The sequence below is a fragment of the Vidua chalybeata genome, chromosome 2 (assembly GCF_026979565.1).
Source record: "Vidua chalybeata isolate OUT-0048 chromosome 2, bVidCha1 merged haplotype, whole genome shotgun sequence".
Classification (NCBI taxonomy): Eukaryota; Metazoa; Chordata; class Aves; order Passeriformes; family Viduidae; genus Vidua; species Vidua chalybeata.
The window spans coordinates 99,607,111-99,728,294 of NC_071531.1; the positions used below are offsets into that span (position 1 = coordinate 99,607,111).

Sequence of the window (121,184 nt, forward strand, 5' to 3'; positions counted from 1 at the left end):
AAGCCCGTGGTGACACAGTCTGGCTGATCTGCAGTGAAGTGTGACTGCATTACACAGGCAGCGGGATGGGAGTGTCAGCACTGCCAAAAGTGCTTGGAAAGAAAGGCCCTTCAGGCACAGGCACAATAAGGGGCAAGACTTTTGAAGTGTTGTAGTGGTGACAACAGCAGGGAAAAGATTGGTTCTGACCTTTTCAGCTGTGTATCAGGGGCATGGTCTGCTAGCAATTATAGTCCTTCCTCTGCAAGTGATTGAACACAGGGCATGCTAATTTATGGTAATTAATTTATAGACAATCATCTTTGATATTTCCTAATGTCTTTTCCTGTAATTGGAGGACCACTTCTCCTTTAACTTTTTTTTTACCTTTCATGCACATAAATCTCAAAGCAGCTGCATTGATATTTTGGCCCAAACATGGAAGCTGTAGGTTAAGTGTATTGCTTTTCTGAGGTGGGACAGTAATGGACATTTAACTCAGTCCCACAGCACAGCCTGTCCTAACACCAGCTGGCCTGTTCCTAGCCATAAGCATATTTTGTGGCAAAATGCAAGCTATTTATAGAGTTACAATTCAACACCCTTCTAGGAAACCAGTACTGTAGTAATAGCCTGCAGTATCCTGCCCTGTTTAAGAAATTACTTTAGAGATCATTCTCATGGAATCCTACATTGTCAGCAATAACACAAACGTCCAGACATAGGTGCAAGTTAACCAGGTACAGGTAAGAAATAACTATTGCACTGTCCCACTGAAATGTGTTTCAGTGCTGCCCAGTAAAATTGCTATGGGTGTGACGCTTCAAAGATGCACAGTGCAGGGTTTAAATAGTGTGTCATGACAGGGCTTTGGCTGGGGTTGTATCTAAGGACTATCTAAGTTTAATAATATTTGGTGAGACAGCATTATTAGCTTTACAGTGACAATCTAGCAGGTCTTGAAATGAGGCAGAAAAAGGGATTCACGATCCACATGGCAAATACATTTTTTGTTTATGTCTGCCTCATAAGTCCATCATACTTTAAATCTCATCCTTGCTGTCCTTATATTTCCAAGCTTGTTTGAACACTTCTTTAACACAGCTGGTGCCTATGGGATGTGCTGGTATCTAATCAGTGCTGAGGACACAGTGTTGAGCTCAGTCTAGGTCACGCAAATATAAAATACCACACAGCATGCTGGACACTCTGAGTTGCTCCCCTACCTTCTGCATAAGCTGTAACAACTCTAGAGAGGGTGCTAAGAGTGTTAAGCAAACATATCTGGTAAGGAAACAGCCAGCCCAGTTTTCCTGTGCAAGTAGGATGTTAGATTTAGAGCACACGTCCCTTTGATACTCTCTTCCTTACCTCAGAAAAGACATTGCAGCATGTAATGGGGTGTCATAGAGACCAACAAAAGTAATTTAGGATTTGGAAAAGGTCTGTAAGAAAAAAGCTGGGACAGTTTGTTCATGGAAGGGCTTCCTTGAATCTCTTTACAACAGCATGTAGCTCATGGTCTGGTGAATCACAGCTTTTTCATTAAAGACATACAGTTTGGTAATTTTTTTCACTTGCCCCTTTTCAGAGGTAAAAGTCAGAACAGAAGTTTTTGAAAAAAGCTGAAGGATGATTCTTCAGCCTGTGGAAAGTGGCAAGAATCTTGCTGTTAAGGCAGGACATTTCTTAAAGTCCCTGCAGGACTGATAAATAACTTTTCTCTTTGATATGCTTTCAGATCTAGGGCTTCTGCAATGCTCATCTTCGGGGCTTGAAAGATGGTTTATAGCATCCATCGAGCACTTTTACATGTGACCCTCAGAGCATTGGGAAACGTGTCCTTGAAATCTGTGTCAGTTGTGAGGTGGTGTGAGGAGTGCTGTGTTCTTTCTTAGGCTTCCCTGTTCAATAAAGGCTTGGACAAACTGTAGGGAGACACCAGGATGGTACTGGAATGAAGCACAACAGGTCAGAGAACAGGGAGAGAGGGCTCAACTTGTTCAGCGTGGAGAGGAGAAGGCTGAGAGGGATCTTGGCATCTACACCAACCTAATCAGAGCTTATAGAGAAGATGGAGCCAGCCTTTTGTCAGCGGTGAACACTGATAATGAAAAGGTCACAAGTTGCATCAAAGGAAATTCCAACCACTTGCATGGAAAAAGTTTTCACAGGGAGGGCAGTCAAACGTTGGCAGAGGTTGCGTGGCGATGCTGAGGAGTTTCCATGCCTGCTGACTCTGCCCCAGCCTGGCCTGGCAGCCAGCCCTGCCTGGTGGATGAGGTGTCACTGCAGACCTTACTGTTCTGTGTCTCAAATGTGGCTACCATTACCAGTGAAGAGAGGAAGTGTTTTGAGTGTGTGTGTGTGTTCCGTGAACGAGAGCGGTAGTGAGAGGAAAGCAAAGCAGTGGCCCTTATTGGAGGAGAACTGAGGTGAAGCGGTAGAGACCAGAGAATGCTTTGTTTCCTTATAAAGACAAAAATCTATTGCACTATGGGGTTTTGTCACCACTCACTTCCCTCTCTGGGCTCAGTCGTGGGCTCGCACTCTTGGGCTTGCCTAGTTGCACTGCAGAAAAGGAAGGTTCCTTGTCTGCAGTGACAACTGCTTTGCAGTTCCTCCACCCTACAAGACGTTTGGTTTATTTAAGAAGTTCTCTTCTTTCCGTTGGATTTGCAGCTGCTGAGCTCTTCGTTGCTCTGACCCACTGCTTGAGCCCAGGAGGTAAGATCACAGCATCTGGTGGTTTTTTGGCAAGCTGCTCGCACTGAGGACCCCAGCAGTTTAACTGCACAGGAAATTGTGGCTGCTGTGAAAAAACAGAGCAGGTTCTGTATTAGTGTGAAGCATTTTCCAGTAGTCTTGTGCACGGCGTTTCTACTGACCTTCAGGAAAGTGTTTGATAGATTTAATTTGGCAGAGTGCTTTTTGGCTGAGTAGAATGGTAGTCTTGGAGCTGGCATTGGATTGGAAGGGCATGATAAAGTAGGAAGCCATTATTTAGATTGCAGACTGGATCCATGTAAGAAGGTAATTTTAATTTCAGTGATGAAAAACACTGATTCATAAATATAATGTATTTTGGCTCGTAGTGCTTACAATGTAATCTGCTGGCTGTTAGGACATTTATATCAGGTTTTTAGAAATGTAATTTTACTTTCCAGTGGATAAATAAAACTGATTCATGATAGAGCCTGATTGCAATAGGGACTTCTGCTTTTAAAATAGTGACATGGGGTGGTCCTAACATTATATTTACCTTTTAAGATCTTGAGTTGTGAATCTGGTCAGGCTTGTCCCTTGCCTTCTTTGGGATGTCAGCTCAGGCCCTAGATGAATTGTGAGTTTTGAATATCTACAGATATTTTAGGTGGTAGTATCGTGACCAGGAGCCTCCAGACTTAACTGTCTTCTCTGTAAGAGCAGTGGCCTTGCTGGTTTTGTCATATAGTGATTTCCTTGGCACATGGATTTGGTTTGAACATGGATCCAATGGAACTTTAGGTCTTTGTTATCACAACCAAAGTCACAGACCAGGCTGGCTGACTGATCTCGTACTGCTACAGGTGTCAGGTGAAGAAGATCTCTAGCAAATGCAGCTGGCTGCTCAGCAGATGGGGTTTGGTCATCTTGCTAAAAGCAGATCACACCCTGACACCCCTCCTGTAGAGAAACTCCAGCAAGTTTCTCCTTCCTCCCCTCTTGTCTGCCCACAGGAGCAGTCTGGCCTGTTGAGCTGGGGAAGCTCTCATGGGTACACAGGAGATGTGGAAACCCCCTCTGTGGTGGGAAACTCCACCCAGAGAAGCAATGTTAGAGCCAGGAGGGACTGGGAAGTACCTGCCTGTGTGCTGGTAACATGAGCGGGAGTTGCTGCTTCCATCCTGACCATAAGGTCCAGATTTACTTAGCTCAGAAGCTGAAGGTCAAAAAAGGGCTGTCTTATCTTACTGGGTTTGAATCTGTTTCCTCAACTGAACTGGAGTGTCTGCTTGGACTGAATATTATTATGGTTATAAAATGTTTGTACTTAAATAAATCCAGTGGTGTTGCTCTTCTTCTCTTGCTCACAGAACCTGCCACACACTCCATTGTCTTGTATTTTGCTGCCAATGTTTTTGACCCCATTTCTTTCTGATTTCATTAATGAACAGCTTAAAACAGCTGTGTAGCTTGGAGAGGAGTTATCTTGATGGAGAGCCTACTGTAAAAGTCATTACCATATGTTTTTTATAAAGCATGAAAGAACTAGGAAGAGAATGAGTGAAGGGGAAGGAAGGAGATGGGGGAGATCAGGGGAGTACAGTGCATTCAGAAATGTAGCTCATTTTCATACCTAGCCCCTTCATGCAAAACAGCAGACTCCAGTGAAATGCTGATGCAAAATGTAAAATATTTATCAAAATGAAAAATACTTAGGAAAGATTCTGAAACAGTATCTAGGTGCTGCAGGATGGAGTACAGGAGGGTCTGTTGGATGCTCTGTGCATTTCCACCGTTATCCAAGGGGAAAGCTGTAGGATGGGAAATAAATTCCTGTCCCTTGATGAAACAACTCGGGTGTCCTGGACACGGAGGCTGTGCCAACAAGCAGGAGAGTGGCATGTGAGAGACATGAGAGGGACATCCAGTGACCAGGCTTGGGGACCATGCCATAAGGCCAAATCATTCTTCAGAGGAAAGGGGAGCAGGAGGACTGTGCCTTCTGCTCCTCCAGGTCCTGCTTGTGTTCCCCACTGCACACTCCAGCTCCCAGCACGGCACCATCAGAGGATTGGGGTCCAAGCAACAGCACAGCTGGTAAGGAGGCCTATGTTCAGATGTGCTCTTCTTTTTCTGGTCTGATTTTGTGAGTGGAAGAGCCTGGTCACCGCTGGAATCACTGAGATGTCCTGCAAAACTGAGGACAGAATTCAACTCCTGGCAGGGGAGAGACAGCAGCAGATTAATAAATCCTTGTGGAACCTGTCAAATGCTGTCTTTGTATGTGTCAAATGTATGTGTTTGTATCTAAAAAGCTCCTTTTTACAGCTGGAACATGTTTTTAATATTTTCCATTCACGGAGGAGCTGTTTTTCTGCAAACTGGAAGCAGAGGCTGGCTTGTCTTTTTCTTGCATCAGTTACCAGGCTTCCACAGCACATTTGGGTCAGTACTTCATGACCTGACCTCTTGCCCTCAGGCTGAAACACACAGGAATAGGAAGAGAAGATTTTATCTGTATGTCCAGGGTTTTATGGCCATCTGCCACCCCAGTTGTGCTGGGGTAGAGCTGGGATAGATTCTCATACCTGTATCCAAAGCAGACCCTGCAGATGCTCTCCTCTTCTCCCACCTTTGTTAGTGAAGATGGAACTGGGTGGGACAGGGCTTTCCATGCCAAATGGGACACCTGTTGAATGACTGAAGCTGTTTGTCAGTTTGAGAATCAAAATGTTCCTTTATCTATGGAAAAAGGTTCTCACTGTAAAGCTAGCTAGCCTGTGTTGATAAAGGGATGAGAAAGATAAGTGACCCAACAAGAAATGTCGTGTACTGGATTGATTTTTTTTTTTTTTAAGAAAAATTCTACAGACACTGATTGAAAAATAATATGCACCTAAATGCTGTCTCCCTGGTAGGATGTATCTGACAGATACCAGACACATAAGGAGAGTATTTATAGGTTCAGAGCTCTGCTTTTTCAATGTCTTAATTTCCTTGAAGGATTAACCCTCTCTGCCACTGAGTGGTATATTGGAAAGAGATCTCCATCTCTTTCCAGACCCTGTGGATTTTCCCTTCCTAAGTTCTGTTGACCAGTATTTGATTTAGGACTCAGGCATCACACTGACAAATAAGGTCCTTTATGAAATTGAACATAAACAAATAACTCATGGGCATCACTGTGTTCTTTCCAAACAGTGATAGATATATTTTCTCTGTATTTTTTTCAAATTGTATAAGAAAAAGACCAGATAAAAGCACAACATCTTAATAATCTTAAAAAAAGTGTCTACATACATGGTAAGATTTGCTGTTGCAGGCATCAGTCTTTTAAACAACCTTTGAGGCAAAGATTGTCATTTATTGTGGGCTAAATCATGAATCTTTGTAATGTACTAGGGAGGAAGTATTTGCCATATCTTCAGAAAGACTCCTTTCAGTGTCTTGAATGCTGATTTAAACAGCAAGATGCCACCCAAACTGAAGGTACTGTGATCCAAGTTACCCATTGCTAACAGAGCAAAGTATGTTTCTTTCTACTTTAGGATTTAAAATTAAGCTTGGCATCTTTGAGGAAATGTGAAAAATACTCTTATTTATCTGTAGTTATTTCAGTAAGGAAAGTGTCATAGCCCAACATGCCCAACATGAAAAACAAACTTTTTTTAATGAACCACCTCATGTGTTTGAAAATGTTGCAGTTTGTGCTTCTTCAATGATTTCCAAAGTCCTTGTGTAAGAAATGTGTTTAATTGGCATGCAGTTCCAAATGTGTTTGTGTTTGCTGATATTGTCAGCCATGGTGAGGAGCTGTCTGAGTAACTCACCAGCATGGAAGAGAGATATGAACTCTAGTTTTCATCTTACATCATGAGCAGGAAAAAAGCTGTCACCAAAAAAAAAATCCACTCAGTCTGCCTGGAAGCTGTGACACCAAACAAGAATAAAGGACATCAATGGGATTGTTTGTTTGTCTAAGAAAGCTGGATACCCCAAAGCTATCACTGTGAATGAACACTGGCAGCTCACTTTAATTCAGCATTAAAGCTACTATCCTATTTTGCCGTGGGTGCAGTATGATCACCCTGCTGATGCAGTGACATAAGTACATTATTTTGATCAGAGCTCTAAGAAAAATAACAGCTAATAATAAATATATAGGAGAAAAGCATGGTAGCAGCAAATATGCTAAGACTGAAGTTTAATTGAGAGATAAACTATTCTGGATTGTGCTAAAGAACATGTTTGGCTGATCGTCAACAAGATGGCTTTGCCTGCTACACTTTTGTTGAAGGTTTTTGCTGATGAGCGCAAGATGAAACTTTCAAATTGAGGAACTTCTAGGTCACACTGATGTAGTTTTGTAGCGTTGATTCTTCTTTCAACATGAGATCTACTGAATAGTTTATCTTTTTCTCACTCTTTAGTGACAAAGAAAATGGCAAAAACTTGTCTCCAGAAGGAAAGAATCGGAATCTAACTCAAAAATCTTCTCTCGTCTCCTCCTCAGTCCTCCACACTGTAGGATCAGCTGAGACAAATCACTTGAATAGAAATGCATATGGATTTATAGACTTATGTGTGGTATCTTATGAGAGAAAGGTAGAGGGAAATATTTCTGGGGAGGAATATCCTATCAGGGGTGTTCTGAAGAGTGACCAGGAATAGGCAGGTATGCAAAAGTGCAACAAATATGGGACAAATATGTCCAAGATACTCTTGTTTTCCCTTGTACTTTTCTGGCCTTCAAGATGCTTCAGATCTGTCTCAAGACTTTCTGCACAATTCTAAGGACTCTTCTCTCAATTCTCCCTGCTGATGGCATGATCCAGGGCAGGCTGTGCCTTGGGGGAGGATTGCTGGGGGTGCCTCTTTGATGTCAGCTGGGAGGGAAAGTCTAATGCAGAAATCTAATGTAGCTTACAGAAAGCTGGACGTTGGAAATTGAATTTGTGAGTGAGATAAGAAAGAGAAAAGGAGCTAGAGCTATGAGCTCTGGCAAAGGGAAAGGCAGAGTTTTGTGCGTGCAGGGGGACAGTCTCACACTGCCCTATGAAACTCTGACAGCTGTGTTTTGCAACAGCCAGTGCCTCTTATTTCATCACTTTCAGAAAAAAACAAACAAGTTTGAAGAGAAGATAGCAGGAAAATTATATATGCCAGGGAACATGTGTCATGTCACTCTCCAACAGCTAGACAAGTTAACATATAATTATAAAGTACTAGTGCATTAACAAAGCAAAGCCCTGATGGTAGAAAGTGAGTAAATTTTAGTAGTGTCTTTGACTTTCTTGACACCAAATTCACAGTTAAGTTGTTCCTGACTAAATGTGTTTGTGAAAGGCAATGTTGTCCCATGAAATGTGCTTTTTTGTTTTGGGGAAAGGTACAACTTTATGTCTACCCATAAAGTGCCATTTCACATCTTCAAGGTCTTCACTGCCTTGCTTGCAACAAAACTTAAACACCAGAGCAGTGGAGAAAAGTATCAATCAAGGTAACCATTTTTTACAAGTCTTGGAAACCTTGAGGTCTTAATGGCTTTGCCATTTATTATTTACAGTGCATGGTGGGTGTACACTTTGCCACGCAATGCATAGCCAGGCAGCTCCTCTGAGTATGGCTTCAAAATCGAAAAGAAAATGAAAGAACATCAATATCACTGTGTTTCAATTTAGCAATTATGTTCAGGTTTAAGATTATTTTAGTTCTTCCTTTATATTCCAGTCTAAAAATAGTTTGTTATTAGATCTCTTAAAACATTAGTGTGGTCATAGGTTCTTCTAAGGATAAGGTCAAATAAAAGGAAGCTTTAGGGCATGGCTGTGACATATTGGTTTGGAAATGATGGCAGGGAAGGGAGTGCTTTGTTGGATGCTTTTTTGGTACCAGTTTGCTTGTATTCCCAGCAGCTTAGGTGAGAACATCTTCCCTTTTTTACATCAACCGGTAACTCAGCAGTCTTCTAAGGAGGAAAGAGTGTATTTGCACAACTTTATGTTTTGCTTTGGCAATAGTGGGTTTATGCTGCTTGCCAAACTAGAAAGAAGTGTTGCTTCCAGGCAATGTTGTAATCTGGATGTCCTGAAGCCATCTGAATCTCAGACTGTCTCAGGGAGTTTTCTGTTTTCCTTCTGAATGTTTACTGCCATCCATTTATTCCTCGTTGGCAGTTCCACTGCCTTTCTTGCTCTGACCCAGGGAGGTGTCTTCCCCTCCTCAGCATCCTGCCTCAGCATCAAAGCACGTGCTGATTTTCACCTCATTCTCCCTAAGACACCTCAGTTCTTTCACTGATCTTCCATCACACCAAGTTCAAGATCCTTCCTCCCAGCTGCTGCTGATCTTCAATATCTCATCTGTCCTGACAGCTAAGCTGTTTGTGTTCAGTTTATACCAAACTCCCCTCTGTCTTGCCAAACCTCTCCCCTGCTCAGCTTTTCTCTTTGCTTCTGGCCACACATCACGTTGCTCAAAGCCATTGCCTGGTTCTCACTAGCTGGTTTTTCCTTTGCTCCTTCCTCAGACAGCTCTTCAACAAATGCTCCCTCCAAAGGAGCTCTTTCAACTTGTTCACATTGCTCATCATCATTTCTCATCCACATATTCTCCTTTGCTCTTATATCATCCTCTGCATTTTTTCTCTGCATTTGCCTGGTCATACTGATTTTGCAAACAGTTTGGAGTGGAGCAGTGCCCTGTGTGCTTACAATGCCTTTTGAGTTATCAGTAATTGGACTATTCACCCAGGATTGTTGGATGCCCTCTTGATGGGATGCCCAAAGTATTTTCAGTTTGCATGGGGGATGGTGAAGTGCTGAAAGAGGTTGAACCCTAGAAGCACATGGCTCTGCTCTTGGCTGGTTAAATCAGTAAAAAATATTGGGCCTGACCTCTCCCACTACTATCCAGAAGCATTTTACACCTCTCTGTGCCTAAATATTATCATTTAATGATTTAAGCAAAATAAGCATTTTAAATACGGAAAGGTGGCTTTTTGAAAGGGAATTTCCTCTTTTTTTTTGCTGTATTTTGCTAAAGCTTGGGACTTTTACTCACTTGATTTCCTTATGTTTTGTTTTTCCTACTTGAACAGTTTAAGAAATGACAGTGATTTTTTGTTGGGAATAACTCTGAAGCCTTTAATCTGAAAATTCTGGTGCCTTTCTGAATCTCACTGCTGTGAAACTACAGTGGGGTATTAATTAGCAACACCCAGTGGATTTAGATACTGGAACTGACAGCCTGAAGTCAAAAGGTGCTATAAGGGTGAAACTGTAGGAGAAGCTCAGTTGTGTTGGAGCAGGCAGTGACCATCCCTCAGGTGATGGAGGACCAGTCCTCATTCTTGGTGTGCACCTGAGATGAATCTGATTGCTCAGCTAAGTGTAGTTACCTTCACAACAGTAGATAATACTGAAAGTAAGCCAAAATAAGTCAAAAGGGGTCATTACAGCAAAGCTCTTCATCCTATTATTAGTATAAATGTCCACATATGTAAACATATGTATATTAATAGGATTCTCTGTATTTAACAGATTACTTAATTACATATCAGAGCTCATAACTTCTTATGCAATCTGGAAGAGGCCATTTTATGTTGGTGATAGTTTTTTTCTCAAGGTTATTTTGCAAAAGTAATGTTATAGGCAAAAACCTGTAGTGTTTCCTACCTCTTAAGCCTAGAACAGTCTTCATGCTATTAAAAGTTGTGTTGCAAATAATATTACTTGATCAAGTGACTGGACTAGAAGGAATGACCTTGCAGTGGAATATGGACTTTCTGGCTGATAGTGTAAGATTTTCATGTGTCCAGGTGCATTTTAGTTAACCCACAATTTGTAAAAACACACAGCAGGCAACAGAAAAAGATTGGCAGCGAGGAGTCAGAGGCAGGAAATATACCAGGACGGGGAAGACTATGGATCTAACTTTACCCTAACATACATAACCCACATTGCTAGTGGATCATTAGGGTTTTTAAAGGTGATCCTTGAAAATATGGTGGCTAGAATCAACTGTAAGAGTAGTGGCATTATGGATTCTGCTGCACTTCACTATTTATCAAGGTCGGAGTGAATTAACGTAATTTTTTATTGCTATCCTCATCCTAAACCACAGTGATTAGGCAGGAGAAGGGTGCATGATACTATTGGGAGACAGCAGACAAGAAGTTAACCACATGAGTTGCTTTTGGGCTATTTCAAAGCCATGTCCACAGTGGTTTTCACAGACACAATGAATCAATGCATGAGGTCTGCAGAGCATTGACTCTGAAGCCCAGATAGGCTGTACATAACTCTGTGTTTTTACAGAGGGCTATTGCAAATCTAGAGGTTTTTTTTTTAAATTATGCAGTGTGAATTTTAGTTTGGGAATGGCATATTTCTGATTTTTTTCCCCTCATTTGATTACTGTATCTACAGTAACCACTTCCCAGGATTAACTCGGGTTTCCATTCTATTCTATTTAAATAGTTGTTTGGTTAATTAATACTTAAAGAGACATAGGACACTATAGTCATTCTCACAAATATAGAATAATAGATAGTCTGTCTCCTGAACAGTTTCCTCATGAATATATGCAAGGGACAGTAGGTGCATGAAAAAGCAGTTGGGGATAATGTGCATCTTCTGGCAGTGTATTTAATGATGCCATAAAAGAAAGTAGACTTTCCCTTCCTGGTTATTAAGGAAAGTGCCTGTAAAGTGAAAATTTAATCCTTGCTCCTGTTTTATATCTTTGATAAGAGGAAAGGCAGGAAAACTCCTTCTGGCCACACATTCCTAAAGCCACCCAGCCTCAGGCACTAATTTAGGCATCTTGGGAGGAAAGTCCTTAAACTCCCCACATATCCAGGGAGAGAAGTAGCTGATTTTTGGGAAGGTGCTCTGAGCACCTTGTGAAGGAGCTTCTCTCCATCCCTCCACCTTGTAAGGGTGAGCAGCCTCCTCATTAGGTACCCAAAGGTAAGTGGTGCAAATATCCCCTGAGACTCTGGCTCCAGCCCAGAGCCCTGCTGAAGAAATGACTGGTGAATTGTGTTTCTAGGGGGGAATAACAAGAACCAGCAAAATTTAGTTTTCTCCATGAGAAATGAAAGTCAGCAGAGGAAGGATTTAATTCCAGTTAAATTAGTATAAATAAAACTGTTGTAATTTTGAGCAGGGACAGACAAAACAACAGGAGGGACATGGAATTGTATCTCATCTACAAAGGATTTTATCCCTTCACTTGATTTCAGGATACAGAGAGGAGCTGGATTTTCAGCTATGGCGAGCTATTCCAAAACTTTGAAAACCAAGCGAAAACCTCTCTGTTTCATCACAGTTGCAAACCCCTAAAGCATCAAATGACACAAGTGTCTTCTTCTTGCAGACCTGCCACTCACAGGAGTAAGGATGGCATCGACAGCACACTTCTCCGAGGAGGAGATGGCAGAGCTCCGGGAGGCCTTCAGCAAAGTTGGTGAGTACAGCCAACAGCAAAGGCACTGCTGAAGTGTGAACCTGTGGCTAGCTCTTTTCTCATGGTCTGACTGACCAGCTGTGAGGAAATGGAGTTTGCTCTAGCACTGATCTGTTCTGTCACATCAACCACAGAAAGTCCTTTTCCTGCCACTGCAGGCCTCCGAGATGAAACCACATCAGCTCACTGCAGAGCACTGGCCTCTTACAGAGAGGGGAGGTGGAGCTCCAGCAGGTCTTATGAAAAAACTCAACAGCTGTACAGCAAACCATGTTGGAAATATTCTCAAGTGTTTTCCCAAGAATATTGTTAATTCACGATGACTTATTTGGAAGGCAAAAAGGTTTTTTTTTTTAATGTAAATAGAGTATTCCCTATGGGAAGGAAGAGTGTGGAGAGGACAAATGCGCAAATGGATAAAAAATTTGTAATCCCTTCACAATCACCTTTCAAGCCCCTTTCAAACACTTTCATATTTCTACAGTATGTTTTCTTTCCAAACCTTTAGACATCTCATCTGATTTGTCTCCTTTAAAGTCACACAGACCCATCACTGTCTACCCAAAGTCTAAGAAAAGGACTTTATGCTTCTCACAGCTCACTTAACTTCTATCAGCCTTGCTGGATTATGCACTCATCAGTCATCCTTGCTGATTCAGGTGGTGGTTGGTTGATTTCTGAGCACACAGTAGTTTAGGCTGGCAATCTTAAAAATCTGGTCCCTGTGAGTGTCCCGTACACCCAATGCACTGACAAGGCAAATCACAGAATCCTAGCATGGTTTGGCTTGGAAGGGACCTTAAAGATTATCTAGTTTCTACCCCAATGCCATGGCAGGGGCATCTTCCACTACATCTGGTTGCTCCCCCAAATGCTGGAAGGAAGCTCTCATTCCTCTCCCAGACACTTCCCTCTCCAAGTCCAGATCCTTTTGTTGAATGCCATGGTGAGATGGATAGGATGCTCTTTGCAATCCGTGTTAATCCGTGCTACTGATGCTGAGAGCTGTCTGTCTTTTTGCAACAAAAGTGACTCAAATTGAAACTTGTTATGCAGGAAGTCAGCACATGCTGCTTTGAAATCACCTCAGCCTCCAGGATGGGGAAAAAAAGCCTGCAGAAAAAGAAGGACACAGATACTTAAAAGCCAAATATAAATAACCATATATAACTATATATACATTTATCTGTGTCATAACCATAGTGTTTTAACAGAAACTCTCCACGTGATAAACTCAGTCTGCTTTTTTATCTGTGGAGTTTTTCATGAAGTGGAGAATAAAGGACTATGAACCTGTATTGGTGATCTTCTCACCAAATACTACCCTGTATTGGTGATCTTCTCTACCAAATACTTGCAGGAAGCTCAGCAGGAGTATTCATGTTAGCACCATCACAGAGAAACACAGAAGTTTTTATTTTGAGGATGACTATATGCAGTTTCAGCCTACTTCTGATGTTATTAGATCCAGAAAAGAGGCCAAAATCACAAATTGTATCTATGGATAAGTGCATATGTGTACTGTGTCAACTTTATTTTCTTTAGCTGTTCTGTGGACAGGATGCTTCCTCTATAGATCACATTTGTGTGTAAACCCTGGAATGGCAATTATATCCATTTAAACCTAGCTTTGTTAAGATATTTATATGTCTAAACATATAAATTCATCACAGAAAGTTTTTGTTTGTTAAAAAGTGATTGTAATTCTTTCTTGGGTGTGAATAACACCAAAGCAGATGAAAATAGCAGATTTCAAGACAACAAATCTTTGTATATAGTGTACAGTATAGTGTAGAGTGTACCTTTCCTTGGGTAAAATAAAACCAGCCTTTATGTGAAGAAAATGCCATTGGGCTGATGTAGAATGTAAAAGCTTGCTTTAATCTTTGCAGATATCAGCGGGAATGGCTTCATCGATACCAATGATTTAACAGAGGTGTTGAAGGCTGCCAATCTCCCTCTCCCAGGATATAAAGCCAGAGAGCTCATTCAGAGTCTGACAGCCACAGGGAATGGCAGGATCAGTTTTGATGAATTTATTTCAGTAAGTAAGGTGTTATTTATTTCAGTCACTCAAGGTGATCCCCAGGGCACAGCAGAGGCACAAGCACCTCTCATGGACACCTCATTAATCCAATGAGTCTCTTCACTGGAAAAGCTGAAAGCAGAAAGTAACCAAACTAGAAATTCTGCAATTAACTGGGACAAGTTATGTGAATACAGCTGCTCATTGCATAAATGTCATATCATTCAGTTTGGTTGATGCAGCAAGGTAAAGTTTTTCAGTTATACACTGCAAAAAGATGGTGTTTTGGCTAGATGATTACAAAAAGTTTAAGCAGATCAAAACTGTAAACTTAATGGGGTATTTTTTAATCAAAAAACTTCTTTTTCTGGTCTGAACTGGGTCAAAAGCAAATGCTAAAATAGTGGAATTTCCCTTGGGCTGGAGAAGTAGGTTTTTACTTGCTCATTCTTCAAACCCAAACTGTTGTGCTCCAAAGTAGCATTTTTATTACTTAGCTGATCTTTGTTCCCTGATTTGAAAGCGTAAAAGCTGAGTTTAATCCTGTTGTACCTCAGCAGATACACAGATTGTACCCAGAAACCCACTGAAAATACCCAAGCTGTCCTGCCCTATTTATGGAGCAGAGAGAATGTGTCTCCTGGCCCAAGAGATCACTGTTTTACCTTGGTTTAATTCTCCAAAATTCTAAAATCCTCTGTCATGCTTGAAAGATTTTCCAAGACCTGAAGAGTGATGATGTTGCCAAGTCGTTCCGAAAGCAAATCAACAAGAAGGAGGGGATCTGTGCCATCGGTGGGACATCAGAGCAGTCCAGTGCTGGCACACAACACTCCTACTCAGGTAGGTGCAGCTGTCCCACACTGACAGCAGCAAGTGAGCCCCGGCTGCAGCAGCACAAACACCTGCCCACTGCTGTCCCTGCTCACCAGGGAGGCAAGGCACAGGTTTCCCACTGCTGATAACCCATTTCCCTGCACATTTTACCAGGCACACATTCTATAAACTCTTCTTGCAACGAGATAGTTCCTGACTTCTTCCCATGGAGGGCACAACTCCATCGAGGCTTTTCTCCCAGCCTGTTTCTCCAAGCTGAAAGTTGGTTGCTTTTGTTACCTCCTGGGCACAGCCCACTCTGAAGCAGTTCCATGGGGAGGAGGTCCTACCCTTGGCAATCTTCTGCAGGGGCAAGAGTCCCTAATCAGTGGGGGACTGACTCTCTCTGGGGAAGGGAGAACAGAGGATGCTTCCAAGGACTCCATCCACCTTCATCCTGGAGGGCACCTCCTCTGAGCTACTGGGAGCCATGTGAGCTGCTGCTGGTACAGGATAGCTGCGCTTCAGCCCTGCTGAGCTACAGGCACATCTGCCCATTGCCCTCTGAATACTCTTTGTGAGAGCCCAATCCTGGCCAGGCTTTTCTAGATATTCCACATGAAGAGGGTGTAATGTACAATACACAGTTGTTTGAAGTTATGTGGGGTTTCTATTTAGCAGAGTGGTACAACAATGCATTCAAATTATGGTGAAAGCACAAATTACTCCTTGCAGAGCTTAACATCTGCACCACACATTTGAACCACATGGACTTCATTACCAGCCTCTGTAATATGCCTGATCTCATGACCCAGGCAACGCCAGTGAGTGGGAAGGGGTATTGAAGGAGTATTAACCAGCTCAAGCCCTTTGCTGTCCTCAGCTCCTTTGCTTGCCTCCTGAGAGCCTCCTCCATGCAGGGTTTTGTTGATCAGTCACACCGGTGGAAAAGGCTCCCCCAGGAGTTCTGCCTTTGTCAGTAAAATGATGGTAGAGGTACTGCACACCAAACTGATGGATTTGATGTTGTGTCCACAGAGGAAGAAAAATATGCCTTTGTCAACTGGATTAACAAAGCCCTTGAGAAGGACCCTGACTGCAAGCACGTGGTGCCAATGAATCCAGAAACAGATGACCTCTTCCAGGCAGTTGGTGATGGCATAGTGCTTTGGTAAATGATACCTTTTCTTCTCACAAACAGGAGCCGTGAGTCTGCAAAAACTCACATTTCTGTTTAAACAGAACCTGCTGAATTTACATTAAGCTCAGGAGCATTTGCAAATTCAGGACCTTGATAATACCAGGGTTTTTGTGCTTCTTTTATCTTCAAAAATATAAAGCATATTTCATGCTTAATGAGACTTTTTCCTTGCCTCTAGACACTTACAGTTAGATGAAGTCAGTGAAATTTGAGGAGCTGCTTGGTTTTATTTTTGCCCAAGGACTTTTGGTGTTTCACATAAAGTGGCACAAAATAGTGAGTGCTTCCACAGACATCTTCTGCACAATAAACTTCTCACACAACTTCACCTTGTGACATTCTTGTCCCCACACCTAAGTACAATCTGTATGTAGACCAAAATAATTGCTTAAGCATTGACTGTGTGCCTCTGTGTATATATGAAGAAGCAGAGGGCGATTATCTATTTTTGTTAAGTAACTCTCCAGCTCTTAGACTTGTCCTGCAATGTAGAGACAAAAGCCATACCTGTATTTTGTGCACACATAGCTTAGTGTATTTCTTGTTTTTTATTCTTTCTTTTATTTCCAGTAAGATGATCAACTTTTCAGTGCCAGATACCATTGATGAGAGAACAATCAACAAAAAGAAACTCACACCCTTCACAATACAGGTACTTAAACACAACAAAATTCTTTGCTTTTCCCCTTAGGATGCTTTTATAATCACTTAGAGGAAAGGCTGGTTCTGCCTAACATGGTCAGGCAAAGTTGTTTGTGGCACAGTGAGATGCTCAGCTCCATGTCATAAAAACACAAAGACTTATATTTACATTTCCTTCCAAACATATGAGCAACCTGACTCAAACACAATGAATAATGTTCATCAGATCAGAGCTTTAGATGCTTTTGTGGTAGATGCCATATGAATGCAAGAGCACAGAGATAATACAGTGACCAGTTGCAGCTGGAGTAGGTCTCAGAAGGCTGAATGACTCTTTTAAAGCACGACAATGGACTTGAACCCACAAGTGCTGTTGTTGCAGTCTGATGTCCTCAATAAAATATTAACTGTGATCCTGGAAGTACCAGTGCAATATGCCTGAAATTGGACCATTGCTGTTGCATGCCTTTTACAAGCCAGTATTTCACCCTCAATACTGAATCCCTCCTTTATTTCTACCGCATGCCCATATAAATGATTTTTTAAATGGACAAAAAGGATGTTAATTTTTTTCACTACTTAAAGTTTATTGTGTTTCTCACACAGCAATATGTAGAGAGATATTTTTATATAAACATCTATGTACCTGGTACAGAGTATAAATAGATATATGGGATAGATATGAACCTAACCCAGTTTAGCCCTCAGCTGCTCTGATTTGATGGAACATTAGCCAGACTCAAGTAAGCTCAGAAGCCATTAAATTGGATTTTTATGCTGTATACCTCATTTTTCAGTTCTAATCATTTTGGTCAGCAGCATAACTTAATGATGCAGCTCAGATCAATCCCTGTCACATGTAGACATGATTTGATCAATATAGCTTCCACTTTAACTTAACCCTTTTACAGCTGTCTGCTGGAGAAAAAGTAATTAATTTGAAATGGTCCAATTTTTCTAGCTTATGAGAGTTTACACTCTGTCTCTCTCTGCATTTTGTATCTAATCAGATCTCCCTGTCATGACAGCAGTGCTGAAATTCATGTGAAAAACTGCAAATCTGTGTGATAAATTATATTTTCCAGGCTTCTTTGCCTGCTTTACTTGCCCTCTGTTTACAAAACCACCTTTTTGCATAGTGTAGACCTGAGGATCTTATTCCTTTTCCTTATTCCAGATTTTCTTATTCCTTTTATTTTAAATGGACAGAAAATGGAAACGGAACATAATGTTCCTGAAATATCACTTTTATTTCTGCCTGTCACTGTGAATCACTGAATCCCTCTGTTTCCTCTGCACACTCCCAAACCAGGAGCCCATACTCCAAAGTTCAAAAAGAAAATGTCCAGATTTTACCAGTTCTGACCTTGGCTGAACTGCAAGGCTAAAAACTCATCAGCTTTATTCATACTGATTCCTGGGACGGTGTGCTCTTTGCAAACACTGCCAGCTAGCAACTTACTGGTATCTTAGGTATCAGGGCTTTTGCAGAGTGCTTAGGGAGAGGCGAGCCTGGAATATCTGCCAGTTGATGGGGTTGTAGCTCCTTTCCTCCTCCACGTGTGCAGGACTGAGCAGAGGAGAGTTTGCCCCATGCTGAAGCTATGTCTGTACTTGAGCATCAGCTCGAGCATTAGCCCTAGGGAGAGCCTGGCCTTGGTAACCAGGACTGAGCCAGGGCACCACTGTGAATGTAGACGTATGCTCTGAGCTCCAGTGCCTTGTGATGTGACATCTGCCACCTCTGCCAAAAAGAGGCCCTTTCTGTCTTTATGCTGAGACCCAGAATCTGCCTGTAATCCCCAGGAGAGTCTGCATTCCCCTGCCCCCTGTGGCCAGACATGTATCCTGGGCTGCATCAAAGGAACTGTGGCCAGCAGGTCAAGGGAGGTGGTTCTGTCCTTGTATTCCACTCTGATGAGCATCCAGAGCACCCACCTGGAGCGCTGCCTCATGGTTCTGTGTACTTAAATGTATTTACAGTGAAGCTGCCTGCAGATTTCACTCGTTTTTGCTGTGCTCCCTTCCTGTAGGCCCAGCTCTCAAGTTCTGCATCATTCAAAAGTTCTCATCTTTCCCTAGGAAAATCTGAACCTGGCCCTGAACTCTGCTTCAGCCATTGGGTGCCATGTTGTTAACATTGGAGCTGAAGACTTAAAAGAAGGGAAACCTTACCTGGTTCTGGGTCTTTTATGGCAAGTCATCAAAATTGGACTCTTTGCTGACATAGAGATCAGCAGGAATGAAGGTATGTATGGGTCTTCCTTTCAATGCTCCACTGTTATCACTGCAGAGTCTTTAGGATAAGGCTCTTTTTAAAAAAATCTAGATTTTAATTTTTTTTTTCAAGCAATTGTTGTCCGTTTTCTTGACTGGTCAAGTCATTTCACTTGTTTTTCATGAGCTTCAGCACTCAAAAGTCCGAGGTTTTCTATAGAGTTGTGTATTCTGCTCACTGGGTCAGGAATGGTGGTCTGCATCCAAGTATATCGGTGTATTGGCACTAAATCTGGGATAAGGACATCTGCATTCAGGAAGCTTGACTTCTTCTTGCTCTTGATTGCCAAACATCTTTCTTTGTGAAATCATAATTATAGAATCATACAATAATTTAGGCTGGAAGGAACCTGTGGAGGTGCACCTTGGAGATCTGACTCAGTCATCCAGCTCCCTGCTTTCAGCAGTACAAAATCTTAAGTATAACATCTTAATGTCAGGTGAGGTAGCTCAGGGCCTTTTCATGTGTTTTCTGGGCAGCCTGTTCCATAGCCCAACCACTCTTGCTCTGATTTTTTTTTTTTTTTTTTTCTGGTTGGAATCTAGTTGGAATTTCCCTTCTGGCATCTTGAGTCCATAGTTCCTCATCCTTTTCCTGTGCATACTGGAAAAATGCAGATCTGGCCCCTCTATGATGGTTGAAGACAATACTTGCACCCCTCTCAAACCTTTTTCCAGGCTAAACAATCCAAATTTTCTCATCCTCTTCCCTTATATTACAAACTTCCATCCAAACATCTTTGTGTCCTTCCACTAAACTCGCTTCAGTTTGTCAATGTCTCTCTTGTACTGGGGAGCCAGAAACTGGACACAGGATTCCACCAATGCCAAAATTCTCCATGAAGTGGGTGTACCTGCAGTCCACACAGAACCTCATCTTGCTGCTTTGTTCCCCATGCCTCTGGATAGTCCCTCACCCAACAGTGACACTTCTTTCTTCCAGTTTCTGTGCAGGCATTACCTTCATTGCCTCATCCCTTTCACATTTCTGCCCCTTTTGCTGCCAGAGCCACCAGTTCCCATTCCTTTGTAGGTAGCCTTGCCCTGCTTATTTGCTATTTTTTTCCTTTCTGGTATTTTCTCCTTCACTTCTCATCTAAGACTTCATCTAAGGCTAGACAAGCCAAGAAAATTCTGATTTTTTTTCAGGTTCTCCCTTTCCCTCATAGCTGTTGTCCACAGCTGTTTCAGGTAAAACTCCCCTTGCTTGAACAGGGGACCCTATATTTCCAGTGAGCTTTCATGAGCACATGATAAGGCAGTAATACATCCCAACCTCTATGGGAATTACCTGGGATGCACTTAATTTCATGTTGGATTTTCCCCATGTCATATCAAATGGTGGCTCAGAGTAGCTTGGAAGACATCTAATCCACTCAGGTTCTCATCCTTCGTTCACATAAGCTTTTAGCTAATAGCAGTTACTCATATTAATTCCCCAGTGAATGTCTTTGAACATGGCACTATTAAATTGCATTCCATTTTTATTACTGTCATCTAGTTTGTTCTGTCAGATTTCCTGATCATCCTCTGTATTGACTGTGCCACCTATTGACTATCATCTTCACATTTTTAGCATGTTGCAAGTAATTTGTGCCCAGATAATTGATGCAAAAAAAAAAAAAGAGAAAACATTAATCCAAAAATCAATCCACAACCAACACCACAAGAATCCTTCTTCCAGCTTTCTGTCAGTGTCAACACTGTTCTCTTCATAAAATCCTCTGTCTACTTTCAAATGCTCCTATTATCCCCCTCTGGTCCAGTTTAACCCCATTGCACCCTATATAAAATTATCTGTGTAACTCCAGTTATGGTATGTCTCCGCTGTTTCCTTTATGTAGCAAATCCATAATTCTTTCAAGGTCTGACAAAAGATACTAGAAGAAAATCAGAGCAATGTAACACACCCTCCTTTTTTACCACATTAATAATTAGTTTCCGTGTTAGCTCTTTTCAAAACTAGTTCTAAAGCCTTTCATGGTCCAAGGTTTCAAGGGTCAATCCTCCCATCCTGCCTGTTCCTCCTCTTATGAACATAATATCAATTTTTCTATATAAATAGGGTATCTCCTCAATTGACAGATGAATTAGCCCTACTGGCCCACAGGCCCATGAGGTCCTGTGCAAGTATTCCAGAATGCCTATGTGAATCCAGTTTCAGTGTGAAGGTCACTGAGATTTCTTTTATCTAAGCTGCAAAAAGCCTGTGTTCATATTTTCATTGCAACCTTGCTCCTGTGCTCAGCATCGCTGTGTCCAGCTCTGCACTTCTCAGCACAGGAAAGACTTGGACCTGTTGGAGTGGGTCCAGAGGAAGGCCACAGAAAAGCTCAGGGTGTTGGGGCACTCCTATGAAGACGGGCTGAGAGAGCTGAGATTGTAGAAGAGAAGGTTCCAGGGAGACCTCATCGCAGCCTTCAAGCACCTGAAGGGGCTTATGAGAAAGATGACAATAAAATTTTCAGCGGGGCCTGTTGCGATAGCAAGAGGGGTAATAGTGTTAAACAAAAGAGGGTAGATTTGACTGGGTATGAGGAAGGAATTTTTTGCAATGAAGGTGGTGAAACACTGGCAGAGGTTGCCCAGAGAGGTGGTAGATGACCCATTCCTGAAAACATTCAAAGTCATGTCAATGGGGCTCCGAGCAAACTGATTTAGTTGAACATATCTCTGCTCATTGCAGGGAGGGTTGACCAGACCTTTATAGCTCGTGGGCAGATCTTAGACCACACTGTAATTGTCTTCCACTTGAATATGATCCACTACTAGATACACAAATTACTAGCTTGGACTCATTGATGAGACCCTTTTTCTGTTTACATCCTCTGTCATGCTAATCCAGCTTGAATTTTAGCAACATTTTGGCAACTCATATTCAGAAACTAGGGTAGGAAAACCTAAAAGAGAGAAAACAGTTACACATTTTCTTCAACAAATGTTCACGTCATTATTTTTTAATTTTTCTTTCCTGCTTAGCCTTGATTGCTCTTCTGAGAGAAGGAGAGAGCCTGGAGGATCTGATGAAGTTGTCTCCAGAGGATCTGCTGTTGAGATGGGCAAACTATCACCTGGAAAATGCAGGATGCAACAAAGTCAACAACTTCAGCTCAGACATCAAGGTATGAGAAATACTGACCAACAAAAGGAAAACAGTACCTCTACACCCAAATTCCTGCCCTCCACCCAGGGATTGTGCACTGAAACACTCCAAGCAGCTGATTCTGCTCTGTCAAGCACATGGAGCTGGGTACTTAAAATGCTTTCTTTGGGGTTTACCTTTGCACTCAGTAGTATTCCTCCTCTTCCTCCTGACCTACAGTCATCACTGCCAGCTCCTGCACACCAGATGCCTGGGAAAGGAATGGCTGCTGGCTCTGGACAGGGCATATGGACACTGTATTTTCAATTCCTTGCCTCTATTGCTCACCTCCTTTCCAATCTCCCTAAGTAATTCTTGACCTGACTTTTGTTTGGAAAACCCTTACTCAAACATGTAGAGAAAAATGATTGGGCAGTTAGTCAAGTTCCTAGACATTAACATGTAGCTCTATTTTCAGTTCTTTGAGCTGTTTTTGAAGTGAGTTAATATTTTCCACATATGGAAGCAGCGTTGTATTTCACAAAAGATTAAAGACACAACATGATAAACCCTTGCCTTGTTCCTGCCCTTTTGCCTGAAAAATGCTGATACTGTTGTCAGTGTTAACTATTGTCCTTGAAAACTATGCTTTCTCTTCCACAACTGTTCCAGCCTTGCTTTGAAATCCACTTTAAACATCTGCTTTCTCCTTCTGCATTTTCTTTTATTAAATGCTCAGCAGCCTGACTTCTACAGCATTATAAAGGTATGCATTTTCTTACCTCTAATTTTATGTTCAGATTGAGTCAATTCTGATATCTTTTTGTTGTTGCTGCCTTTTCTGTAAGTTCAACACACAGCATTTTTGTCTTGTGTGTTGGGCATTCTCCAGCACATATATAGTGGCTCAGGGAAGAAATAGATCTGGCAAACACAGCATAAAGTAGGAATTGCTAAGTGCTTCCAGCTTAATTAATTTAATTATGTAGCCCAATGATCAATGTAATAAAAATGAAGCATGCAGGCACATTGTTCAGGGGAGCACTGGCATTCAGAGGGCTGAGCTTTACATGTGATTTTTCTTCCCTTTAATTTCTCTGTCTGTCACAGGACTCAAGAGCTTATTACCATTTGCTGAACCAAGTTGCCCCTAAGGGAGATGAAGAAGGCATTCCAGCTATTACTATTGACATGTCAGGATTAAGGGTAAGATGAGATAAGTTTGGAGTAAATGCCAATATTTTCTGTCCATTACTTGCATTTCTGGCCAACACAGGGCTGCACTGGGATGTCAGAGCCAGCAAATTCTTTCTTGCATTGCAACACAATCTTGTATTTCAGAAATCAAAGCTTCCAAAGAATTAAATTATGTGTTTGGATTTTTGTTAGATAATATCTCTGAAACTTCAGCAACCATTTAATCACACTGATAAACTACTAGCATGCAACGAGTGTATTTAAATACATTTATTTATTAATTAGATCAAACCATCACTTTTATATGGAATATGGCTGTAAAAGCAATATGGTGAGGTGCTTGAATCGTAGGCAAATCCCATCTGAAAACACAGACTTGCCATTAGTAAAAGCAGGAACGGGAACAACTGTAAATCCATCAAGGAGCTGCTTTAGCAGCTGGATCCCCACCAGGAGACCCAAGTGGGGGTGGGTGCAGAGCTGGGGCGGGTGAGGCTGACGTTCCCTTTGTGCCGGGCAGGAGAAGGACGACGTGCAGCGCGCCGAGTGCATGCTGCAGCAGGCCGAGCGCCTCGGCTGCCGCCAGTTCGTCACCGCCACCGACGTCGTCCGGGGCAACCCCAAGCTCAATCTGGCCTTCATTGCCAACTTGTTCAACAAATACCCTGCCCTGCATAAGCCAGAGAACCAGGACATTGACTGGAGCTCCATTGAAGGTCAGGAAAATGCAAATATCGCACGGTGCACCGTGGTATTTCCCATGTGTCTCCTTCTGTTCGTGGTTCACTGTGCTGTAAATTCAGTTAGGGTTTCTTCCCAAAGCACTTACATTACTGAAGTGTGGTGTTCTGCAGGCCTTTGATTGATGTGTCTGTTGTTTTAGGTGAGACAAGGGAAGAAAGGACATTTAGGAACTGGATGAACTCCCTTGGTGTTAATCCACGTGTAAATCACCTGTACAGGTAAGATGAGGTATTACACTCCCTTCAGATGATAAATACAGCCATCAAGTTGTCTGCAAGAACATAAAAAATTCTGGGCCCTATAAGAATATATGCTGCTTTGTGTTTCCCAGGAATCTAAGTTTACCTCTGCTAATAGTTGAATTGTGTTTCTTTCCTCTGTTCTTTGGACAATGATATATCTTTTTTTGTTGTTTTCAGTGACCTGTCAGATGCCTTGGTTATCTTCCAACTCTATGAAAAGATCAAAGTGCCAGTAGACTGGAACAGGGTGAACAAACCACCATATCCTAAACTGGGTGGCAACATGAAGAAGGTACAAAAAGCTAGAATAGCTCCAGTAGTGATGCCTTATCCTCAGTGAATGCCTAAATCAGTTCAAACAGCAACGTGGGTATTCATGTTGCTCTCCAGTCCCAAGGACAGCACCTTAAATGATTTTTGTGCTTAGTCAGTGGATAACTTTTCATTCTGAAAAAGAAATATACATTAGACTCACTTGCTCTGTTGACAGGTGAAAAATATTTGTAAAGAATAAAAAGACAACTTTTGTATCAGTATTTAGAAACTGTATTTGCAGATCCTTTTTGCTACTGCTTTAGGCACTGATTGTAATGCATCTGGACCGTGAGATGCATGGCACCAGCTTAATTGCAGCTGTCTGGATCACTGCCCTCCACATCAAAAGAAGACAGTGATGATAAGCATTCTTGATCAGATGCATCAAGAACCGATCACACAGTTGCTGCTAAATGCAAAGCTTTCTCCCAACTATCTGGATGAGTAATTGCATCCAGTTAGACCAGAATGATCAACCAATCTAAAATATTGGCTGGGACACTAATCCTTTGTCTCAGTGCAATGCCATAATGCTGGAGGTACCCATGAGCCATACACTTTTATTTTCCAGGATAATCTGCTTGTCAGGCCCTGATAATGAAGTACAGCATTTTCTTCTATGTTAAATGTCCAGAATGGTATTTTTGGGATGGATCTGCCTGCTGGTAATCAATCAGCTGTTTTATCACAGAGCCCCAAAGTTCCTGTTTGCCCAGGAGGCTGAGTGATCCAAAGAATTTAAAGTAACAGTGTCTTGTCTTTTTTCTTCTTTTTTCCTGTATTTTTGACCCTGCCATTAACAGCTTGAAAACTGCAACTATGCAGTGGAACTGGGAAAGAATCAAGCCAAATTTTCCCTTGTTGGCATTGCTGGGCAAGATCTGAATGAAGGAAACCGTACACTCACGCTGGCCTTAATCTGGCAGTTGATGAGAAGGTAGGTCAGGCAGCCACGAGCCTCAGAGCATTTTGGTATGCTCAGTTTGCTTTCCTGTAGTTATGCTCTCACTGAGGAGGCTCTACAGGCTACAGCCCTCTCACTCCTCTGCACTTCAGTGCCAAGGCAGTGACCTTCTGCTCACTCCTAGTTAAGGATGTGATCAGAGCACATCTTGTGGGCAAGGCCATTACAGTCAGCTCACGCAGAAGATTATTATTGTCACTATCTGCATAGCAACAAGAAATGTTTATTGCACAGAAGAGAGGAAAAGAAGTTAAAAGGTCTCTGTATCAGGGAATGGGGACAATGTCCCAGAAACAAGGAATTGATGCAGAAGTTTTGTAAGCTGCTCCTTGAATTGGGCACAACTAAGTACCTCTCCCCATTTTAATGTAATTCTCTGCGTGTGCATGTTTCTGTGTTTAAGAGTGCCATAACTGAAAGTAAAGACCCCAGTAGTTAGGAACTGAATACAAACTAAGTTCAGACCATAGAGAAAGGTAGAGGTTTATCAGTAAGGTAGCTAAAATAGGCATGAGGTGATTACTTACCCTAAGTTTGGGATATCTTTCCAAGGTGTATGCTGTATAAGCACAACACTCCAGGCTTGTTTTTATGCAGAAGTCAGTCTTAGGTGAGCAGAAGGACTCCCTTCTATTTCTAAAATCAGTGATTATTTTTTAAGCACTATGAGAATGAGTAGTTTACAATGAGATACATTGAGAGGAATTCCAGGAGTTTTAAGTAATCAAAACTTTTAACATTCCCAAAACAGTGATTAAGGAGTTGGGGATGAATTAAACTCCTTAGATTAATAATTGTGCTATAACATAAATCATATGCACTGTGAGTGTGTGTGAGGCAGAGAAATATCAGATCATTGGGATAATCCCAGACAAGCTATGCACATACAGGACACTTCTGAGATTACAGTAGACTTTGAGCAAATATCTTGGCTTCCCTCTTCAGGTACACCCTAAATATCCTTGAAGACATTGGTGGTGGAGAGAAGGTCAATGATGAAATTATTGTCAGCTGGGTCAATGAAACACTCACTTCAGCTGGGAAGGATTCAACCATCTCCAGTTTCAAGGTACAGTCTTTTTCAGAAATCTCTGCTCAGGAATCTCTTATTCAGAGTGCTTGTGTTTGTGATATATAGATGTGTGTATGCATACACACACGCTCTACATTATGATATAACTCACTACATAGCTTGATTATTTTTCATTCCCTTTTAAAAGCTTGTTCAAATACACAGGTTTTATTCAAGGAACTTTATTGTGAAGAAGTAATAGAAATATGGTATGAACACCTTGAACACATAGAAATATGGTAAGGAAACACCTTGAATTCCAGTTTGGCTTGGGAAATCAAAGGATGGAGACAGGAATGATTACTGGAATTAAGAAAGAACTGCTGTGCTGTTGGTTATGAATCAACAGCAATTACAAATGGCAGTATTAAAATGAACACTAGCAATACATTCATAACCTGGTAGTACCATCCAGGGGTACCTTGCCCTATTTTGCAAGGTACCATACAAACACAGAGATGGACCAGTTCTAGAGCGCTTCCAATTCCGCTAACATATCTATGACACTTCCCAAGCTAGGGAACACTCAGTGGATATAAATCAGCAGTTTGCACCAGGCAAGGACAGATCCATCAAACTTCATGTAATGAGTTCAGGAATCACACAGCTGGTCCCTCTTACCCCTCCCATCAGTAGATGTCTATCAGTGTCATCTCCCCACAGGAAGCAAATGCACTAGCCCTGCACCCCTTCTTTTGCTTTAGTGACATTGTATTCTATGACAAGGCGACCTGCTTCACGGATGAGGAAAAGGCTGTGGATGTTGTCTACCAGGATTTTAGTGAAGCCTTTGACACTGTTTACCACAACATTCTCCCAGAGAAACTGGCTGCACATAGCTTGGACAGGTGCACTGTTTGCTGGGTAAAAACTGGATGGCCAGGCCCAGAGAGTGGTGGTGAACAGAGTTAAATCCAGCTGGCAGCCTGTCACCACTTGTGCCCCCAGGGCTCAGTTTTTGGGGGCCATTTAACATCTTTATTGATGGTCCGGGCAAGCAGATCAAGTGCATCCTCAGTCAGTTTGCAGAGGACATCAAGCTGGGTGGGAATGCTGATCTGCTGGAAGGCTCTGCAGAGGGATCTGGACAGGCAGGATTAATGGACCAAGGCCAGTTGTATGAGGTTCAATGAGGCCAAGTGCTGGGGTCCTGCACCTGTATCACAACAACCCCAGCAGTACTACAGGCTTGGGGAGGGAAGCTGCCTAGCAAGAAAGGACCTGGGAGCGCTGGTCAGCAGTAGCTGAACATGAGCCAGCATGTGCCCAAGTAGCCAAGAAGGCCAATGGCATCCTGGCCTGTATCGGCAGTAGTGTGGCCAGCAGGAGCAGGGCAGTGATTGTGCCCCTGTACTCAGCCACACCTTGAATCCTGTGTCCAGTTCTGGGCCCCTCACTACAAGAAAGACACTGAGGTGTTGGAGCATGTCTAAAAGTCAGCAAAGCTGGGAAAGGCTCTGGAGCATAAATCCTATGAGGAGCAGATGAGAGAGTTGGGGTTGCTTAGCCTCAAGGAAAAGAGGCTCAGGGGAGATCTTATCACTCTCTACAACTGCCTAAAAGGAGAGTGTAGCCAGGTGGGGTCAGTTTCTTCTCCCAGGTGACAAGTGATAGCACAAGAGGAGATGGTCTTGAGTTGCAAATGGCCAGGGAAGATTTAGATCGGGTATTAGGGGAAGTTTCTTCCCTCAAAGGGTTGTCAAGCCCTGGAATAGGCTGTCTAGCAAAGTGAGTCACCGTTACCAGAGGATTTAAAAAATGTGGAGATGTAGTGCTTAGTGATTTAGTGGTGGACTGGGAAGTGCTAGATTAATGGTAGACTTGATCATAAAAATCTTTTCCAACCTAAATGATTCTATGATGATCCCTTGGGTAAAACAAAAAATCCTAGAAAGAGTTCTTAGTCTGCCTCAGAAAAAAAAATATTCTAAGCAGCCCTTTGTGAAGATCTAAATAGTATTTGACTGAACTGTGCATTGCTCTTGAGTCTAGACTCTGGCTCTGTGGGAGTTCTGTCATCCTGTTCTTCCATTTGATTTTATCTTTCATCTTTGCAGGATAGCAAAATCAGCACCAGCATGCCAGTCCTGGATCTCATTGATGCCATCCAACCAGGGTCAATCAAGTATGACCTCTTGAAAACAGAGGACCTGAATGATGAGGAGAAACTAAATAATGCTAAGTATGTTTCTGCCAAGTGGCACTTAGCATGAGTTACCTGCTCAGGCTGGCCTGACTCTATCTTTAAAAACTACTCTGCTGTCATTTTCATCTGGCACAACCTCATGTGAGAAATACCACCTGAGTTAGAAGCATGAAGCCTGTGAGTTAGGTAGTAAAGAGTGTAATGCAGTGTGTAATGTTGCAGTTCCTGCTTCATAAATTCCTTGAAAGGATTGAAATCACTTGGTTTCACAAGCTCCTATTTTCTTATATTAAATTTAAAATTCTTTCAGAGATCAGGGAACAATGCCAACAAATAGTGAACAGGGATTAGTGACAGCTCTTTGGTCACCTACAGGTAGAACAAGGGCATATTTAAGAGAGAAAGGGAAGGACAGGATTCATGCCTGAAAAACTGCTTCTCTAGATGTGGATATTGATTTTTTTTCCCTGAATGCAAACGATTTCCTAGCAGAGAGTCAATTCTGGGGGCGTCTCCCTCTCCTTTCTGAGTTACACAGATCACCTTCTGGTCTGATCATCAGTTTAACTTCTTTTCTATGCAGTAACTACAAAGGAGAAAAGGATGAGTGTAAAGCAATCAGAGCTGCCATTATTTTTGTAAAGACTTTTTCCACTGTTCTTTTTCCTTCCATTTCCTACCATCTTTTCCTACTCTTTCTTTTCTTGCAATACTATGTGTGCTTTTCTCTGTACTTTATTTCTTCATTCCTCTGCTGTTCTTTTCCTCATTTCCCAGCCCTGCTCCTCTAGGTTCCCAATGCTTCTCTTAATTTTGGGGAAAATTTCACAACTGTATGTGCTCTGAAGTGGAAAGAACCTGGGATTTTCTAGCTTAAAAAAAAAAAAAAAAAAAGAGAGAAGAGACAAACTCACTGGAGAACAGCCAGTGGCTCAGAGCAGGGAGATGGGAATGTCATCTTGCACTTTCTGGGTATGACTGAAATAAGTCCCCAAATGTTGATTTCCAACAGTACTGATTTCCACTGGCATCAGCCTTCTGCTTCTATCCTTGCAAGTTTGTTTATATATAAAGTCTGAGTCTCAGAGATTGAGCAGGAGCAAGATCATAATGGCTGGTTTTGAGGATAATCTTTTAGGGGATGGAAGATTAAATGTTTTGTTCCTGCAGGTAATCAGTGCTCTAACCATCTGAGAATGCACTCTACCTTTTATTAGAAATGCAGTTCTTTATGAACCTGTCTCATACATTCCTATAGAAAAGTTTAACTTTGGTAAATCAGTGAAACCCACTCTGGTATTGATCATGTAAAACACTTAACAGAGGGAACATTATTGCTACTGCACTAATTTCTGTCTTTATTTTCCCCTTTTTTTTCCCCCACCCCTGTAATGCAGATATGCCATCTCTATGGCAAGAAAAATTGGAGCAAGAGTCTATGCCCTTCCAGAAGACCTGGTTGAAGTAAAACCCAAAATGGTCATGACAGTGTTTGCTTGCCTTATGGGAAAAGGAATGAAGAAAGTTTAAAGCACAAAAGACTTGCACTGATGTTGGTTATTCACCCTTTAGATTCCTTCAAACTGGATGCTGTTCTCTGTATCAAATAAATATGCAGGGTGCTCATGCTTTTAAGGCATGAATGTTATACGTGGTTCCAGGTCATACAGAAGTTGTGTATTCACATGTATCCAGGAAATACTTTGTTGCTTGATTTCTTTGCCTTATTTTTCCACTTTGCTAGCTATAACCATTTCATATTCCTAAACAAGTTTTTGACACTGAGGCCTAAGCATATGCTTTCATTAATGGATACCAGGGTTTTCTGTGAGAGGTCATCCAGTGACAGACAGCTTTTAGGACTATGAAATGTTATACTCTGCTTTTGCCTGAGAATGTCGTCATGCTTTTCGTAGCATTTCTGTCATACTTACCTTCAGTTTGCACCTGGGATAACAAAACAGGTTTCCTTAAGCCAATGCAAGTAGTAGTGACTATTTCTGGAGCGGTAGGATCCTCCAAGGAAATTCTTGGGGAAAGAAAGAAGTGTTTGGTGTCTGTGATGTGTTGCTGGTATGTAAACTGAGCAGTACTTTTTCCTGCAAGTTATGCCTCTGCCATCCATGGCATTACTCACAGATTACATTACTGCTCACCAAAAAAACCACACTGCAGCCTGGTCCTCCAAGAACATCCAAACTCTGGAACCTTTGCAACAAACTTTCTCCAAGGGATAATTCATTTTTATGTCATAATACACTTTAAAAAGATTGCAAAGCATGATAGAAATGAAAGCCATGTTAAAGAAACTAAGGGAATGTACTCAGTAGCAATACAATGAGAAGTGAACAAAGGGATGCAGAATGACATATTTATGTAGACAATAAAAATTCAACTCTGTTAAGTTCACAGACTTGCACTCAAGGGGCTGTGGCTCTGATTCAGGAGAGCATTTATACCTGTGCTAGCATAAGAAACACATACTAAAATGCTCCCCTGAACCCAGGCTGGGATCCTCAACAGAGCTAAATCAGCTTTGCTTTGCAGCTAACAAGGCACTGTAAATTTGCCTCAGTTGAGGTCCTAGCCCTGTCTGTGGATAGTCAGTGGGATATATTTGCACTGAATCTCTTCCTTGGCATGAGACATTTACTGGCCTTTACATGGATTTTACTGTGGTGAAATGCAGAAGGAGGGAATTTTGCCTTAATGCAATCCCGTTGACACAGTTCTCTCCCCCTCCCCCTCCCTTTCCTCCAGCCCTTCAGAACTGCCTTAACAAAGAACCAATATTCTATGACATGAAAAGTCTCTTCAAATAAAATGTTCTATAAAGCCAAATGTGTAGTCCTTGCTTTTAGTGGTGGATGTGTTAGTCGGTGTGTGTCATGGAGCTGAAATGGGGACAGAGGTAAAAATAATCTGTGGGCTCACTGAGAATGTGTCTTCTGCATTGTTATTGAAACCACAGATTGCAGAGAATGGAAAGAATTATTTCCTAGGCCATTTGTGAAAATGCCACTCTGAGACACTGCGAAAGACGGGACATTGTTCTGGCTGGACTTCCAGTATGATTTCCCCATTTGGTGCACTGCCCAACATCCTCTTCCTTTGCCCAGGTACCCATAAATTTTGCTTCTTTAAGCATTCTAAAATGCAAATATGCTGCTTTGTTTCTGCAGGAATGGCCAGATCCTGTGCCTGATCAGATCTGACTCCCCTGTTCCTCTTAAGAATTTAATACAGGATGGGAAAAAATACAGCATCCTAAAACCCATTCTGTCTGGTCCCAGTATTTCCCAGTGCTTCCAGAGGAGGAGAACATCCAAAGTATTATACAATGGAGATGTCACCCCAGCTTATTGCCCAGGAAGGGGGAGTTATGAGACCATGGCCCCTACACTACTCCTCCTCTTTGCAAGTATACCACCTGCTGTTGCCAGAGAAGAGGGGTGGCACTGAAAAGGCAGCTCCTCTCCCCTTATGATTGACTTGGGAGTCCTTCAGAGGTAAAGCAGAGAGAGGAAACCATGACTGCAGAGCTTCTCTCAGGTGGGACAACCATGTATTGTGTGAGTCACACGCATGTGCGTATGTGTTTGCAAAATGAAGAGGCCATTTTTTGTTGGATAAATGGTGTAGATCTGAAAGGACTGGGTAATCCTGCCTGAAGACAGCCGTGCTTCAGGTTCCTTGTTTCAGGGAGATGGTCTCACCCCAGACTCAGGGGCAGTCATGAAGGATGAAGTAGATGACAGATTGGAAATGGCAGCAAGAAGCAGGGTGAGAAGGATGGCTTTTCCCTTGACCCCAAATGAATGCAGGCATTTGCCATCCCCAGAGAGTAGAAGGGATTTTCAGGCGTTTTCCGTTCACCAGCTCTTAGTAACTCAGCTTTTTGCACAGGGGTAGGATTTTTAGAGGAGTCTGCTGACTTCAGGGGCTCTGGGGACTGAAAGCTGCCTCTGCCTCAGGCTCTGGAGAGGGGCCAAGTGCTGTACGGTGTTATTTGAACCATGTTTTGTGGGAGGGGCTGCTTTTCCTCCTCCTCGGCATCCCAGCAGCCTGGCACGCATCCCTCCCCGCTGGCTGCCCTGCCCGCAGGCTGCTCTGGGGAGCAGCACCGCTGAGCGCCAGCTCCGCGGCGGGGCCAGCGCCGCGAGGTGGCGCTCGCTGCACCCGGAGCGCCTGACAGCGGCGGCAGCAGCGCCGGCACCGCGCCCTCCGAGAAACGGAGCCAAAAATGGATCCTGGGCTCTCGGCACAAAGCCAGAACTCGCCACTTACTCCCGTAAGTGCTGCTGGCAGGGATATAATGTAAATACCTCCCAGATCTTCAGCCCCGGCTCTGGAATCACACTTGAAAAACTAATCTGTCGTGGCCCCGAAGGTGTGGGAATAGCTGCATTCTGGTACAGGAGTATAGATATTTTCACTTTTCAGTGCATTTCTGTTAATCGAGTGGTCTTACTTATTTGATGGACTTGAGGTTTTGCTTTCATGAACTGGTAATAGCAGCCTGTAATAAAGGTCTCTCTCAGCAGATGCTGAAGGCGTTAAGCTTATGACAAACATCACTAAAAATACCAACCAGGATCTGGAATTTTTTGCTGCTGCTTTCCTCAAACTTTTTCCCATCCTTCTTAGAGAAAGCAGCTGTCTTTGGGATTCACTCCCAAATCAAGCTGGCTTTGTAAGCACTTCCATTATTGATTTTCATTGCACAATTAATCATAATTTTAAATGCTTCAAAAAGGCTTAGACATTCATACGAATAAAAATAAAGCATCAGCATTTAGACTAAATAGGAGAAAAAACCATGAGGGCAATCAATCCACATGCCTCAGGGTACAGTCTGATCACCAGATGGACTTAGAAGGAAATGTCCCCCAACAGAGTAGTAAAGCATAATTAGGTGTATGATGAGGATTTTACACCTTCTTGTAAATCATCTACCCTAGCTAGAAATCATCTGTTCTAGCCTTAGAAAGGGGACAGCAAGCAGTATGGCTGACTGCCATGCTCTTGTAGAGATAAGGTTGTTTCTATTTCCTCCTGAACTGGGACTGAATCAAAACCCCAACCTGACATAACTCATCCTTCTAAGTGCAGCTTAATTCTGTTATGAGCCTAATCACAAACTTCAGGTGTTGGTGTCCACTGCTGCCTAAAGGAGCAGCAGCTTTGATCTGGCTTCTGCTTGGAGAATAGGACCCTTGGAAAATAGGTCTCTGTCAGCTGGCTGCAAAAAGTGCAGGAGCAGCACTGGTCCTACAGCAAATACCAGTGATTGATTGCTGCTTTCAGCTTGATGGAGAAATGGATCCTGGTACCTCCAATCCCGCAAACCTGTAGGCTGAGTTGCTCAGAGTCAGCTCTCTGTCTTCTCACACTTCTGGTAGCCTCCTCCACCACGTGAAGAACAGACTTGCCAAGAATTTGGGAGCATTTTCCTTCAGGCTGCTCAGCCAATTAAGCCTGGTGCTTTTCAGGCAAGCAGACAAGGCAAGCAGCAGAGAGTAACTGAATGCCTAACTCTCATTGCCTGCTGTGTGGTGAGCCACTTTGGAGCTAAAATTTATCCACAAACCTAAGAAGCTGTTCATTAAGCAGGACATTAATCAGAAGAGCACTGTGTACTGGTAAGGTGGCATCCATGGACTTTGTACAGCTTAATGTGATAAAACTGTGAATTAGGGCCAACCTCACAATATAATGCTCTCAATTTTTTTAATAATTGTCATTCAGTGCTCAGTGGTGGTTCTCTTCTGCCACCAGGAAAAATGTGTTATTCATCTGGCAATTCCTTTGCTGCTCTGAAAGTAACACACAGCTCTTAGTTCTCACCAAGTAAAATGACTATATTTATAAAGGACTGTTTTTCATTGCATCTTATTTACTTTTTGTGCCCTGATAACTTTTCAAAGTGCTTTATGGGAAACCTAATTTGTTCCCAGAGTGCAAACTACTATTGCTATTCCAGATCCATGATAAATTGTCCAAAGCCGAGAAAGGCCAGAATTCACACAGACCATCTGCTCACAGGTAATGCTATGTCTGAAATTTATGAAAAGAGCAGAAAGCTACATAACCAATCCCACCTAGACACACTGAACTCCCTCAGGACAGATTCCTGAGGAGGGATGCAGGCCCTGCCCACCAGTCCTACATCCACTGCTTGCTGCACTGTCAAATCACAACTGGCATTAGAGAAACATGGCCTCAGTGTCCCATAATGCTTCTCAGACCTACTTGGGGTGATGCTGTCCATGCAGTGATCAGATCTTGCATACGAGTCAAATGCCTCTAGAAAATTTCCAAGTTTGTAGAAACTTCCCAAATTTGTGGTTGGAGCCAGATTCTAGAGCTGTGATGGTTGTCTCTGCAGTGTGGATCTGCTTACACAGACTGATGGTGGTGGGGACCACACCAGCTGAGAGGGGTGAATGAAAGAGGGCAGGACCTTTGCTCTATGGGGTTTATCTTCACCAGCCATCCTCCAACAGGCCCTGGCACCTTTCAAACAGGTCCCAGCATTCTCCAAAAGCCCAAAGGAATGGTCAACTCTTCCAATCTCTGCCAGATGCTGTGCAAGAAATGTGAGCAAGTGCAAGGAGTGCAAAGAAGAAAGAAAGTTCTGTTGATCCAGCCAAAGACAGGTAGAACACATCACTACTGCAGGGCTAATTGCATTCTGGATATGTGCACACATAACCTTTGTACATAGAGAGGGAGACAGGTGTGCATCCATTCACGTGCAACTTGGCCAAAATGTGCTCTCTGTAGGTGGCACTTGGACACCTTCCTCAAGTGCTCAGAAGTTCTGCTTGGAGTGCTCCTGGTACTCTCTTTGATATCCTCTATTTACCAAAATAAAACTTGCCTTGCAAGTGCTCCTTGCTAAGTCACTGGCAAATAAGTCAACGTGTACTGGCAAAAAGAAAACATGAGTCACTTGGACAATGTGTTGTTTGGGTGGTAGTTTATAACAGACCTTCAGGAAGCAGAGCTCATGAAGAAAGTGTTTAAACAGCACAGACACCTCCCCATTTACCCCAAACTGTGCTTCACTAGAGCAGCTTTCTCTTTGCTAACCCAGGAGAGCTGACTAGCAAAGAGAGTAAAATAAAAGATTAAACAAACAAAACAGGGTGGTACAACAGAGTCCTCAAAAATGCCAAGGAGATGTGTTTTCAGCCTCTGCTCATACCTATCAGCCATGATTGAAACATACTGCTGAGGTGTGTTTCCTCCCAGGTTAATCCATCATTTTCTAGCACAAGCAGCATCTGATTTTTATATTTGAGGATGATGAGAGGGAGAAATGCCAGAACAACAGAAATTTAGACATAATCCAGATTTTCCCCTCCTGGTGGTTTCATGGGCTGCAAAATTGTTTCCTGAATGAAATAACAGAGGTTGGTGACATTGGCCATGTATGCAAATGATCACAGTGCCCTACAAAGATTAATTGGTTCATGAATAAAGATGAGGAGCTGAGGTGTGCAGGGAGAAATCATTTATCAATTATATGCCTTGGAAAACTGAAAGATGATGCAGCCTTAACGGCTGAATGGGTTTGAAAGGGGGACTTGTAAATTGAGTTCTAATTCTGTTCTGCCACATTCATAATAAAGAGCTGTTAGACTAATTGCATCCTTGTGTGGCTCATGAGCAATAGCACTCAGCTGCATCACACAGTGAGCAACAGAGATCAGAGTTTAGTTAGATTTTAGTCATCTTCTGCCTCACGTGGGAAGGATACTCATTGGTTACCTTTGGCCTCATCAGTAGTGATAAGGCACAAAAAAATGGCAAAAGCCAATCAGCAATTTTCATGAGATTATTTTGCATTTGAATCTGAATTTAAAGAACCAGTAAGGACAGCACAGACTCACTTGGCTTTTATGTTCTGCTTCAGTCACACGGATGCATCAGCACGATTAGCTATCCCTGGAGGGATTCCCTGATTAACTGGAAACAAGAGAATTCTGGAGGATCAAAACCATAACAGACTATGCTAATCCCAAACAAGGAAAAAGATCAGAGGGATGTGGTTGCTGATAACAGCTGACCTCTGCTCCTCCTGCCCCTTGTGAGTGCTTGTTAACAGGTTTACTGTTACCAACAGACAGCACCAGCCTAGCATGGGCTTTAGCACACACACTGAAATACAGACTCAGATCTGAGAACCTTGATGAGACTTGTTATTTAAAACCTCGTTGCTGGATACTGTGCAAGCCCCAGGATCAAAGAGGACAGTCACACTTAGGTCACAGTTGAGTATAAAGGATATCTCGTGATGCTTGGGCTGCTGAAAACTGGGGTGAGAACCACTTATGAAAGTCACTGGAGATTACTCAGTGGCACTGCTGCATCTGGCTGCAGCAGTTCAAGAAGTTTCTTATTTGACTTGTTTTATCTGACAGCTTTCCAGGGTCTGGCTCTCTTTCACCAAAAAGAGCAGCTTACAGGAGCCCAGCATGATGACCAGGCACAGCCCAGCATCCCAGCATGTGCTGAGGGGTCTTGAGCAATGATAGATACCCTGACTTAGCAGGGACACGAGTGCTGGCCTCTGCTGCTGCCACCATTTTGGGCACTGACATCTTAAACCACCACATAAAGATTTGCCAGAGCCTGGTCTGGCTGAGGTACAGCACCCAGTATCTGTCCAGGGGACACTGGTGTTACTAAATTTGAATGTGCAGAGGGAGTAGAGAGACAGTATTCAACCAAAAGAGTCAAGACATCTCTTTAGAACTGCCTTTAAATTGTGATTATATTTTAAAAATCAATATAATAATGGCATCAGGAGGCTATACATATTACCAGTCCTAATTCCCAGATGCATATTTTTCAACAGAGAAATCAAGAGAATACTTTGTTAATTATCTACTCTGAAAACCAAGACCTGCTCATCCTTCTTTAAATGAAAGCCTGTGCATTTCCCAAAGCGACCCTAAAAGTTAACACAAACCAACACAACTGAAATTGTCCCCCATTAGTACAAGGCCTCTGGCCATATTTGCTATGGCAACACTTGCAAGTAGCAGGTCAGCACAGCCCATGGACTACCCAGTGAGAAGGAATAATTAATCCAAGTGCAGCAAAATCTTTGAACTCTGACAGAATTTTTGACCAAGTAGCTCTTCAGCAGGGAATGCTGAGTCAGCAGAAGTGAAAAGAGTTGCTGGAAATGATCAGTTGTGATGAATTTCCCAATTAGAGAAAAATAGATTTGTTCAAGAAAGGAGGATTTTAAATCTCCTCAAATTCAACTAAAACCTCACCTTGCAATAGTTTCTAAATTGAGTCTTATTTCCTCCAGGTTTTAAAAACAGTCTGTAGAAATGCAAGTTAATTATCAATAAAATAATTAAAATGACTTAGGAAAAAATCAAGCAACGGTTAAAATTCTCAAAATTAAATGTTTTTATTAACTCAATTGTTTTTACAGTTGCCCTTCACAGTGTTTTTTAAGACTGCATTTTTCTTCCCAGATAATCTGGGAAATAATTCCTAGGTTCTCAGAAGTCCTTGAAGGTTATTAAAAGATTTACTTCTGCATGCAGTGTTTCCTCAAACACCCTTTTTTTTCTTTTTCTTGTATGAAATATTTCCTTTGCATTCTAGAAACCAAAAAAGCAAGTAGGAAATCAGTAGCTTTCAAACACTGTGTGAACAGTCTCTCTGCAATAAACTGGAGAATCTCCTGGAAAAGCAACCAACACTAAAAAAAGTCTTACAACTACCATTTGTCTAAAACTCTCCTCTTGGGTAGACAGTAGAAGGTGTTCCCTTTTCCCACCTAATTAACACCCTAAGACATGTAGAAATATGATTCTTTCCTTTCCTTCAATAAGAGCAACCCAACTCCATCAGCTTTTCAATCTCTTCTCAGCATATCAAATTTTTCTTCATATCTGTGCATGAAACAATTCCACATGAAATAGTGTCTGGATGAGCAAGCTTTGTCTCCTATATTTTATTTTTATTTGACAGCTTCCTTTTGCCCATGTGAGGAAAGAGCATCTGAACCACTGGTTTAAAAATCAACCTTTCTGACAGAGTGCTGCCCACTGCCCTTGCTGGGAATGGCCTCTGTACCTTATCAGAACTTCCTGTTTGTTTGAACAACATCTAAAAAGATAAAACAAGAACTAAATGTCTAGGTAAGGCATCAGTGATTTCACTTCCCATGAACCTTTCTTTGCCTTTCCTTTTGGTGTCTGGTTTGTGCTCAACTCCAGTTTGGGGATTTTCAGTTTTGGTGTATTTTCACAGAGACATTAACCCCAGCCTACCCAGTGGGGAGCCTGATTCACCTCTGTTGACTTCAGTCACCTAAAACTCAGCTGTCTGGCTTCTTAGGACAGGGCTGCCCTTCTGAAACAATTAAAACACACCAAAAAAAAAAAAAAAAAAAAAAACAAACCCCCCCAAAAAAAAAAAAAACCCACAAAAAATAAACCAAAAAACCCAAAACCCAGGGCTGTGTTTGACTTCCAAAGGCCTGGCTGCCCACTTAGGTGGAGAATTGGCTCTGATCTGGACCACTCCAGAGCTGTTCTAGAGGATGTTCATGGATGCATTACCTAACCTTAGCTCCAGGGCTTGCCCCAGGCATTTTTCACCCGGGGTATAGCTATAACTCTCAGCTACACTAGTGCATCAAATAATTTAGTTCCCCCATTCACATCCAGATCTCGGCTCCCTGGAGTCACTGTTTTATACATATTGATTCACTCCTCAGTCCTGTTCTGGAATGAATTCCCTCTAGAAGAGGACTTGAACCAGGATAATTAGCTGTGTCTTAGTCAAGTTTGGATTTGCTGTTCAAGCATGGAACAGAGATGAAGATCATATTCTGGACATGCCAAATTCACACAGCTTTTCAGCATATCCTGTACAGATAACTGTGAATAGAGATACAAGGAGCAAACCTTGGGGGCATGCAAAAATTAATAATAATGAGATGAAGAATTACTTGTACTTTTGCTTGAAAAGTAATCCTTATGACATCCGTAAGGAAAATACATGGATGTCAAAGCACAAAACTCACTTGCTCCTTGTTTTCTCTCCTAGCAAATGCCAGGAAAAGAAGGTTTCCTGTTCAGAATTTTTCTGTTTGGACTTAACCTCATTCCCACTGCTTTGAACCAGATTCATGCTTGGCTGTGATGTCTTATAAGAGAGCTGGATGCACAGCACACTGCTGGACCTCCACAAATATTAGAGGATTACAAAAGCTTTGTGCTTGCTGTTCTTTCTTATGTCTGTGGTTTGTAGCTGCAATAAAATAAAAGGCTGAGATGACAAAGTGATTTGTCAATATGAAAATGTTCAAAATGTATTTTATCCTCTCTTACATGGACGACATCAATATGAGCAGCACCTCCCCAGGGAGCTCTGTCATATTGACTTAGCCACCAGGAGCTTGGGGTTGAAGTGAGAAGCAATATTAAATTTTAACTACTCTTTAAATAACATTTTTAAAATCAATAATGTGGGTCCTGAACCCTTGGCTTTCCTATTGCATTTGGTTTTGTTGTGAATGCCATGAAGATGAAGTTTTACCTGCTCTTTTTTACCTTTTTTATCTTGGTTCCAGAGAAGCATTTCTTCACTATTCCAAGGTAAAGATCTACTGATGCTACTGGGCGTTCTAGTGTGTGGTGGGTGGGACAGGGAAAGTATTGATGCAAAATAATTCTGAGCTGCATGAGAAAACATTTGTCAAAGGCTGACATATATTTATTGCCCTTGTAATTGGATACGTGGTTCAATTTAACATAAAGACGGCGGGGGAAATGAAATTATTTTAAGTCTTCTTTGCATCCATAAATCCTATGTTTTTAATCATATTAAGACTACTCTTTTTGGTCTAAGTGCAAATCAATTCTGTTCATTCAGTACTTTTGAATGCCAATAAAGGGCATTTTGAAACTTAATGGGAAAAATAATTTTCTTCATTTGTCTTAAAACAAGATCTTAAATGAATTACTTCTTGAGGTAGAAAGAGAAACCATTTCAGAAAGTGCTAACAATCTGTTTTCTTTCCAAAGCAGCTTTTATGATGGTTTTTCCAGGCATAAATCATTTTGAATAACAATTTGGTGTTTGTACAATGTTTCAGAAGCAGCTTTATTGTTACCTATTGATAAACTTCAGAAATGCCCTGAAACCAAATGCTTTCTTAAAACATGAGAACATATGTCAGAGATGAAGACAGGCAAAGTGCTTTTATTTTCTGCATGTACCACTGCTTTAAAAACCTGAAATGTTTTATTAAGTAGAACTAAAAGGATAAGTTCCTCATGTGGTGATTTTAAGCAAAGCTGAACAATTTAGGATTAAATACAGCCTGCTCCCAGAATTAAAATATATACACAAATAAAACGTGAATTATTTCTCGTCTCCCTTCTGTGATTTTGCACCACTCTGCAGACCGGTGAGAGATGACCACCATTGAGTTCATGCCTTAAAAAGAGGATCTTTCCTCTCCCTTTGTGATGCAATCATATTTTGTTGTGGATTGCTATGGAGGTGGGAGGGTTAAAGTAGGGGGAAACAAATGTGGTTTTAGGTGAATTCAGTGGAACAATATTGCTCTGTGCTATTTGAAGATTTATTTATTTCATGTTTAAATAGAACATTGAATATCTGACTCTTAAAGAAGAATATGGTGTTTCCCACTGGAAAGCAGGAGCCTAATCCCTCCAGCCCCAGTTACAAAAATGGCTAAAATAATGAGATTCATCTGACCAGATTAATTTTTACACAGCTTTGTGTAGGAATAAGTCCTCTTCACCTTTCTGTACAGCTAGTGGGTAAAAATATGTGTATTTAGAAGCCAATTAATTTCAGGTTAGCACACACATCTAAATTAGCTCAGGTTAACCCAACCCCTAAAGTGCCAGTCTCTTTATTAAGATAGCACCTTGCTCAGATGAAGATATCAAACCCACCTAAGATTAACTCAAACGTAACTTACTCACTTACAGGGTAAGATCTGAGTAAGGTAGTGTGGGGATGGCAGCTGGACTTCTACCAAGACGTAAAAGGTAAAGGAAAAAGATATGGGAAACAGGGACAGAGCCCAGTGGGTCTCTGGCAGAACACTGGAAGAAGGAATGAGAAGGCTCTTTTCAAGGACAAACTGAAAGCAATCAGGGAAGAGGGCATGAGAACAGAAAGAAAGAGGTGTGTTTGAGATGACCAGGTCCATCTGTCCAGGGGCAGCAGGCAGGGCAAGGAAACTGGAGGTAGAGGGCTGATTCTGAGCTTGGTAATAAGGGTAATAATTAAAGCTTTTGCCTGGGTGTTTTCTACAAAGAATGGGAAAGAAGACAGATGAAAGAGGATACCATGCCAAATCAAAGCAGGGCAACTGAGAAGGGCAACAACTACAGTTTTGGCTGTTAATACTCGCCACACTGAAAGGCAGGGGCAGAATTTTGATCAGCTTAATCAGTGTATTCAGTTCTTATCACAAGAGCTAGGGAGGAATTGTAACACCTGTTCAGTACTTACCACACTCGCATAAAATATTTGTGCAACAAATGGTGGGGTACAAATACACATCAACTTCCCCATTATGGTGCTCTGAAGCTGTGGGAATCATGCAATGAAACCAGATGCAGCAGGCCTTTTCTTGGCTCCTGTGTGAAAAGACTCCCTCAGCTATGAGAAGACATTCATTTTTAAAGTAGCCTCAAACACACACTTCAGAGTGCACTAAAGAAATAGGCAAACTGCCCACCTTGCCTATTCTTGATTGTTTTTTGATGTTCTGTCAAATGATGGTGGAGGCAAAAATAGGGTTGGCACGTTGTTGGTTCTGCATGAGAAACAACAGTGATTGCTTGGAGCCTGGCTAAAAGTAAAGATGAATCACCTGGTTGCCAGATGCTGTCAGGTTTCTGCTTGAAATCAGTCACAGCAACAAGCTGTGACAATCATGTTATGCTGCTTGAAAACCCTAGTTTTGAGAGCCCTGCCTGTTTTCTTTTCAGGGTAGCCTTTGCAGACAGGGCTGGAAGGGACTTTGATCATGCCTGGTTTATACAGTGCCACCAGTTCCACGTGATTAGATGGCTGAGAGGCACCCTAGCCCAGGAAATGGAAAGAGGGGTCTGATACTCCCCTGAGTCTCCTTCTTCTACACACACAAATTATTTTAATTACCTATCCAATGCAATTTTTAACTACATGACTTGCAGGACACTGATGATCAGGACTCAATGCAGAGTGCTGTTTTTTTCTTTCCAGAAAGTGAATTTCTCTTCTGTCACCAACAGTGGTGTCAGGCATGGAGTAGCTGGGAAGCACCATGTCACGTACAGCATGTCCAGACCACGGTTTTCAAATAGAAGGGGAATATAAGTTACTGGGCAAAGATGGGGAGGACAGTGGTGCAGACCATCTGAAACAATACCAGCAGAAGGACATAAATGAGGACACCAGAAAAACTTGACTGAAGTAGTAATGCACATCTACAAAACATCATGTTTGGTTTTTGCCAAACCTGTGAGGGCTTTTGGCAGACTGGGAGGGCTGATGTCTCTGCTGAATGGTGACCGAGAAACTCAGGGGACAACAGGAGAGCCATCTTCCTGTTCTCAGCCAGTTTTCAACTGCTGCTGCTGCACTGTGGATTAGCTGGAGCTGGTGGCTGTGGTGCTGGTGCCAGCTCCCAGAAGCAATCCCAGTGTTCAGCAGTAAATATTGGTTACTAAAGCCCTGCACCATCTCTTTCATGGATTTTACTGATTAGTAGATGCAGAGGCTGGAATCAGATTCAGCATCTTCACTATTGGAGTGTCTTTGAGTTCATGGCACCCAAGCCAGGGAAGATGAGAGAGGCCAAGCCTGATTCTTCCCTTTTGCATGAACTGGAGCTGTTCCAAGTACCTGTGCTTTGCCTAAATACCCTTGTTTTTCAGGGATGAAGTTTTGTGGGCTCTCCCACAAACTGATGAACAAGTTGAAGCTCTTCAGGATTTACTGAACACCACTGAGGTAAACAGATTATTCTGTCTCTCTGAACTCTAGCCAAATTTCCCCCCCAAGTGCCCTAATACTACTTCTCCCTCACAAGAAAGATCTAGCCCACTTCCATTCATTTGTTCTAATCCATCAGCTCAGGAAATGCTTGGTTTTAATTTCTCACTACCTTCTGATTGACATGTGTTTACATAATGTTTCAGTAATTAATTATATCAGAGCTCATATTTCTGCAATTGATTTTGTGTATCAAGGCACTACAAAACTGGGAAAACACCAGCACACAGTAAGTAGAAATACATTTGCCAGGGAACCTCAGCACTTTTGACCAGGGTGATCATGACCTATATATGGCTTGCACGCCTTTGAAGATCAGGACTGGATTTTTGTGGTATTTTTTTAGAGGTAGCATCTAGAAGATAAAAATATCTTAACTAATATTTTTGTATTATTATTACTTCTATCTTTCATTAGATAAAGGAGTATTTAATTAAATTGAGACATCTCTTTTCTTGTCCAATCACACCCTTCCAGTTTGAAGTCAACACTGCAACAAAAGTGTAACCATTTCCTCAATCACCATAATTTACAGGATGATTGAGGATGGGTTTCATATGACTGAGAGCTTTCAAAGGTGTCTACACCCGGTCTTTCTCTGTCTTTCTTGGCTCCTATTCATTTTACACCCACCCTAAAATCCTTCTGCTCTCCCTACTAGCAATCCTTCCCTTAAGTTCTCAGAAACGTTTTGATAACCTTCCTTGCTCTTTTCCACCTTCACAAGTCAAGTCACATACACATCTCTTTTTCTGTACTGATATAAACCTTCACTCCTCCATCTTTTTTTTTACTACTGTGATTCTTCACTTTCTTGTACACAGGAGCACCAGGAAGTCAGGAAGAAGAACTGCAGCACATTCAATGCAGAGAGGGCTTGTGGTATTTTTTTCCAAGTCATTTATGGGAATATGCAAACCAAATATTTTTCATAGGTTATAAACCAGACAATTTGTTTCCATTACTATAATTTGGGGAAGCTAAAAGAAAAAAAAAAAAAAAAAAAAGAATGGGAAAGGGAAAGGGAAAGGGAAAGGGAAAGGGAAAGGGAAAGGGAAAGGAAAGGGAAAGGGAAAGGGTAGACACAAACAGTACCTCCCAACCAATTTTAATGGTTACCATTTATTGTTCAAACTATTCCTTGTGCAACTGAACCATAAAGGACAAAATATAAACCCTATTGTCTGGTGAATTCAGATGCCCTAAAATGCACCCAATAATTATGCTGAATTTTTACACAGTCTAAATTTATGCCTAATTTACTGCTAACTGTCACCCCCAGATCTTTCTGTATTATTGGTTCTGAAATTTCAGTCTTTTATTGAATATGCTGGGTTCTGATTTTATTATTGTAAAATATTTAATTTTACCAAGATCAATCTCATTTTCTTACTTTTCTCCAATTTCTAAACTCTGTATTACTTCTTCAACTTGACTTATATTCAAACCCCTTCTGGCACTTATTTCCTCCCTGATCAAAGTCATCAAAGAATACAATAACTACAAAGACTGGTCTGATCTTCATTAATTCTCCAAATACCCTCAGGGAAAATAACTCTCAGCACATTTGAAACATGTAACATAATAACCAGCTAAATATATCTATTATACTAGAAATACTATCTCAGAAAAGGTTATGTTCTTGTCTTTGTTCTTGATTTATGAATTTCTGTGCAGAAGTCATTATAAACTTTTCTTAAATATACACATTTCACTTCCAGAAGTAGCAGAATGCTACACATCACAAGGAACATTAAACTGCCTCTTACAAGCAGTCTCTTAAATTGAAAGCATATGCTTTGATTATTTTCAAAATGTTTATTAAATGTTAGTAAGAATATTTTTTCTTTCCTCAGTAAAAAAAAATAAAATGTTTTTGGAAACTTTGTAGGTCATTCTCTGGCAACCGGTTGTGGTTGAAAACATCCAGAAGGGCAGAGAAGTCCATTTCTATGTCAGGGCATCCAACATAAATAGCATAAAAGCTCAGTTAAGGCAACTGACCATCCAACACAAGTATGTATTTTTTATTTGTTGTCATGAATGATTCTGTAAAATTGTTTGTCATTTATTTAACAGGAGGTTGTGCTCTTCCTTTGTTATTCAGAGTCTTGATGGGAGATGTTCAAGGAATTATTGAAAAACAGACTGCCAATGACACAGTCAATGCTCGCGGATCTTCCTCATACTATGAAAACTACCATTCAATGAAAGAAGTAAGCTGTTTTTGTTGCAAGCGTGTGTAGATGCAAAGGGTGAAATTTATCTCATGGTTGAGAATGGATATAAAGGGAAAGAAATCATCAGCAGTTAATAATTACCACTGTATTGCACAACAATTAAGAGTTCTATTTATTCTAATGCTTTCATAGAGATAGATAGAAGCACCAGACAAAATCTCTCACACATATATTGCCTCAAACTGTCATTCAAAGGCAGTAAATACAGAAGCAAAATGAAGTCACAAAACATGTAAATGTTTAAAACATGAAATCAGTAACAATTTAAACAAATAGAACTAAACAGGAATTTCAGGGCTACATTTGGACTGTGTTGTGACTGCATCTTACAGCTGATTTTAACAAAAATTACAGTCAGGCGTGTGGTAGGTGGGTTGAATTATTAGTTTTTCTTTCCCATCAGATAAAAATTTTGGGAGGTAGAATAAATTTAAATCTAGACTACTTTCAGGGAGGAAGAAAAACAGTAAAACGAAGATCCACTTACTAAGAAGATCCACTTACCCTTGCAGATATATCATTGGATGGAGGCAGTACTGAAAGTCCACTCTGATCTCCTCCAGAAAATATATATTGGATCATCCTATGAAAAGCGACCGCTTTATGTTCTGAAGGTACGCCTGTGACTTACTGCAAAAACTTTCCAAGTACTACTGTAAGTAAATGATGGGGTTTGGTCAGGACATTTCCTTAAATCTATACCTACATTCTTATTTTTTGTGATTTTTAGAAGTCCTAAGTTGTTCTCGTAAGATGTGTTACTGTTGCAAATGCATTTGACCAGATTAGGTTTCTTTCTGGGTCACAAGGAAGTTACCACATCTAGGCCATCATGAGAAGGCATGAAATACTGGCACAGTGGACACCCTCCTCTGTTGATGATGAAGCCAATCTAGTTTGTTGCCCTGCATAGCTGATGGCAGACTCACCTGACTTCAGGTCTTGCTGTCCTCTTGCTGTCCTCTTGGTGTTAGGTCTTTGCAAGCAGCCTGAATGGCTCTGACTGTATGCAAACCTAGCCAATGGCTGCATCCTGGCCCAGGATCAGTCTGAGCTCTCCTTACAAGATAGATGCTTCTTCTTCCATCTTGGTTACCTTTTCATTTCCACTTTTATGTGGTACCTTTACAGTGGTGACATTTGAATGCAAACTCTCTTTTGTCAGATTTCTAAAAGCAAGGAAAAATCAAAAAATGCCATATGGATTGACTGTGGTATCCACGCTAGAGAATGGATTTCTCCTGCTTTTTGCCTGTGGTTCATAGGTCACGTGAGTACATACATCTGATTACTGTTTTCAAAGCAAAGCAAAAGATCTTGATGCCATTTACCTTCGTCCAATTGCATTCTAGGATCCATAAAGCCTTAATCCATTTACTCCCACAAGACCAACACATTATATTTATGTCTAAACTGCAAGCATAGCAGTGGGTGAGTGTGTGTGTGTGTGCATGTGTGCATGTCAGTAGATAAGAGTATGTGTGTGAGAGAAAGTCATTGGGAGCGAATGCAAAGGAGCTCAAATGTATTATTAAGTATGAAAGAAACTTCAAAGTACGTGCAGCAAATTCAACAGAGACATTTATTGTTATGAACAGTCAGAGATGGAGAGGGCATGCCAGAAAAAGTACCAATGATTGGTAATCTGCTAGGGTCATGTCTGTACTGCCACGTGGATTGCAGGAGTGGTCTTGGCTCTGAGTCACACAACACATGGTGACTTGTGTCCATGTTACTGCAACTGGCACTGCCTGGAGCAGCTCAGAAGACACACAGGGTGAGCTCAAGCTGTCCTACAACCCTTGGCTCTTCTCAACATGCCTTTGTAGAGCAATAGGTACCCCACACTAACCTGCTCCAGACATGGCACAGCTCCACACCAGCAATCCACTGGCTGTGATGCATTACCCACTCCTGTGTCTGTGCTACTGCTCCTCCTGACTCCATGTTTTTCATTTGTGCTCCTGCTTTGGTTTTTTTTTTTTTTTTTTTTCTGGATCTGCAGAGAATAGCCACATAAACCACCTTCTTCTGAAGGTATTATCCTTGCTAGTGACACCCTCATGTCAGACCTCCAGAACATGACCAACAACACCCAGCTGTACTACCATTCATGGAAACTGGAAAATCACTGATGGGTTGAGCCTGTAGATTAATCACTGATGATCTTAGATCAACCAGCCTTGATGTGTGGCCACAGACAAATAGGCACATCTATCTTTAGTATCTTTATTATCTACACTGCTCAGAAGAGGGAACAAAGGTGCACCAAAAGAAACAACAGTTTACAACTGTATTTTAAAATACATTGCCTTGGTCTTGTTGAACTTAAGGCATCTCTATTCAACTCCTTATGCTGAGCTGCTGACCCAGTCCCTGGTATGGACCAGAAAAAGGCTTCTGAGGCCTTTCTGGCCCAGACAAGGTTGCCCATTTTGCTCAGTTAATGTTCTGAGATATTTATTTATTATTACTTTTTCACAAAAGCGAAGTTCACAGTAAAAATAAACTAGATGACACTGGGACTTCACAATCACCAGTACTATAGTCAGAGAAACAACATAGACAAGTCCTTGAAATGTGAATTATGTTTTGGCCATGACGGCATTAAGTAATATGGATGATGATGATAACAATAATAACAATAAAAATGTATTTATTTTTGTTATCAATCACAACTATAAAATCTCAATGCCTAAAACATTTGAAAGGATATTGCAGGAGGTAAGGATAGATACAGCTGAATGTACCTTGTGCCCCACTGATAATCCCAGCTTGCAAGGTTCCACTGGATAGAAATGCATTTGCCCTTTTCATGCTGCTCCAAATAATTACCAGCTGTGCTGTCATTTTGCCAGTGACATGTCCCTGCAGCATTTTTCAGAAGTAACAAGCTGAACATTTAGGTTCTCCATTCCTTTGATCTAATTTACGTGGTTTAAATTCAAATTCTGTTTCTGTATGTCTTCATGAAGCAATGTTTTAAAATCTGACATTAATACACATCTGCACACATGCACTAAAATCATCAGCCCTCCCTAGCAAATCCTAGGCATTCTTTATAATGGCTCCACTTTTTATAATTTAATTTTGTCGTTGAGATTGTAGGAAGATTGACATTTCTTATTTAGTCAAAGAAAGCCCATTGCCTGAGGATAACTAGGAAGGATTTAAAATGAAAAAAGGTGATCTAAGTAAGGCATAAAGAAAAAACAAGGATGATGAAGGACTTAGTCTACTCTAATAGTAACAAACCCACTCATCTAGACTAAAATTTATTTCTTTGTCATGGACCAACAACCAGGTTCAGTATCACTAAAGCCTTCAAAATAAGCTGTGAGGCAAAATTAGCAATGTAGATCATACTGACTCTTGACATACAGTTGCATTAAACTCACAATGCAACCAGAATAAATAATGTTATGTACGGCAGCCATTTGAAATATTACTTGTTATTTTGGAACTTGCTGTATTTTGGGCAGGAGGGAAGGTTTCTATTACTTACACAGGCAGCAAAAGCTCAAACCTTCCTATTAATAGGGTTCATTTCTGTCTCATGACCACCCACTAACACTAAAGGACTGCAGTGTCTCTGACTGACTGTATCAGTTTTTCCCTGTGGCACTTCTGAGCAGAGAGCTTCTTTGCTGTTTAACCATTTCCATGACATGATGAGCCTTATCAGACTCAGGTAGACTGCTCTGATAATTGCACAATTATTTTACACATACCACCAGGTACCTTTGCAGGAAGGTAAGAAAAATAACAATTACAAATGCTTTTAATATGTTTCCCCTGTGCTTTATAGGCAATCCATGTGCGTGAGAGAGATCGGACCATGACAACACTTCTGGAGCACTTCGATTTCTACATCATGCCTGTGATAAACGTGGATGGCTATGAATACACATGGAGCCACCCCTCTGTATGTAGACCTTTTTTGAAAGGTTGTTCAAGGTACTCATTTGCTATTTATGGGAATTATCATTGTTAGGGCATAGTTATCATCCTGGAACTGCACACCCCAAACTTATTCTGTACTTGGAATTTCTGCATCCTTTCCCACAGAAAGTTGTATTTCTGCTCCTAAACTCACATACCTAGCCAAACAGTAGGTCTCCTGCCTTCCTTCCGCAGTCCAAATTCCATTGAAATCAGAATGTGATCACTTCTGATCCTACCCAACATTTCCTTTTATCACCCAGCCTTGCTGGCAAGCAGACTGGTTTTAGAATCTTCCTTGGTCTTCACTAGCACAGGACTGTAGAGGCACAAGTGAGAAGTCACATTTAACTAACCAGTGAGGTGGTACATTGACCTTTTCAGCATTTTTCCATGAACATGGCTTGTGTATCTCTTCCCATAGAATCGGCTGTGGAGAAAAAGCCGCTCCTCGTATGGTAACAGCGAGTGCATTGGTACTGACATGAACAGGAATTTTGATGCACACTGGTGTGGTAGGACATATTTTTCTTCCTATTGTACCCCTGCCTCACTTTTGGCCATTAAAATTTTTGATTTTGAAAATATTTTCATCTACTGTTCCGCGAAGTTAGTGCAAAGACAAATGCAGCTAAATATCTATTATAAACCGGTGAAAACTTACCCAGCTTTAGATAATTCCTTCTGGGACTCAGGATTTTTCATTCCCAGATGACACACCATGGAATAACCTTTTCCCAGCATAACAGAGCCCCTTGCATCACACCATGACACACCTGAGGTGGCTGTTGGTGGGAAGAAAGAAAGAGGGAAGAGGTGGCCCTTGCCATGTCACCCAAGGCCTGTTGCACTATCCAGCTGAGTAGATGCTCCACTGTGGTGTACAAACTGATCAGCTCAGTCATCCTTCCATAATGCCTAGCTGACCAAGATTTTTTGGCCCTTAGTGATTCTTATGAAGACTATATCATATTTAATTACTGCAGGCACTTTAGTACTTGACAAGTTTTTTCCATAGTCTGCAGAATAGCTGCCTTACAATGTTACCCTATCGATCAGATCTGACTTCACTCAGTGCTGACACTAAACTCCTATATGGATTTCAGTCATTCTAGACCACTGCCCAACCATCCACAGCTGTTGTATCAAGAAAAACATGCATTTTTCCCCCCTAAAGTTCCTGAATGCTTCTAGAAAGTTATTTGGTCTTATTCTGAAGACAGAAGTGGTGAATCCTATTTGTCTTCTTGATAATTTGTTCCAGCTCTAATTTTTCTTAAAAATTTTCATTTGTTTTCTCAGCTTCCCATTGGGAGTTTGCTTTCCCACAAAATTAAATAATCATGTAGAATTGCCTTTTTCCTGTAGTTCTTCTAGATTTTAAGATGTGATCTCTCAACCATGTGATGATTTTAAATAAAGCATATTCATCCTCTCCTCTAAGACTTTTTATCCAGTCTTTGAATACTTTTTTTTCTACATCTTCTCCTTGATTGTTTGTAAGAGCACAATAGGTGAGAAATCCTGGTAGGCTTACAGAGATTTCTACAAGGATGCAAGTTCTTTCCATAGTGTGGTGGAATCCATGATTTCTTGCGTATTAGCACCATGATCTGCTCTCTCATTTCATACTCTTGCATTTTTCATGAACAGAAATGCAGAAGGGAAGAAGTAAAGGAGTAAAACTGCACTTTTTCTTTTTGGTTAAAGGTCCAGGAGCATCTCACTCTGAATGCCGGGAGATATACTGTGGACCCTACCCAGAGTCTGAGCCTGAAGTGAAAGCAGTGGCTCGCTTTGTCAGAGACCACAAGGACACCATTAAAGCCTACATAACCATGCACTCCTACTCCCAGTTGGTGTTGTTTCCATATTCTTACACTACAAACAAAAGCAAGGACCATGAGGAGCTGGTAAGTTTTCCCACCTCCAGAAGTTTCACACTTATCTCAGAACTGTTCACCCATCTTGGTCAGTCTTGTAATGAGGGAATCATTATGCTGTGAGGATCAAGAATTAGGAAATGACATTTTTCCTGAGGTCCTTAACAACTTAAAAAAGTCTGGGCTGGTCTAGTAGTGTGTAAGTCAGCAAGCTGCTTCTGAAGGCTACAGGAAAATGAAAATATTTATTCCAGATTTATTACACATCAACAACACTTAACGTGTTGAATCTGCTACTAGAAGAGCAGAGTCCTGTTGTTCTGGATATCTTGAAAACATACATATGTGCAAATTCTTCATTATGTTTTATGGTTTATATAAACTGTGAAATTAATTGGGTGTGTTATACTAAAAATACCCTTTATATACCTAAGCAATGAGGTATTCTGGTGGATACTTGCTACTTTTATTATGGCTTTTGCTAGGGACACTTATTTAAAATTGTCTTAGTGGTAGGATGAAAAATATATCCTGCATATGTAGAATTTTACTTTCTTGAACCACCAAATGACACAGCACAAACTCTCACTGAAAACAGTGACGTTCAAAACACAGCAGTTACTCTTTCCCTGTAAAGCAGAGAGAGGTGCACTGATTCTGGGCATTTCAGTCTTCTTCATGGCTTAAGAGTAGGGTTCTCTCAATTAAAATATTTTCCTGCCATATTTGTCAATATTACTTAAATAAAGAGTGACTTAAGTACTGTGGCAGAAAATTAAAATAATATGAGATGAATGAGAACAAATGGTTTGACAATAATTTACTGTCAGAAGTGGGGATAAGGTCCCATCCATACTTTTTATCTCTCTACAGCAGAAATGCAATCTGTAGCATGGGCATATGCTGAAAACTCTTACCACTTTTATTCAGTGGGTTTTCTAGGACCTTTTATATGATTATTTGATTATTTTTACGTGAAATCCTGAGCACACTGTAAGTAAATTCTAACTGTGTACATTTAATCTGTTGTCACAAGGCCTTAAAGGTAATAATGTTTTGTTTAATTTCAGGAAAGTCTGGCACAGAAAGCAGCTAAAGCTATAAAGAGGACAACTTGGAAAACTTACAGACCTGGTGCTGGTGCACAAACAATCTGTAAGTATGACTTTACTGCAATGAAAGGCAAGATAGTATGTCTTTGCTAGCATCAGAAGATAGCTTTTGAACAGAAGAAGTTCTGGTTTCAGGCAATTTTTCTGTTTTCCCTTCCTCACATAGATTTAGCTCCTGGAGGATCTGACGACTGGGCTTATGATCTTGGCATTAAATATTCTTTTACCTTTGAGCTTCGTGACACAGGAACTTACGGATTTTTGCTTCCTCCTCGAGAAATCAAGCCAACTTGCTTAGAAGCACTTTCGGCTGTCAAAGAGATAGCTCAACACGTTCTACAAAATTTGTGATGTTGAATATAATTTATTCCAGCATGACTGCACTTAGTTACTTACAAAAATGTAATAAAAAAGAAGCTTGCTCCTTTATTAAACTTCTTTCTACATAGGCAAAACTCTAGAATGACTGCACCCCCTGCATTTTAAAACACAACAGGTTTTTTCAGTCATACTTATATACTTATATCTACAATGGTAGCTCACTGCACCACAAGTATAATAGATAGAGCACAGTGTAAGGACAAAAAAAAGCACCCATGTCCCACTAGGTAGTGGGAACTCCAGGTGAAAGTGTCTCTGACTGACACAGGGCACACTGGGCAGACTCCATCCACAGAAGAGATTCCCCCATTTAGGTCATTTGTGTTATTACAGGATTCCATTACAAGAGAAGAACCCTACTTATCACGTCCCCTGTGAAACAGGAAGGGTGGTCACAGCAATCGAGGACACACAAGTGGCCAAACCACCAAGTGCAGTGCCCAGAGGCTGCTCCACTACAACCAGCCAAGTCCATTCACTCGGCAGCCAAGGGCTTGGTGCAGCACAGCACTGGCCTGAAGACTCTGTAAGGTGACAGGACAAAGGGCAATGGTTTTAAACCAAAATTGGGCAGGTTTAAACTAAGAAAGAAGGATTTTTTTTTACAATACGGGTAGTGTGGCACTGGTACAGGTTGCCCAGAGAGGTGGTAGATGCCACAACCCTGGAAACATTTATGGACAGGTTGGATGGGGCTCTGAGCAACCTGTTCTAGTTGAAGCTCATGGAAACACAGATTCATTGAGGTTGAAAAGACCTCTGAGATCAATGAGTCCAAGCTACAATCCAACACCACCCTGTCAATTTGACCAGGGCACTGAGTGTCATGTACAGTATTTCCTTAAACACCATCCGGTACAGTGATTCCACCACCTCCCTAAGCATCCATTCCAATGTTTAATCACCCTTCTGTGAAGAATTTCATTCCTAATGTACAGCTTGAACCTCCATTGGTGCAGCTTAATACCAGGTCTTCTCATCCTGGTACTTGTTGCCAGGATGAGAAGACCTGGCTAAATCTCCTTTAAGGCGATTGCAGGGAGCGATAAGGTCAGCCCCGAGCCTCCTCCAGGCCCAACAGCCCCAGCTCTCTCAGCTAAATCTCCTTTCAGGCGATTGCAGGGAGCGATAAGGTCAGCCCCGAGCCTCCTCCAGGCCCAACACCCCCAGCTCCCTCAGCCACTCCGCACGGAATTCCCGCCCCAGCGGCCCAGCCAGCCCCATTGCCCCGCCCCGGGGGCGGAGCCGGGAGCCTGCCCCGCTCTCCCCAAGATGGCGGCGCTGCCGCTTCCGCCCTTCCCGCCACCGCCCTCCCAGCCGCGACGTCACCGCCGTCGTCATCGTCGTCATCATCGGCGGCGGCGCGGGCGGCGCGAGGGCCGCCGGGAAGGGCGCGCGGAGGCGGTGGCGGCGGCGGCGCTCCCACGACGGCTGTCCCGGCGCGCGGGGCGGGAGCGGCGGGTCCGCGGGGGCGCGCGCCGCTCCGCGCGCTCCTCCCCCTCCTGCCGGCGCCGCTCCGCGCTCAGGCCCGGGAGGACGGACCCCCCCCTCGCCCCCTCCCACCCTCTCCGCCCCGGGCGGCGGCGGAGGAGGCGGCGGGGAGCGGCTCGGCAGCGCAAGGAGCAGGTGAGTGCGGCGGGGCGGCCGCGGGCGCGGAGGGTGGGGTGGAGAGCCGGGGCGGGTCCCCGTGTTCCCTTCCCCCCCGGCCCGTGGCCGCCGGGCCTCGGGCGCGCTCGGCCTGCGGAGCGCAGCGGCGGGGAAGGGCCGCGCTGCCGCCCAGCTTGGTGCGCGGCCGGGGGCTCCCCGAGGAGGGGTGGGGCGAGCGCCCGGAGGCGCCATCCCGCCGTGTGCCCGGGATGCCGTTCCGTCAGTCGGTGGTCGTGCTGGAGTCTGCTTCCCGTATAGTCGGATATTCCCTGATCGTGGGGTTTTTTGGTTGGATTTTGGTTTTGTTTGGGTTTTTTCCTTCCACTTCGGTAGTGCTCTTCTCCCACTTTCTGGCAGTAAAATAGTTTCTGCTCTATGTGCTCAAGAGGGACTACTAATTTCGCTTGTATGAATTCCCGCAGTACCATTCCTTCAGGTAGCGGCTACAGCTAACTCCCATCCCTTCCAGAACTTGTAGCCGGGCACGGTGGGTTAGTGTGTTATGGGTGGTCTACTTAGGGCCTCGCCTTTGGCTTCTGGATGGATTCTCACTCCACCGTTGATTTCTTGTCAACCTTCTGCAAGAGTGCTTGAAGGTCAGGTGTTTGTCTCTCAGTGAGTTAGCAACCAGCGCTTTGAGGGATCTTGGGCTGCTGATGGAACACTCACGGTTCCTCTGTGCAGACGGGAGTGGACGCACTCAGCCAATTACCTGGAAACTAAAGAAGTGTGGTTTATGTGGCTGTGCCCAAGATAACGCGCCCTGCTTCTCAGCAGGTTTGCTGAGAGTGACGGCACACCAAAGTGCTGATCCAGCTCACAGATCGGAGGTAATGCAGTGTAAGGCAGAGTGAACTTGGACCTGTCTGCACCAGTCTGCACAGACTGTCCCTTAGTCTGGGGAAACATCTTCTTTGAGTATGAAGACTTTGTTAGACAAGGCATGGAATACTCTATACTTCCTGGTATGGTGCTGTGGCCTGATGTTTTTATTCACCTTTGGAAAGCCAACCATGATTTCATACTTGTGCAAACATAATTAGCAGTTGCTTATGGCTACTAATGGAGAATATCACATATGAAATTAGAGGGATAGGTTCAAGTTACTATGGTGATGGGTTGCCAGCAAGGAGTTTTAAAATTTGGATTAATTTCTAGTTTTGTGTCAAACAGGCTTCTCTGTGTGAGTATTTGACTGCTCTTTTGGAAGGTTCGTTATGAATGCATTTTACTATTTTTAGCAATATTTTTAGGTAGTAAACCCATGGAGCTTCTTCAAATACCGTTATTTTATTAGTGATGTGACATGGAAGCATTAACATTGTAATAGGACCCGAAATGTTTTCAGGTAAAAGCTCTTAATTTTAAAAAGTGCAGGGAACCATTCTCAGAGCTGCTATTTAGTTTTCAACACCTATTTAGTTTATCAAGGAGTGTTAATAATGAGTTTGTATCTCAACATCTGTAGGACTTCGAAGTAATTTGGCTTGTTATTTGAAATGGCATATTATTTATCTCTTCACAGGTAGGATTTTCTGAAGTGATGTTGTGTGTAGCTTGTGTGTGGTGTGGTGTGCATGCGCAGACATTGACATGCTTATGAGTGATGTCTTGGACTTCCTAAAGAGATTTTTATCTCCTTAAATGTTTTCTTGTTTTTGAACTTTGCTTTTGATCTGTTACATCTCAGTTTCAAGTTTTCCTGTAGAATCCTTCAGGATTCATTTTTCAGGGGGCTGGATTAGGTTTTTCTAAGAGAAAACCAGATGTTTCAGATATCTCTTGATTATGACTTATGCAGTATCACACTGATTGTGAAGAAAATTGTTAAGCATGCTTGACACCAAAATATAAGAATATTGGTAATAAAAAATACAGAATTTCAGTGAATGCTGTCAATCATATCATGCCTCATTGATTTCGGTTCATTGGTCAGTGCTCAATAGGTGCACTCACTTCTCTCAAGTCTGTCACATTTTAGATGATTCATGTAAATAACACTCTGTGATATGTTCTCCTTCAAATGGTAGTGTAATTAATATCATTAACAGATTGTCTCTCATCCTGGGAAAGTTACTTCCTTTAAAGAATAACATGGATGAATCCATGAATGAGTTTTCATAGTGTTATAGTATTTCTAATTTATTTTAAAAGCTGTTGTGGATCTTATTTATGCATGGAAAAAATGATAATTTACAGTTAAAATTTTAGGTATAGAATTTATTTTAGGAAGATAAAGTAAACTTTGCTCAGTTTCAGAAACTTCATTCTGTTTCAGAAGTAGCAGAAAGTTCAGTGCCCCTAAGCAGAGTCAGCAGTGCCATGTATCTGAAATAGAGACGTGCATAATATTCTACTTAGAAATTATAATTTTTTTTTTTTTTAATCCTGGTAGTAATTACTTGAAATGTTGAGAGTGCTTAAGGCTCAGTCTACACTGGTACTCATGGCTGTCTAATCCCACATTAGTGTTTGATAAGGAGATGGTAATTCAGAGGCACAAACGTCTGATGGAAAGTCACTGCACTGGCCATCAGTGTGGGATTGATAGCAGGACTGTGATCATCAGTGGTAAAACAGCAGAAGGTGAAAAATGTTTCAGAAGGGGAATCTTTATGGGATGTTCCATTTAAATTGTTTTTGGTTGTCCATTAATGTGCAGTCTGAGAAATTTGGAAATTAAACATGTCATTTTTTCCCCCTTACAGTACTTGTTTATGAGCAAGGAACCTTCTCAGAAACAAAAAACCTGTCGTTATCCATCTGAGATTTTCAATACTGTTTTAATCATCTCTTTATTTTTCCAACTCGCTTGGTCCTCAAGGAATGAAAATGGGACTGATTGCATTTGCAAACACAGTCTCTGAAATACATAGTTTGACAAAGTGAAATTCCTCAGTTTGCCTCAGAATAATGTGTCTGGACTCTAATCCTGCAGCCTTGGATAACATCTATTCACTGAGCAGTGGAATTGCAGTTCTTGTTACATGAGCGAGGCCCTCATGTGATAATAGGTGCATACATAAAGTAATATGCTGTGCACTCACAGCATGCCAGGTTTGTTTCTTTAGAGTAATCTATTGTGAAATATCTCTTCTGTGAATAAAGGATCTGTTGTTAATTGCAAACTGGTAGATATGGGCCAGAATACGAGGATAGAACTGACAGATTGCTACCCGAAATAGTGCAGGTTTTTGTTTCTCATTTTAAGTTGTTTGTTTTTTTTTAATATGGAGTTTTACAAACCTTAGAAGATTTAGGGTTGAATGGTATTCTTCTTAATTTCCATATGCAAAAGTACAGAGAAAAAGGTGGTTGGAATTAAATTATCCGTTCAGTTAGGATGATGTTGCCCCTTCATCCTCTCCATGTTTGTAACTCCTTTTAAGCCTAGTCATCATCATAACGTCCTACACGAGTTAATTCCAAAAAGGTACTAAATGCTGGGTAAAAATTAACATTTGAAATGAAAGTTTTGCCTCTGTTTCTTTGAAAATAAAAGTATATTGGAATTGAGGCAAAATGAATGTGATTTTTCTGTGTGCTGCTACGATGTCAGTGTGTACTTGTGTATTAGACTCATCTGTCCTTCATGTGTTGAACCCTCTCCCTATGCCATTGCCAGTGTCGTTTATCTAACTTTTTATTTCAAACATGGCTCTTTTAACTGTAAATATTTAATCCAAATTAGGCATTTGTTATATGATTATCTTATTAAAAATGCTTTTGCATGTGTCAGTTGATTTTTATATCTTCTATTAAAAGAATGTGACTGTGTGAAATTGTAGAAATTTAGTAGGTTTTTTCTGAAATTCTGTGAGAATCCTGAAATGGAGGGGTGCTCAGCTAGGTGAGATGTGATATTGTTTTGCTTTCTAACTTTAATGGTTTATCCTGTCAGACTTTTTAACTATTGCTGCACATTGAGCTGTCCACAATGACTCCTAATTATTTTTCTCAGAAGACTGGACTAATTTGGTCTCATCAAATATTTAGACAAAATCATTTCTCCTTGTTTGCATTGCATTTTATCTATTTGCATTTCATCTGCTGTTGTATTATTCAATTCTCTAACTCAATTAGATCTTTCTGGAAATCTCTGTTCTCCACAGTTCTTACTAACCCAAATAATTTCATACTACTGGAAATTCTAATGTTTGACTGTCTGCTTCCACTAATTGATGTTAACCATTGTTTTTAATGTTTGGTATACACCATATGGTTAACTTCTACCCTCCCTGAACGTCTTGGTTAATGTCTTGATTATCTGAACCTTTTTTATGAGATAAAATTCTTCAGATAATCAGAGGCTTGAAGAAGGAGTCAGTAGAGCAGAGATCTACTGAGAAATATCAAATACACAGTGTAAACTTTCTTTCTTCCATTGTTTATAAAAGTGCTAACGTGCTTCACAAGAGCTTCAACACAGTATTTTGTTTGTAGAAAATGCACAGTGTCAGACTCCTAGGGAAATCTTGTCATGGAAATAAGTATAGGGTTCAGATAATGAAATGTCCACATTTTTACATTATAATATTTTGTTTCTCTGAAATGTAACCTTACCATATGGAACATATTGCTGATCAGATGATGAAAATGTGTATTAATCCTCTTTGGTGGATGTTAGTTTAAATGTGTATTATTCTGGCTTTATGGATGAACTTTGTCATTTGTAACCTGTTTGTGTATGAGATAGTGTGTGTGTGTGTGTTCTAAATAAGGTGATGTGTGCTTAGGAGCAGAAGAGACAGCAGCAGAAGGGTAGGAGATTAGTGTTTGGCTAATCATGATCTGCTGATTAATGAGGGTGATGGCACAGTGCAGTACAACAAAGAGGTGTGTTTCTGAGCTGTATATAAATTGTTGAGCACCTGGCAGATGTTCCCAAATTTATTTTACTTCTGTTTTCATCAAGTAGAATGTAAAGAATGGACATTAGGTTTTGAGGCCCATTTTGCCCTTTTTGTACAATCTGTAGTGCTAAAATATATGTGTTCCTTTTGTTTTCTTTAAATATGGTTTGTTTTTTTTTTTTTTTTTTTCACTGTAACTCCTTCCTTTCTCAGGTAGGGTGAATTGTGGCTTCTTGTTTATCAAAGTTATGTTGTATTTCCTTAAAATCTGTTTTCCTTAATGAGAAGGAGCTACTTTTTTAACAGATTAAGAAGTGCATTATTGTTATGGAGGTGTTTTTTTTTTTTTTTCCTAAACTCATGTAATTCCAAATAGTTGTAGAAGTCAGACTGATAACAAACATAGGCTGTGGATGATAGCGAGATGGCTTTCAGTAGGCTGTCATATACAACAAGGGGGAAAAAATAAAAAGCTCTCATTTTTTAAAATTTGTTTCAAAACTGGGAGGTGTTTGTAGTGGTTGGAACTGGTTTCTGAGAGGTTGGTGAAATAACATTAAAGGTTCTATTCACTTTAAGTCACTTGAGTTCGTGCACCAAAAATACATGATGAAAGAAAGCATCTGTCCTCTGTGGTGTTTGCTGCCTAAATAAATAACGTGCCATATGATCTTTCCCAAGGGGAAGCTGAAGAATCCAAACCAGGTCATGAAATAAAATGAAAAATTATCATTACTGGTGTTCAGCTGACTAGCTCAAGTCAGAAACATTCCGTGTTATTAGATACATTTCACTCATTTATGACTTCTTTTTCTTTGTTCATCGCCTCTGCAGCAACTCTTGCAACGTACTTCATACTATTTTATTCGTGTGAGTTCAGTGTCAATAGCCCCAAACTGAAGGATTTTACAGTTTTGCTTTTTTTTTTGGTTGAAGTAGTACAAAATGTCAAAAATTAGAAGGAAGGTCACAGTGGAAAATACCAAGACCATATCCGATAGCACATCCCGAAGACCCAGTGTGTTTGAAAGGCTTGGACCCAGCACTGGAAGTACTGCAGAGGTGAGTTGTAAAAGTGTTCTTCTTTTCCTCCCCACCCCAGCATCTTCTTTTCCAGGATTTATGTGGTGGGAAAGAGTAGCTCACAAGCACCAAATGCTCAGGTGTTGCTGAGGTTAAGTAAAGGTGAAAAGAACTCCTTAACGCATGGATGTTCAACATACTAATACTAGAATTTTCAAATACTGTGTGTTGTGCCAGCTTCTGGATGGAGCAGTGTTACTGTGCATATTAATAATATTTCCACCAGCCTAAATTTTTCTCTGCCAGACCTGATGCTCTTTGTTGATTATTTTTTTTAATCAATTATATTACTGGTGGACAGAAATTACAGATAAATGGGACTTAATGTGGAGTCATTTGTTTGTTCTGCCACACTCACACCAATGGTATTTCCAGAAAGGAGTGTGAAATTCACCCAGTAATGTCTGTCTCTTAGACACAGTGCCGTAACTGGCTGAAGACTGGCAACTGCCTCTATGGGAACACATGTAGATTCGTACATGGCCCTTCACCACGAGGTAAAGGCTATAGCAGCAGTTATAGAAGGTAAATCAAGAACTCACTTTGAATTCTTCACATGCTGTAGGAAAATAGCTTTTGCAACTCTGTCTTTTGTTTTGTTGTTTTTTTTTAAAGTGAAATGCTGTGGTGTGCCTAATTGTGTGTTACATCAATAACCGACTGCCTTATGAAGCTGCTTAAAACAGTTATTTTGGCAATGTGCAGGATTTTTGTGTGTATACAGCTTTAAAAAAATGAATGGTTGACTGGATACAGATTAACTATATATTACTTGAAATGGGAAGTTCAAGTGCCTTAGTACTTTTTTGTTTTTGGCAGAGTATCGCTGCTGCTTTCTGGTATACTTTTCTGTCCTGTACTAAAATGTTGGCTTGCAATTACTTACAGTGGTGCTCACACTCACAGCCCTTCTGCCTTTGCTATGTTGCGTGATGAATGTCTGTCCTTTCTCTCATGTTATGAGAAAACTCTTCAAAACATGGCTTTGTGACTTTATCTGTCAGATATTGAAAAATGTCCTGTATTGTAGGGGGAGATCAAAAAAATTACCTAATTTTTCAAAAGAGAATATTTTTTATTATATGTCTCTTCGTATGTCTCTAAAATTTAATTTTTTTTTTCAACTGTCCTTCGTGTGGCATAGCACGTAACTTAACTGAAACCAAGTATGGCAGTAAGCTCGTAGTGTTCTTGCTATAAAGGACGGAAAGATGTTATTGTTTTAGCATAGTATCTCTGTGAAGGATTCACAATTTACAAACAGCTGTCCTTCATAATGCCAGTATTACCGATAGATTATGGATGGGCACACTGAAGCATCAATGAGTAAAGCAACAACAGGAAGGCTGGCATGAGGTTAGGGTTCTGTATTTGGTTCTTTTTCCTATTCCTATGGCATACTCCTAGGGTGATCTTGACTTTGCTTGTTTGATCTTCCATTGCTTCTAAGGTGGTAGCAGCTGGGATACAAAATACATCACTGAGTTTAATGTTTCTTTTTGTGTGTAAAAGATTTTACTCTGTTCTGCGCTGAATGTTCCAAATGAATAAAGTAAGTGATTTACTGGTAGGGATTAAATTTTAAAACTGTTAAAATGTCATTTTCTCCTTGCTTTCAGTGTTTGGAACACTCAGTGCATAGTTCTGCTTGGTCATTTGAAGAAAAGTGACATTTCTTTTAATGATTAAAGCTGTGTTTCTGCTTCACTGTCACCACTGACATTTAAGAAAAACATTGATTTCCTTCTTATTGCTAACTTTTTTACTAAGACTGTATGAAAACTCAAAGGACAAGTCTTCCTGCTTATTTGCTTGGCACATTCAGAATTTAATAAAGGTGTTCTTAAAAGTAAAAAGGGGGAGGAAGCTCACCACCCCCACACACACCCCAAAACAGACAAATGAAAGAGCTGTGCCTGTCCTCAAAAGTTTCCACTAATAGCTCTTGGCCAGACATAGGAAAAGCTGCTACATAATATGTACATAATAAAATGGTGGCATTTTCATGCCATTTAACATTAGAGAGATTTTCACAAATGTTATCCAGGCATTTCAAATGCAATTTTATTGGCTTCAGGCAAGCCAAACTAATGCTGCTTCTACATCAATTCACTTAAAGCAATATTCTTGTTCAAGTATTTGGGATAGCAGAACAGCAGCATGTCTGCATGTGTTCAGTCACACCTGCCAGGGAAGTCTCATCTGCTTTGCAAGGAGTTGGGTAGGACAAAGCATGTCTTGCTGCCTTTCTGTCTTCATACCTTCTGCCTCAAGTTCCATACCTGCCTGCAGTCAATCCTGTTTTTAATGGTTTTATCTGACCATAATGCCTCCCATAGTTCAAAACATCACCAGACAGTAGGAAAACTTGACTCTGAAGTGTGATAAAGATTTTAGCACTAATGCTGCCTCTCACAGCATGAATTAGAATCATGCTATAAAAATAAAACCTAACGTGTTTTTACATGAAGCTTACCTGATTATGGTATTAGAAATTCAGTATTAGACCTGCCAGTCTTCCCAACATCAGAATTAAGGAGAAACTAACTGTGAGCTCTGTGTAAACATGCTATCCCACTAGGAATTTTGCTCTTTCTGCACTTGCAGATTGTTGGTTAGTTGCTTGGCAGCTTCCTGGCTGGCTCTTTCATGCGATGGTCAGCATCTGTGCCATTGCTTGGCCCTTTTCTTAGTCTGACTGATCCTCTTTATTTGGGATCATCACACTGCATTTACAAACCAAACCAAGCCAGCAGTCATACTAGGAAAGAATGTATGGCTTTTGAAAGTTTCAAATATGGGAAACTGGAAAATGGGACAGTGTTTCTTAAGCAGTTATAATGTGTACATAATACACAAATACTGGTCATCTGCCTCTATGCACACATCTGCTCTCACACAGGTACACAGAGATATACTCAGATAGATATATTGCAAGGTGTGCCTGTTGTTGGATTCTTGTTCCTGACACTGTAAGAAGTACAGGAACAAATGAAGGCACTTATGAATGTTCATTTCCTAAATGCTGTTGAACGTGGAGAACTGAACTGTTGCAGGAAGTAATGCTGTTTAAAATCACTTAAGTGCCTTAGAATTTGAAATGAGGAAATTCTTCATCTTAGGCCTTATTTAAAAGATGGGCCCAGCTCAAAATACTAAAAAGAAATTGCATAATGCCTTTTGTGTGAAAGGTTCTGGCAGTTGCAGTCTAGCCACATCATCTTGAACTGCAGAGGTAATTTGTCTTGAACTTCAACAGATCCACTTCAACAGTGAGCATGACCTGGAATAACCAAAGATGCCTTTTGGAGTGGGCTGGTGGAAAGTTGAATGTAGAAATGAAGCTGTGGTACACATAAAAGAAAAATCAGCTAGTAGACCAGCCAAAGCATCTGAAAACAGTCATGGCTTCCTGAGTAATTATTTCTTAAATTTTGACTAATTGTCAATCTTATTTTATTACAGTTTTTGGAGGCTTTTGAGTCTTTGGGGAAGGAGAGATAGGGTGATTACCATGACTTTGCTTTGGTGTTCTCCTAAAACTGAAAAAGGCTGACCCACTAACAGCAAAACCAAACAAAAAAATTGTCCAGCAAACCCCAGCCCTGAATGTGTACCTTTTAAATTTATGTGTTTTTTTCACAGCTTTTATAATATTTAAGTAGACTTGAAGAATGCTTTAGCACAATACCTTTTTTCCTGCATGGGAGGAAAGAAAACATTTATTAATTGATGGTAAAATGGTTTGGATACTTTGTTTTTTACTCCAGCCTATAACTTAAAAAAAAAAAAATAGAATGTCAGATGTCACTCTATAAGGTACATGAGCTGCACTCAGTGCATGCATGATCTCTTGCTTTCTCCTTCAGCTAATGGGATTTTTTCCTGAAAGTATTCCTCTCAAGGAACAATATTACAAATACATTGTTGATAATCTTACTGCCTTTTAACTTAATTTTCAGTTTCACTAATCCAAATCCTTTGTATTTGTAGCTTAAATATCATTAAAAATTTAGGTGTTGAATTGCACTTTAATGCTGAAAGACAGCTTATTTGTTGAGATAGCTGGTTGTTGGAATGCTTCAGAGAGTTTTGGTAATGCAAAGAGTTACCTTTTTAATATGAGGGGAGGGGAAAAATACTTTGAATCATAACCTCTCCTAAATCCAGACACTTTAAAGATCATATAGTCATGCATGCAAAGAAGATAACTTATATTTGTATGCTGGCTATTAATTGATCCTTAGTGATGAAAAAAGCAGAGCTCTTCTCTTCTGTACATTTCCTATGATCTAGATTGAGCTGTACTTATAATTTCATGGAGAATTAAATGCATTAAAAATGAGAGCAGTCACTGGTCTTTGTCTCTGTAGGTCCTCATACATTTAACCCCGTGATGCAGTTTAAAGAATTAAATGTAGGAGACTGTGCAGAGGAGGAAATGGAAAAAAAATTACTTTTTCAAATATGTGCAGATTGAAAATGAAATGGTATTAAATTAAGTTTTTGTATGCATTGTGAAAGTCAGTTTACCCTTTATATATAATGTGACAGGATGAGTGGGAGAAATGACTTTCTCAATGGAAACTGATTCAGTCTGAAAAAAAAAAGAAATGCAAATTTCATTATTCATATATTACAAATAAGTTTTCTAATCAAAAGACAGCATTAGTATCTCTTTATGATTCTTTAGTGTCAACTGATAGGCACAGATGTAGTATTTGTATGCAACCTTTTCACAGAAAAGTCTATAATTACAGCTAACAGCCATCACAGAAGTACTAAACTCCATGTCAAGCCAAATGTATATGAAGAGAAAACTTGTTTTCTTGAACTGAAAGATCATCTGAAACAGTTCCTATATTCCCTTAGCTTAGGAATTTGTTTGAATCATAGAATCACAGAATGGTTTGGGTTGGAAGGCACCTTAAAGATCATCTGGTTCCAACCCCCCTGCCATGGGCAGGGACACCTTCCACTCCACCAGGTTGTTCAGAGCCCCATCGAGTCTGACCTGGAACACTGCCAGGGATGGGGCATCCACAACTTTTCTGGGCAACCTGTGCCAGTGTCTCACCAATGCAATGGTTGTTCTCTTCTAACCCATAAGGGGTGAATGAACTCATGAATTCATACTAAGAGGTGACAAAATTATAGTAGTGTAGGATGTTCCTCCCACATCACAGTAATATCTTTTACAGAAACTATATCATAAAGGTGCACGACAACCAGAGTTCATCCAGTATTTTGTAATTAAATAATGAAATAGTTATTACTGCAAGATGGAAAATGGAAGAGGCCTCCAAGAGTTCATTTCTGATTCATGTCTTGCAGCAGTGTTTTCCTGTGTAGCAGCCTCACCTGGACCATGGGGGGCTGGTGCTTAGGTTATCTCTGCTTGCAGACTTCATCCACATTCAGAGTTGTGCTTCTCTGTGACTGTCATTGCTAGTCTATAGTAGTTTGATTTTGCATTAATTGTGATTTTAAATATATATATATGTAATATATAGAGAGAGACACTTGTATTTATGTACTATATATAAAAGTTGTTGCAGCTTAGATTATGGAGAAGGCTAAATCTCCAAATATTTGGTAGGAGTGATTGTGAAACACATCGGCATGATGGTCAGAATAAAGTTATTTATTCTGGATGGGAAGCTGATATAGAGTAGTAACTGAGTAATGCCATAAATACATAAAAATAATTTTTCTTCTTAGAGTCCAATCTTGACTTTCTGAAAGGATTGGGATTTTTCTAATGCTTAAGCCCTTTAGAATGGAATATTTTCTTACTCATCCACCTTGCTTCTGGGTAGGATGTTTAGATTTTTCTGGATGTACTAATAAAATAATAATTAAAAGACAGATGATATTCCTTTAAAAATAGTCCCATAGAACTGGTTATATTGTTTTTCTGTATTATACAGGTCACCAGAAAGACCCACTGGAGATCTTCGGGAAAGAATGAAGAACAAACGTCAAGATGTTGAGGCAGAGCCACAGAAACGAAGTACAGAGGAATCATCCTCTCCTGTTAGGGTAAGAGTGGAGTTTGCAGAACTCCAGAATCCCTCAGTAACAATTGGGCAGTGTGTCCTAGAAACCTTATCATTGTGACTTGTAATATTGAAAATGTTTTAAGGAACTGATCATTTTGTACATAGCATATCACATTTTTTTGTTATGAAGTGTCTTAACAATTGTACTGTTTTGCAATTTTGTAGTGCTTTCTTGTCTTTTGGTTCCCAAAGATCTTATAAACCCCACAGACTTAAAATGTGTTATAAATACTGATAAACAGGTATTTAATAACAGTGCAGACTCTTTGATTATTACCAAGAAAGTACACTAACCATTCTTTCAGTCGTCCACTATTTTTCCCCCAACACTTATTCATATCCCTTGTATACATGCATCCTGACTTAAGTTGTTCACCCCAAATTTGCTTTTGATGAAACCATGCAGTTAAAATTGTGCAGGTTCATTTTGCCTTCCTCCTCATATACTCATCAGGCACCCCAACTGGTCAATTAGTGGATTTTGCAAAAAAATCATTATTATTCTTATTTTGTAAACATCTTTCTGCAACCCTGTGGCCCTCAAATATCAACATTTAATTATTTTTAAATTGTGTTACCTGTTTCTGATGTTACAAACAAATAGGGACAGAGTTCATACTGTGACCCTGTACCTGTGTAGCAGTAGCACCACTGTGTTCCTGTTTAAGATCATCTTAATATGAAAATTTTTTTAAAGGTTTTATTTGTAAAACATCAGTTTTACTTCTGCAGGTATTGACAATGTTCGATCATTTCCTCTTGGTCTGTTCTTACTTGCTGTGTAAAATGAATTTCATATGTCAGCTGTAAATATATCAGCAGCAGCTGCTATCATTAAATTTAACAGAATGGCTTACCTTCCAATCATGTTTTCAGTTGCTGTTAATTTTTGTAAACTCTCAATCTTTTTACTGAAATGTGTTTCTTTTATTTTCTAATAGTTTGAATAAACTGTTCAGTTATTGAGTACATGGTTGGTGGGAAAATTTTTTTTTTCCAACCGTCATTAAAAATTTGCTGTAACTTCTGTCCTGGTGCCACTCTAATTTTGATGTAATTCTTACTTTGGGTTAGTTAACCTTGCTTTTTATAGTGTTCTCTTAATGTAATAATAAAATATTCTTAAACAACTAAAACCCAAGTGAAAGTGAACTGGAAGCAAGAATCTAAAGGAATTGGCGAATTAGTGTTAACCAAAGAACTATCAAAGAACTATTTATAGATTAAGCACACAGCAGAGTAAAAAATGCTCTGCTTCAATCACATAAAATGGAAGATTGAGGAAACAGCTGAACTTTTGTTTTAGTTCCATGGAGGCAACTCTCAAAATACAGGATATCAAAGAAAATGTTCTGGAACAAATAGATGAAGAGGGACAGTCGTCAAGAGTTGCTTTGCAAAGAACCAGAAAATATCTTAAAGGACAGAAGACTCGAGTGACTGAACTGCTAAGAAAAATCTTGCTCCATCGGTGGAGCTGCTGTTATGGTGGAGATCTAATATGTGATGTTTCCATATTTTATTAAAGCTTTTGGGGTAACAGCAGAGCTTGATAAGAAAACTTTGAAATAATGAAAGGTAGCTTGTTCCATAAGAAGTTTCATAATTTTGGTTAAAAATAAAGAGACTGATCAGAAACATTCCTGCAGACAAAATCTGTGCTTTACCAGACTATGATGGAGGGTAGTGGTTAAGAGAGAACTGGCTGATGTAGGTCAAACCTGTTTTGAAACAAGACTTCTGAGGCATATGTATAGATAGTCAAAGAATAGAAGGTATAGTATTTTAGGTTTATAACCCAGCTAAGGGAAAAATTTTAGATTAATTTGAAATTGAATTACACCGAATGCTATTGTAATTCATTTAAAGAACTATAATTTTAAAGAATGTAGAAAAAGGTTGGACATCCCAAATGCCAAACTTTGCAGAAGATTTGAAAACAGTACTTGGGATTACTGAAGTCTGAGGAATGCCACAGGGGTTGGGAAAGATAGTTTTTGGCAGTACAATGGCAGATGAAACTTGGTGTTGGCAATGAAGAAAGTATTTAAAACAAAAAATGAACTAATTTTTTAAAAGTAACTGAAACCATGCAGTAGAAAAATAAGTTATTGTGGACAGCTCAATGAAACCATGTGTTCAAAGTGAAGTCACAGTTGTAGAAGCAAATATTCAGGTATATATAAAAATGGAATAGAAAATGATTGATAATATGCTGTAGAAATTCATGGTCTAGTTTTATTTGAAATGCTGTTTGGTTGTCATCACCTGTATGCAAGAAAATACAGTCAAAGGTCTTGAAGTGGGCAAAGAGGTGAGAAATAAACTGGAGAGAAGAAAGGACATGGGATGAATGCATATAATGTATGTTTGAGAGAATGTAAGTTAGATGCGTCATATTCGTACTTTATACCAGTAGAAAGAGTGGCAAATTTGAAAATTACAAGGGGAAATGTTATATAAAACAAATCTACCTGGTTGCCAGAAGATAGACACACAAAGCTGAATAGGTTCCACAAGAAGCTAAGACAGTATAACTAGTATAAAATCTTTTCAGAAGCGATTTTTTATTCTTTGGAGACTTATCTAGTACAATATGTATGTATTTAGGAAGAAACTTCCTATATTGGCAGTTTATAGACTATATCCCTTTTTATTTCTTCATGTGTTGTACTATTGTTTGCAGAGAGAATATGCTGTGCTGTGTGGACGCCTACATTGAATGAACTCAGTTGTTTTTGTGTTTCTTGGATTTGTGTTTGGAATTACTTCAGCATTTACGTTAGTGTATGAATCATAATACAGATAATTAGTTGAGGTTCCTGCTGTTACTGTATTTAGTTGAAAATTTTTATTTTAAATAATATGAGAAGACAGTTACATTGGTGTGTATGAAGTCTTACTGAAGTCTTAACCTGGAAGGTGTGTGTGATTTGGGAGAAAGTGGGAGGAGCTTAATGTACATTTAGGAAGGTTTTTGTAAGGAATGTGTATCACTTGTTTCATATCTCTGGATTTTGTCACTGTAGCTTTTAACTATTTCCACTGGAAATAGGACTCAGCATTGTCCATTGTCTTCCATCTCTGAAATGGGAACAAATACCTCTTAATGTCAGAGGAACTTCAGATTCGTTTACTTATGTGTTTCTGTAGTGTGATAGTAGTTTACACTATAAAGATATTATACCTAGAGCAAAGTAGTACTGTGCTTGCCCAAAAGGTTGTAGCTGTAATATGCATAGTTTACTGTAGGTTTAAAGGAATCTGTGCTTTGGAATGAGTTTATTTTGCTGCATGTATGTGTGCAAGGTTGAAACCAAGATTTCTGCTGTGTGAGAATTGTAGGTTCTCCTGTATTGTATCAGTCTTTTATTCTTTCCATCAGCGTTGGCAAAGTAACACTTCTTGGCTAGGAGCATGTTTTAAGATTGGATGAGTCCTTTTGTGCTTGGCCAGGCTTTTCTGGCAGTAGAGGGAAATTTATTCAAGTAGACATCAAGTCTTGTGCTGTAGAGTGCTGATCACATGCAACATAGAACTTCAACTTGAATAGACATTAAATTAAATAAAATCTCACAGAAGTCACCCATAATAATTTTTCCCTTTCTTATGTGGCATCTCTCTAAACATAACATGAAACTGTAAAAATCTATCCAATACCTGCTATGTTTAGCTGTGAACATATACCTAAAAACAGTGTAGACAAAGTCTAGTAAATCACTGTTTCCTCTTAGGACATGCTGCAATTTTTTTTAGTAAATAAATATATAATTATTTAGGTGTAATGTTTCTCATCTAGTAAATGGGATTTTTTCAGAGTCTGCAGAGAAAGAGTTATCAAGACTGAATATACAGCATCTTCAGGTGCAAGTGATAGTCATGCTATTGGCCTTTAGGAATTTAACTTAATTTATTCTTGGCTTGTTAAGGGAGAGACAGAAAGGGTCTGTAAGGATATGGAGGAAATATTTCATTCCCATAGTATGAGGGAATCAAATGTGTTACAAGTGTAACAAGTAAACTAAAAGGAACATGTTGAAGATTTTTCAGTGAGAAAAATTAGGTATGTGTTCTAAATCATCATAACTTAAATTCTTGATTAGCATGCCCCAGGAAAAATATACTCAATTTCTAAACTGATATTTGTTTCTCAAGATGCAGTGTTGTCAAAAATCTTTTTTTCTTGACAACTAAACAACATTAATGTAAAATACTCTGCTTCCCCTATAGTCAGTATTTTATTTTGATAGCTTTTCTTGTTCTCAGTTCTTCTCTAGAAATATGATTGTGCTACTACCGAATCTTTCCACTGAAAGGAGAAAATACAAGCTCTTTCAAGATGCTTGTATTGGCTTGTAAGTTTGAGGAGGTAGGCATGATGCATACAGGTTGTGTAGTATTTTTAACATGGGTTGTTAAATTGAACTTGAAGCATTGACTTGCTCCACGTTCTTTGATGACAAGGTATTTGATGAATTGTCTTTGTGAGATTTTTTAAAATCGGCATAGAGAGGTTGTCCTAGTGTTCGTATTTCGGTTTGCTAGTAAGAGCTAGTGTTGAATTAATAGAAGCTAGTATTCATATTTAAGAAATTATGGTTTTGTTAGTTTATGTTATAGGACTTAGTTTAAGTATATGGCAGAAGTATACAGCTCGGTAGAACAGCTGTGGCCTTCATGGAGGGTGGGCTAGAAAAATAAGAACAGTCTTCCAAAGAAAAGAATGATTGAAGAGAAGGCTTGTTATACTTAGAGATTTTCAGATCTCATCAGAGTAGTTTTCTTTTAAAGTAATTTGCTTTGGGGCATAGTAGAATTGTGGCCCTTAGACTGAATGTCTTTAGTGCATGTTGAGACAATGGCTTAGTGGATGTAGACTTGTCTGCAGTTGATGTCAGCAACCAACATAACTCAGTAAGTTGTGACCTTCTGTATAATTTTAGAGATTTTCATCATTAAACTAGAGATAAGTTTCTAACATTGTTGCTGAATAAAAAGGAATAGTTGAATTTTACTCATTTTTGAGTGGCTGTCTGCAATTTTATTTTGTTTCCTTCATGTGTTTCTAAGGTGATGTTAAGGTTTTAAATTAAGGTCTAAGTCCCAGTAAGGAATAGCTAGTGAAATTCTCAGGCATCTCCTTTTCTTCGTTTCTCCCACATACCAATATGAAAGAATCCCCAGAAAAACAAAAGAGGGCACTACGTGAGCTGAGAAAAACAGGACTATGGGACAGATTTTGCTGTTCTGGTTTCCTATTTAATATATTAACCTGAGATACTTGTAAGCTTGAATTTTCTTCTTTTGCTAGTAGTGAGGAAACTTTGTCCTGTATTCCACTTGAGCCCAGGTACATCATACAGAGAATGTTGCTTCAGCAGATGCTGAGGTGCAACTATGTAGCTTTATACTGGAATTTAGCAAGGGCACAAGAGCAGCACAGCATCATTTGACTTGAAATTATCTTTTTTTCTTGTAAGCATAGTCTCTGGCTTTCTTAGGTGTTCACAGGACCATCCACTATATGGGAAATGGGTGCTACTGCATTAGTTAGACTTGTCTTGGAGACAGTGAAAGTCAAACACAAAGCTGTCAATGGAACTTGATTCGATTGTGTTGCTTTAGAATTTTTTCCCCTTCTGCCAGCCAAGGGTCTCTGGGTTTATTTATTATCTCCTGTCCCCGCCCCCCCCCCGCCCCCATTCTTTATCCTCTGAAGAGCTAAATGGTTCCACTCTGAGGCTCATCTGCCTTGCCTATAAATATTCTTATTTACAGCTAAGAATTCTTGCTCAAGCTGTGAAAGTTATACTCTTTAAATGTTCATTAAACTTCTGGGCTTTAGAACTTAACCTCTTCTTTCGGTGCCTACTTGCCCTGCCTTTAAGCCTTCCTATTTTATGAATCCTTTCTTCTCTTTTCCTCTTCTGCTATCTGCATTCTGATTATATGAAATTGCATTAGAACATGTAGCCTGTGGAGTCTCTGCTTGTTTAGGAAGATATTTGTTCAACAGGCTAAAGGGGAAAATGCTTTTTGTACTATGAAAAAATCCCAGCCAAAATACCATGTAAAATACACCTGCTTCTTCAGGCTTCTTTTAAAATAAAGTTGTTTACTCTAATGTGGCATTTTTTCCTTTATAGAAAGAGTCTTCACGAGGAAGACATAGAGAAAAGGAGGATATCAAAATTACAAAGGAGCGAACACCAGAAAGCGAAGAGGAAAATGGGGATTGGGAAACAAATAGAGAAGGTACGTATAAGGTATTGAACTGACAGTCCCCTGACACCTTAAAGAGCTGTGAGATTTCTGAGCTCTGTGCCAAGTGGAATGCTTCAAGATTTACTTTCTAAGCAGAATACTTTCATACAGTAGCTGTTAAATTTTTTTTTTTTTGAGGAGAACTAACAAGTTATTTGAGTTGGACTGCTACAGTGGTTAAACCAACTAGCTTTAAAACCACAGGCTTTTTTCTTTTTTTTCCTCTTTTGACCACTCAGGCAACAAGGAATTTAGGTATAGTCTACTTCATGGTGAATCTTTCACATTAAGGTCACTAGATGAATCCAAGTTGCATCTAAAGTAATTTTGGAACTTGTCAGTCTGAGAAGAAAGTGCAAATCCTTTGAAATCAAAACTCAGCTGTTTTTGTTGCATAATTTGTAATGGTGTAAGCTGTCGCTATCAAGGTTTCCATTAGAATGCGTGTAACAACAGTTGAAGGTGGACATCAGTGACATACTTATGTTCTAAAAATACTTGAAGAATGCTAAGTGTCTTGCATTACCTTTGTAGTCACTTTTGTATGAGTTGGTGGATGGGAGTTTTTGGGTTTGGAGGTACTTTAGTACTTATTGGTGGTTTCATTTTTGCTGAAACACCACTGAACTGTGGTGTTTCTGTAGTTTTCTAAGCATCTGTTTTTCAGAAGTAGTTAAAATGTTGCAAGAAAAAAATGGCAGCTCTGATCCCATCTGAGGGAATTCACATATTATGAAGATACTTGCAATGAAGTTCACTGCAGGTTGTAGGAATGAGCTCCTTGGAAATGTCAATAACTAGGGAGCTTTTCAATACACTGTGTGTTAAAAGTGTTGCAGGTCCTGTTTTGCTGTGTCTTAAGCACAATACATGGAATGTATTTGGAATGGAAAAGTAGCCAATATATGTATTCACTCATTGTAGACTTTTTTTTTTACACACTGTTAAGAAAAATTGATCTATGGCATGTATACATGGAAATAAAACCTGACTCAAAAAAGTTTGGAACATAGAAACCGCAAGGTCTGTATAAACATATGGTATGAATGTGTTAAATCTTAGACAGTGAGACTTTTCATCTTGAGAACTCAGCTTTTTTTTTTCAAAATAGTGTCAATTGTCAGTATATGGATGAAGGAGAATTACTGTCTGTTCATTTCTACTGAGTGCTATATAAGTACATGGATAGACTGGAAAGAACCTATGCTACTGGGAACTGCACCTTTCTCTGGACTGTTCCCATGCATTCGTGACACATGAAGGCGATTTGTAGACTGAGTGTAGTTATTGCAAACCCTTTTATGTAGTTCCCATATGTAGGAAGGGAGTAAAAACTAATAACTTTTTAATTAAGTTGTCATTTCTCTGACAGATATTTTCCCAAAATGCTTTTTGAGTATTAGACTTAAATAGCCATAAACAAAATTAATATAAACAGAGTGAGTAAATTCAATTTTCAGTAAGATTTCAGTTGCCAGGTTGGAAACTTAAGATATTAACTGTCCATGACTTAATGAAAATATGAGAGAAATAGCACTTTTTCTAATGTGAAAACCAAAGAGTGATAATTTTGTAAAACCAGATGTAAACTCTTGAAGTATATGTTTATCCAGTGAAAGGGTTCATACAGAACTCTTCTCTTATTTTAAAATCAGTGTTTACATTAATTGTAATTAAGTGTTTCAATTGATTTGTTAGACACTGTATTAAATAAAGCCCTCTAGTATTGTGCATCACTGTATGAATCTGTTTCATGTTAGTTCCCCAGTTAACTACTGCTCTACATATATTCACTCCTTGTGAAGACACAGTTTTAATTTTTTTTGTTATTTAAATATGAAGTGGTTTACTGTTTTTCCCTTGCTACCTCAGATGAATGTCCATCAAAGAAGTTAAGGAGTTATTTTTAATGAAGTGTAAGAGTTTAACTTCAGGTTGTATGGAACCAACTGGAATTACTTCAGGTTTGCATACAGAATTGGAGAAGAAATTTGGCATTCATTCCTTGGTCCATTGATGCAGTGCTTAAAGGTCATGGAAATATTTATGGTTGCCATCTAGTATGCTAAATGTTACTGTTGTATTATTTCATAAGAAATTGTCTATTCATCTATTTACTTTTTTTTTTTCTTCAAATAAAGACTCTGATAATGGAGATGTTAATTATGATTATGATCATGAGCTGTCTTTGGAAATGAAGCGCCAAAAGATTCAGAGAGAACTCATGAAATTGGAGCAGGAAAACATGGAGAAACGAGAGGAAATAGTAATTAAAAAAGAGGTTTGTATTATGTAAACGTGAAATAAAAAAAGTCATCAGCCACTTCATAGGGTTCTATGAAGGGTTCTAATTGTTTCCCAGAAGACTTTAAAGTTTTTGGGCTACCAATGCACTATTGTGTTACATGATAGGAAATAACTGGCACCTATGTAATTAGTATGTGACTTCAGTACTTGAAGTGAGTATCTGATCAGTCATCCAGCACAGTAACCAAGTTTTCTCCTTTTTGAAGTCAGCTATTAAATGAGTAGGATTTAATGCATTTTAGTGATACAAAACTAGTAAGGTCTGTAATGGAGAAGATAGGTAAAAGAAAATACAAGGCATTTCCCAATCTCATTTTCCAGCTTGCCTTGTAGTAACAGAATAGAGTGACAGAGACAAAGCTGTAGGTGTTAGAAACTCTAAAATTTTGGGAAAGACTGAAAAAAAAAAATCCTCTAAGGTCTTTCTTTTTCAGACAAATGTGAGTGAGTTAGTTAGTGAGCATATTGATTTTAAACCTTAAGTTACAGCTTTTGTAACGTATAACAGAGTGCATCACCTTCTCTTCCTCCTGCACTTTATCTATTGTCTTCCTTTTATGCTATTCTTTGCAAACAATGTGATGAGGTTGAAGTAGAGATGTACATGGTTCTCATACTCTCTCACTTGCTGAATTTACATGTTTGACACACATATCAGCATACACTTACACTTTTGAGCATCAGTATCTTACTGGTTAATTTTATTCTTTCCCTCAAGATTTCTCCAGAGGTGGTTAGATCTAAATTATCACCATCACCACGAAAGTCCAGCAAATCTCCAAAACGAAGATCCAGTCCCAAATCATCGTCTTCAGCTAATAAGAAAGATAAGAAAGCATCTACTGTGTCTTCACCACTTTTGGAGCAGCAGAGGTCAGTATGTAGGTGCGTCTTTCAAGAGAGTGAGAACAGAGAGCCACACTTACATTTATTACTGGAGTTTTCATAAATAATATTTTTCGTCTTCCTTCCTTTCAGTGCCCTTGATTATATAAATTTAGGAGAAGATCTCTAAATCGTGCATTGTGAATCATCTTATGCAGATAATTGTCATATGGATGTAGTTTTCAATTGATTATTTTCATGGTTTACAAGCAGATCTTTTCTCTTTGAATCTCCAGAAGCTTTGTGAGATGATGAGAAAATAGAAACCATTGAAAAGTGGAAAACACTTTTGTTTGAAATGCTGCAGCCTGTGAGGCAGCCTCTCTAAATTGAAGTGGTTAAAATTTGACCAACTGCACATTCTGTTGGTATTGTATATTACTGTTTAAGATATAATGTGCAACTTTCAAGGCAGGGAATTTCTCAGAATTCAGGAGAAGATAAGAAGTGAGGGATGTAGAGGAGCAGGGAAGAATTAAGGATAAAATATCACAGGATTTTAACTGGATGCTGTGCCACCAGACTCAATCTCCAAACCAGCTTCTAAAGTTCTTGCTGGCCAAAGACATTTTGAGTTGTTGTTTGCAGCTTTTAGATATGAAAGAAATGACTGCTGCAATGTAACCAGACACATCTGTGTTTGGTAAAATCCCCTATTTAACCTATTTGTTAAAATCCCCTTTTAAATAGGGGTAGAAGGACATTGTTTCTGCTGCAGGAATGGTACAGCATGTGGTGGTATACTACTGACATATGCAGTGATACCTAGTTGATAGGATTTATCTTAGTGGTAAATTATGCGGAAAATACATAATGTTTCATATTGTGAGATGCATACTCAAGAATGTTTAGATGCTTCATCCTGTCAGGTAGTTAACATTAAATTGAAAACATGAGTAGTTCGTTCAAGTAATTTTGTGTATGTGGTTGGGATATTGCATTGCAGAAATGGGAGTATAAACAGACAAGGTACTGTATGGTTTTTGTCTTCTGATGTACACAGTTCATGTAAGGGCATTTTATCTTTGAAAACTGGTTCTGTCTGAGCAAGAGCAATTCCTATTTTTGTTCACTTCCGTAGGAAAAAAAGGCTGTAAATTGAGGAGCTCAACATAAATTTTTACCATCTCTATTCATCTTTCTGTCAAGTTCTGATGTTGAATGGTGCTTGCTAAGGGAGTATTGGTATTGGCTTGCTAAGGGCTATTGGTAAATCCCATCCTAAAAGCCTCCAGGCCTTTTATGTTACAACTTTCCTGTCAGCGTCTGAGAAAATATTGTGTGAAATAGTTGTCAACTCTTCATTTTTTTACCCTCCCCACCCTATTAATTTTTCACTAGGAGTTCTAAAAGTACCCAGAGTAAAAAGAAAGGTCCTCGTACCCCTAGCCCTCCTCCTCCGGTACACGAGGAAACTCCCCTGGGGAAAAAACACAAAGAAAAACATAAAGCAAAAGAACGTTCAGAAGAAAAGGCAAGGGACGTGAAAGAGAGAGGGCGTGACTTTGAAAGGCACAAGGAAAAAAAAGAGAAGCAGAGGTAAGTTATGTTGCATTACGGGCTTTTAACTGTAACCTTGCTTTTAAAATTATCTTCTATAGAACACTGAATAATAAGGGTGGCATCACATACTTTGCCAACAACCTTTCCAGTACTCAATGAAGTATTTTCAGTGTGTTATGTAGATGGATTGATAGACTATAACTAACAGATTGGTAGGTTTTAACTGCATGACTTCATAAGTTTGTAAAATGCTCCTTAGAAAGCTTCATTACTTCTCAAGAATTTGGATCTTCACCAGTGGAACAGGTTGTTTGCCAAAACCTTTATTGAAGTCATTCACTGGTCTGATTGTATGCTTTTCTGAAAAGTTGGCAGTGTGCATTTAAACACTTCCTAATCTTCAAGTAGGTTAAAGTCAAAGACTACTGACATTTTAGAATTGCTTCACTTTTGCATATATATGTATTTATATATTAAAAAAAAATGGTGGGCTACTATGAATATTCCATTATTTCCTGGAGCATACACATCCACTTAAGCTGAAAGATACATGATCTACATTTTTATGTCCTATATTTTCTTGAAAGTTGGGTACCTGTTGTTACGTCTTACTTTGTAACTGGCATATCAGACTAAGGATTGGAAGAGCAGTCAGTCATGTATTTTTAATTGATTAAATAAATTCCACCATACTTACTTGAAAGTATTTTATTTCCCTCATGATTGCACACTCTGTTACTGGAAGGAAGTTGCAAGCAGTAGAAAAGAACATTCTAGATAGTGCTGAAAGCATCAAGACAGTACTTGTCTTATCATTGTACTATAACCAGGTATTGCTGTGGTGACTACAGCCTTACATTTCAGTGTTGGATTGTTGTCTTTTTTTTTCCCTACATAATAAAAAATGAAGTTGTAATGTCAAATCTCTATGAGGTACAGTCAGTGAAATAGTTGAAAGTTTTGGCAGATTACTTTCATTCACTTGCTACTGGGATTAGCCTGTAAAAATGTGTCTGAGCTTGAAGCTGCTTAAATAAAGTTCTGATATTACAAAAATCTTATAATAAGGTAGTAAATAGTTCTCCACTGGTAAGAATTCTGTTTTACCACCACATGAAATGTTAGGTAAAATTTCAGTAAGGTTTATTTTTTGGTTCTAAAGTCCAGTGTAGCAGGAAATTTAGTGCATATCTTGCATTCTTGAGTTTTGCTAGCTTAAGGTAATTTCATATGTTAAATCATAGGTGGAACAAATGACTGTATAACATGGCTCTTGATATGGTAATCACAGAAAATTCTTTCTTGGAGGTGTCTGTAATTTCTTAGAAATGTGCTAATGCCATCTTAGCCTTGTTAAAGAAGCTTTGTTTATGTTTCCCAGAGATCCATCTGAAAGCTCTCGTAGACAGAAACGTTCTCCTAGTCCTGCAGATCACTCTGGCAGTAATTCTTCCCCTTCCAGGGAGTACTCACCACCTGCCGCAAGGCGAAAGCAAACCTCCCGAGCTCCAGCCAAGTCAACCACTCACAAACATAACTTCTCACCCTCTCGCAGGTAGGAGGTCAATTCTGTGGTTTTCATTTCCTTTAATAGTTACGGTTTGGAAACTTCCTCTCTTGGTTTAACTACTTGTTTTTGTGCCTGTTGTGAATGTTTGTGCCTCAAACACTTGAGCTCTGAGACTTTTTGTTCTTTTGCAATGTTACTACATGGAGAGTATCTATAGTCACGTCAAGAACACAATTCACGTTGAAAGTTTCTGTTTATCAGTTCCTCTCAAATGTTTTGCCTTCAGGTAGAGCTTCAGAAGTCTGATATGAGATACAGTGCGTCTGTGAATCTTCAGGAGCTTTCTTCCTCCCTAACCTTCCCCTTTTTAAGAAGTGGAACTAGGAATATCTTTTACTTTTGAGATGGGAAACGGGCAGAGTTTCTCTTTTCTAGAATAGGTAAAGTGATACACAGGTCCTGGTTCTGCACATCTTTCTTGAGAAGCAGTTACAGCTGGTTAAATAATGCTGTATGAAGCTTCTTGCAGGAAGTTTTAGGGAAGGTATCATATTTGTTAGTTCTTGGGGCTTTGAAAAAAATGTTTTACCACCCATTAAAAATGGAGTAGGCTCCTTATTTTGGCCTGAATGAGTGTAAGCTCAGATTTAGAATGGCAGTGCTAAATACTGCTGTAGTCCCATGTTTGTATAATGGAGAGCAAAGCATTCTTATTTTCTGCACCTCTGTTGAAGGGTGGGGGAAGCTCCAGATGTCATACATATTTCTGCATCCTGATAAAGCAAGCAAAATAAAACAAATCCATTCAGCAATCCAAAGAGTTTTAAGCAAACTGTTTGACCTTTGTGGTGACTTGGTTCAGCTGGAACAGCACTGGATTGTTTTATGTGACTGATGGACATTTTTACTAGAATGGATTCTTCATAGGGAAGAGAGTTCTTAGAGCAGTAGTACAGAGTCTGCAAAATACCTCTTCTGTACTCTTTTCCCTGTTTAACTTACTCCAGTGTCCGGGTTTCAGCTGGGGTTGAGTTAATTTTCTTCCTAGTAGCTACTGCAGTGCTGTGTTTTGGATTTAGCATGAGAATACTGATAACACACTGATGTTTTAGTAATGATTACCACAGTTTCCCACACCCTGCCAGTGAGCAGGTGCATATAATGCTGGGAGGGAGCATGGCCAGGACAGCTGACCTGAACTGGCCAAGAAGATATTCCATACCATGGAATATCATGTTCAGTGTATAAACTGAGGGAGTTGGCCAGAAGCATCCAGTTGCTGCTCAGGGACAGGCTGGGCATCAGTTGAGGTGAGCAAATATGTTGTGCATCACCATTTCTCTTGGTTTTCCTCTTTTTCTCTCTCTTTTTCTTATCTCCCTTTTGATTGCTATTATTGTTACCATCATGATTATATTTTACTTTATTTCAGTTTTTAAACTGTTCTTACCTCAACCCACAGGCTTTACTTTTTTCCTGTTCTTCTCCCCACCCTGCTGGGGTTGGGGGTGGGGGGAGTGAGCAAGCACCAAATGTTGTGCAAGGGAATGTTAAGCAGGGAAGGGTATATGAAATATTTTGTCTCCATACCATTGAAAGCCTTCCATGCAAGCCAATCTTGGTAACTCTGTGTCTCAAAATAATGATTTCACAGGGAAAAATAAATGTAGTCTTAGTTTAAAGACAGTAAGTCATGAAAGTCTTTTGGATTCTGTCAGTCATATCTAGCCCTGACAGAATTTTACATTGACTGCTTTGGAAATTTGACTACTAATTCCAGGTTATCTGTTTAATTTGCATATGAATTGTCATCTTAGAGGGATGCAGGCTACTTGTTTCCTCAGGAACAGTGAGATTTTTGAAGACATGTTGTCCAAGTGTGGCTGTTAACTCCCACTCTTATCCTTATCATCTCTGAAGTATTGTGAAGTAGAAGGCAGTTGGAGTTAAGGACAGTATATATTTCATGAGAAAAGATACTTGCAAGTTACTTGGATGCTGATAAGGGGAAAAATACCCCACTACTGAGCCTAAAGACTTGAAGTGTGGTTTTGTCCATGTTAGTCATATTATGAGGAAATTTTTATTGTTGTGTAAATTCTCTTTAGTTGGTGACAGAATTTCGAAGATCAGAAATACTTTGTATACATTTTCTTATTCTATCAGGTGTGAGTTTTCCATGTTTGTGTAAATATTCACATTGGCTAACATTTTAAGTAGGTATGCATATGGTTTTTCTGGATCTAAGAACTGTTTAAAGATCAGTCCTTACAATAAAAGGTGTTTAGATGTGTATAAGGAGGGAGACACTGTTGCTTTGTCAAAAAAAAATTCAATGCTGTTGTAAACAAAAAATCTTAGTTACACCTTGTAAAAATTATCTGTGTAATTTTATTATGAACTCCAAAAATTATTTTCTATTGAAGAAAACAATGGTTCTCATTTAGGAATGGGAAAGATGATAATGATTTTTTTTCTGACTCCTCCTTCCCCTACATTCTGGTAGCTATGTAATACAGTTTTGATTGAACAGATTTTTCCTGGGTATTAAATAAATAATAATCATTCAAAGATAAGCATATTTTGAAAACATATAGTTGGCACCCTGGAGGGAAGCGAAGTTTGATGTTTTATAGAAACAGCACATATTTTGAGCAATCAGAGGGTAGCAAATACAAAAATTATTTTAATTGCTTTTTTGTATGGTATGTCAAGAACCTTTCAAGTCAAATTATTACACATGTGCCTGTTCTAACTCTTCTGTGCAGGTCTGCTTCTCCATCAGGTCAGCATCATTCTCCCATATCCTCCAGACATCACTCCTCGTCCTCGCAGTCAGGCTCATCTGTTCAAAGACATTCTCCTTCCCCACACCGCAAAAGAACTCCTTCTCCATCCTATCAAAGGACAGCTTCCCCGCCTGCAAGGCGGTCATCTTCCCCCTATCCCCCACACTCTTCCTCTCCTCCTCAGAGGAAACGAAGTCCTTCGAGACACCGATCTCCTGGAAGAGACAAGGGAAGACACGATCGTGATCGGACTTCACAGTCTCACGACAGGCGCCACGAAAGGCGGGATGGTATGAATGAAAATAGCACTTCAGAATTGTTTTTATTTGTTTGCAAATAGCCTTGTGAAACTTGATTTTCAAATTCTGGCATTGTGTGCACCGATCCCAGTACCTAGGGGTTGAAGAAAATACTGGCTGTGTTTACTCTGGCTGTGCTGGTGGTGCTGTTTGCAGGTACTGTGTGTAATAACATACCCCTGCAGAACTGCTTATGTAGGCTCAACTAATTGTAAAGGTGCTTGTAGGTATCTGTGTAGGTGTTCTTTCTGTAATGCAATGGTGGTGTCAGTAAGAAGGTGATTTTCACAGCAGGCTACACCTAAGTAACTATTACTCTTTTCTGTGAGGTGCCCAAATCCAGTCCCCACTGATTGCTTTCTATTGTCTTTGTAATTGACATGAAGTGAGATGTGTGCAAAGAAGGAGTCATTCCGTCTATTTGGGTAATATGTGATGAGCAAACATGCTGTTTGCCTCGAGAGACAGATTAGAAGAGTGCATATGTCGGCTCTGTATTAGACTGGCTGTAAACTTACCTTCCTGTAGTAGTAATATTATAATAGAAAAAACCCAAAACAAAACAGACCCCCCAAACTCAAACCAGCAGATTTTAGCAGGGCACTGGGGCCTTACAAGTGGTCTAAATATACCACAAATGTTTTGGAAGTGTCTGTGTGTGTGTGTGTAGAAAATAAGAGGAATCTATGAATGAGTAATGATCCTGCCTTAAAATTATTGAAGTGCACTTGCTCTTTAGTATGTTTCACATTTATTCTTATTATTCTTACTGTGTTTTGAATAGGTAAATATCTGTAGAGATTCATATTCAGAATAAGATTGTTAAAACTTACTAAATGTATAGACAGATAACCCAGCATGATCTTGTCCTGCTTATGTGTTGATTTTGATTTCAGCAAGTGTACTTTGAGTATGTTGTTTTAGTGTTATTTGTGTGCTAAATGTTTGCTTGCTCAGATTAAGCCAGGTATATAACATTCTTTCAAACGTTTTGCAGAAACAAGAGGGAAAAGAGAAAAAGAAAGAGAAACAAGAGATGATCGTGATTATGACCAAGAGCAGAGTACCTCCAGGGACCACAGGGATGACAGAGAGTCTCGTGATGGAAGAGATCGGAGGGACACGAGAGACACCAGAGATCGGCGGGAGCCACGGGAATCCAGAGACACTCGAGACTCCAGAGACACCCGGGATTATAGCAGGGATACCAAAGACAGTCGTGACCAGAGAGACTCGCGCTCCACACGAGACTCCCATGACTACAGAGACAGAGAGAGTCGTGATGCCCATAAAAAGGATGACCAGTATCAGGATGACTTGCGCAGCTATGGAAGATCCCATGGCAGAGAGGAGAGCTCTCGTGCTGAAACAAGGAATGACTCCAGAAGTGACTCCAGAAATGAGAGCAGAAGTGATAGAATTGGCAGAAGTCGAGGCAGAGGTCCAGAATTATCTGACAAAGGTATTGCGTAATTTAAAAAATCCATGTGTCCCTGTCATTGAAGATTGAGTATTTGCATTCATAGTGCCTTGTTTGATATTTGATATGCAAGTACTGCCAAGTAGTTCATGCTTTTAAAGCTGTGTTCAATTCTGTTGTTGTTAAATTAAAACTGTTGTTGAAATTTATAGCACTTCTGTGTTCTCCATTCATTCAAGTGGCATGACATTGGTATTCTGCCATCCCATTTTAAAACAAAGCCTAACCCTTGCTTCTCTCTGTTTAATGTTTCTGCAACCCTAGGTTTTCCCATTGCTACAAATACAACAAGCTGATATGTAGTGGAAAATTCATAGGGGGTAGTGCATCTCAAAGCACCGGGCAGCAGGTTTCTTAAGCTCTTTCAAAAACAACTGCATATCTTAGGTGCCTGGAAACCATTTCTCACACACCCATCTCTCCCTGCCTCACCACCCTGCCTCATCCAATTTCCAAAATGTGTGACTTTATTCTTTAAAATTACTTCTGAAGTCTGATGTATTAATAATAATAATAAATAACAAAAACTTTTAATAATCTGTAATTTATTTTGCTTTTTCAGGCTTGTTGTGACATTTTCATTAGGGAAATTGTGTACAGTTTTTACAGGGAGAATGACCTCTGCTTTCTCTGCCTATTCTTGATGCACTGTTAGCTTACAGCCTATTCAGAACAATTGTGAACTGGCATTTGGACTGATACTTCTAGTCAAGAGACCTCGTACTATGACCAGGGCATGGGGATTTAGAAAGTCTTGATTTTGCATTTTGCAAATAATAACTTTAAACAGTTAAAACATACGAAATTTGAGTTGTTGGTTAAGTAGAGCTTGATGTTGCAATCTTAAGTCCATGAACAGCTAATTCAAATTTATTAGATGTTAATACATCAGTTGGTATAAAATATCAGTGGATTTCCTTGTGTGTGGAAGCTCATGTTTTGCATTGCTCCATCTCCATTAGGAAGTCGGGGGACTAGAGGATCCCAGGCTGATGGTCACAGCAGTAGTGGGAACTACCACGACAGCTGGGAATCGAGGAGTAGCTATGCTGATCGGGATCGCTACGACAGTCGGGATCAAGCAAGGGATTCCTCCTTTGAAAGAAGACATAGTGAACGGGATAGGCGTGACAACAGAGAAAGAGGTATTTTAATGTCTTGTTTTTACTCATACATCTGTAGTCAAATGTACAAGTATGAATGTGTGTGTTTCCTTCATTTTTCTACCTTGTTCTGCTCCCACACTGATTCGTAAATAGCTCATCTGACACCACACACTGACACTACTCCTATCCTTGATATAAGATAACTTCTGTTAAAGATCATTCATTGGCATTGTGTGCATGAATGCTGTCACCTTTTCTCCAGCCCTGTGGCTAGGTTTTGGCATCTTCTGTATTTATTCTTCCAAGTATTATTCAAACAAGCTAAACTTCAAGGGATTTCATTGTATGACTTCATTGTAAAATGTTTTTGCCTCCTCCTCCACTTCATGGTTCAAAAGCCTGTTAAGCTTAGAGTCATGATCGTGTTTCGTTACTGATTCTCTTTGCCTGTGTAGAAACATTATGCTTTTGTTCTGTAAATTGCTTGACTGTGTTTTGGGGAAGGCCTAAATTAGACTGACAATTATGGACTACTTGCTGCTAAAGTAAATGACAGTTTAAATTTATGCTTAATTCAAATATTTATTGTCTGGGGAGTTTAATAGTGATGAGTGCTTTGCTATTGTCCATAATTACTAACTAAGCATTGATACAGATAACAATGATCATGAAAACTGCATGCAAGACTTATTTTGACATAGTATGCAAGATGTCAGACTTCTGTACCAGAAAGTGCACTGTGTTGGCTTGAGGGAACTTAGTACCAGCTTACACTCTGGAATACATTTGTATTGCTCACCAATTAAGAGAACAGGAGGAGTCAGGGAAATGAAAATTGTGTGAAAATTAAAAGAGGAGCTGTGAAGACTAAACATAAAATTACAGTGGGTTATTTTCTGTCTTGAGTTTTGATTTACAGGTGATAGATACATTCAAGCTGCTGTGTAATTTCAGTTTTTCAAAGAGCTATTTTGTATGCCACTTCAAAAGATACTTTTTAGCCTATTGAAACAGATCTGTTGTTGCTTGTTCTTGTGAAAGGCTCTGCTTCAGCTTCTCTCTCATCTTCAAGGCAGGATTTCAACAGACCTAAACTCCAGGCTTCCTTTTTCATGTCAGATGAAAAATCCTGAAGACTGAACGTGTCCTGGGGGTTGGCTTTTGCAATCTGGCTTTCATCCTTTTCACCTTCCCAGCTCAAATAAATCTTACAGATATATATCATATAATTCTGTGCCCTTCATATCCTAGCAAGTTCTTAGTTTATTAAAAAAAACAACAAACTTCCACCCTCAAAAAAAAAAAGCCAAAACAAAAACCCCAAACCAACAGAAAAAACCTTGGAAATAAAAGCATGTAATCACAACAAAATAAATTTCTAGGAAGGAAGTTGCTTTGAATGGGTTGTGTTTCCCTTTGGGGGGAAAAATATAGAGTGTAAATTCAAAATTTGTTGTCTTCTTCCTTAAAAACTTAGATCACTTTTTGTAGTAGTAAGTCCTCAGAGTTACAACTCAAGACAGTTTCCCTAATTAGACTTCAGTTTTAATACCTGTCATTCTGAGAAAAATTGAGGTAGATTTTGATTCTGTGATATGCAAGGAGTATGATTTTAAAATGCAAGTTTGCAAATTTGAGCTGTCTTTATTCAACTAAGGCAAATATGCGAGTATTCCAAACAAACACTGGAACAGTACTTCAAAAAATGAAGTCACGTAAGAAGTGCTGACTGTCCGCATTTAACTGTGTAATACACTTGCAGTGTTTGATTCACATAAGACTTTGATGTGGATGTTTTGTCACCAAAACTGACATAACAAATAGGAGTTAACAGAACTTTTTTATAAAAATCTAATACTTGATATGCAGAGTAAATCAGTGTTGTAGGCCCCATTAAAAGAATGTGAAACCTGTTCATGGAACTGATTGCATGGATTGATGGTTTACCTTTTTAAAAAGGCAGAAATGTCACTGAGCTTTACATTTAATATTACATGGTAACAGGAGAGCACTAAATCATTGTTAATTCACTCAGGGATGAAAATTGATTAAACTGATGGAAATGCATGTTTTATTGATTTATTTCTGTCCAAACTCTGCCTGCTCACGCCTAGTGGACATTGTCTCAATTTACAGGGAAGTGCACTCAGACTCAGAGTAATGGACCAAGAAATACCAATCTCTGTTCATGCCGTTTTTCCCCTCTTTTGTATAGTGTTTTTATATATATGTTGTAGGAAAATTGTTTTATTGATTTGTTGTGGCTCAAATACTACTAACGTGAGCATAGAAATTGCTATGAAGTAGTTGAAACTTATAGAAATACTCAAAACTATCCAAAATACAATGACGAATACGTAGGTATGTCTGTGGAGAGTAAATACAATTGGACAAATCAGATTTCACTGTCCTTCTGGATCAGTCATTTTCTACATGTTTAGTTTTCCCTCTGACTCTCATCCATTGTCTGAACAACAGCAAACTCAGATTCTAAACTGTAAGACTCTGCAGTGAACACAAATGAAAACTTCTGGCAGCTCTGCTTCCCCTATCTCATCTGTGCCTCTCCCTGTCTTGTAGGTTCAGTTGTGTGTTTCTATGCTGGGATCTGTTCTGTAAAGAGACAAACCAGTATCCTAATTTTGCAGAAACTTTTACTCTATGTTATAAATAACTTGAGTCCTTGTAAAGCACTTGACTCCTAATAGATTTCAGAAGTAAAATCTTTGTACAGAAGCCTTAACATTTCTTATGCATGCCATTCCCAGCTTTTTAAGATCTCATACCAGATTTGGAATCATTGGGTAAGGCAATAGTAATAGCTACATTATGAGGCATACATTTGTTTTTCGAAGCCATTCAGAAAAATCTGGTAGAAATTTTAAAATTTTTTTGGCAACTTTCGGTTAAGTAAGCAAAGCCCACTTCCTAAATGTTGAAAAATTCTTTTGAAATTAATTCTGCTTTTTGTCTTCCTTCCTTCCTCCCCAAAGGGAATATTCAAGTTTCTGCAGGGAGTTGCTTTTCATTTAATGCAAATCAAGATCTAGATTGTCAAGACAAAGGCTCTTTTTTTATTAGTGCAGTGGAAGCAGTGTATATCTGTTTAGCACTTGGTAATCAAACCTGATTCTGTTTGCAGATCAGAGAGCAAGCTCACCGGTACGGCACCAAGGACGGAGTGATGATCTCGAGCGGGACGAGAGGAGAGAGGAGCGAAGGGTGGATCGGTCTGATGACAGGAGAGATGAAAGGGCCCGGGAGAGAGAGCGGGAAAGGGAGAGGGACCGAGAGAGAGAAAGAGAAAGAGACCGGGAAAGAGAGAGGGAGAAAGAAAGAGAGTTGGAACGAGATCGTGCTCGGGAACGGGAGAGGGACAGAGAGCGGGACAAAGACAGGGACCGTGAGCGGGACCGAGACAGAGACCATGACAGGGAAAGGGAACGAGAGAGGGAGAGGGAGAAGGAGCGGGAGCGAGAGCGGGAGGAACGAGAAAGGGAGCGAGAACGAGAGAGAGATCGGGAGCGGGAGCGCGAAAGGGAGAGAGGTCGAGACAGAGACAAAGAAAGAGACCGCCAGAGAGACTGGGATGACAAAGAAAAAGGAAGGGAAGATCGCAGGGATAAGAGAGAAGATATTCGAGAAGAAAGAGGCTCAAGAGATGTCCACGAGGAAAGAAAATCCAAGTGAGTGCATCTAAATGTTATTTCAGTCAAAGAAAAAGAAACAGGCAGTCTTTTACTGTTGAATTTGGTAAGTTAGTAGGCAGAGGAGTATTTTAAGGAAGAAGACATTCTGTTTATTCATAGGCTTGGTCTGGAGCTGTCTCCCCTGCATCTGTGTGGCACATGCTGGTAGCCCCCAAATCGGTACTATGCTGGTGAAGTTATTCCAGTGTTTTTTTTTTTGTACTGAATCATGGAACTACTCGTGAGCTAAGAGTTGAGTCAGACAATGTAATTTTCCCTTTTATGCATGCATTGTCTTGCCTTTAATAATACAGTCACTAATGGAAACGTAGTAGAAAACTGTGGTACATTATGAAGTCTGAAATTCAAATAGCAGCTATCTAGGTCAGGGTTTGTGACTTCGTTAATTGAATTTCTTTGGAACATGCATTACCCTTTGCTCTACCAAATTTCCAACACCAGAAGGCTACCAGTGAAGGCATGAAAAATATCCCCAGTGTTGTGTTGTGCTTCCTTTAAGTGCATAGCTGTTACTTGGAAAGGCAGCTTAGAAAACTACAGAACTTCACGACATCTTTTAATGTCTTCTGTATGAGGTGCTTAGACTTCAGGGATTGTATTGATGATAAACTCAAAGCATCCTAAAGAAATTTGATGGTGTATGTTCCTTTTGCAGGAAGCGTCACAGAAATGAAAGCAGTCCAAGTCCCCGTCAGTCACCCAAACGTCGCCGTGATCATTCTCCTGATAGTGATGCTTACAACAGTGGAGATGACAAAAGTAAGTGGGAGTGGGCTCTCTCTGCAGCTGGACCCAGGTTATCCTCTGTCTATGGAAAATAACTTGCAATTTTAAACAGAAAAAACATGGGAAAGGTTTTGTAAATCTTCTCCATATTTTTACGAGCACTGCAATTTTTCTTCATCTTTATTTGTTGTTTATCTTCATTTTGTCACTATGTGTTATGTCTTCGAGGTGATAGTGACTTTCACATCTTCTGTGTAAGTTACATTTTTACTAAATTGGAAATTGTCTTTTGCTGCTGCAGCAGTAGAAAAAACTGAGAAATCAAACTGAAGTAATGGGTTATGTGTTTTAATGGACACTTTTTTTGGCATGCATTAGACAGCAAATGCTCACATGTTTTTCCTACACAATAAAGGCTGTGAAAAAATGTTCTTCTTAGAACAGGATGTTCTTTTTGTCATTTCCCTCTCATTTAGAAAAGAATGTTCTTTTTCTCATTTTGCAGATGAAAAGCACAGACTCCTGAGCCAGGTTGTGCGGCCACAGGAATCCCGGTCACTCAGCCCCTCTCACGTCACAGAGGAGCGGCAGAGCCGCTGGAAAGAAGAAGAGCGAAAATCAGACAGAAAGGAAAGTTCCCGGCGCTATGAAGAACCAGAGTTTAAAGAGAGGGTTTCTTCAGCAGATAAGCAAAGAGAGCAGCCAGATGCTTCAGAAGGTTCCCGGTCCAGGGTTCAGGAAAATCTTGGACACCGTCCTTCTGAAGAAAGAGATGCTTCTGATAGAATGCATGATGACAGCAAGAAGAAGTCTAAGATACAGAAAAAGGCCACGAAGAAGAAGAAAGATGATGACAGTGGGGTGGAAAGGTATGCTAATGAACCAACAACTGAGGAAAGCCAGGTCTTTTCCCCTAAGAAAGGTCAAAAAAGGAAAAATGTGGAGAAAAAGCGTAAGAGATCCAAGGGTGATTCTGAAGTTTCTGACGAAGAAATTGTTCCACATCATAAAAAGAAAAAAGGCCCAAGAACCCCTCCTGTAACTAAAGAAGAATTGGTTGAAGCACCACCTGAGAAAGCAGTGGCGGAAGTCCCAACAAAAAGAGAAGATACAACATTTAGTGACTGGTCAGATGAAGATGTTCCTGAACGTGGTGACATTGTTGTTCCAGAAAGAACCACTGAGGATTCCCATAGAAAAAGTCACAGGACAAGGGTAGAAAAAGTGGAAGCCCCTCATGTTACTATAGAGGATGGACCACACCGTAAGCCTGTGGACCAGAAGCGCAGCAGCAGCCTCGGTAGCAATCGGAGCCATGCCTCAAGCAGGCTTAGATCCCCCTCCAATGAGTCAGCGCATCGCAGTGGAGACGATCAGACTGCACGGAAGAGGATCCTGCACAGTAGCTCTAGGGACAGGGATAGGGACAGGGACAGGGAGAAGAAAAGCTTAGAAATCACTGAAAGGAAGTCCCGAATTGATCAGTTGAAACGAGGGGAACCCAGTCGCAGTACATCTTCAGGTAATAAGATACATTGTAGTGAGACTGACCTATCATTCTGTGTACAAGTCCCAAATTGTTCTTCATGGCTCTAATTAGTGTGACAGGAGAGGAAGGTGCTGTCTGCCTTTCATTGTAAAACTAGAATGAGTTAAGATTTCTGCAAGTGTTAACATATTTGAAAAGCTGATTCTCAGTGGGCAGGATTACCATTTTGTTTATACCAAAACATTCAGTTGGATTTGGTTCATGATGTCTAGGTAATAAAGTAATTTGTAGGACAGAAAAACCTCATAGAGAAAATGCTTGTGCTAACAGAATATTGAGGTAGTTTGATTATCTAAATAATGATCTTAAATTTGTTATTAGTGTTAATTTTGGTATGGAAATTCCCGAAATTATGCAAAATTAGATAATTTTTTTATGGTTCCTGTTAGGCATACTTTTAATGCACATGGAAATCATCTTCATTGCAAATCAAAATAGTCACATTTTTTAATGTGTGTAGTTGCTGTGAAAAAAACAGTAGGTAAAATATTTTAAAACTGAATCAGCATTAATTCAAAAATATCTTCTTCCAGAAGCATTTTGGCTGTCTGTTCTCCTCATGGTTACATGCTTGAAATTTTTTCTGAATTCATCATTTGTTAACTAAGGCATTTCTAGCTTTTAGAAGACATGTTATAAAAATTTCGAATTTTGAGGTGATTTTTTTTTTCTTTTTTTTTTTCCCCTATGCCTAAATTCCTGAGTTAGGATTGTATACCTTCAGTTGGTTTCGCTCATAGTAGAAAGCAGCCACTAAAATTCTTTTTTGGAAGCGGTAAAAGTTACCTCATGTTTTTAAGGTTAAATCTTCTAAGGCAATGTGAAAGCATTATTTATTTGAAGATGATGCTTTTGAGAAGCATATTTTCATACCCGAATCTTTAAAATGCTTTGATCTAGTAAAATGGTATTACATTTATGTGTCATAGTCATGCTTATATATATAATCTTTTATGCAGATCGTCAAGATTCAAGGAGCCACAGTTCAAGAAGAAGCTCCCCTGAGTCAGATCGTCAGGTCCATTCCAGATCCGGGTCCTTTGATAGCAGGGAAAGGCTTCAGGAGCGAGATCGACATGAGCATGATCGAGAACGAGAGAGAGACAGGAGAGAGGGGAGACAGAGGGACTGGGACCGAGATGTGGACAAAGACTGGCCAAGGAGCCGGGAGCGAGAGAGACTCCGGGAGCGAGAGAGGGAGAGGGAGAAAAGACGGGAGCTGGAGAGAGAGAGAGAGCGACAGCTGCCTGATCCTGCTGAAAGAGAGAGAGAGAGAACTCTTGACATCTCCTCTCAAAAGGAATCAACAAAGCACAGTGAAACAAAACTGGACAGAGATCACGAAAAGGAGTTTGATGGTGTTTGCCGGGACTCAGCGGCTTCAGAGAAGGAGAAAACAGACAAAGATTTAGGACCTTTACAAGGCTTTGAAGATGGAAATGAGGCCGAAAAGGTAGAGAGTCTAGAAGGTGAGCTATTCTGGGAAAGAAACTGGACTAACAAGTACTTTCTTCTTTCTCTTTTAGCATAGTGCTAAATAGAATAATTTTTACTGAAAGGCTTATTGGCTTCAGCTTCTCCACTGTGGAAGCAGACAGTGAGAGAAATCTGATGAGCATCTTTCTTATTGTTAATTATGTTAGTGCTGTTTCTTAATTTCTAGAGAAGTCTTGAGGCAAAGAGGCATAAATTGTCTGAGATAATTTCACCAAAATGCAGTGTTTCTGAAAAAGCAGTTTACTAAAAGATAACACCAAAATTTAACTGCCTTTCATGTAATTTTAAGATCTATTTCTTATTCTGGGAGTGACAGGTAATGAGTGAAAAAAGAGACTGTGGACTTGGAACTGTTTCTTGGGGTTTTTTTCTGCCAGAGCCCAATTATCATAGAACTGTTTGTCTGATTAGTAGGTGAAACATATGTATGGCTTGGCACAGTAGTCCAAAAATAGCTTTCCTGAGGTAATCTTATAGATCTTTCCAGATCTAACCTTATCTGAGGTGATCTCAGTAATATCAGCTGAAAATGCAGCTTCACTTTGCTGACCCTAATGATACTGGGGTAAGTGTGCTTAGAAAGGGGCAAACACTGACAAACTCTTAACAGTTTGTCACATGGATTAGAAGCTTGAGCTTTGCAAGAATAGGGAGTTGGGAAGTGCTTTTACACAAACAACATAAAAGAAAGAGTCTAAATCCAGAGTAACTGATGTATGTTATGATTATGCTCATTGTGTTTGCCATTCTTCGTAAGAATTACCTGTAGTGTTCATTGTTAATTTGGGTAGTTAAATCAAATGCTGTCTCAAGAGGGTTGTGAGGAATATTAGTACTTAGGTCTCCTACCTGATTACTCACAAAGTGGTCTTTAAAGTTGAGAGATCCTGTTGAGAAAGTTTCATTTAAGGAGATTATCTGTGGAGTGGAAACACTTGACAAAAATAGTATTTGAAATGAGCCTGGAAAAGTCTGCTTTTGCTATAATAGACAGAATTAACTATTTTTAAACTAGAGGAAAAGCATAAATCTGAGAGTACCGTGTAACTTGAGAAAAGAGGTAATGAAAGGCCATTCTTGGGTGCATGACCTGTTTCCGAGAGGGCACCTGTAACCATATAGGCTGTGCCTGTTAAATGTGTTCTTAGGTCTAGCCTTTCAGCATATTTGTTTTGATGTGTATTCTTTGTCTGTTTTTCAAAGGTTGTGTTTTAAATTCTCTGCAGCTTATCATCTGTAGGGCGTTATGATAAATTTAGGATTTCTTAATTTTTTTAGGAAAATCTATTTTGTAAAATATTAGATGACATTCCATTTTATTAAAGCATATTCTATATAACATGGTTATGATTTTCTAAAGGTTTAGTGTATTTCATTATCTTCATTACTTTGTAACTCCTCTTTACATTGCTCAGTTCAGCTGATGAGTGCGTTGAGTTTTTAATGCAGAATTAATATAAAAGTACACTTCCACATAAGAGTGGTAAAAGTCTAGAAGTTACCAAACTTTTACTTGAAATTCAAAATGTAAAATAATTTTTTAAAACTACATATTAAGAACTATGAATTGTATTATTTTAAATTTCTTAATACAGTAAATTTTAATGGGTCCAGGCATGTAGTACTGGTGAACTAGTGAATCTGGCACATCAGTGTGGATGCAGCAGATGGATCTTACAGGCAGTGAATATTTAAGGTTATAAGACACAAAATGAAATCTAGTGAATTTTGTTCACCTTATTCTCCTTTCTAAAAAGGAAAAACTTGTTAGAAAACTAAGTAAAATTTCCAGATGTACTGATGTTAGGGAGGTATGTGGTATTTACTGTTGTATATTGTCTTAACAAAATATGTCAGGATATTATTAAATTGTCTTAATGTTTTGAACCTAATGTATTTGCTTTAGGAGTGGGCTTAAATAATGCCGAAGATGTTATATGCTTCTTCCAAAGCATTGCCAGATGGTCTGAGTAGTTTGTTTATGCTCTGCTGGTTTGTCTTATAGTTGCTTTTTCCTTGCTGATTTTTAGGTTAGTGAGGTGACTACTTTTTCTTCCCCAACAAAGGCAAGCAAAAAAAAAAAAAAAAACAAAAAAAACAAAGAACAGGGGGGAAACTTAAAATGGAAGCAGTTTCACTCTGTCTAAGGGAGCTGGAAGGTATCAGAATAGTCATTCGCAGAGGAGGATCCCTGTAAATTCTGTCCAGTTTGTGTGGCACAACTCATTGTTAGTACCCATGGTGGAGAGCCATAATAAAGCCTGAGTTCAGAGCAATGGAATTTTAAATGCTTGAGTCTGATCTTTCAGTCTTGGAGGTGAGAGGATGTCCCTTTTGTGAACTGCAAAATTCAGTGTTTGAGTGTCTTGTGCTCACAGGCCCTAAGGAATATGTTGCCACATACAGCACACGTATTTGTGTATGCAGATAGTATGTGGATGGAAAGGAGGGTAACTAAAAGAAGTTTGGCATGGTTTTCTAAAAGCTCTTCTTGTGACTGCTACAAAGAGTCTAAAATTCTGTACATAATTGTTTCATTCAGGATACCTGTTACCTTTTGTATTTCTGAGTTTTGTTTATTTTAGGACCTTTGGACTGAATCCTGATTTTAGATTAATGTACTAAAGCATCTGAAAGACTTAGTGGCACTGACTTAGATTTTTATAAACTATTTATTATTATAAACTACATGTCAGGTATCAGATAATCAACATGTATGTTGTGAAAATGGCCTTTTCTGAGCAGTACCGCACCAAAAATTGACCAGTGTATGTAAAATTCAAACTACCACATTGTGTATGGGAGGAATGACTTCACTGTTTCTCTGGGTTAATACCAGTTTTTATGTTGAATGCACTTGTTCCTAAAAGCTAACAGTTTAGTTTGCTCAGCCTTTTTGTCTTCAGGCAGTGTACACCATGTTTAGAAAATAAATATGATTGCTTTAAAGCTACAGTATGTATCTGTCTCTGTAGGAGGAGAGGATGAAACAAAGACTAATGATGTGCAGTCACTGGGGTCTGGTGCTGGAGAATACGAGCCTATCAGTGATGATGAACTGGATGAAATTCTGGCAGGTGATGCTGAAAAGCGTGAGGATCAACAGGAGGATGAGAAGATGCCTGGTAAAAGTATATCAACCCCCTTTTGTGATTATTTGAATATAAAGATTAGATCAGTGTGCATATAATGCTATTGTGATATTGACAGTATTTCTGAATTAGGAGTGCAGCCTGTGAGCAGATTCTGTCTGTGCTTGAATGCTTTCCAAGTGCATTGGGAATAATGGAATTGCCTAATTGTCCTAAGTTCAGTTGGGTAGTCTGGGCTCTGTGAACTAGCTTTCTGAGCATTTAATTTGAATCCATCTTAGCATATTCAGTTGGACTGTGACTTTTCTGAATGCATAAGTAATACCTCCAAACCTGCTGGCTAAGCAGGATCTGAGCAACCTTTCACAAAGGGATTGCAATAAAAATAAAGCAGAATATTAGGCATGGGTTGTTTTTTTTTTAATCCGTACAGCTTTTTATTTCTATTTCTTTTTGTATTTCTCTTATTTTCCACCCATCCAAGTGAGTTTTGGCATTCTTACATGAAAGGTCCAAGAGGTCTGCAGAACAATGTTCATCGAATATATATACTGCTTTCAGGAGACAGCCGTGTTCACAACATGTGAAATCAATCAGCTGTAGTAAGGGTGGTGATGTGATAACTCATTCTCTGTCAATGTTTTTGCAGATCCAGTGGATGTTATAGATGTAGACTGGTCCAGTCTTATGCCAAAACAGCCAAAAGAACCACGTGAACCTGGGGCTGCGCTTCTAAAATTCACACCAGGTGCTGTTATGTTGAGAGTTGGCATTTCCAAGCGATTGGCAGGACCAGAGCTCTTCACCAAAATAAAAGAGACATGCCAGAGGGTGTTAGAAAAACCTAAAGGTAACTTCTGCAGGGTTTAAACTGTCTTTTTCGTGTGGTGAAAAAGTCCTTCTGAAATGTGCATTAGTTCATTATTTTAGGTTTCAAAGACTGCAGAAAGTGTATAATGAGTATTGTGTGAAAATTACAGAAATGTGATACAGCAGCATGTTAGTCAGATCAGTGTTTTGATTCCAGCAATGGTGCGGAGGTCTAGACTAATCAACAAAACAAAATTGCTTTTATCTTAGTGGAATATTCTTTTTGTGGGACTGTTCATGCTTTCCTAGCCTAAAGTGTATTAGCAGTTTCTTAGGAAGCTAAATATCTTTTCCAGTGAATTAGTAGTAGTATTTCAAGAAAGAAATAAGATTTCTTATTTTCATTCTAAGGATCCTTTCTAGATTTCATAGATAGGGGTTTTGGATCAGAATGAAGGCACTAAGTTAAATATGTATATTATACCTCTACTAAAAGTGGGAAATAAAATGATTTACAGGTTTGGAATTTGGACAAAGTGTATGTCATAAGACATGCATGATAAATGGGTTAGGCACCACTTGTACTAGTGCTGTTTACTACAGTTCTGAGTGTTAGCAGGGTTTTTCCATGAGAAGGAATACTAATTTTTCACATCTCTGGAATCAGTTGAGCTACTTGCAACAGCTTGCATAGTAGAATGGTTCTTCTGGGACTATGAAACATTTGCTTTCTGTAAGACCTCTATGCAAATTATTGCAGGATCTAAATGTTAGAAAATTGTGGCTTATAAATAATAGTATCTGTGGAGCTCATGGGTTTTTTTTACTCAGTTAATTCTAGTTCTTAATTTGAAACAATACCTTTCACTTTACATTATTAGTTATGCAGTTGTCTTGTTCTGACAACTTCACAGTCTCACATAAGTGGGGAAAAAAAAATCCAAAACTTTTAGCTGTGCTAGTCTCCCATCAATGTCACTGTTTGCTTGAGCCATTTAAATTGTTTAACTGTATGAATTGTGAGCTCCTACTTTTTTTTTTTTTTTTTTTGAGTCAATCAAAATATTGAGTCTTCCTGAGCATACAAACTGATACAGTCAATGTATGAAGTGTGTCTCTCTCCCTGTAAGCTTTAATTTCACTGTATACTTCAACAGTTCTTACCAGGGATTCCTTGCAACAGCAACTGCACTGCGGGATCACTCCACGTGGCTGTTTAAAATGATACCTGAACTAATCTCAGCAATCTTTGCATGCTTCCTTAGAAATAAAGTCCTTAGTGATAACAGAAGGCTCTCCAGCACTGCCTTTGGACTGTATACTTGGGTTCAGCAGAACCTGGCTCTGGAGAGGATGGGAGATTTGAAGTGCCTCTCTTGATTTCCCTTTGGTGTGTGTGTGCAGTCTCTCACACATCAGAGTTCCTACGCTGCCAGTAGGCTTTCAAGTGTATGCACTTCCTCTGCAGTCTGCCAGCTGAATGTTCTCTGTATAGAGATTTACACAGCCACAGTACATACAGTCTAAAGAAAGGCACAAATACAGTGCCCTGAGAACTGAATGAATCTGAGCTACATGTGCTAAGTGTGTTTAACAGTGAAAAAGTAGCATTTTCACTCTGGACTTCGTGGTGGTATAATTTGTCTCCCAGTCTTATTTCTGAGGTAGGTGTTCCCGTCTTTGTTCTTGTTGAGGAACAAATCAGAATATTTCTGGTAATACTATTAAATGCACAAAGTAGGGAAATGATACCTTGTTTCAGGGTGTGATTTTTGAATTATTTTTTCTTTGGAAACAAAAATCTGTAGGATGTGATGTGATAGTATTGAGATTTTTCGCTGACTTGCCCTCTATTATATGCAATTGTTCTTCTAAGAATATGGACATGCTTACTTGCCAGATATGCTCAGCAAGCAGCTGGCATCTGAGAAGACTCTGCAAGCTGTCCATGTTACCTTTGAAGTGGCCTTTTTGTGTCTTGTCATTTATTTCCATTTTTTGATTGTCCATTGAGGTTGTCTTTGACTTCAGTGCAGTTCTCTTTAACCCGCCCTTCATTTCATGTAACTTTCTTGTTTCTTTTCACCTTGCTTAAAAACTACTGAGTTTCATCCATGTTCTGAGTGGTTTAAAAAATGTGTCTTTGTCCTTTTCTGCTCTTCTGGGTTCATACTGCCAAACTGCTGGAGCAGTCTTTGCTTTTGCTTTTTTTTTTTTTTCTTTGCTGTATTTTCCCCAGGGTTCTTCACATCTTGAGTGAGGTGTTAAATTCTCTGCTGAACACCCAGCCTTACTATATGGAGGCAGCTGGATTGGACTCAGCCATGTACCTTTCCAGCTTTTTTGTCTATGACATGATAATCTTCCTATTTATTGTAAAAGGGCTATAAATCAATGAGCTCTGGTCCAGCCCTGTGCACTCTTTTTGTCTTTGCATTTCATAGAAACAGACTTGTTGCAGAGCAAGATTCACCTCAGGATCCATCTTTTCTAAAAGTGTTCTTTCTGAGCACTGTTTCTTCTGGTAAATATGTTGAAGGACTGGTCCTGTCACCTTGAGTTCTGTTAAATGCTTTAGGTGAGCCAGTAGGAAGGGGTAGGTGCTGACTTGTTTTCCAGGTTCATCCACCACAAATGAAAAAAATATTCTAGATAGTTGTATTTCCCTTCTGCATAGCCATATAAAAAGAGTGTTGACACTAGCACAGTTACCTGATGTTTTGCAAAGTGAAACTTGGGCTAGTTTATGATTAATGCAAGTGGTAAGCAAACACCTTTCTTCTGTCACACATCTGATCATAAATCATACCCTGTCTCCTGTCCAAAGCTGTCACTTGATTTTTAGGCTTCCCAGTGATTGCTGTCTCAATATTGCTTTCCAGTGCTGAAACTAAATGCAAGATTATTCTTCCTTCCATTTCAATGGTGAAGGATTTATTCATGTTATTTTATAAACTGAAATACCCTTTTTTTCCAAACTTTGATATTGTTTAGAAGGCAGAAGTACAAATAGTAAAACGTTAAGAAAATTCATATGACTGTATGGTGCTGTTCAAAAATCCCATGTATATATTGATCTCTGCAAATCTCAATTCTTTCTAGATGCAGAAAACCTTTTTGAACACGAACTGGGAGCACTGAACATGGCTGCACTTCGGCGAAAAGAAGAGAGAGCAGGTCTTCTCAGCAATCTGGGTCCTTGCTGCAAAGCGCTGTGCTTCCGCAGGGATTCTGCAATTCGTAAGCAGCTCATGAAGAATGAAAAGGCAAGTGGTCTGCTTACAGTGCTGGGTGAAAGTGTGGGAACACAGATGCCCCTAAGCAGAGCTTTTCTCTGAGAGATAATTTTTGTGTTTGTTGTTCTGAAGCAGATCTGGTCCTTTAAATAATACACTGACTTTTATTTAGAGAGGTTATAGGGTATTTATTTTTTATGTAAAATGAGAGATTAATTTAAATTTGAGACTAGAGCAAGTTCCTCTTTCTTACCATTTTGGTGTTTAAATTCTGGAGATACATTTTCTATATTTAGAGAATACATAATAAAAATAATTAGGTAAAATATTATTTCAAAGGTAACTGTTGAATAACTTTCTTGCTTAAGATTCCATGTGCTTTTATAAGAATTGTAAGAATCCAAGTTAAAATTAAAACTTCTGCAGTGGGTTTTATGATTTTGTATGCTAGTAGAAAAATCATTGATTCTCCAAGTCTTTTCTAGTGGTATGATTAGTATGATTAAACCTGTAATTACTGAGACTACTTGAGGTTAATTTCCTAGCTTGCATGTTAAAAGACGTTGTTTCCAGTTCTTCCTTTTTTTAAATTCAATTTCCATTTTCAACAGGGTGCAACAAAACAAACTTACACAAATTCCGCAACAATGGACAGCGACTTGTTACGGTTGAGTCTGCGGTTATTCAAACGAAAGACTGTGTGCCAAGTTCCCGGACAGGAAAAGACAGAGGACAGCAAAATTCCACAGCCATCTCTCCAGCAGGAAGTGTGTGTGACTTGAGGAAATGACTGCAGTGGCACTTCCTTGATTTTGAGTTGATTTCTCACTACCAGTGTTGGTGTTGCTGTTTAGAACTGGTGGTTGTAAAGCAGCTCTAGAAGATGAAAGGAAATACACCTTTTGTACACAGTTAAGAGTATTGGGTTTAGATGTGAATAGGAGTGAAAAATTAAGACTTCTGTGTGGAGGTCTCTGCAACTTTTGTAATATTGAACCTTACACTGTAACATAAACCTGTTTTATGGTGCATCAAGTGTAATAATGTGAAGATGTCTGGATTTAGTAGTTTTTAACATCAAATAATATTAAACTGAGGAAAACTGTCGGTGTATCTTTTTCCTTATTATGAATGGGTATTTCCACCACTACCTTGGTCCCTCAGTACACTTCTGAAATTTGTTAAATAGCTGTGAGTCTGTTTGCCTTCTTTTTTCCAAATCCCTTTCTTATCATAGTAGCCTCTGGTGTGGATTTGGATCAAAATCTACCTCTTTTCCATCTTAAACATAGGTTTCCTTTAATGTAAAGGAAATTTCCTTTTAATTCCTTCTGGACACAAAAACCTAGTCCAGTCAGTTAAGGCTCCCTTTTTTGTTGATTAAAGAGAAAGTTAAAAAAAAAAACCACTTCAAGAAATTATTTATAACCAGTTTTAGGTGTCTATAATTATGACACTAACTGCATTTTGGAATTGCTGCCTGCTTTCAAAAAGGACTAACTAGTGCATAGTGAAAAACTATGAAGAGCAGCACAGCCATTGGTCACAGCCAGCAGGGCTTTGTGTGGAAACCTGCTTTTCAAACTGATTTCCTTTTACAACAAGGAAACCTACCTGGTTGATCAAGGAAAGCCAGTTGATGTAATCTTCTTGGCTTTCAGTACAGTTTTTGATACTCTCTCAAATATCCTTCTGGACAAAAAGGATGTCCAGGACACAGCTGGATAAGCACATCATGCGATAGGTGAGCAACTGCTTATGGATCAGGTACACGGGGTTATAGTGAATGGGGTGACATCAGAGTGGGGACCTGTCACTAGTGGGCTTCCACAGGGCTCCATCCTCAGCCCTGTGCTCTTTGTCATCTTCATTAAGGATTAAGTAAGCTTCCCAGTGATACTAAGCTGGGAGGAACTCTTGATTCCCTGGAAGGCAGAGGAGCCCTGAAGAGAGACCTCGATAAATTAGAGATGGGCAACCACCCATATGAAGTCCAACAAGGGCAAGTGCCAGATTCTGCACCTGGGATGGGACAGCCCTGGAAGTACAGACAAACTGGGGAATGAGAGGTTGGAAAGGAGCCCCATGGGAAGGATCCTGGGGGCCCTGGTTGATGGCAAGTCAGGAATGCCCTGGCAGCCAGAAGGGTCAACCCTGTCCTGGGGTGGATCAGGCACACCATCACCAGCTGGGCAAGGGAGGGATTGTCCCGCTCTGCTCTGACCTGGGGCTGCCTCACCTCAAATGCTGGAGGCAGTTTTGGGTGCTACAATATAAGCAAGACATTAAACTATTAAAGAATGTCTTAAGACGAGGACAGGAAAGTGAAGGGCCCTGAGGGGATGCCATAGGAGGAGCAGCTGAGGTAACTTGGTCCATTCAGCCTAGAGGAGATTGGAGACCTCATTGTGGTCTTCAACATCCTCACAAGTGGAAGAGGAGGGCCAGGTACTGATCTCTTATCTCTGGTGGTCAGTGACAGGACCTGATGAATTAGCATGAAGCTGAGATGGGAGGTTTAGGTTGGATATCAGGAAAATGTTCTTCACCCAAAGGGTGGTTGGGCACTGGAACAGGCTCTGAAGGGAAGTTGTCAGAGCACCAAGCTTGACAGTTCAAGAAGCATTTGGACGAGGCTTTCAGGCACATGGTGTGATTCCTGGAGTGTTCTCTGCAGAGCCAGTAGTCTGACTTTGATGATTCCTGTAGGTCCCTTCCACCTCAGGACGTTCTGTGATGAATTTTACATTCTGGGAATTGTCAGGGCAGATCAATCCCATGCAGCAGCCTGAGGGTGTTTCAAGTTGCTGAGTTTCAGGAGGTTTTGTATGTTAGCTGTAGAGGCAGTGACCAATTAAGATTTTTAAGGTTATTAAGATTTCAGAGGATGTTATAGAATTGTCAAGTCTCAGCTCAGTTTTGTAAGAATTGTTCTATTACAAAATGGGTGAAAGATCTTTGGATCATACCAGTAAGGTATCTTTAGGTAGTCTGTGTTGTCCTCCATATGAAACCAAGACTTCTAAAACCTCAGACTAAGTCTCTGTATACACCTCTATACTTTTCCTGGCATTAAACTTGAACTGTTACTTTGAATTCTGCTCATAGAGGATAGAAAAAAAATCCATAGCTTTACCTTGATACTGGGTTGCTGCAGAGCAACTTGCTTTCGTTGTTCTCACGCAGGTTGAAAATGAGTTACGAACCACTAAATTTTTTGACAAGTTTATACTAGTTTCTTATCCTTTTTCTCCACTTGGAACCAGCACACTGTGGTGGGATGTTGAGTGTGCTAACAGCAGGTCTGTCTCACATCTGTTGTGATTGCTGAAGTATTGGCTTCAGGCAAAGGCCTAACTATGAATAGCAATGTGGTTCAAATACAGAGATTTCTTGCTACGATGCTTTCTGTAACACCTACTACCTTCTTACACTACATTTAAAGAATTGTTTAAGAAGACAAGAGGAAGTTTTTAGTTCTGTTTTTTTAAGTGCCCACACATCAGTGTATAGTATTCATATCAAATAGAAATGATGTGAGAAATCTCTGCCTTCTTTTTTTGTTAATTCTTACTGAATTATGTGACTCAGGCAAAACTTCATTTTATGTTTTTCACTTGCTGGACATTTTTAGCTTGTTAACTATTATTTGTGATGTCATTGATGATTTTATATAGACTTATAATAAATAACATGTCTTAAACACTAGTACCTAAGCAAGAGTTAACAAACCAATTCTATTCAGCATTTAAATGTGTTCTCACCTGTTTTATAGCTACAGTAATGCTGCCTTTATGCTGAAAGTATCAGATCATTGCTACCAATTCTGTTAAAGCCTATTTTAACCTCTGTCTCTAAAAGACATAAAAATATTTGATAGCTAGAAACAGCCTTATCTAAGACCACAGTACACAAAATAGATCAATGGTGTGGCATTTAATTACACTGTGCTTTAAACCGTCTTCCTGTAAAATGGTCAAGGTGTATATATGCACTTAGTTTGGAGAAGAATATTTCACATTACCCTAGAAAATGCAAAATAAAGTAGGTCTGATGGGCTACTATTAAGTATCTCCTGAAGTGATAGGGTCCCTTTAAAGCCAGTGCTGAGCTGTACCATCATTTGTTGGGATTATACAAAGAACAATGCTGAAATTGCCTCTTACACACCTTTGCTTTAATTCAATTTGCAGCACTTATGACTGCAGAAGTATGATACAGTACTGTCAGAAAACATATGTGTTCCTGTGGGAAGCACTAGAATTTTTTTTCAAGCATTTCCCTTCACCTGGCAGGAATTACTGTACAGGTAGAGCCCAGTAAGCATGAAGTTCCTGTGTATGAGTATTTTGGTCTTCATCATTTTAACAAAAAGTAATGTTTAGTTTGCAGGGAATATAAGTTAACAACTGTCATCAGGTATTTTACAATGGCTTTAAGAAAAGGAGAATTTCCCACATTCCAGTTTCAGAAAAAGCTATGAAACTTGTCTGAATTGCAGACCTTGCTTTAGGACCTCCCATCTTTGGAGCCTCCACACCTTCCCTGTGTTGATCATCATTTCTGTGATGGGTCTTCTTGCATCTTTTCCTTCCTCCCTATTTCTCTCCTAGCTTGATTTTGTGTGGAAAAAGAAGGGGTGGAAGAATTCTAGTCCATTTCACGTTTTGCAAGGCTTCAGGAGGATACACAAGAGCCTGTAATATATCTGGCAGTGAGGCTAAATGCATGCCTTGGGTGCCCCTTTGTGTTCCGGCTTCAAGTCTGAAAACATGGACAAGCATCTCTCCCTACTCAGTTTCTCCTTTTAAGCTGTGGCAGCAACTTTAAAGCGGTCCCTGAACCAGATTAGAGACGTCTGCCCTCTCTGCTGCTAAGCCCATGCTGTGCCTAGTTGGATGATAAATTAGTTTTAAGCATCCCTGAGGTGCCACTGGCACGTGGCGCTGCAGAACAATGAGCTGTGCCTGTGCTGGTGGATGAACCAGGCTTTTGTCCCAGTGAAATGCTGGGCCCAGCTCCTGCAGCCAGAACGGATTCAAAGGCAGAGCAGATTTTTAGAGCCTCGAGACACAAATGGGACTATGACCTCTATCTTAGGGTAGCGTCAAATTCATTATCCTAAACAGTACTTTAGGGCCATTGCTGCTTCAGCTAGTGGAGGGAGGTAGGGATTTTGACAGTGGGCCATCTGCACAGCATACTCAAAAGGTAGAGTTTAAACAATTTTGCTAGATTAAGGCTTTTATTTGAATTGCCTTGACACAGTTGTGTTCTCCTTTTCCTGCTGTAGGGATGCCCTTCAGCAGGGAACAGGCTGACTGGAGCTGGACACAGCCTGTGTGTTCAATTCCAAAATTTGCTACCAGCTAAAAGAGTTCAGGAACCTCTTGTTTTGCAGTAGCAGTCAAAGTCTGTTTTTCAACGGGTCCTTTTACAAAGCAGCTGTTTTTACTGTACAAGTCTTTGTTTTAATGCCAATTGAAAGTCCAAAGTTATAGTACCCAATGCTTGGTCTCACTGCACACATTGTAAAGTGAGTAAGGGATTATGGGCAGTGTGGGTGTCCAAGGTGTTTTTGGATGCAATTTGGATTTGGATACAATTGAGAATGGCAAATGAATTGTCAAAATAATAATAAAAAAGCTCTAAACGAAGCCCTAAACTCCAAAGTAAAGCAATGTGACCGAACATCAAGATGTGAGGAGTTTCCTCAACAATTAGCCTCCAGAAAATTTGAAAATTTGTCCCATCAAATTCTATAAAGGAGACCAATCATGTGGGAGAGACAAGTACTAAAACAAATGCCCAGAGTTTTATGGAGGAAGACTGTTTTTGTACTGAACAGCCAGTATTATTGCCTCTGCCCTATCAACAGGGATCAATTGATGAAAGGGAGAAGATAAACATCTTCTGGAAAAGCTTAATTTCTTAATATCAGCTTTCACTGCTGAGGATGCATCTACCACGGGTTTGCTTTCTTTCATTAGTGACGAAACTAAGGTATTACCTATAAAGATTGAAGTGTCAGAATACATATTAGTACAAACTGCTGAGGCATAGAGCAATATGCTGCCAGATTTTAAGTGTATGTTCATGTGTGAAAGGGCTCTGATAGTTGCAATTATGCAGTTCCTAACCAAGGGAAGACTGAAACAAAGGGAAAGTACCTGGAAAGTACTTGAGGAAAGGAATAACAGAAATGGGGCACAATTTGAGTAGCATAGGTTGTAGTTTTCAGCCCAGGAGTGTGGTTTCACACTCCTAAAAGCTGGGAGCTCGCTCATCAGAATGAAGGAGGCAGAAGGATCTAGGTGTGCTAAGTGAGTACATGAAGCACTGGTGAAATAGCTCTGGAAACAGGCTGTGTGGCTGTACCATGGTTCCAGGTAAGTGTCTCCAGCAGGCAGAGGAGTGGTTTTACTACTCTCTGAGTACCTCCAGATTCTCACCTGGTCTGTCCTGGTCTGCTTCCCTGTGCTTTCAGAAGTTGGCTTCAACCTACAGGCTCAAAGAGCCCTGAAAATGAGGAGGAGCATGGAATATGAATTCTGTCTTCTGAAAAACAGAGAAATGGGGAGAAAAAAACTGAAGGTCAGAAAAAGAACAGGTGGGGACCTACACTGCTCATATGTACTTTTAAGATGTCTACTGAGATCTGAATGGGTGCACACAAGATTTACCTTCTCTCTGAGTTGCAAAGATGCTTTGTGCCAGCACAAAACATAGGCATCATGCCTGCATCTGTGCCTTGCATGCTCACAGAAAATGTGCTAGCAAGAGGTTTCAGAGGACTTCTGAAACGTCTCACACAAGGTTAGCAGGAAAAAATTAAGCTGTAGTGAGGGAAGAATAAAGAAATTACATGAATTTAAAATTACAAGGAAACAGAAGGAAAAATAGAGGACTAACTGATCACGTCTCATCACAAACAGCTCACAGTGGGTGACCTCCCTGTACATTTGTGATTTGAGAAGGATCTGACTGAGAAGCAAGATGAGAAAATCTGCAAATCACAATTACAACTTGAGGGAAACCTGAAGAGATGTGTTTGCTGCCATGTGGCTCATTCATTTTTAGCTCATTTTAAGTCCTTCTGCCAATCAGCATCAAGTGTCCAAAAGTGACTTTATGTGGTTTGCTCAGCATGGGTTTGGTCACAGGGGTCTACAGGGATGGGTTCAGTGAGAAGCTGCCGGAAGCTTCCCCCATATCTGGCAGGTCCAGTGCCAGCCGGCTCCAGGACTGACCCCCACTGGCCAAGGCTGAGCCCAGCAGTGACAGTGGCAGTGCCTCTGGGATAACAGAGTTAGGAAAGGGAAGGAAAAAACCTGTACCATTGTATATGGAGAGAGGAGTGAGACTACATGAGAGAAACAGCTCTGCAGACACCAAGGTCAGCACAGAAGGAGGGACAGGAGGTGCTCCAGGCACCAGAGCTGGGATTCCCCTGCAGCCCCTGGTGCAAACCATGGGGAGGCAGCTGAGCCCCTGCAGCCCAGGGAGGTCCTTGGGGAAGCAGAGATCCTCCTGTAGCATGTGGAAGAGCCCACACTAGAGCCAAGGGATGCCCAAAGGAGGCTGTGATCCTGTGGGAAGTCCATGCTGGAGCAGCCTCCTGGCAGCACCTGTGGTCCTGTGCAGAGAGGAGCCCAAACTGGAACCGGCTTGTTTGCAGGACTTTTGACCCTGTGGAGACCCACCCTGGAGCAGTTCTTGAAGAACTGCAGCCCATGGGAAGTTCTCAGGTAGAAATCTGTAGAGGACTGTTTTCAGAGGAGGACCTCACACTGAAGCAGGGGAAAAGTGTGAGTCCTTCTGAGGAGGAGGAAGCAGCAGCAGAGACAACAACGGATGAACTCATCACATTCCCCATTCTCCATTCATCGGTGCCACTGAGGTGCGGGAGATAGAGAATGCAGGAGTAAAGTTAAGCCCAGCAAGGAGGGAAGGTGCTCTAAGACTTGGGGTTTATTTCTCATTGCCCTACTCTGATAATAAGTTAAATAAAATTTCCCCAACTGGAGGCTATTTCTCCCATGACAGTAATTGGTGAGTGATCCCTCCCTGTCCTTATCTTGTCCCACAAGCCTTTCATTACATTTTCTCTACCCTGTCCAGCTGAGAGAAGTGAATCCAATGGCTTTGGTGGGCACCTGGTGTCCAGCCAGGGTCAACCCACCATATTGACACAACCCTGAAGCAGAAAATTTAATCAATGTCTATACCTTGTAGTGCTATAAGTTTGTGGTATTGGTGCCAGAAGGAACCCTATAGTTCACAGAAAACTTCAATCTGATGTAGAGAGATATACATAAAGCCAAAAATAGAAGAATATACAGAAAAAAAAAGTTATGTATGCAGAGGTAGAAACTGCACAATGAGTAGGTTTCTAATGTAAGAAAGTTTATTGCAAAGCAGGTGAGAACTTGGAGAAGGCACGTAAGATCTTATATCAAGGATATTAAAATTCTTGGGACTGTGCCCTTAGAAAGGAAAGGAGTAATAGTAGATATTATTAAATTATGTGAAGTAGTGATCCAGAAAAAGAAGCATGGAAGATACTTTTTTTCTGCTCCTTATGATAAAGCTCAGTTGATATTCAGTAAAATTGAAGACTAGCAGAACTGAACAATGAAATAGAAATTCTTGTTTTCCTTGCAATGCCTAATTAGGTTTAGGGTTCAAGCTGTAGGACGTGGCAGAAGTTAAAACTTACCAAAATTTTCAAAAGGCTTAAGCATGCTGTGAGCATATACAGCTGTTTCTGGGAGGTAAACTAAGGCTGTGTCTAAACCAGCTTCTATTACATGAACTTCTACACAGCAGGGAAGGCTGTCAGGCATTGTGAGCTCCTGGTATCCAGCAGTTTGTTTCTGTGTGAGCAAGATGTCCTAACTCCTGAAATGGGATAGCTGCCTGTTGGGCAAAGTCCCTGACCCAGCTGCCAAATCACATAGAGCATTTGCTTGGGAAAAATTCATGTTGGAGTGAGCCAGGTTCCATCACACAGTTGTTCAGACTCAGACACGTTCCTGCACTTGGGAACCATCCTGGGCATGTTTGAAACTTTCAGCTCATCTCTTGGAGACTATAAGAGCTGCTGGGCAGGCAGTGTCAACCTGTGTCTAACTCTGGTAGAAAGTATGAGACTCTGTCTGATGGCTTTTGAATTTCCCTTTGAGTGTCTGGTTAGGACCGCTGTAAGAGAGAGATAAACTGACAGATAACATGCCTGATTGTGACATTTTTCCTGCATGATCTGAATTTCTATTTTTTTTTCTTTAGGGAAATGGTTTTTTTGACAGCTTTTCCAAAAGTAAGTTGTGTGAATAATAATTGCACTGTTAAATCCACACTTAGCAGCAGCTATTCTGTTCTCCTTCCCCAAACTGTGGTACCCCTCTTTGAAAATCTCATCTGATGCATGAATTGTCAAAACATAAATGGGCAACTGTGACTTCTCTACTGTCTGCTCTGGAATGATAGCATAATCTATTTGCTGTATTCACGCCTTTAATTTCCATTTTTATTGCTATAATCTCACCCACTTTTTTTCCTTCTCAGTGCACAAATTATGAATATGGCCTTGCCTATTCATCAGTAGAGTCTAAAGTGCATGCAGTGATGCACAATCCTGTCTTGTTGTTTGGTCTAGTTAATGCTGCACTCATAACTACACATAAAAAATGGGAGTCCTGCCTGATGACAGCTTGGTGTAAATCATGGCATCCTCTGGCCAAAGTGGAAGCATGGAACATTAGCAGATCTGAAGCTTAAAACAAACAAAAAAAAAAGAGGGATAAACAGTGCTTTTAAAGTATTTCTAAACTTGTGAAAAAAAGAGTTATTCTGCTGTTCTGTTTGTTGTACAGGTTTGAATGGACACATGAGCCTTTTCCTGGAACATAGGACCAATGGCATCACCATTTACACTGAAATGTCATCATGGGAGGGCTACATAACCACGAGAGTTGTTCATAAGGAAATGCTCAAATTAGGGTTCCACTTCAGCATCATTTTAGGAAAATCAAGTTAAGCCTGTTCAAATTCAGTAAGAATAAATCAGCCTGCTTTTGCTTAAATTGCTGGAGCCCATAACAAAATGTGTTGGGTAGTTAATAAATAAGGCAACTGGATAGAGTCTGAGAGTCAGACTTTTTTTTTTTTTTTTGTGGCAACAGGCATATATCAGTTCTAGGCTCAGCTCAACCATGCACATCTGGATAGAAAGGAAATATCACATTTATGTATGGGAGATTCAACTCTAATTTTCACCTGTATAAACCAATGTGAAGTGTGAAGAGAATGACATGATAAAATTGATGTACTACCGAAGTGATAAATCCAATATCTGGAAAGATGTTTTCCTTCCCTGCTTGCTTCTGAACCATAGAAATTGGTTTTCAGTTCTTCACCCAAGAACAGCAGAGGAGGATTTATCACGTGGGGTTATTTTTTCTTTAGAAGTATTTTGTGTTGCTCTGAAAGTACCTAATCACCATGGTATTGATTTCTGTATCAAAAGGGAATATTAATTAAAGAGCAGGAGTTTTCTTGGCTTTTGTCACTGATTGTTACTGGAATACATATATATTTTTTTTACTACAGTTTCCAGAGGGTAATTTCTCTGATCTGATCATGTGACACAGGCAGTGGAGTTACTGCCATCGTGCTTGAGCCTGTGGGGTGCCCCTGTGGTGGTCTCGGTGCCATGGAGGGGCCATGGGCTCAGTGTGCTGCTCCTGGCCGTGCACAGCTCCAATGAGAAGCACCAACATGTTGGCCATGGCCCAAGGGGCTGTCACACTCAGGCTGCCAGTGGGCAGAGGTATCCTAAGCATGTTTGCAATCAGCATCTTTAGGAGGATTTACGTGGTGACACTGTTTTAAAGCATGACACAAAAGCCCAAGGTCCGCAACTACAAAAGAAATATTTTATCTGTAGGCATTAATCTGATGAATGCTGACACGGTCCCATAAAGGGATGGAGGAGAAATCAATGTAACCCTAAATTAATTTGGAGTGTTGGGGTTTTTTTCCTCTTGCTTTTTCAAGACTAGGGTAGCTTTGTGATTCATTGATCAAGAGCTGGGAAAGTTTCTTTCCAGACTTACAAAATTAAATTTCATGCTGCTTTTGACCTGGATTAGTGGTGGACAGAGCAATATATAGCCTGATCCCAATTATTTCTTAGCTGTCACCACTGGCTTGCTCCATCCCTCCAGTGCTGACATGCGCTGCTGTTTGTAGGCTGGCAGCTGCACAGAAGCTTGCTGGAAAAGGAGTCATGGAAGGGTTACTAGATGGCAATAGAAAGCTATTTTAAACAAAAACATTCAAAAAGCCAGAAGAAGTCTTAGGTATGTCTTAAAATGCATTGTAAAGAATATTGCAAAGACCATTTTAGAGATATAGTAATCTTTAATATGGCTTTCCTTCTAATTGAGTCTTAGACTCCCACTGGTTAAATGACTGACTTTCTCTCTACATGGTTAAATTTACTTTTTGTTTCCCCCGATAAAAATTTATGAACTGCTCCTGTTACAAATCCTGAAGTACAATTTACATTGACAATAAAACCTTTAACAATTGCTAAAACAGTTAACCAGCACACTAGAACATTCCCCATCATGGATCTAGCCTTAGGAATTTAACTAACAAACATGTTATTAACCACTGATGAGGAGCTGTTTGGAAGAGAACATTGCTTAATTAATCTTTGTACAGAGCTAATAAAAGTGTTAAATGGGCCTCTCTGTTGAACTGGGTTGCTAGTACAGATTGCAAGTTCCCTCGAGGGGAAATCTGAGGCCAATATGACATTAAAGTTAGCCATCCAACAAAGAAGATATTTTAGGCATTAAAAATAACAAAGCCAAACATCTCCATTAATAATGTCGTTAAGGTTCAATGGCTGTGGATGTACGACTGAGTGTACGTGTGTGTATGAATTACTGCACTCTTTCCTCTTCTGGTAAGAAAGCTTTGTCAAAAATCTTATTTAGATTCAGTGTTTTTCATCACTGTTCTGTTGTGGCATAAATTAAACTTGTCGCACTTATCTGAAGGAGTCAGGTTCCACTGATCAGGAAGTCAGAATCTGACACAAACTCTAATGTCATCTGCTTATCCTAAAAAGACAAACAGGATCAAAAATCCCTTCATATTAATGAAGTGGATAAACCCTCTGCTGGATGCAATTTGATGCCACAGTAAAAGGCAGTGTGACCAGATTGCCCTTGTGCTTCACAGCATTTTTAGCAGTGAGTGCTCAGGTTTTAGCCATGGAGCAAGGTGTCCATACTTAATATTAAACATTTGTTTTGGAAGGCATTATAATTCCCTGCACAAGAAGTTACCTACTGCCTTGAGCTCCCTTTTAACACACACGTTACATCTTCTGGGAGAAGAGAAAGATTCCATAAAAAGGAAGGCTGGAAAGGAATAATTTGTCCTTGAATGTCTAGTGTTAGTAATTCAGAAAGGATATCGGTCTGTCACTAGAGTCATTTCCCCACTCAGAGGTGTTGACTCTGTGTGTGCCTGCATCCCATGATCTGAATATCACATTCAATGTGTGATTACATTTGTTTTGTATGAAATGATCTCAAAAGGGACTAGGCAGAGAATTTATAACATGAAAGTGGCAATGTGACAAAAATGCATTCATGCATACCTGTGTTTTTGATGTTTGGGTTTTATCTTGCTTGAATTCTTGCTGGCTTCACGTTTGATATACTATACACATCCCCTTGGCAAAACCTGGGTGTGTTTAGGTGAGATCAAATCCTTGCGTGACTGACTCCTCTGTGATCAGCCTCTGACATCTCACAGGCTTCTTTCACCATCCTTTGCTAGGCAGACTTAAATACTGGTAAGAGTCTTGCACTTCAGGAATGTGGTGATAAGCAGAGATCATCCCTTAGTGGTCCATGGACTGGTTTCTCTGTGTTGTCTATGTAGTCTCTAATGCATCACATTGAAGCACCAAGGCAAAACCTTCTTGATTAGCAAACCCTTGGAGACCTCTAAATATTGCCTCACTTCATTACTACTGCAAAATGATCAATATGCCTCACCAAAATTAACTGTACATTGGACATCTCCCTTGCCTGATTACTGTGCATATTTTATTCCTCAAGGATAATGGAGGTTTGTTCCCTGCCAAGATGTTATCCTGGTTGTAGGCACAGCTGCAGAGTCCCTCTGTGCCTGCGGCCTTTTTAGGAATGGGCCTTAGCTGCTAATCAGAAGTAGTCTGAACATGTGCACACGATTTCTGTTTGGTCAGTTTGAGCTGAAATTCATAAATGGTGAGTGAGTGATTAGAATAACATACCCCTGTGCTTTTTTAAACATCAGGATGAGGGCTGTAATAACTCACTCCTGACTGTCTACAGCACATGTTCACAAACCAGAGATGGTTTTCTACCCCTCATTTCATGCTGACCTTTTAATGCAGTAACCGAAGCAAATGTTACATGTACAACATCATATTGGCTGCAATGCAAACATGGGTTTTGTTAGAAATAATTAATATTGCTCTAGTCAGACATTCTCTCATTTGTTTTTTCCAGTTGCTTCATGGTTATTAAACGGCCACATTTCAAACGTGGACAAGTGTCCATGATGATATACAGAGGTCTGTTAAGTGGAAAACTTAGAGGTGCCTTTGTATTACTCACATCCCTGAGGAATACTGCAGTGGTGATGCTGCCTTCAAAGATACGTTTGACCTATCCTCAGTAAGCACTGCTAAAGGTTAGAATAAATATGCATGTTTTCTATGCTTATTAAACCAAACTCTAGACATTAAGGGAACATGAGAGGTGTTTCCACTGGTCTCCCACCACAGTAAATTGCTCATGCTGGATGTGCTTGCCTGCCTCAGCTCTGCTCCACTCATCCATGCTGCTTTTTTTCCATACATGCATTCATTGAAATCCATTTGCATGGAAATACAGCTCACTAGTTAAGCCTTTGCATTGTAAATCCAGCTTTAATATTATCAACAGTGCTGCTTCCTGCTGTGCATCAAGGTCCAGTGTTTCCTGCTGTGCATCAAGGTCCAGTGTTTCCTGCTGTGCATCAAGTAAGCCACTCCTTCATGCTGTGGGCTGTGGGACCCATTCCATGTCCTGTGTCTTCTAGTCTCTTGCTTTCCATTGCACCTTCTTCCATGAGCAATACCAAGTCCCTCTTTCTGCAGCAGAGGCCAGCTGAGCTGCTGCAGGAAGTGCAGGAACCTTCTAGACACAGCACCACAAAACTGTCCACGTGTTGTCCTCAGTAAAATCTCCTTATCAATGTTATTCTTGCAGGATCCTGTCTGTAGAGAAGGAGTTAGATCCCAAGTGAGTGTGAGCTTCAGCGTGGGGGTCAGTGACAAGGCTGGAGAGTGCAAAACCTCATCACCTTCCAGCTCATCACCGCATCTTAACCTGTGATCCTAACCACTGTCAGCTGGGTCTGAACAGTGCTTGGGAAGAGAGGAAAGGAAAGATGAAAAGGAAAAGCAGGTGACAAGAGTACAAGCAAATGTTTGGAAAAGAAAAATGCAAGAGTTAGAAAATTTTAGAGCAGATATTGTGAAATTTATTTTCATCAGGTAGTAAAAATCTACACAGAGAAAAATAATTTGCTTTCCAGGACAGACTTAGCTCCAACAAAGTCATGTTAGATTCAGGGACTTGTCTTTTACAAGATTCTTTTTAAGCAAAAAAATGCTGTTTCTTTTTACTGATCAAAATCTAGACACCATGATCAGGAATCCAGCAGAGGATAATCCTCATCTTCAGTAGTCCTGTTTGTCCAGGACAGGTGTCCCCCTTTCCCTCTTTGCTTTCAGACCCTGATATTTCATTATCTCAGTTGCTCAGAACACTCTTTTGTTTCCAACCACAGCCCAACCACTGCAACAGTGGTCCCCTGCTTCCTTTTCCCTCTCCTGTTTGGGTATGTTCCCACAACTGCTGTGACCTTCAGAACTGTGTATGAAGCGTCCCTGCATGATCCCCTGACACTAACTGTGAGGCTGGGCAATAACATGAGGAATTATCAGGCATTTACATTCTGAAGTCAATGATGAGGAGTGTGAGCCTTCTGAACATCTGTTTCCCCTGTTTTCAAGGGGGCCTTCAATTTACTCCTGGTTCTCACCCACCTGGCTGTTGCCAGTAACCACCAGTCAGCCGTGCCCCGCATCCCCTGGGAAGGGCTGTGGGATGAACTCCCTCTAAACTGTGGTACATCTCAGTTTTGGGGGTATGATTGTAACAGCCATGAGGTTAGGAAACAGCTGTAGACCCCTGAAAGGATGATGAGAGACACACAGGAGAGCTGTGATGTCCTCAGGTCTTGAGCCGGGCTCAGGGCTGCACAAATAGGAAATTGTTCTCCAAGTGGTTGTGGTCTCTTCTCCAGGGCACCACTGTCCTGTCTCCTAAACTGTGACCTAGACTGGGAACTGTTGCCCAGGGAAGAGCAAAGATCTGACCTGAAGGTGAGAGAAGAGCCAGAAACTTCAGAAGTGTCAAGAGGAAAAAGGAAATAAGAGGGAAAACATAGTAGGATGAAAGCCCCAGGACTGCATGTGCATGGAAAAAGACATAAGGAGAGATGGATGAAGGGAAACTGAGTAATGACCACTGTTTGGAAATGGACTTGATGGGCATAGGGACAGAATGCTGTTCCCCAGTAAAGCACAGGCAGGGGTGAAGCTATCAAGAGCAGCCATCTCCTGATCCCGTGAGTGAAGAGGACAAATGGGGAGCCCTGGCACATGATCAGGGTGTCTGAACAAAACATAGAATGGGCTCTTTATGGAATAAAATGCCTGAGTGGATTACAAAGGCAAATATAACAACAAATCTTCCTGTTGCTCCTGCCTTTGACTTTCAAAGCCTTGTGAGGGCACGTTGTTCAGCTGTTACACCCTTCCCTGCTTTAGTGGCACTGGAAGTAACTTTCCCCTCCCAGAGTTCCCTACTTTATTGCCTTTAATAACCTCATGAAGGGTAATGAAGCATTTTAAGTTTTGTGTCAAGCTGACTGGTGTGGTGGGGGTGGGAAAGGGAGGTTTTGAGACATTGGGTCAAGGCTTTGAGATGTCTTTGAGCAGGAGGCTGAGGTGGGAATGTGACATCCCAAGGCTCAGCCTTGGGGTCAGGGTGCTGCTGCAGCAGTTTCGGCTGAGAGCCCCCTGCCCTGTTCAATGCCAGCTCCTCATCCTTTTCCAAATTCTTCTTAATCCCTCTGTGACTTTCATGTGGAAATTTTGGGCCAAGATGGCACAAGGGTGCAGGATGGAAGGAGGGAGGAATCACCCGAGCCTCACACCTGCTGCCCACCTACAGGAAGAGCTAGAGGTGAGTTTGAACATTCTTTCTTGTCAGAGAAGTTCCCTCATGCCAAAATCTAAGAATAATAAGAGCTGGGGGGAGCTGTAAAAACCTGATGTCAAAAATGACTTTCACTATGCATCGCACTGCTTGCAGTCATCCAAGTGCTGCGAGGCTGGTGCACTCCCAAAATTGGATCTGTGACAGCTGGATTCAGGGTGGAGGTGTGGGAAGCCTCTGTGGTTTACCAAATAACAGGGAGAGACAGGAAAATCAGCATGTCACACGGTGTCTGCTAGCAGTCCGATGGACTTAACCAGCTCCACGTATTTTAGCATTTGTGGTGAATTTGCTTTGCTTTTAAAAGCAGACAGACTTTCAGGCTTGCAGCCATTTTCAGACTAAACACCCCACACCACTCTGTCCTCCCCATCCTATGCTGAGATGCTTTTTTGACCTGCACAGATTGTCTGATGAGGATTTGGTTCCAAAATGCTGCCTCCAACATCCGATAGAGTGTTGTAATAAAATATTTTTCTTTTTTCTTGGCTGTTTCCCTTTTAAACAAGGTAACCAAGAAACCCCAATTTGCACCCCGAAATGCTGATTGCATTAGGTAGTCAGTCCATCAAGTTCCCAGTGACACTTTCTGTCTGTGAGTTTCAGATAAAGACGGGGAACTAAAGTAGATTAGTGGATTAAAGGAATTGCCTTTCCCACCTAGACACCTCGGCTGGAATCCGATTTTGGTGCTCAAGTGTAATTGCCCATTTGCTTCGGGGGAGGGAGGTGGGAACAGACCACGTGAATTTGTGTGGTCATCGGGCAGCTAGGGGTGGCAGCCCCTGGGACTGAGGCCACTGGCTCCCTGCAAGTTGTTCCCCTACCAGATGCTACCCTCATATGAGATTTCCCCACCGCTGAAAATTTATTAATTTATTGGTTATTTCATCCCCTTTGGCATGAAATAACTACCTGTCACAGCAAATGTGGAGAAGCTTTTCCCAGTACAGAATACACTGTGACAAATTCTGCCAAATTCATGTTCATGGAGAGTAGTGTTTGTAGAGAGGAGGTGCTAAATGGTTAACCTTTCCATCAGACCAGGGAGAGGCTTTGGCTGTGAAAGCACCAGTAATTTAACTTCCATTAAGATGCTGCAGCTTCTCGTCTATTTGAAGGCTGCAAGAAATTGTTTTCTAAATAATAAGACTTTCTCTGTAAAAAAAATATCATAGGTAATGGAAAGATTAAAACAGGGGTTGAGGCACCACCAATCTATATATTCAATCAATGTCAAATGCTTTATGCAATCGTTCTCTGCTTCCTGATACATGTTACTAAGACTGTACCAGAAAGCTTGGGAGAATTTCCAGGAATTGCTGCTATTTAATTTTTTTTTACTATTATTTTCAGTCCAGCTTTGAGGTCTAGAACAGAATAATTGGAAGTTTTCCAAATGACTGAGATCAGTGGAAAATCTTGCAAAGAACCCATGACTTTTGGTTTACAGTCCTAGTGTCACTTTCAAAGGAGCAACACAGCTCTCAGGGCTGTTCCTTTCACTCTTCAGTATGGCTGTAAGAAAAGTGAACTTTCTTAAAGGATGTTTGTTTCTGTGTGCAACTGAGGCCCATTATTCCTTATATGCCAAGACATCCCAGAGCACCTGAAAAAATGTGTCCTGAAGAGCTCTCTCTTAATTGTTGTGCTCTCCAAGGTGGAACATTACAATTCTGTCTGATAGCAGCACACTGCAATCTTCACAAGCGGGAAATTTCTCAAAGATAGTCAGATTTTGACGAGGAAGAACAGAAGCAGCCAAGCTGAATCTGAACAGTCAATATCCCCATTTTGCAGATTTTTTTTTTTCCTATATAGTATTGAGGAAAACAGTCTATGAAAGCAGTAGGGAAGAGATAACCACTTTTTACCTCTGCAAACAGAAGTTGGTCCCACTCTGCTGGTTGAGGCACAAGTGAAACATAGTGTTTCATGGGAATGATGCGTCCATGTGGCAGAGGAGAGAGACAGAAATACCACTTAATGTCAAATTAATCCAACACGATTTAATAATAAGGCACAAAGGAACAGAGTTGTCATTTACCATTGGATTTAAAAGGCTTTGTGTGTAAGCTGCCCTTTTAAACCCTCTTAATACGCTCTCTTGTTACCATTTGCTACACATCCCAGTTTTACTGCCCCTCTCTTCTGAGCTTTTTCTGGCCCAACTTTCATCAAAATGTGATTCAAGCAGAAAAATGGGTTGAAAGCTGCTGCAAGAGGGATCCACTTCTCTCCTCTCTTAGTATTTCCTGTAAGAGTCTAGAAGAAGGCTGACCTTAACACAGGACATGGTGTCATTGCCTCTTCCCTTTTCTATGTGGTGTAATCCTCCCTCTTGTGAGGATGCAGGAGCAAGCCTGCTCTGCAGCCCTAAACAAGGGGAAACTTTTCCTTGGCACTGAGCTGAGCAAATAAGATGGGAGATTGTTCTTGGGTACTATCTTCAGGGTTGATTCTAGGCTGCAGCCAGAGCTGATGGGAGTCTTTTTCCCCTGGAATTAGGGACTTCTGTTGTCTGTGCTGATTTTCAAGTTTCTGCATGAGAAATCCATAGGTTACAAAACAGAAACATTTGGGAGTTTCTTGACAATCAACACTTTTCGGATCATGAAAAATCATTAAAATAATCATGTACTTGAAAACATGTATCGAGTGCAAAAGCTGTTTTTCACTGGAAAACATCAGGGACAATTTTCTTCACCAGTCTGGCAGATCTAGTCACACATTAGCCTTAGCTCCTTTCTTACACTGGTTCATTTCCAGTTGTTTTGCCTCCTTCTGCCCAAGTGCCCCTCTCCCTCTCTGCCAGCGACAGAGGTAGTGCTGTGGTCGAAGGGTCAGTGCGTGGCCAAAGGGTCAGCACTCCCTGGCTCAGCCCCTGCAGAAGGCTGTCAGCACCATTTAAATGTCCCAGAGACCAGTGGAATTTCATGGTGTCAGGGGAAAACAAACAAACAGGTTCCCCATATACTTCTGACTCTAGGAAGCAGGGAAGGCTGGAGCTGGAAACAGAAGTAGAGCACTGAAATGAGGGAAACTTCCAGGCTCTGCCCAGGCTTCTGATGTAGGCAGCCATGGGTCACTCTACCCCTGTGTCCATCCACAGAGGGGCACCCTCATACTCAGTGTCGACCCAGCCCCTGCCCTGTCACATAAAGATCCCCGAGAGCCTCAGCTGAAATATCAATGTGCAATGACAATATTACCAGGATATGTTCATCTGCCTTACTCACACCAGGTTAATTAGGATCCACTAGCTAAAGAAATTGCTATTTACCCCAGTCAGCCACCGAATACAGTTTATTTAATTTACAACATGCAAATATCCTGGTGGTCCAGAGGGTTAAAAGGGAGCAGTGACTAAGTACTTCCAAACTGATGCAGTGCCCTGAGGGCACCTCTGCCGGTAACAAAGTGCATCTCGAACAGATCTGACTGTGCTGCAGCCCAGCAAAGTGAAGTGGAGTGGATCTGTCCCAGGCTACCTGCAAATGAGACTGACATTCTAACACAAATCAACACCCATCAGGGCTCCGATTACATTAGTCACAAACCCTTGGAAAACCATCTATAAGGACTTTCTCGTCTTCAGGAGAAATTAATTGATGGAATCTGCAAACAGTGGAAAATCAGATGTACAAGAACCAAAAGCCATTGAAGTTCTTTTCTTTGCTCACCTTTCTCATGATGGAAACCAGTAATACTAGAAACAGCTGCTAAGTGTGAATTAATCTGGGTGCTGTGTTCCTCCTACCCCATTTTCCTTGCCCTGGCCTTTGAGGCAGAGAAGCCCCTCTCACCCATGGATGTGGCCACACCAGACAAGCGACAGGACACAAGAGATCACCACTCCAGGACTGGCCGTTGGACATGAACGGGACTGTTATTGTGAAAAATGCGTGGGCTGGGAAAGGTTGGATTTCCCAGGGGGCTTGAGGACACCCATGTGTGATCTGAGTGCCTCTGCAGGTGAGATTAGGGTGTCATGGGTGCCTCCCACCCCCGCCTCACCCTCGAGCACCAAGACTCACTCTATGCCAAATCTTGCCATAGGGATGTGACCATGCTGTCCCCAAGCCCACACCTCTGCCCTCCTGCTGAAGGGCTTCAGCCCCAGGCAGGCTCAGCCAGGCACCAAAGGGCCAAGAGACACAGGGTGGCCAAGCCTCCTCCAGTGGTGTTTTTAAAAGTGTGCTTATTTTCTTTGCTAAAAGGAAATGTATTCAGGAGCCAAGATCAGCAGGGGGTGAGGTCCTCTGTCATGACTTCATCCCTCTTGTGCTTGTGCACTGGAACATCTCACCATCAGCAGACACAGCAGAAATGCAGAAAAGGTGGCAACCCCCAGGCTGCACACTGGATTGGGGTTGAATGATATTGGGATTTAAAAAAAAAAATTGAAAAATTAAAATTCGAGGAAAAAAAATTCCCAATCTGAATTTTGAGCCTGCAATTTGTCCCAGCTCCTCCTTTCTTATGATGGCCATGGGCCAGGATGGCTGGTAGGTGTTCTCTGAGGCAGGACGACTCCTCTTGGACTTTGATTCAAAGCCACCGTGCCAGAAGATGCTGCTTCATGCCTTATCCTCCAGTTCTGCTACTTTGCATTTCAGATGCAGGGGCATGGTTTATAGCCTAATTCCAAAAAACAAAGACTTAGCATCTATTTTTTATTCTTCGTTAAGTAGCTGTTTGGATTTTTATGATTCAACTTATATTCATGGGGTTTTAGGTTGTGTGCAGCCATCCAACAGTAAGATTAAATAAAAAGTGGAGTCCCTTTATTGATTTGCTTTTGGTTAAAAACAAACATGTCATATATAATTGAGATGTACACTGCTTGTAGATAGTAGAGAAAACATT

At 40.4% G+C, this 121,184-nt stretch overlaps 3 protein-coding genes across 6 annotated transcripts; all 3 read left to right on the plus strand.

Annotated features, from left to right (window-relative positions):
* Positions 1-2,532: 2,532 nt before the first annotated feature.
* LCP1 (lymphocyte cytosolic protein 1) lies at positions 2,533-31,721 on the plus strand. 2 transcript variants are annotated; one of them, XM_053936186.1, is made up of 17 exons: positions 2,533-2,706; positions 12,067-12,156; positions 14,049-14,200; positions 14,896-15,025; positions 16,037-16,169; positions 16,770-16,851; positions 18,924-19,089; positions 22,098-22,240; positions 22,940-22,966; positions 23,311-23,406; positions 23,918-24,113; positions 24,281-24,359; positions 24,561-24,675; positions 25,502-25,635; positions 26,608-26,731; positions 28,792-28,916; positions 30,278-31,721. In XM_053936186.1, exons 2-17 carry the CDS (start codon positions 12,090-12,092, stop codon positions 30,408-30,410), a joined length of 1,902 nt encoding a protein of 633 aa, XP_053792161.1. In that variant the 5' UTR covers positions 2,533-2,706; positions 12,067-12,089; the 3' UTR covers positions 30,411-31,721. The 2 variants fall into 2 exon arrangements, with proteins under 2 accessions (XP_053792161.1, XP_053792162.1); XM_053936187.1 differs by lacking the exon at positions 22,940-22,966.
* Positions 31,722-40,427: 8,706 nt separating this feature from the next.
* On the plus strand, positions 40,428-53,557 carry CPB2 (carboxypeptidase B2). Its single transcript, XM_053934886.1, has 11 exons — positions 40,428-40,519; positions 43,829-43,904; positions 45,838-45,962; positions 46,054-46,162; positions 46,699-46,800; positions 47,352-47,456; positions 49,995-50,111; positions 50,553-50,643; positions 51,839-52,041; positions 53,082-53,166; positions 53,290-53,557. Exons 1-11 carry the CDS (start codon positions 40,443-40,445, stop codon positions 53,472-53,474), a joined length of 1,275 nt encoding a protein of 424 aa, XP_053790861.1. The 5' UTR covers positions 40,428-40,442; the 3' UTR covers positions 53,475-53,557.
* Positions 53,558-54,991: 1,434 nt separating this feature from the next.
* Positions 54,992-101,019, plus strand: ZC3H13 (zinc finger CCCH-type containing 13). Of its 3 annotated transcripts, none has more exons than XM_053934326.1 (20): positions 54,992-55,130; positions 60,941-61,066; positions 61,503-61,612; positions 67,018-67,129; positions 73,296-73,404; positions 75,555-75,694; positions 76,439-76,593; positions 77,947-78,144; positions 79,490-79,663; positions 82,387-82,697; positions 83,704-84,168; positions 85,149-85,331; positions 88,435-88,978; positions 89,658-89,761; positions 90,234-91,250; positions 92,237-92,746; positions 95,750-95,905; positions 96,516-96,716; positions 99,779-99,942; positions 100,524-101,019. In XM_053934326.1, the coding sequence occupies exons 2-20, from the start codon at positions 60,950-60,952 to the stop codon at positions 100,692-100,694; spliced, it is 4,941 nt and encodes a 1,646-aa protein (XP_053790301.1). In that variant the 5' UTR covers positions 54,992-55,130; positions 60,941-60,949; the 3' UTR covers positions 100,695-101,019. The 3 variants fall into 3 exon arrangements, with proteins under 3 accessions (XP_053790301.1, XP_053790303.1, XP_053790302.1); XM_053934328.1 differs by having other exon boundaries at positions 95,750-95,899; XM_053934327.1 differs by having other exon boundaries at positions 60,944-61,066.
* Positions 101,020-121,184: the final 20,165 nt, after the last annotated feature.

Coding starts and splice junctions, on each gene's coding strand:
- LCP1 (XM_053936186.1), top strand. CDS start 12,090: ATGGCATCGACAGCACACTTCTCCGAGGAGGAGATGGCAGAGCTCCGG. Junction 15,026..16,036: donor CACACAACACTCCTACTCAG/GTAGGTGCAGCT, acceptor TTGTGTCCACAG/AGGAAGAAAAATATGCCTTT. Junction 22,241..22,939: donor ACTTCAGCTCAGACATCAAG/GTATGAGAAATA, acceptor TTAAATGCTCAG/CAGCCTGACTTCTACAGCAT.
- CPB2 (XM_053934886.1), top strand. CDS start 40,443: ATGAAGATGAAGTTTTACCTGCTCTTTTTTACCTTTTTTATCTTGGTT. Junction 45,963..46,053: donor CAACTGACCATCCAACACAA/GTATGTATTTTT, acceptor TTTGTTATTCAG/AGTCTTGATGGGAGATGTTC. Junction 52,042..53,081: donor GCAAGGACCATGAGGAGCTG/GTAAGTTTTCCC, acceptor GTTTAATTTCAG/GAAAGTCTGGCACAGAAAGC.
- ZC3H13 (XM_053934326.1), top strand. CDS start 60,950: ATGTCAAAAATTAGAAGGAAGGTCACAGTGGAAAATACCAAGACCATA. Junction 85,332..88,434: donor GCGTGACAACAGAGAAAGAG/GTATTTTAATGT, acceptor TTCTGTTTGCAG/ATCAGAGAGCAAGCTCACCG. Junction 95,906..96,515: donor TGAGAAGATGCCTGGTAAAA/GTATATCAACCC, acceptor ATGTTTTTGCAG/ATCCAGTGGATGTTATAGAT.